The sequence below is a fragment of the Pezoporus occidentalis genome, unplaced genomic scaffold, assembly GCF_034315485.1.
Source record: "Pezoporus occidentalis ecotype Australia unplaced genomic scaffold, CSIRO_AGI_Poc_V1 ctg55, whole genome shotgun sequence".
NCBI classification, from domain to species: domain Eukaryota; kingdom Metazoa; phylum Chordata; class Aves; order Psittaciformes; family Psittacidae; genus Pezoporus; species Pezoporus occidentalis.
Genome location: NW_026915888.1, coordinates 4,485,726 through 4,628,370, shown reverse-complemented (window position 1 = coordinate 4,628,370; position 142,645 = coordinate 4,485,726). Strand labels below are relative to the sequence as shown.

Here is a 142,645-nt window from a genome sequence, read left to right as displayed (position 1 = left end):
ACTTTATGCTGAATTATGTTCATCATAAAGCAGGATGTCAAGTTAACCTGTGTGAGCTGATAGCTTTGCCCTCTTTTATCTGTGTGGATCAGTACATTAACACAGGAGCAGGAGCACTGCAGGATATATGAGCAAGGAGTATTATCCATCAGCCCACTTGCTGATGGGTATTTTACTTGCTAGCACCATGCATTGGTTCTGGTAAAAGAGTTTAAAATGAGCAGCCTTCTGCTCTTTTCATAGTCCAAGCTCTGTGCACTTGCTTCTGTCTCACTAATCGCCACAGCTGAATTATCCCATCACTCGCGTAGTTCTTCATGTAATGGTAAGTGGCATCTAAATGTTAATTCCTCTTGCTGGTTTCTTCCACAGTGACACAGTCCTTCTCCCTTCTTCAAAGGTGGGAGGCTTGTGGTTATATATAGAGAAAGTAACAGATATCTGTAGAACTGGTTTTAAACTGCAGAGCTACCCTCATCCAAACACACATCAAAGCATTTGGGCATCAAACCAGCTTGGTCCAGAGTTCATGAGAACATTTCCACTTCAAACTAGACCGGAAAGTTTTCTTCTGTGTTACCATATACATGCGCTCCATATATAAGGGACAAAAGAGAAGCATTTGGGAATCAAAGATGCCATTTTTTGTTTATTGAGCAGGAAAGATCAAGTCAGGGTCTGTTCTTTATTCAGGGAGCTTTCTGTAACCCCCATTCTCCCTCTGTAAGGAACATCTCCCACCTCTCCCCTGACACTGCCCTGGCATCTCTGAGTCACTGACCTGCCTGTGTGCCTCTCAAGGGGCACAGAGAGGGCTTGGTTCTTCCAAGTCCTCGGCACCCACTTCACAGAGGTAGGAGAGAAGAGGCAAGAAAGAAGAGCACAGATTTCATCCTGAGGGGTTGGGACAAAGGTTGAAATAGGAGCCAGTTTGCTGGCCCTTTTCTCAAACAGCTGCTGCCCAAACAAGCACCCCTGGAATCCTGCATTAACACCGCCTGTGCACGGCATGCCTTTTATTTACTTTCCACCCAAGATGGGTTAAAAACATTCTGTGCCTTTGTTTTGGCGCTGATTGTGTTGAAATGAAAAGTCCTAGAAAGAAATGAGTTTTGTGGGAAGGAAAGGGACTGAATGGAGTGAGCTCAGCTGTTACCTAATTCTGTGCTCAGTCGCTTTGGGTATAGCTCAGACTTCATGGAAGAACAGAGAAAAAGGAAATCCTATTATATTAAGAACATGGCAGACTGATAAAATTATTTGAGAGATTAAACCTTCGCAAATGCTGTTTAGACCTTGCCTTCCTTTCCCCAAGTATGGAAATTGATGATGAGGGGAGGACAAAGCTTACACCCTTTCAGGCTCTTCCCTTTGAGTTTGATTTTTGTTTCTCTGCCATGATGGCCATGGCTTTTACCTGAATTTTAAGCGTTCAGGGTATAAACTTAAAGTGCATTGAGCACAAGTGAAAATGGGGTTATTTAACCATTCCTCCCCTGTGTCCGGCTCCGTGGTTTGGGATGGTCTGAGGTTTTCTTGTTTAGTGTGTTCAAGCAGATGACTTGTGTGTCCTTAGATATCTAAGTAAGGATTTCCGTGCGCTAATGCTCCAAAGAAAATGCCCACCATATTTTCTTTACCAGTATGATCCCTTCTGATTATTCCACTGTGGTGTTCTTTAAGCAGCCCGGGAGCAGCAGTGGAAAGAAGGGGTTGCTAAATCTTTAAAATGAAGCTGAACAAAACCTGAATGCATTGCAGCAATAATTGGTTTCTGTACACAGAGATAAGCTGCCAAAGTAACAAGACTGTGATTTGAAATGCTGGCTAGCTTCCTACGAGAAACTGCGGGTCTAATCCGGGTCTAATCCTCAGCTGGAGTAAGCAGGAACGAAGCTCCGTAAGAGCAGTGATGCTGTGACAGCTTACATCAGCTCAGCACCAGACTCCAGCCGTTCAGGGCATAAAGCAGCACATTGGTGCGTGTTTCTGGCAAGCCCAGAAGCTGTCAGTTTGAAATACCCCTGACACCTCCCCGTGAAGAGCTGGTGATTTGTGCAGGCACCACAGCGGGACCTTGCTGGTTTCTCAGAAAAGGCAAAACCCCCTCCCGCTACCACGTTCCGCCGCCTCGGAGCTGCGAGGCCACAGAATGAAGCTGGCTGAGCAACAGATTATTAGGCAAGCAAATCAGAAACGCAATAAGCTGAGGACATGCCAACGTTCCCAGGCAATTGGAGCACTTCTGCGAGGAGAGGCAGAGGGAATGGGACTTTTATAGCCTGGAGAGGAGGGATCTTACAGCAGCCTTCCAGTAACCGTGAAGAGGTTAAGGCAGATGAAGCCAGGCTCTCTGCTCAGATGTGTAGAGAGAGGAGAGATGACAGCCATAAAGTGAAGAGGGAAGGTTCTAGAGGATCATATTTTGACTATGAAGATAGCTGGATGCTTGGCCTGGGGGGCTTCTGAAGCCTCTGTTCTTGCCTTACAAGATCCAACCGCCCTGCCTTGAGGAGAAGGTTGGACTAGAGACTTCTGAGGTCCCTGCGGCCCACATGAGTCTGTAAGTGTCATGTCCAGAGGGAAGGGAAAGTTTTACATCAACCTGGGGTCAAGCTCACAGCATATTCTTCTGCTTCCTGATTTTGTGTCCATGGAAGTCCTCTATATTCACTTTGGCACGGACCAAGAGCTTGGCATGAGAGGTTAAAATACGTTGTTGAATACAAGTGTGAATTTCTTCAAGGTCCAAGGCTGCCCAAGGGTTATCACATGCAAAACTCTATATGCATTCAGCATAAATGAGAGTTAATTCTGTGCGGATTCAAGAGAACTGCACATCATCTCCCTGAGGCACAATTGCCTTGTTGAGGCAGGGGTCCACTGGCTTCTGAGCAGAAACCAGCTCGGTGGCTGATTTCAATGTTATTCCAAACGCCAGGAACTTTAAAGACAGGCTATTATGTTTTGATAATCATTTAGCTGCTCTTAGATCAGGCACTGAACTCCCAAGGATCCTCATTTGTGCAAATTATGCCCCGCTGCTTTGAAACGTACTTGTGCATGACCTGGCATGATGCATGACCGGCATGCTTCATCCCAGTGCAGGCCTGCCTCTGTAACAGATGCCCAAAGAACAGGCTGGCATCACTCAGCAGGTCGTTAGGGACACAAACATTCCAGAGTAATTGGAATGATTTTTAAGGATGCAGAGTGTAAGGCGCAGGATGGGAACGAGCAGCTCTTTTTAGCGCAGAAACCTCTGCATAAGAATGGGTTGAAAATACTCAGCCATGCGTGGGGCAGAACTAAACACAATTTGTGTTCTGCTCCCCTATTTACATCCATCCGCTGGCAGTAACTGAATACATCATCCCCAGGAGGAAGGGGAAGCGACTCACCTGCCAGAATTCATGCATTAATTGGGATGAGTATTAGGAGTCTCTCGAGAAAATGCAGTCAGGGTGGGGCTGGGAATAAATGAATGAAGAATTGCAAATACAGCGCGGGTGAAATGTGTGAAACCCTGAAGTCAAAGGCTGTGGCTGTCACGGTACACTGACAGGGGATGTTTACCTTGGCAGATGCAGTGCTGAGTTATGCTGATGTATGTGCCTGTGCTGGGAAAGGGAAAAAGGCACCGAGAGGTTTGTGCAGATGGTATCTCTCCGGGTTCATCCTCTCCTCTTTCTCAGTTACAGGAGGGATGCTGAACCTCCTCAGCCTGCCATGTGAGCTCTCACACTGTTAGTATGTTCCTACTTTAAGGAAAGTAGAATTTCCCTGTGTTTTCATTCTGTGCCACCTAGTCCTAGAAAGTTCCCTTTGGTCTGTTCCTTTGACATGGTTTTTGCTAGTGGAAATCTGCAACCTTGAGTTATGGCAGGGAGAGCCTGAACAACCTAAGACCTGTCACTGTTTCTGTATGGGATCAGAACTCTTCATGTGAGTTGTGAGCAGTTTGTTCTCCCTTTCAAGAAAACAAACCCCAGGCAGTGTCCTCAGCTGGGGTCATGTCTGGAATACCTGCACAGGGAAATTAGGCATTACATCTGCAAGCTGTGTGTAATGTATGGCATGCTGCTGATTGAACTATGGTGTGCTTTTGTCAACTGTGAGGTTAATTATGAAGAATTAGTGAGGATAAATGGCTTCATGAAGTTGAAATTATGATCTTACTCTTTGGTTTATATCTTTGTTTACAGTGAAGTCTCATATGTGGACCTGTGAAGCCACACACCATGGTAGTGGTGCAGAGCTGCATTTGGTGGGACCAGTGGGGTGATGGGGCCTGGTTTTATGGCGTTCAACCCTGCAAAAGCCACCTCTAATTTGAATGCTCAGCACTGTGTCTCAAGGCTGCCGGGTACCCCGGCTGCTCTGCTCTAACCTATTAATATTCTCCAGGAATGTCACGTTAATATGCATTTTTTAGAAACTCGGAATCTCCAGGAGTGCAATAAAAAGGCAATTACGGAATTTGCACATACACAGATTCCCCGCCCCGGAATCTCATTTTTGTGGTGGATTGCGGCCATGGAGCTGTGATTATGATGATAGAACATCAAATAAATCCAGTCCAGAATGTTTAACTGCAGTGACTGCGGCAGGAATTCACGCTGATTGCTCTGCAAAACCTTGTGGTGACTTTATCCAGCTTTTATTTTGCTTATTGGTGTTGGGGTAATTTAGTGAGTGTTCAAGAGAGCTTCAGCACAGAGGCGATTGCAGGAATAGTTGTGATCTTCTCATCAGCTGTGGGCTGGGCTCAATCTCGTGTTCATGTAAAAATGCGAGAAGAGGTGACGCTGGAGTGAGGGGTGAGCCCAGAACATTCCAGCTTTCCTCAAGAAAAATAGCCTCAAAGGCAGGGTCTGAGCAAGCTTCCGGGCAAGAGACTTATGTGCCCTGGAAAGTGGAGACTTCTGGTAAATATTCCAATATAGTAATTGCAGAAATACCATTTCCGTGCTGGTTTTACAGATGCCAGCTCATGTAGGTGTTAAAATACTCTCAGTTCCTCTCATAATGCAAGGGACACACTGCTTTTGGTTTCTCTGGCAAAGTAGTTTTAAATCGGATTTTCCCCACCCTTCTCTGTAAGTCATAGGAAGTTTGGCATTTTCTTTGTGCAACCACTATAATCCTGTACGGCAGGCTTTAGTCAAATTTCGTCTAATCTGTAGGATTTTTGATGCTATTTAATTATAAAATGATAATCTTTTAACCTTAATTTTTTGATTAATGTTTATGGCGAATCTCTACAGAATGTGCTACAGCTGCAGGCAGGGTTTGCACTGCGTAAAATGCACGTCTTGATAGCTTAGTTAAATTTAGAGCTTTTACAGAGCAACTCAGTTGGACATCCAGCAGCTGAGGATCTGGAGCGTCGTCGTTGCTGTGGAACTTCTTCAAGGTTTAGATCTTTCCTTGGAGCTGCTCTTCACTGGTTTTTAGTGGTGTAATCAATGACAGAGATAAACAAAGTGCAGGAAAATGTAGCATCGATTTTGCAATAGACTTTGTTCTTCCCACAGGTTAGATCTGCTTGTGGGCAGAGCGGGTCAGGAGCTCTGTGGCAGAATTGCTTCCATTGAAATGTGGCAGTTCGCAGACACGGAAACGTGGTGTGAGGATGGGTGTCCCCCAGAGCCTGGTTTTATTTCACGAGGATGTTTTATCTCATGTGGATGAGCCTCTCGTGAGCTCCCAGCCCCCTGGTGTGTGCTGCACAAGGGAGCCTCAGAGGTTCACAACTTGCCTGGTGAAAGCTGAGAAAGGTAACGAACGGGATGTGTTTAACTTCCTGTGCTGGCTCCGTGGGGCATATCTCATCTAGCAAGTGGGAAAATACGGCTTCCAGCTTCCAGCATGACCTTTTTATTTCTGTTTAGTGGGAAATAAAAATGATTTTGAAATGAATTGGCACAAAAATGAATCCCCAAGTATTAAAAAGTTGCTTAAATCAGAGACCGAGCTGTGATTTACCGCTTTGTTTATAGTTGAAGCCTATAGATGCTGAAGGCAAGAGGAGCAGAAGCAGGGCTGCTTCCAAGAGGGCTGGCAGAGAGCTGCTGTGGCAGCATCAGTTGGAGCTGGACAGAAACGTTGTGATTTTGGAGCTTTTTCAGTGTTAGGAACTGGAGTTTGTTACCTTTGAGGGTGCTCAGGGCTGAACTCCATCTGTTTGGACAAGCAGCACCGAGCGTGGAGAATCACCTGCCAATGGCCAGGGGTTTGGTGGTGCTGCATGGCCCCATCCTTGTCCTCTGCAAGGGAGAGTGCTCATGGTCAAACCCCCCAGCACTGCAGAAGGCCCCAGCCAGTGGGTGGCTCTGTCTGGATCTCATCCTCACACCTGAGGGCTGCCGTCTGTGAGGTGGCACACTGTGGTGATGGGCTCTTGTGCAGACCTCTTCCATGGACCACCTCTTGTCTCAGTCATTACTTGCTTTTTCATGGCTTGTTGCTTCCATTGCACACAGGACTTGGCTCTCTGAACCGCTGAGTTATTTAATAGAATCACAGAGTCCTAGGTTGGAAGACTTCAAGGATCATCTGGCCCAACCCTTCTAGGCAAAGCATGACCTAGACTGCGTGTCCCAGCACCCTGTTCCGCTGGATCTTAACAGTGGGCAGCATTGGGGAATCCACCACTTCCCTGGGGAGATTATTGCAGTGGCTGGTGTTCGCTCTGTGTAAGAAGCTTTGCTCATTCTATGTGTTCAGTCACTAAGCTGAGGGTGGCTGTCACTTATTTACTGGTTTAAAGATGCATTTTAGAGACCCTGAGAGGAAAATGATTGCTTTGACTAGCTGGAGCCCCATGCTCAGTAATAGGATTTGCAAGTCATTCAGCTAATAATGAGCACTGTATGTGCCACTGGCTCCTTCCCTTAGCTTCAGCTTCCTCTATCAGCATGAATAAATGATGGTGTAAAAGATTAAATATCTCTTTGATGAAGTTGGGGGACAGGAGCTTTGAAATAAGCCCAAGACAATCCGAACACGCTCTCCTTCTTTCTGAAGTGAATTAGGTGCTATTTCCTGGTTGTCTTTGATTCTTAATAATGCTTAGCCAAATATGAAGTGGACTGTTAACTGGGGAATGGCATAACAAGTTTAATCTGGTCAAATCACTTCTGGAGAGCGTAAGTATTTGTGGACTTTATGGTTCCTGCATATTTCATTACAAAGTCATGTTTAATGCAGCTGTCTCTTACACAGGTTCATCGCCAATAGAACCAATTGCAGTGGACAGAAGGACCTCTGATTCTGACAGTTAGTCCTCAGCTACAGGAGCAGATACAGAAATCAGGTGTGCCTCCTGGAAGACCAGGTTTGTGCATCAGCTCCTCCGCTTTATTTAGTGTTGCAGAGCAAGGCTGCTCCCAGGGCTGCCTGAGAAGGGAGCAGTCAGAGGGTTAGAGCTGGCGTTTATTCCACATCAGTAAACTCTGCTTCAGCCCAAACATTCAGGTCCTGTGAATGTGCAAGTCTTCAGGGTCTAAAACAGAAGCACAGACAGATAGTGTCTTCCTTCTTTCATTTCTGTTTTCACTGGAATGAAAAGGTGAGAGTGACAACTGCAGGAAAAAATGGAGGAGGAGGAAAACTAACTCAGACCCATAAAAAAATAAGGGCAACGGTATCACAACTGTACGGCTTCGTTTGTTCCAGCTGTGGTGCTGGAGCTGTTGGGGGGGGTTGAGAGGAAATTCTTGCTTTTATGTATTTCTGCAGAATAAGGTCTCTGGAGAAGGTAAAGACACAGAGCTGGTGCTGTGGAAGAGTTTGGAGGGAGGAAAATGGGTACAGAAAACTGGAAAACACTGTCTAAATGGCATGCTAAGATGATGAGTGCAGGCAGAACAGAAAGGACGGCTTTCCAAAGAAGGGGAGTGAAATGAATGCCATTAGGCATTTACAGTGGTATGAGATATTAAGGCACTAACCTGAAGTAGATACCCTCAAACCGTATCTGCCTTCTCCTTCTCTCCTTACCCTCCATGTGCACTTCTGTTTTCATCACCACAGGGTCATTCTCCACCAGGAGATGCACGGAGCAGTGCAGCTCATCTTGCAGCCCCTTTGCTGTAGTTACCTGCTCTCAGAACGGGAGATGCTGCTTTGATTAAAGTGCCAAATGGTTCCTGCGCACATTGCAATGAAATGTGACCACTGCTCACCATGGAGCGGGGCAGTTTTGTCAGCTCTCCCCTCTCCTCTCTAATAGCAATATCTATCTGCTGCATGCTAGGTAATGTGAATGTCTATTCACATTTCAGTTACAGTGCTATGACTCCTGCTTGACAGATCTCGTTATGTCATTGATCATCTAGTCTAAAATTTACATCGGCTTGGATTAAAAGCCGTTAGGCAGGAGTCTTCCACCCTGTGTGGTTTCAGGGGGGCAAAGCCCTCTCCTTCTGTGTCTCTATTATTAAAAATATAATGTAACACCAGCAAATTGCAGAAATGTAGCAAAACCCAACCGACATAATGGGGGTTGTCAGAGGCTGTGACTGGAAATCGGAGCCTGGATTTCCACAGCGCAGGTGAGTCACGGCTGGTCTGAAAACAGTCTCTCGGTGGTTTTAGACCTTTAAAGCAAACATTCTCTCTCATTATCCCTGAAGTGATGCTGTCCTGCTTTTAAAGCCTGCGTTAGTAACTGAATACTGCGCAGACATTGACAAAATGAACATGCACCTAATGAAAATCCATATCCATGTAGGTAGATTTCTTTCCAGTTGTCACCTGTGATTGGCTTTGTCACGGAGGTGGTTGTTTTTATAAAAGAAAGTGCTGGGGTTTTCTGCTTTTTAAATAAATAACTACATAGAGCGAGGTCTGTCAGTCAGCAAAGAAGTATTCCTATTGGCTTAAAATCCAGCTGCTCCCTTCCATTGCAGTCGTATTGGAAAGAGCTGGGCCCTCTGCAGGGAAGTGAAACGTGAATCCACTGCTGCCTGCCAGCTGCGGTTTTCAACTCGTCTTTGATTGTGGAGTAGCTACATATTCCTCCTCCTCCAAGGGAACCAGCAGAACTGCTTTATTGTTCCACTGCTGCCCAGGCAGGGGGTGAGGGTGGGCAGATAGCTTTGTACCTTTGGAAATCTGTGTGCTCATGAGATTTTCTCCATGGGCAGCTCTGGACAGTTCCGAGTCTGTGCTCAGTCTTACAAGTAGGCAGAACCTTCTCTGCGTGTCCCACCAGGGAACTACTTAAACGCTTCCATTTGAAAGATTTCCAAGGACAATGTAAGTACAGGGAAACGTGAGTGTTTGCCAAGGGTGTCTTCAGGCCTACAGCAAACAGGTTCAGGTCCTGAGGGATGGAGCCGTTTTTTCCACAAGAGATGTCTGTATGGTTGTTCTGAAAGTCAGCGCTGACCCACACCTGGTGAAAACCTGCCCCTCTGCTCCTGATGGCTGAATAGAACTTTACATACAAAAGGGTAAGACTGTCTTTGACAAATGAGCTGGAATAATAGATGAAGGGTCTTCGTTCTGCTTCATTCTGTGTTAGCAGAACCGGTAAATCGTACCCGGGCTGGCCAGGAAAGGGAAGGGGAGATGAAGTGTCTCTGCACGAGGTACATCAACTGCAGTCTGTCTGCTCAGGGGCAAGCTTAGATTAAGTACCCATGTGGCACTACATCTTTGTGCATCTCTCAACCAGGGTTTGTCCCTTCCAGGCAAATACAGTCGGTGATGTTTCTGCTGACAGAGAACAATTTCAGACCCATCTGTTCAAGCAGCAAGAGACCTTTCTTACGGCTTTGTAAGTCAGCCAGAATTACTTTAAGTTTTGCTCTTTTTTCCCTTCCTTTCCTTGCCCGTTGTGGGGTACAGGTTTATATTTTCTGTTTAACTTTTAGTTCTTTTCTAGCCTATCCTCTGGGCTGCTCTTTTGTGCCCTTCCATCTCACACACTAATGAATGCCTGTTCTGGCTGCCACCTCTTCTTACTGTTCTTGTCCTTTTGCTGCAGGAGGATTTTGTTTCATATCTTGTCTGTTGTGTGCTTTTCCAGTAGTTTCTGGTTTTTTTTCTGCATGATTTTTGTCAGAGCTTTCCAACAGCTCTTAATGAAATACCATGAACCTGCACTTGATTCTTTGGCTACTTAAGTCATTCCATCATGGGACTGAAATTCTTTCATTGCAGTATAAGGGGGGAGGAACTTCTGTTGTTTGTGGTTGACCTGTTCTTTGGAGAGAACACTTTCATCTCAAGCCCCATCAGACTTCTCTAAACACTAACTGTGTTAATGCTAGTGAGGAAAGGAGCTGTGCTTGTGCCAACAGTGGGAACAGGATGTGTAATTTCTCCATTAGTCTCTCAGGTTAACTCGTATAAACATGACTATATTTGTCTGCGTGCATCGTGCTGTGTATATAACAATAATTAAAAAAGCATACAAGGCCCAGAGATGACACCATTACATTAAGGAAGAGCTTGGAGGGTGGTGGCAATATTGAAGCAAACAGAGATGGACTGAATGCATTAGTGCTAGGGACAGCCTGGACATTGGTGACTGGTGATGCCACTGGGGGGCTGGAAAATGAATGCAGCCCCGGAGCTGAATGTCCCAGCAGCCTCAGTGTCTGCAGTGCTCTGTGCCCAGGAAATGCAGGGTTATGGAAAGGAGAAAAAGCTTTGTCTCTATGGACACTTCTTCTGCAGGGGAGCAGTTTTAAAGAAGTGAAAGACTTTGAACAAGAAGCAGGCTTCAATCTCAACACATCACTAAATGCTTTTCGGAGCTAGTACTTTTAATACTGTGTTTCTGGGCAAACAGAGTGGTAACTTAATTCATTGTCTTAACCCATTAAATCAGTCTGTAGAAGGGAGTTTGTGGTGGTGAGATTCCTGCCTGGAATAGTTTTGGCTGCTCTTCAGGAGTTTCTGTAAGATGTGCTATGTGAAGTCTGAGTAGCTCTGATAGCATGCCAGCGGTGATTTAGAGCACTGTGAAACGGTTGTCACGTATTTCTGTGGTCCTTGCTAAAGGCAGAATCTCCGGATATTGCCCAAGACCTTGTGGGAAGAGCAGGATGTTCCCTTGCTGTCCCAGGCACGGCTGGACCCCCACAAACCTGGTGCGAGGTGATCAGGGAGAGCAGCTCCGCGTGCTGGCAGCCCCAGCCAGCTCCCTGACAGGGTTCCTGGTTGCCATATGGAGTTTTCCCTGGGCTCTGATAGTTCTGCTGAGCGCAGACAGAAAAGGGAAATAAACTGGAAATGCACAGAATGGGATAATTCACCGGCGACACTGAACTGCAGGAATGGTCAGTGCTTTGGCACACGCGGCCGAGCAGCTGGTGGATGAGTGCAGCAAAGCTGCCCCGGGTTTGCAGTTAAAGATAAAGCCGCTGGATCACGGGACACTGAAGGTGGTTTTTTCGCCTCCTCTCTGTTTGCTGCTGTCTCCAGGGTGCACAAATGATCGTGGGCTCTGAGCTCTTGTCTGAAAGAAACAGCATTAAATAAAAAGGAAGGAGAGGAGTGCATGAAATTATGGAAATGCAGCGTAGCAGCATTATGGAAATTGGTGAATATTTGCAATAGTGTCATTTACTTCATGTTGTGTTGATCTGATGATAGCTATATTTCCAGTATGGAAAATGGAAATAATAGAAACATAACTTGATGTTCCTTTACCCTTATTTATTCCCTTGAGACTACCTGATTGTAAAAAAGCCTAGCCTGCAGATGTGCATGTCTATGATTTAAGGGCAGAGGGGACCATAAGAAACCCATGAAGGTCTCATGAGCTGCTGTAACACCATCTGTGAGCAGCTCGGTGCTGCTGCGTGTGGAATAGGAATAAGGCAGTCCCAGAGCTGCAGCCTGCGGAGCATTGCCCAGCTGGCACCAAGGGGGATGGTGACTTCAGAGGCTTAGCAAATACCTGCCTTGCTGTGGCCCTCGTGATCACTCACAAATATCTGACAGAACTGCCAAAAGAGTTCTACTCGCACAATTCAGAGTCTTCAAAGGTTCCTATTTTGTCTAGGCAGGTTGCCCGATGGCAGCTATTCCTTAAGGATGCTTGTGTGAACACTCTTATTTATTTAGAAATACAAAGCCCGTGGGTGCTTGGGGTCTGCTCTACTCTTTAGTAGTAAGAGTTTCTTACCAGATTTCTTCTAGAGCTCAGTAACAAAATATAGAGAAATATCGGGGGGGGGGGGGGGGGGGGTTAATGCTGCAGAGCTGGGAAGCCTCCAACTTCACTGGAAGCCCATAGGTGTAAAAGGTCAGTGTACTTCTGTGGGGTGTCAAAGCATCTTCTATTAGGGACTGTAACGCACTTAAATCCAAACCTTCAAAGACAATTATAAGTCTGATGAAGCAAGTATTAAACATCTGAATATTGTGAAGAGTCAGCAGCTCAATCTTTAATTATGAACGTAAGAAGATTATTGCGATGGTGCAAGATGAACAGTGCTACATCTAGAGGAATTAATTTCAAACTTGAAACACTGCTTGTCTCTTATACCTGGGGAGGATGTAAGGGGCCTCTTTTCACATAGACAATGTGAAGCACGGCAGGATTGTTTCAGTTCCTTTTGTTCTCATGTTCCAGGGTGGTTGAGGATCCCTGTGCTTGGCCTGTGAATGCAGTGGGACCAGGGGAAGGGGAAGATGGAGATGTCCAGTGCTGCGGCTCCTGACTCAAACCACTTGATTTCTCTGTGCTACTCTGGCTGCATCTTCCACCCAATAACCATGGCAGCTGAACCCTTCCTTCTGAAGGCATGTCTGTCCCATCCCTGGATTTGAGGTGGTGTTACTGAAACTCAGAGGATGGGAAGACCACAGACAGGTTTGCTGTGCGTACTCATGTCAGCTGGCTTCTGCTTTTGTACACGTTGATTCACAGCTTGGTAGGCAGCTTAGCAAATCTCCACGGCAACCCCATGTGCACCATAAAATTGTGAATTATCTTGTTTAGAAGAGGTTCATTAGGAAGATTAATGAGCTATTATTTTTCCCTCATTCGATGTCCTGATGCAGAGGGGCACAGTCATTTTCCCAGCTGTGCACAGCAGCAATTGGTCCTCTCCAGGGTCCCCAGCACCGCTGCGTTGTGATCAGTTAAACTGCTCAATCTCTGGAAGGGTTATTTGTCAGCTTAATTAGCCCTAAAGGAAGCACTCCTTTTAATATAAGACAACAGTTTTGTTTTTCCCGGGGAAGGACACAATGTTTTTTGCAGTGACAACTTGTTTAAATGAAAGAGCTTTTAAGCTGAGTTTTATATGAAGCCCTAAGAATCATCTGGACTCTTTTCCCCACCTCTGAGGTCACCTGCTTGTCCGTGCTGTGCCTGCTGTGAGCTGTCAGCCTCATCCATATCAGATTAGTGCAATTTCCTGGTTCTGCAATGGGTCAGATCACACCACACAGCAAGGAAAGACAAGATGTCTTCGTTGAGAAGATGGGGTAAGCTCTGAAGCAGTCCTGCTGCCCAGCTCCCCTGTTCAGCCAGGGCATTTCTTTCTTTGGTTTATAGCAGAAATCTGTATTTCTTTGTAAGCGGCGAGGAGAAGCAGACAGGCCAACCCAATATGGGTGATAAGCAACTTCTAGTTTATTTGTGACGCAGTTCACACATATATAGGAGTGGTATTCAGCCACTCCTTCGTGGCATAACAGTATTGGTTAGCCCCCACAGCTTCCTCCACATTCTCCTCCCAGGTCCGGTCTCTGGCCACCTGTGGGGGCCACCCCCTGTCTTGCTTGCACAGTCCTCCAGAACTCTATGGTTCTGCTCTTAAAGTCATTCTGCAACAATTCCCCCCTTTTTCTTTGTGCAAGCAAGGCATTATGGGTTATTCTGTTCACCTGTTTTATCACACAACTATAAACTAGTCTAATAGCTACGATGATTAACCTAACAATGATACATAAGTGCAATGCTTCAAACAACAGTGTTTGACTCAACCTGTAATGCCCGGTGAAGACAACCATCTAGTTATTCTTAGGATATTGGTCATTTACTATTGCTGGGTAAGCTGAGCCAGGGTTCTCAGCTGTGCATCGAATTAGCATAATCAGAGAGACTCATACAACACATTCCATCAAACTCTTCACATCCATGTCCCTGTTCCAACAACAAAAGGTTCTGCAGTGTTGCATGTCTCACAGAGTCAACATTAAAACAAATCAGAAATTGCCTTTGATGTAGAATTGTCTGCTTAGCAACTCAGCAACCCAGTCTGCTTAGTTGAGCCAAGGCCCCGGCTGAAGCACTTACAGTGATTTGGCATATTATGATTGGATACATGTTTTGAAGACCCTTAGTGACTAACATATAATTGGTTAAACACAGGTGTGAGAACTCAACCTTGAAAGCTTGCCAACAGTCCACAGTTCTCATTAACTTGGTGAATTCCAGCCTCTTATCTTGCTTGCTTAAGCTTCTTCAGGCCTCTCATGGCCTTGCTGTATCTTTCAGGACTGTTCAAAGTTTATGTACCAATTATGCATTCTCCTGTGAGAACACTGTCTCCACATCTCCCCCCTTTTGTTTTATCCAGTAACAAGTCGCTACTACAGCAAGGCACACACACATTTACATTAGCAGAGTAACTATTACAGGGTGCAGCAGCATGTTGAAGATGCTGATGGCAGTGAAGGACTAGCCAAAGGAATTTCTTACCAGTGGAATTCTCCCCCCTCTTAATTTGTTCCATCACCTGCTTTATAACACTACCATTGTATTAAAATTTTTCTAGCTTTTGCCTTAGCATTTTCTAGCAGCTACTGCAAATTTCCATACTCTAACATCTCTTTTACAAGTGACAAATCTATACAATACAAGGTGCAGTTTCTTATTAGCAACTAGCTAGTAAATACAGGTGGTTTTATACACAAAATCACAACCTCTAATATAGCTACTTTACAAGCACACATATTCAGGAGGTTACTTTTCAACTGCCCCCAAGTGATGTTTTGCAGTTATTTGTTCTTTCTCTTCCTCCATCTCATTCTGCTTGGGGTAATCACGGTCAGCTCCTGTAGCTGAGGCATCAGGTTTTTCCATTCGTCTGTCCAGCTCATGGCAGGGCTTCACAAACTTTGCACAGTCATCATGGACCTGTAGGCAGGAGGGCACAAATATACTCCCTCCCCCAGGTTATCAGTTCTTCAGAAATAGATAGGTTAAAGTTAAATGTAACATCATTACTCTCTCTCTCCCCCCTCCTTTTTTTTTTTTTTTTTTTTTTTTTTTTTTTTAGTCCCTGCAAAAGCCATCATTACTCCCACTACAGTCCCACGTACAGAATGTGGCACAAGGACCCTGTGGAGACTAACAGCAAACCAGCTCCGAGAAGCATCATTGCAGTGCGAGGTGGCAGGCTCAACCTAAGCAGGCGTCCCCGCAGAGGCTCTGCCTCCCCCACATTGTATGAGGCTTGGGCTTTTATACTGACCAAAATGCACACTCATTCCAACACAGGTGGCCAGCCTGTGCTGGAAGAAGTGGCCAGCAGTATCTACAGAGGTCTCCAAGGGTTGATAGAAACCTGGACATACTTATATTTACCTACTTCTAACACATGAGTATCACAGAGAGACTGTATGGGCTCCCCCTGTCAATTGCAAGAAAAATAATCGTAACATATACAGCTTGAGTATGAGGATTTTAACACATACGTGGTCACTGTTTGCCAGGCCTCCTTAACTATTTTGAGATCAAGAGCTTCCCACTCTTTTAGCCCCCTGCTGTGCAGTAAACACAGGATATGCAGAAATGCCCATTGCAGAAAATTCCCCAGTAATGATCACATATTTGGTTACCCATTGTTACAACTGAGCGTCTCCAGGGCCAGTAAGTCTGAGCAGACCGACCCGGGAGACGAAGAGTCAGGGTCTGGAAGCAGAGGATATAAATCTGGCTCGGATTCAGGGGATTCGGGGGCTGATCCTGCGCCGAACTCGGGGTCTCCGTTGCTCGCAGCTGTGTCTTTCTTATCAGATGTATCTCGTTCGGTATGTGGCCATCTGCAGACCTGGCTCCTCCGTGACTGAGTTTAAAATTTTTCCACTCTAGGGCGTAGTGGGTTGGAGAGGCTCGCGGCTCCTTTAAATCTCCCGCTAGCGCATGATCCCTATTTTCTACTGCGTGCTTCACAGTGGCGCCGCAATCGATCCGGCGCCGAGGCATCGCCCTTTTTCTTTCGGATTTCTCGACATTTATCATGCGTGTACCTTCTAATATACTTTCTCTGTCCTTTTCAAAGTCCCTACTTTCGGAACTGGGGTGGTGGGGGAGCAGGGGGTTACACCTCCTCCGCGGCATCTTCTGATGAAGGGGGAGAAAAGGAAGGGGGGGGTGCGGGGTGGGGGGGTGCGGGGTGGGAAACCCTGTGCTCCCGCGAGTGGGGGGGGGGGGGGGGGGGAACGAGTTGTAATCTTCCCCCGGTTTCAACCGACCGGGGACGTCTGTTCCTAGTTTCTCCGTTGCTACCGCGGCAGTTTTCTTTTCTGCCTTGTATCTTTTTATACAGTTCATTACTTCCCTCCTTGGTTTACCGAGTTTCTTTGCCTTTTTATAATCATTAAGCACAGAGTCAAATAGTTCATCACCAAACTTTTGCCACTCACTCTTCTCAAATATTGTATTAGGATCTGCAAAAAACATCTCTTAGCCTTCCTTACAGGCAGTAGACCTGCTAGCTGCTTTAGAGTCTCAGGCTCAATTCCCCGCTTTTATAAAAAGCACTGTAAAAAGTTCAGGGCTCAGTTCCCCGCTTTTATAAAAAGCACTGTAAAAGTTCAAGGCTCAGTTCCCCGCTTTTATAAAAAGCACTGTAATAAGTCCAGGGCTACCTCTCGGTCCATTTTCATGGCCAGCCTTTTCCGGATCGTCTTCTTCTGGGTCGTCCTGTAATCTCGGTCTCCGGATCGGCCTCCCGACGCAGCAGTGTCTGGTATACCCCAGCGGCGGACTTTTTCGGAAAGTCGCAGCACCCGGGTCCGTCACGCCACCGCAGCAGCATTGCCCGCGCTGCCCGGCCGCTGCCGCCGGCGCCGCTCTCTCGCCGTTCCGGGTCCCCGCTAGTCGGGGCCCTGTATCCCGGGTCCCCGCTAAACCGGGTCCCTGTATCCCGGGTCCCCGTTAAACCGGGTCCCTGTATCCCGGGTCCCCGTTAAACCGGGTCCCTGTATCCCGGGTCCCCGTTAAACCGGGTCCCTGTATCCCGGGTCCCCGTTAAACCGGGTCCCTGTATCCTGGGTCCCCGTTAAACCGGGTCCCTGTATCCTGGGTCCCCGATAACCGGGTCCCTGTATCCCGGGTCCCCGTCGGCCGGGTCCCTTTATCCGGGTCCCCGTCGACCGGGGCCCTGTATCCCGGGTCCCCGCTAGTCGGGGCCCTATATCCTGGGTCCCCGCTAGTCGGAGCCCTATAATCCGGGTCCCCAGCGACCAGGGCCCTGTATCCCGGGTCCCCGCTAGTCGGGGCCCTATATCCTGGGTCCCCGCTAGTCGGGGCCCTATATCCCGGGTCCCCGTCGGCCGGGGCCCTTTATCCGGGTCCCCGTCGGCCGGGGCCCTGTATCCCGGGTCCCCGCTAGTCGGGGCCCTATATCCTGGGTCCCCGCTAGTCGGAGCCCTATAATCCGGGTCCCCAGCGACCAGGGCCCTGTAATCCGCGTCCCTGTTCGGGCGCCATTTGTCAGCGGCGAGGAGAAGCAGACAGGCCAACCCAATATGGGTGATAAGCAACTTCTAGTTTATTTGTGACGCAGTTCACACATATATAGGAGTGGTATTCAGCCACTCCTTCGTGGCATAACAGTATTGGTTAGCCCCCACAGCTTCCTCCACATTCTCCTCCCAGGTCCGGTCTCTGGCCACCTGTGGGGGCCACCCCCTGTCTTGCTTGCACAGTCCTCCAGAACTCTATGGTTCTGCTCTTAAAGTCATTCTGCAACATTTCTTATTGTTCTGTTCTTCCAGGGTAGAAAGGTCAGAACAAGCCCTGCAAAGAGCCACAGAAAGTCATCAATGTGGGTGAGTCTGATATTATGTGTGTGCCCCAGATGGGACTGCAAAAACCAGTTCAGGCTAAAAATAGCTAGTGAGGTTTTAGATAGAATTAAAATGTGGAAGGGCTCGGACCTGATGAGCCTCAGTGACCAGATCTGCAGCCCTGTTCCCAGCCTAAGGGGGAGAGCTGCAAATTCCATTTTACTCAAGAAAATGTCACCTCAGCTCCAGGAGCTTTTGCTGTAATTATGATCACAGTGATTTACTTTTTCTTAGTATTAATCATACTGTGTGTAACAACTGAGTTTGATGTAGGTTATTTTTTTAATGCTGTGCTTAGAAAACCAGGCTTTCATGAGCTTTTACTGGTCTGTGTTTTCTGTCCTAAGCAATCATTTGTGAAGCCAGCACTCTTGTAAATGAATGTGCCATTTTCAAATGGCACAAGTTGAGGCTGGCTTTGTTTGGCACGTGTTGAAGGGAGAAGGGAACTGTGCAGGGATGCTCTTCAAATGTGGATGGTCAGGAGGAAAATCAAACTCCTTCATGTCAGTGCTGTGTGAATGATGCTTGCCCTTTCTGAGCTCTAAGGGGATGGAGAGCTGGGGGAGATGGGAGCACAGCGCACACTGTGCAGCATCCCACAGGTGCTGGGCTTCAGCCAGGGCTCACACCAGGCTGGTTCCACGGTGGTGGGCATTGGGCACTCTGGACCTGGCTCCCCATGCTGGGAGCTGTGCAGGTTCCTTGCAGCATCCATCAGAGACCACTGGGGCTCCTGGGCTGCCTGTTATGCCTGTGTTATGGGAGGACCATGTGCTGCCGATTAATTGCAATTTCAGACAGTTCTCGTTATCACTATGCTATTAATTACTCTAATGATGCATTCATTTAGATTGAAAATATGATACCAGTGAAGTTTAATTAAAGAAATCAATAACTCATTAACACATTATTGCTACACCTACATGCAGCACCATATTAATCTCTGTGTTGGAGGAGCAGTTGTGCTTCAGCTCTGCACCCATGGACCTTTTTGCTGGAAGCGACTTGTTGGCAGGATAATCATGAAAGGAGAGTAAGTCAATCACCACTTCTCTCTTTAGAGACGGTGGGCTGCAAGTCAGATTGATTGTCCCCTTTGGCCTGGGCAGAGCTGAAAGTACCCCAGGTCATATTCATTATTTCTATCTTTATTCAAAAAGACAATGCCATTGGGGTGTTTGCAGCTGGTGGAGGTTTCATCTTTTCCCAGCGTGTGGGATGGAAACCCACTTTTAATTAGAGGTCACGGTTTTGGGACATGGCCCAGGCATTTATCAGCGAGGCAGCGCACGGTGCTGCTGGGATGAGGTTGCCCTTCTCCTGCTGCTGCACCCCAATACCCAGCATCGGTGTCACTTCAGCATCTGCCAGGCTCTGCCCTGGCACTGGTGCCAAAGGCCCGACAGCAGCTTTCACATGCCTGAGCTGTATCAGATGGCACGACTGAAGGTTTAACATCACTTGGGGTTTATATATGAGTGTACATGTGTGTGCCTGTGTGCACACATATATATGCGAGCAGAATGATGTTTTGTATTTCTCAGTGGGACAGATGGGAGAAGGAGCAACAGTGAGCTACTGGAAACCATCCAAATGTTTAAATGAGAAGTGAGCTGAAGAAAGAACGTTTCTGAAAATGCATTTGTTCCTTAGCGGATAAAATACACTCATTACTGGTGTGTTCCCATGCATCAGTTAGTATAGTCTTTAATTAAATTATCCCCGACTGATCTATAGTCACAGTCTCTCAGGCAGCAGCAGAGACTTGTGCTGCCCCACAGAAACCTCACCAGGCTGTGGGGACCATCACTGTGCCCTGCAGACCAACAGGTCCAGGCCTGACAGACCAGCAGTAGAACTGGACCGCGAAGTTTCTGTGTCCCAGTTGGCATCCCCCCAACACAAGTGCTCTTCCCTGTCCATCACAAGCAGCCACCGGGAGGAGGTGGGATCAGATTTTAGAAGAGATTATATTAAGCAATGTGTGAGGTTGCTTAAGTCTCCAGGCTGCCGTTAGTAATCCTGACGGTAACTGATTGCTGTGCCTGCCCCCTCTCCTCTCTGCCCTTTGTCCCTGCCCAGCTGCAGGGACTGTTGCTGCTGGACACTGACCAGCTCCGGTCTCGCTGTTCCCAGGGCTGCAGGTCACCTCTCCAGATGTCTCCTCCTCCCTGTTAGAGCTTTCTTCTGAAGAGCCAGCCTGTCATGGGCAAACTGACACAAGGTGTTCGCTCAGGTACAGGGTTTAAGGATGAGGAGTTTAAGGACAGATTTTTCCCAGATAATTAATTACTATTTTATGAGAGTTAAAAAAAAAAAAATCTGATTCATTGGGGGTTTATACTGCAGGCAAAGCTACATTCCTGTCTGCAGCATCAAAACTGGCTTCGGCGTTTCACTCGACTCCAATTTCTAGATTCTCCACCTAACTAGTCAAGTTTAAGATCCACGGTTCACAAGATAAACCCTTACGGTTGCACCTTATTGCCAGGCATCCAATCACACCCCCAGTTTCCAAAGCTGTAACCCTGCTAACACCACTAACAACAATTCATTATTAATAATTCTGCTCTAGCCAACACGCAGTGCTTTTCATTTGCACTGTGCTGTACGTACATTAACTAATAAATCTCCCCAGTGTCCCAGTGAGAGTGGTAAGTGCTGTTATTCTTGTTTTATGGATGGCAGAATGAGGCACAGAGAGGTTAATAGCAAGTCTAATTGGACAATAATTACCCACTTACCACGCTGAAAATTAAGAAATAATCCTCCCATTGTCATTACATCAGCAGAACAAGGGGAGAGCAGCGCTCACGTCCTCCCCAGCCCACCCTTCAGCAAACAGCTTGCGGGCAAATGAAAGCAAAGGGAGTGCAGGAGCAGATACGTAAATTGTTCTTTTCTAGTTCAACATCTATTTCCCATCACTGAGTCACTTCAGGATAGAAGAAAATTACTACATTTCCTCCAGAATCTATTAGGAGATGATTTAAACCAAAGTAAACCTCCATCTGTGAAACACACCTCTTGGGAAAGAAACAGAACAGATAGGGTTTGGTTACTGCCGTGGGCTGGTTTCACTTAGCTTTTCTGAGGAGGGGAAAAAGTGTAGCAAGAAAATTTCCAACTTAATAACAATGGGAAAGCCAGGAAATCCAGAATTCTCCTGTAACAGGTATGCTCGCTGCTTTGTGTGCTTGTAGGGCCTATCCTCATCCTTCCTCATCCTCCTCATCCTAGTCCTGAACTCCCAGTATTTTAACATAGTTGTGAATCACTTGCACTTAAATTCACAGCCCTGAGGCTGTCGGCTGCTGCATTTAGTGATCCCCAGTGTGAGCATTTGGCTTTGCATTTGGTATGTGGTGACCTGTTACCACTCATCCCTTGCCAAGAGGAAGTAGCAGCACAGACGTTTTACACCAGGAATAAGTGACAGGAGCCTTTGGGACTTCTCGGGTCCTGCTGGCCGCCTTTAAAACCAGATGTAGGAGTGTGAACATCCGGGAGGAAACAGGCTGGGCTTTACCAGACAGCACCCGCCAGCTGCAGCCTTCGGCAGCAGCAGCACGGAGCTCAGCAGGTCGGGTGCATTGAAGGGATCTGACACACACTGACAGGTAGCACCAGGTTTTCCCTCTTATCTGAGGCCCCAGAGAGGTGCCGCTAACATCCAAACCCACAGTGCAGAACGTGACTCTGGATTAATGATTAATCTGCCCACCCCAGGGCTGGGGCTTTCTGATAGCATCGCCACCAGGGCACATCCTCAGTGCTGACTGCGCTGGTGCCGTGTGGATCAGGAGATAAATGTGCCTCCTGACATCACCCTTCCTCTGTGAATATTTATCCCCTATTAAAATTGGCAGGAGGAAGGACTCTTGCATTAACCATATTGATTTTCCTATTTGTTAATCTCATAATTCACGTGTTTCCTTTCTCATACGTCAAAATTCTCCAAACAAGCATCACTGCATAGACCCACAGCTCCCTTAAAAGAAAGAAAAACGTCTGCCAAAGATCCAGGATACAGCTTCTGACTCAGACTGTGTTAACCAGCTTGTACGTTCTTCTTGCTTACATGTGCACAAGCCAAGAGCTGCTCCAGGGGTGTTGGTGTAATGACAGCAGCGTTCACCTCCCAAAGAAACCAGAGCCAGTGAGGATCGCCCTGACTGTGAGCTCAGTTCTGCTTTCCCTCAGGCCTGATCACGGTCTGCAAGTGCTTTGTCCCCACAGAAACTGGCTGGAATTATGAATTTTCAGGACTGTGAAGTCAGGCGCAGCAGCTGAGGCCATGCAGAGGCCAGAGCTTCCTTCTGCTTCAGTTTCAGAATAAATTACCAGAAACCGTTCCAGCTGTGTCCCCTTTCCAAAGGGGATCTATTTTTACCTGTAATTATTGGGGTTGTATTAAGACTGCTTAAATGACTTTAGAGTTGCGAAAAGGAGATGTCCCCATGTGCGTCTGCATCGTGTCATGCAGGCTGGACCGAGGGAGCACTTGAGCACAACACAGAGTCCTTGATCCGGAGCTGGAGCTGGAGCTGGAGCTGGACAGCGTCCCCAGGGAGCTGGGAGGTGACTGGAAATGCCTTGACAGAATGTGAAACTGTGACCTCTGGTTTCTGTACAAACCGTCACGATTCTGTGCTCATTCCCCTGTAAGTCAGGCCCCAGCAGTGCTTCCTGAAGAAAGGTTGCCGAGGGCAGGGCTGTGCTCTTACTCTCAGGGCACTGCTGTGATACCCATGTGAAATGTGATAGCAGCCTACCTGTGAGCCGGGACTGCTGTTTCAGATACCGTGTGTGAGCTGGTTGCACGTCATCATTCCCATGTGTGTTGGGATTTTTAGCTTTTATCTTCCCTTCTACTCCCATCAGAGTGTTTGCCAACTTGTCCCTTTTATAGAGATTTTATGAAGTCTAAAATTCACAACACTTGGTTGTCATTAGTCCTTTGTGAAATGTAATAACTCATGATCTTTGCAGAAAGCTTTGCACTGATTTAATGCCCTGGATATAAGGGATGTGAAGGGAGTTTTTCCACAAAGCCAGGTCCCCAGCAGAAGTCAGCCAGGGTGATTCGGGCAGGTTCCACTTTCAGTAATATTGTTCTATTTAGAAACACCTTTCAGTTTTAGGTGGTGCATATCCACATGGGCCTGGGTGTGTATCCTTAAAATCTGTGTTTAGGTAAAGAAATACAACAGTGCCTCAACCCGCTGCTGGAATACGCCCTTAAAATGGTTCTGCTTAATGTGAGTTCTTACACAAGCAGCCTGCTGCAAACATCTGGAGCCCTGTCTCATAGTGAGCTTGCGCTATAAGGCTTAGTGGGTTTAGAATGTATAAAAGTGCTCAACAGAATGATAGAAATACAGGTTTAAAATGGAATAGCTGCTGGCTGAGACCAAGCACAGCTGATAAGAAATGGTGATGAAGCTGGGTTTAATGGACACTTCCTTTTTGTGGGCACTCAGGGCATTGATATTAAACTCTGACTCGTTTCTTGTCTTTTTATTAATGGTTTTATATTTGACGTACAGGAATTTCATTGCAGCTTCCATGTTAAGCTGATTGACGCTTCGTTTACTGCACGTTCCCATATGTCTGCATATGGATATGCAATACATGTGAGTATGCCAGTTCACACACTAATGTTTAGCCAATAAATAGAGGGCTATATATAACAGTGTTAATTATCCAGCTCTGAACACTGAAACTGAGGATAAATGGGATTAAACTGCTTACTTTTTCTCTCCACACAAGAGAAAAGCTGGACGAAACAATGGTTTGCACAATCGCACCTATGCCCAGATAGGAACATGTCTGCTCTGGAATTAGTTTTCAACAGAAGTACTCTGTTAATTCTTGGTTTCTTAATGTTCACTCTTTTTCTACCAGTCATTGAGACCATTTTCCCAAAGGCAGTCACTGTGTTAATTCAGTATCCTGAACATTAGGTCTTCGGTGACTCCATTCAGAACTAAAACTTTTCTTCCAAGTCAGCATTTCAAAAGCTGTTTTGATGGATGCTGGAACTCAAATTTCAGTGTTATGAATGAACGATCATAAGATATATTGGAGACAGTGTTTTCTTTCACTGTGGGTTAACATTTGAATTGACATCTTTTTGTTTCCAGCTTTTAAACTAAAATGCCTGTTTGGGAGATGGCACTTAGAAACGATTTGTGATGAAAAGCACTGATTTAGGGTTCCCAGGGGAAATGAGAAATTCAGCTTGAATTTGGATTTCGGTGGGTGAGCGGAGGGGCTGCTGCAGATGTGACCAGGTCCAGCCGTGCCGGGGGGAAACACTCCAGGAAATCATTTGGAAGTGATGTGACACCAAAACGGTCTTAATGATTTTCTTCAGTGACTCCACTTAATCCATAATGGAATAGACTGTAGGAACCTGACGTTGGGCACATCTGGCTGTTTAATGAACTGCAGCTACATGACAGGGGTTACGCCTTTTGCTGGGGTTCTCCTCTCCAGTGTAGCTGGAGCAAGAGGCCAGTGATGCAGGAACATGGGCAGCAGCTCCCAGCAGCACCTCGGGGCTTGAAGGGATGTCTTTCCACCTCCTCTGGGGGTACGAGTAGATGTGGTCCAGCCCTGTGGTCAGGCTTTGTGGTTTGGGGCTTCCACTGAGTGCCAAGTCCAGCGTGGTAAGCACCTTGGGATTGGAGGCACTGCTCAAAAATAGAGCTTTAAAGAGCTCTACCAGACCCAAATGTCAAAACCAGCCCTGTCAAGAATATAAACTCACAGACTGCTCTGGGTTGGAAGGGCCCTTATAGCTCATCCAGTTCCAATGCCCTGCCAGCTGGGGACTCCACAGAGTCCCTGAGCAGTTGTTCCAGTGACCGACTGTTCTCATGGGAAGAAAAGCTCTTCCTGAAATTTATTTGAAGTTTCTCCCCATGCAGCTTGCACCCGTAGCCCCTTGTCCACGATTTCCTTTTCTAACAACAAAGAGGCAGGGATTAGTTGAAAGCAGTTTCGGCTATCTCTTCTTGATCCAAGCAATTATTCTGGCTATTTCTCTGAGCCAAAACCATGTGCTTCTATTTATCAAACTACTTTGTTTTTATCTGAAGGTCAAGAAAACCACTGATGGAGCACCAGAGATAAGTGGGAACTAGCACTAGTGCCCAGTGCTTCCCAGTACCCTGCCTACTATTCTGGCAGCTGCCCAGCCTTTCCTCCATGGACCTCCTTCCCTCTTCATGGTATGTTAGAAGATGCACTTTTTGTTCCAATTTGATTTCTGGTGAGTATGTTTAGCTCAAGAAAAGGTTATCTAGGTGTAGTTTTATATCTGGATCAGTATCCAGATACAAAACTGTATGCTGTGCACTCAGAGGCTGGAGGACATGGTGTCTTCATGCTGGGGTGGCTGGATGTTTTCTCCTAGCCCAAGGTGATAGTTTATCCTTTTGTGCTGCCATTAAGACACATTATGTACACCCATCCCATGGGATAAGACTCGAGTCAGTGGATGGGAGCTTGAAGGTACCCAGTGTGGGAGCAGGATGGGCATGGAGATGGGGATGACCAGCACACCATGCTAACCCATAGCACTGCTCCACTGTGGTGCTTCACCGTGGTTAGAGGGTGAGTTGTTCCCATTCTGATGGGTGAGTGGAATTATCCTTGAACTGGTTAATGTGAGTCAATCTGTTCAGTACAGTGCTGGAAAGGCAGGGCTGCCACTTGTTTTATTTACACTGGTGTTGCTTTCCATGGGGAAAATGGTAATTTTGGTGTATAGATTTTAATGAAGTCTGAAAGAAGCTTCTCAAAGAGGTAACCAAGATTGGATGGAAAAATGAATGTTTCTGAGTCTGAACTGCCTGCTTCAGTAATTTGGACAGTTAAAATTGAACTGGAGGTTAAAGACACCAGATTGAACAAACAGTCGAGTATTTTAAGTTATATTTAATGCTGTCACAAGTAGATTAAACAAGTGGCTGGCACTTGTTTAAGCAACGTTGCACCTTCAGTCCTGCTTTCCAGGGGCTGACCTGTTCATTTCCACATTAAACAGCTTAACCTGATGTGCTGTTTGAAGCAATTCTGAATTATCTGCGCAGGAAACCCACATTCCCATGGTAATGAATGGTTACCTGTTGCCCTCAGTCATTTTTATGTGACTGAGTGCAGTTCAACAATGAAAATGTAGTCACCTGCAATGAGGAAGGGTGGAACCCCGAAGTCCATGAAGGGCAAAAAGGAGTTGAAATGGGCTGAGCGCCAGCCTGCCTCTGGTTGATCTCACTGCAGAAGTGGTGATAGCAATCCTCTGCAAGGCTTGTGGAGGTAGCTCTGCAAAGGAATGCCCTCTGCGCCTTGGGGAAGGTGCGGGAGCCTTCTGAAGGCAGCGCTGGGAGAAACAGACTTGTAAACATCTGCCAGAAGCATCCCTTCCTAATAAATATTGAAATGCTCCCTTCCCGAATTCGGCACTATTAGTTCTGGCGCCGCTTCAAGCCTGTCTCTCATCGAGTGATTGATTTCTTTATTTCTGTTCTCTCCTGCCAGCCCCTGGGAATGTGATTGAGTTAAATCTGGAGAACCTTAAAAGCGCAGTGAATTTGTCAGGGAAGGAATGAGGATGCTGGGCTGGAGGAGGATTTGGGAGGCAGGACAGTGTCTCAAGCTCTGCATTTGCCCAAGTGCTGCAGAACAAAGTCCCATTTCATCTGCTCATTTGGAAGAGGCTGGGCTGGGGTGTGAGAGATGGGATTATTGACCCCGGGGTGGGGGGTTTATGCAGGGGTATCTTAATACAATAAAACTTCAGTGCTTGGTAGCTGGTCATCAGCTGGTTCCTGCCACTGACCTTCAGAACCCCCTTTTCTATTTTTATGGAGGAAGGTGGTGTAGAGCAAGGCTGCTGTGTCTGGCAGGGTCGTTTCATATCCTGAAACTGGATTAGGCTGTATGTAACCGTATCTATTTATTGCTCATTCTTTCCTCCTTAGACTGTTACGCTCAGGGGGAGCAGCAAGAGCCTGCTGAGCACTGGGGCAGGGAAGATGACTACCTGGTGCTGCGGATACACAGAGATCAAGATGCGCAGGTGACAGTTCCTCATCAATCAGCTCTTACCTCGTGGCTTCTGCATTTCAGTTACAGAATCTGAAATGTAAATCGCTCTTGTAATGATCACGGTGCCACAGCAGAAGGCAGCGAGCGCCAGTGACAATGGGCTCTATTTGTTCCTTGTGCCAAGAATCTAAATGTAAAAGCGGGTGCTGCAGCAGTGGCGGTGGAAGGAGGTTGAGTTGCAGTTGACAAAGCACAAAATTCCTCAGAAGCAGAAAAAGCCCCACAAGCATCCCAAGTGGCACCAGGCAAACCTGGAAGAGCACTGTTTCCTTTCTGACCGCTTCCATTCAGACCAAGACAATCTCACCAGCATCTCCCAAACAGCTCACGTGTTGGGTTTCCGTTCACCCTTGCTTCTCCCAGAAAAGGACAAGCTGCCGCCCGGCTCTATCTGCTCTGGCGCAGGGAGCATTATCTTGCCTCACAGCCCGCACAGCGTATTCCTGGAGCAGAAACATTAGAGGGGTTAGTGACTGTTATTTACATACGTAATGGTTTTGTTTCCTCTGCACATTCTTTGTCACCAGATTTAACCATCTCGGTAACTGCAGGAGGCGGCTCTTGGCTGACACTGGTGCCCTGAGCCGGAACTGCCTGCTCAGAAATGCAAGAAATAACCAAATGGGCACAAATGTTTGTTCATGGGCAACATGCAAATTAGTTCCTAAATTTAAAGCATTTGGCAAAACTGCCCAAACCCAGTTAAAGTCTTGGTTATCTCACAAAGCACTGGTTAGCAATCCTCGTTTGTTTTACCTAGTGATTTGTTCTGTTGTAACCTGGGATTTTTATACCTCACAAGAACTACAGATGTGTTTTGGTTGATTCTCATTAATGTTTGGGTCAAGTTCTTCAGTCAAAGCACGGCTCTGTGAGCCACAGGATGTGCTTCCTGGTTAACCGTTTTCTTGCTTGGGCAGACGGTGCCTCAGATGGCAGCTACCTGCCAGCGCCAGTCCCCAGCAGCTCTCTGCCACCATGGACTGAATCCAGCAGGTTCAGCCAGACACGACTGAGGAGCAGCCCAGAAATATCCTGTGGACAGAAGGGATAAGGGTAAGGTTACTGGCTGGGGGGTTTGGACTCATTCCCATCGGCTGTCGAGGTAAACCATCTCCTAACCTTGCAGAAAGTCGCACATCTCCAGCAGAACCAGTGTGAAGTGAAGGGGTTATGCGCAGGTTAGCAGAAAACTGCATGGTGCATGGAGGAAAAATAGCTTTTACTTTTATACTTGGTTGTTATTGATCACTTCAGTTGATCTCTCATTTGATACCGACCTAATGATGGGTTTAGTCGGGTTTTGTCAATGAAGGGCTGAGCACTGGGTAAATCTCTTACAAATGTGATTAAGAAAGTACAAAAATCAAGATGACCACCTAATGCTGCACTGCTCAGCTGAGAGAGCAGGAGAGACAACAAATATTAAATGCAATTGAATACGCAACAACTCTCCTGTATACGGCATCCCAGTGCATCAAGAAATTTTTCTTGTTTCTGGCCAGGAAAATGTCCTGTTTGTGTTGCTTGGAAAAAATAATTACACTGCTCGTGCTTATTTACACATTCACAGCTTGCTGGAGAAAGGCTGATTTTCCACCCTCCTTCCCATGGTTCTGCGAAGAATTCCTGCTGTTTCAGCAGCTGCAGCAGCACTACTTGTACCTGCTGGGGGCTCTGGTAACCACGAGAGCACAACCTGAGTGATGGAGGACCAGCAAAAACCTCACAGGAGTTTACAGACCAAAGCAGGATTTTACAAGGTATGTGGAATGTTGGTGCTGAGGGAAGGGACACACCAGAGAGAAAACTTGTTCTTCTGCATGTACCCAGTAGTTACGCATCGTCTTCTCTATCCTGTTCGTTTTCACCCCGAGGTTCTCTCAGTGTGCGCATCTTAGGGATGTCCCTGCATGTCAGCAAGAATCCTTAAAGCCCTGGTGCAATGTAGGGAGCTTAGATCAGGAGAGGCCAACCTGCAGTGGTGAGAGCAAGGCTCAGCGGATGGGCATGGCTCTTGCTAGGGACTCATTAACTGAAGCCACCTGCTGGGAAGGGGAGAGCGGCTGGTGCAAGGCAAGGGAGATGTTCTCTGTTCAGCATGGCTTCCGGGTGCTAAACCAGGGACCCTGCCCCCGTTCCCATGTAGGGTTAATGCAGCTTTTCGCATCTCACACAGGAATATTAAGAAACCAACCAGCCTGGAACCCGCCGTCAGTCGTAACCCCAGCGAGGGTAACCCCCAAACAAACCTCTCCCCATCTCCCCAGCAGGCAGGACAGTGCTTCCAGCCCATCAATCACAGCAGCTGCTGCAGCAAACTGCCCAGGGCCGCTTCCTCCAGGTTTACAGGAACGGCTGCTGGGTGTTCCGTGGTGTGGGGAGTGGGAAACCGTCAGTCAGACAAACAGCACCGCGCTTTGCATTGCCCTGATAGAGATCTCACAGGCCTCCCAGGCAGAGCTTCCGCAGCTGCGCAGCTGGCTCAGTCAGTGCGGGGCGGCACTGGCATTTTGCACAGCTGATCTTACGCTCCCGAGGTTGTCAGCCCCTGTCCCTGGGGCTGTTTAAGATCATAAACCGATGTAATGGGCTTTGGCGCGGCTCATGTCTCAGTTCTCAGTTCCAGCCAGGGTGGAGCTGGACAAAACTACAAATTACCATCTGCATTTGCCTTTCCTAGCATGCACAGCTCAGGCCCATAATAAAACCTCAATCCAATCCCTTCTCTGGGATCCCTCTGCCAGACGTGTCTCCAGTGCACCAAATCCTGTAGGACAAGGACACCCGTGACTACCTTTGGTGATGAGACCCATATGGAAGTGGAGGGGAGTGCTGTTCAGTGTAACATGGCTGATAAGGTTTACTCAGGGACTTGACTGTTTGTGAGTTTTGCTGGCAATTACTGGAGTGAGATAAAAGTGTTCCAGGAAGAGATGAGCAGGAGAAAAAACCACAACCAAATAAGCAGAGGCGTATCTTAGTTTTACAGATACACACAGCATCAATCAAAATGCCACCTGCACACCTTGGCTGGTACCCTGAATTATACAGTTTCCCTGAGCTTATAGGATGCATAAAATATGTGTTTAATGAAGCAGTCACCAGTCTGTGGATCCAGGAGGCATAAGAAGCGCAGTACAGGATATGTATGTCCAGTGCCTGCTCACAACAGATTATTTCAGAGCATAAGAGGAGAAGGGATTCATTTCACCCCAGTAATTATCATTAATTTTTACAACTCAATAGGTGCCATCCCAAAGTGTTCAAAGTAAGTTCCGATGCTATCTGGAGTCTGTTGGTGACGTGCAGGTACTTGTAGCATATTTAGTGAAGCTGGGCATGCTAAGTAAAGGTGAATCACTTGGCAGCATACACCAAGGCCCTAACCTGCACACTGAGGTGTCAGGCGCTGAGCTGAGAAGTCACGGCCCATATCCCGTTTACAGGTGCCTGCATCTCCTCATTGGCTGCACAGGAGTCACAGGATGATGTGCTTTGTGCTTAGATGTCCTGGGCAGGATGAGGCCAATCCCAAGTCCATCTGTGCAACTCAACGTCTGGCAGGGGGCCTCACACACCAGAGGGTTAAGATGAGTAAAAAATGGAAGTAAAGAACAGGCTTTTTTGGACACGATTTTTATTTCAGTGTGCATCAAATCCTGTTTTTATAACTTATTAATGATAAATTGATCCCAGGAGATAGTAACTCTGTATTTACAGAGTGTTCAGACATGCTGGGGGCTGTTTTAAATGTACCAGCTGCTCAGTGCTGATTTAAGTACACAGATGTTATTAGCATAACATTCAAATTTGATGCCCTTCTTATCCGCATCCTGCAAACATGCAAACACAACAGCACCAGCAGCACAGCAAATTCATGCAGGAAAAGCCCTTTCTCCCCCTGGGACCTCCACGTGGGCTCAACTTGCAGCAAAGAGCATCTCGATCACCCCATTGTCCCTCTCTGGGTCCTCTCTTGTGCACAGCTCACCCCAGGGACAGGAAGTGTGGTTCCAGCACGGAGAGGTGCCTGATGGTGGTGATGGGGCTTCTTGCAGATGATACGGTGAAACCGCATGGGCTCAGGGCTGGATATGCCTTGGGTTACATATGTCATGGAATAGTTTGGGTTGGAAGAGAGCTTAAAGCTCATCCAGTTCCAACCTCAATCTCCCCTCTGGCAGGTTAAAGCCATTCCCCTTGTCCTGTCCCTACAGGCCCTTGTCTAAAGTCCCTTCCAGCTTTCTTATTGCCCTTTTAGGTGTTGGAATGCTGCTAACAACTGACAACGGAGGTGACCCTCTACTTGGTTTTGTACCTGTGCACTCTGTTGTGTCTGTGTGGTGTTTGCTGCTGAGCTTTCCAGCATGGGGATGTCTTTCAAGCTTTGCTCTTGCCCTTGCTTTGTATTTTTAAGGCATGAGCTGTAATGGGAAATAACGTTAGTGATCTTTGAACCAAAGGAGCTGGAGACAGAAACAGCAAATTGCTGTCTGGCTCCAGGAACTGCACGTTACACAAAGGTGCCTGAATCACAGTTCAGGACTGGAGCACAGCAGAACTGAAACGGTGAAATCCAAGCCTGGCGTGCCTCTTTCCTGGCAAGTGTTGATGTTGCTGGGAGCTCTGTCCACGGCTGGTGACAGCAGCAGAAGCCTCATTGCAGCTTCTCCGAATCCTCCCGGAATTCTCCCAGGCCTTTGCAGTCATCTTCAAAATTAAAAAAGTTCATTTAAGTTTTCTTCCCTTATTGGGTATTTTAAAGTCTATTTTCTATGGCTAATCTTGATGAAAATTACAGCCATTATGACCCGCTTCTAAAGCAAATGCTATCGCAGGGGATATAAAGCCCTTTCACAAAGGGGCTGCTCTCCCCAGGCAGCAGAGGTGTGAGAGGGCCTTTTAGCTCCTCATTTTCAGTTTTTCATTTCCAGTCCTACGTTGTTTCCCAGAGAAAAAATAATATCTTTTTATTATTTCCATCCTGCCGATGAACAGGAAGTTTATGGAATTTCACCAGGAAATCTTCATTCATTTCAGTTCAGCCTCTAAAGCCACCACACTTCCGTGGCTCAGGAGCACATGAGGAACACAGAAAGGGAGGTTCTTTGGCAGCCCCTTGATATCCCCATAAGGAACATCCAGCTACACAGTAAAGTACAAAGTAATGACAGCAACAGAACTGCAATAATTTCAAAGTCAAACTGTTGTCTTGTGCAAGATGAGGGTAATGTCACAAAGAAGATATCAAAGGCTCAAGGAGGATTTTCAGAGGCACATTGTTACAGAAGTCTTTACCACCCCCCGCAGAGGCAATCAGGACTAATGGGGACATTAGTACAGCAGAGGACTACATATCAAAAGAGTCCCTGGAGCAAATAACACCCGGTAACTAGAGCATCACTGGCAGCGTGCTCCAACCCACCCCCCTCTGCCACAGAAATGAGTAAAAGGGTCGTAAACAGCAGAGAAAATTTTTGCCTGGTGACTGCAAATAAGCACCCAGCAGAGCTGTTAAAAGTTGCTTGCTGGAGAGAAAAATATGATTCTCCCAGTTTTATGGGCCGGGTTCGGATAGCTCTTACTCCTCTCCCATAAATCCAATTTTCACATAGATTAAAAGGGAAGCCAGGACGGGCTCTGCTGAATGATGCTCTGGGTTGTCCTGCCTCTGGCGCTTGATGCACCGCAGCAACCCGCTGCCACGCTCATGTAGGGCTTGCCAGGGCAGTGCAATGCTTGCCCCTGTGGACACTTGGCTTTACAGCAATGCTTGCTGCTCTGGGCATGAGAAATAGCCCAAACACCCTCAGAGATGTCCATGCGGGACCTCAGTTCTGCATAAACACTCACTTGATCATTTATTTAAATGTTGTAAGTTAATTACAAAGAAAAGCAAGGTTATGATAGCATTTAAGCTTAAAAGGGGGGGCTTGGGCAATATCTGATTCCTCCAGGAGAATGCTCAGGGGTAGAACTGGGTGCAGTCACCGCAGTGTCCGAAGGTGAGGATGAAAGCAGGTAACTGCATCTCACCGTGTGGCATTTCTCAACAGTTTTGAGAGTGTGTCTTTGTGCTCTGATGGCAGCAGCTCACCAAACCTTGAGTTCAGCTGCTCTGGTAGAGCTGGAGCCGACGGCTGCACCTTTGGGAACTGCTGCTTGGCAAAAAGCTTTCTCCAGGTGTAGCATCAAACGCTGGTTCCCTTCTCCAACCTCACAGTGTCCTGACTGGGCTCTCAGATACTCTGATGTTTGCTGATATCGCTGTAAGTGTGAGCAACAGAGCTGGAATCTTACTGATTTGCAAGAATTTGGGAATGTTATGAATCTGAAGCGTGGTGTGCAGGGGAGCGGGGTGCCACATAAATTGTGCTGTGTTCCACGATTAACCCTAAATGGAAGGAAATGCCACCGACTGATGTGTTTTGAATAAACAACACAAGTGAGCTGATGCACGAGAGGTTCTGGGGTCCCCCTTCGCTGTATTTGGAGCATAGGAAACGATCAAATCTCCAACCAAATCCTGCCCGATGTACACGAGGTAGCACAGCGGATGAGGGGCAGCTCCTCGGCCATTGGCTGCTGGCATTTGGGTGGCTTTCCTAATTTTTTGTCCCTTGAGTTTTTCTGGGGCTCTGGGAAATGGGGAGGGATCTCCACGTGCTCTCCACTGCTGGCCAGTGTGAGACAGGGCCCTGCAGCCCGCTCCGACAGCACTGCCATGGCTGTCATTTAATCCTCCCCTGGCTCAGCAGCAACAGGGTTGGACTCATCTGTCGTTCTGCATTCCCGGCACTGCGTGCCGTTGGTCTGCATGCTTTCTGTTGATGATGATTGTGTACCAATTTGTTCTGGCACCGACTGCTGGTCCTCTCTCATGTTTTGCTGGGTGCAAGTGCACCAGGGAGGATTTGCCTGTGTGCTTGTTTTGCCATTTAAAATGCTTTATGGAAGGGCTCAAAACTCATCCCTATTTTTAATATTCACATCTACGTGTTCAAATTAATCTTCTCCTACTAATGCGAAGAGCAAAATCCCAGGCCCATTAAAGTCACTGGGTTTGAGGGGTTTCCTATGGCTGCAGTGGAGCCAGGCTTTCACCCAGGATTGCTGTACCCTTGTTCCTAAGCCGTTCCTACAGCCGGTGTCCCTGAGGGACCGCTACCGCCTGCAAATGGAGCAGGGCAGCCGCAGGGCAAGTCACCTTCTGCAGGAGAGCTCTGCAGAGGGACCTGCTGGAGAGCCTGCTGTTGTGTGCCCTCCGCTCCGGAGCGGAATACCAAACGTGTTTGCCTAAAGCGGGAGTGAGTTTAAATGCTCTGGACTTGAATCTATGTGAAAATGGGGAGCTAAAAATAAACCTATAGAGATTCCTGGAAGCAGCTCCGGGCTGTGGGCGGGAGAGATGGGCAGGACGTTCTGGAGATGTCAGCCCTGCTCTCACTCAGCTGCGCTGAACAATTCAAACTCAGAATTTTCCTGACGCAGAATCCAGCGTTACGAATGGGAGTTCTCAATCAGAGCATCCCACTTAGGTTTCATCACACCGTAATTTCTTCTGGGTTTTCCTTGGAGCTGCTTTAAACCAGAAGGGAGCAACAGCGTCTAAAACGTAGTCACTTCAAATCAGATTTTTTTGTTCCCCCCAAAATGTTAGGGATGCAACAGGCTCGTCACAGCTAAACCTCCTCACACCAGTCCCTGCTTTACTGAGCTGAGTTTGCCCAATAATGATGGGTTTTTCACAAAAGGGAGTGGTGCACAGAATGCATCAGCAGCTACGCAGTGCTGCACATTTCCCATCATTTGCTAATCCCTGAGGGAGCACCTGCACCATGGACTAGAAATCTCTCTGACATCCCTGTTTGGGATAAAGATGTGGGCACAGGTGATGGTGTTCAAGCACATTGACGAGTCCCTTGTGGGGTCCTGGGCTGGGCTGGCGGCTCTGCTCAGGAGGACTTTATCCAGGTAATAATTCCAGTCGGATGCTGACAACTGTAATCAAACCTGTGTGGGGACACTTGCAGGAGGGCGTGTTTTATCGCGGTGCCATAGGGAAGGCACGGTGCATCTATAAATGTTTTATGCTGCTCGGATTGCAGTTCAGTGCAGAGATTAAAAGAGCAGTGCAGAGCTAAACCTGCTGTGGCTGTGCCACGGTTCCCCTTGCCTGCTGCTTCCCTTTCCAGCCAGCCCCAGAGCTGTCATCAGCCCCTTTCCCTCCTGAGCAGATTTAACCCTGTTTATCATCTTCTCTCTCTCTTGCTATCAGGATCTAGGCTGCTTCCCTGCTAATTGCACCACCTTATGGGACAAAGGTGTCTTCATAACCCCAGCAAAAGCTGCTTATTACTTGACACGGTGATTTCCAGTCTGTTGTCAGAACAGTTCCTGGCATCCTGAGTGCAAGGCACTGACGGCTGGATAGCTTCATGCAAGTTTAATGAAGCACAAGGTAAGTGGAAATACAATACAGAGAGGGGGGTCAGCAAAACCAGTTAATTAAATAAGATGGAATAACTTAAATTTCTGAAAGGGAGTGTTATTGCTCTGGAAACTCACCCAAGCGCCAGTTCAACCGAGAAGTGACACCGGAGCTGGCATTTCGGGGCATTCCAGGAAGATCAAAGTCTCGCCTAGCCTGTGGCAGGAAACATTCCATTTCAGATGAGGCAGTCCGTGTGTGCTGGGTGGTGCTGGGATGTGTGGAGCACAGGTGAAGCTGAGGGGTTTGTAGGAGAGACCCTCCAGCCTCCCCTGCCTCCAAGTTCTGCTGCTTCGCTGCAGGGGTTAATTTGTTTTCACACTGTTGTTCTCATGAGTTATGGGCTGACTCCTGCCAGCTGAGTGAAAAGGGGATTTAATTTTGCAGCTAAAGCATGGCAGATGTGTGTGTGGGAGGGCTGGGAGGGGGAGCAGGGGAATGTTGTTGTTTTTGAGGTGACCAAAATCTGGTCCACCGGATTGCAGCTAACCTGATTGCAGCCCGTGAGCTGGTGGAGGCTGGCACAGAGCTCTGGTTGCGGCAGGGACACGATGTGCAGCCAGGCGGGGATGATGGGGTCCCACAGCCTTGGGGCTGCGTGGGGCAGAGAATCATAGAATCCCAGCCTGGTTTGGGTTGAAGGGACCTCAAAGCTCCTCCAGCTCCAACCCCTGCCATGGGCAGGGACCCCTTCCACTGGAGCAGCTTGCTCCAAGCCCCTGTGTCCAACGTGGCCTTGAGCACTGCCAGGGATGGGGCAGCCACAGCTTCTCTGGGCACCCTGTGCCAGCGCCTCAGCACCCTCACAGGGAAGAGCTTCTGCCTAAGAGCTCATCTCAGTCTCCCCTCGGGCAGGTTAAAGCCATTCCCCTTGGCCTGTGCCTACAGGCACTTGTCCAAAGCCCTTCTCCAGGTTTCTTGTAGGGCCCTGTAGCGTAATATCTCATGTTAATCAAAAACCTACAATAACAGAACAGTGTAGCCTGTTATTCAAAATTAGTCCTACCTTGAGTTGGGGAGGCTGAAGCTGTCCAGAAGAGCAGCCCTAGCTCTGGATGAGCGAGCCATCCCAATTCACAGCACAGCAGGATCCAGAGCTGGTCACTGAGGGCCAGCTCTGTCCTGCTGCTGCGTTTCCTACACAAACATTGCTCCAGGTTGATGTGCACCAGCCCCTCCTGCACCCATCATGTTTTTCAAGCAGCCAGCGCTGTCCTCCTCCTCTGGGAACGGCAGGCAGCAGGGAACTCCAGGGAAATGCAGGTCACAATTTCTCTGGGTTTGTAACGCTCACCCAGGAACCTACATTTCAGTGTTACTGGTAACAGCTGATTAGCAGAAAGAAGAAACCAGTGATCAAGGCTCTGGCAGTGAAAGAAACGTGACGTACTTTGAATTATTCTGCAGAGAACGCAGCCTTCAAAAACATCGTTTTCTTTTACACTTGGAAATTACAGTGTCTGCTTCTGAGTTAGTGCATGAGGGAACAAGAAGCAGCATTTGTGTGATGACAGAAAGAGACGTTTCTCTACAACGTACAAATGAAAATTCATTACAAACATAATGCAGGAACAAGGAATGCAAATGTGCAGACACGGGTAAATGGCAAATAAATTCAGCAAAGAGAAAGAAAGACTGCGTAGTTAGGTTTAATACCTGTTTGTACCTGTGAAGCTTTTCAAAGTCTCCATAGGTTTGTTTGGAGTCATGCACTGCAAGTACATGGTACCAACTGTGGTACCACCCCCTGACTGAGCTGTACCCTCATCCATCAGTATGTGCTCTGTGAACATCCTGACCATGATGCTCCACACTGGGGCAGCTCTGGTAGGTCCTTTCCATGTGTTGGAAAGGTATTTTGGCTTTTGCTTTAAATCAGAACAGGAACTGCTTTTGCACCATTGTGATGTACAAACTTGCCAGTTGGAGGAGGGTTTTCTCTCTGCCCCTTTTACCTTCTCTGGTTTTGCAAATTAAAAGAAATTTTCCCATCAGATTCAATTTCTACTTCAAATAAATAGCATTTATGCTGGGGAAACACTCTCCAAACTGCCCAGAAATTGAGCAGTAAATCAATGGCAGCTTCAGTGATGCTGGGAAACTGAAATGAAGTCATGGGCTGATGGGAAGCTTTTTAGAACGACACAAGCTGAGCCCTTTCAGGTCAGTCTCCAGATCCAGTCCTGAGGCTCCGATCCTTCCTGGCTGGCTCAGAGACTCCACACACCTCCACGAGAAGGCAGCTCTGCACTGTACACGCAGGCTACCCAACACAAGAGGTGTTTAAGCGCACTCCAGGTATAATCCCACTGCCGGCTTGCCTCCGCGCCCGATACCGAACATGTGCTTACCTGCCTGGGTTGAGCCAGGAGAAACCCCTCCTTCTGCTTGTTCATGGGTACTATAATTATGTAGAAACAGAACATGTGGAAAACAGCTTTTAGGTGCTCCGAGAGCCAGCTTCCAGCCCCAGGAAAACTAATATTTGGGGCTGAAGATACACAAGGAGATCCACCGCTGGTAATCGGGGGTAATGAAGCATTAGGAAGGCTCCAGCTGCTCAGTGAACAGACCTGCACGGTGCTGGAGGAGCGAGGTGTGCCCAAGGCACAGCAGCTTTGCTCTGCCTCCTTGTCTTCTTCTGCCTCTACCTTGCAGCACTTGTGGCAAATGAGAGGGGGGAACTGACAAAGGGATCTGAGTCTTGGTTTGATGGCCATGGTGTTATGTGTGGGTTTCCCCATGCAGAAAGCACTGTGATTTATCTCCTGGATTTTTAGGATAAAAGGACCACTGAGCAAAGATTAACCATCCTGGAGTGCTAACGCTGCATGAAAAGACATCGGCGTCTTTGGCAGGTGCTGCTTGCTGTCAACAGCAACCTGTTATGTGACTGGTTATTTATTTTGGTTAGATGAGGGGTATATTTCCATGCCATGCATTTTGTAAGTGTTAACCAGAGGAGTGGGATATTTTTCAGGGGACACAGGGGCTGTTACCTGGTTTGTCTGTCTGTTTAATATGTACTGCTCATCACTCCACTTTTTCATGTTGAAGCCTCTTTGGAGTGGCTGGCACCCTGTGAGTGTAGGTCAGGCAGCAACAGAAACACAGGTTCCCTGAAGTACCTCACTTAGGAGCAGGATATGGAAATGATCCAATTAATCATCTGCGATTTCTTGCAAGCACATTAGAATAAGATCACAGTGTTCATGCTTAAAGTTGTTGAATAGTCTCGGTGCTGTCACAGCCCGACTCTCCTGTACCTGGTGGTTCATGCTCAGGCTTCTTTTGTTCCCAGTCCCATCAGCCAATTAATCCTTCTTCCTTACACTACCCTGAAATGTCATCTTCTGCACGGGTTCAACGTGTCTGTTTTGTGATTAATCTGCCTCTTGCCTGAGCTCTGAGCCCATTTAAAAAGCCTCGGCAGCCTGGGACTTCCTACAAGGTTTTCCATTTCCTTTTCTTATTTACTGTAGAAAATTGCTGATGGAAGGAAAAAAAAGTTCCCCTTTCACTCATGGAAAATACATCAGAAGCTGAATACAGCTTCAAGGAATAGCTGAGGTCCATCTGGCTGAAACAGGAAGGCAGAAACAAAGCAGAGAAGATGAGAGTGAGAACATCTGGATTCTGGTCCCAAGACATCTGTGTAACAGGCTGCAGTACTGAACTGCCACGTTCACCCTGGTGCATGTGGGCCCTTGGGGAAAAAGAGGGACGGAGCAGGGATTATCAGAACATGAGCTGATGTCAGGTTATCACCAAGATACCCGTTTCCCACAGTGTCTTCTCTCCTCCCTTCCTGACTCAGGTTATTCTGAACCGCTCGCACCGGTGCCGCACTGCAAAGCTCCAGCTCCTCATGATGCAGCAGGGTCCGTTCTTTCTGGGGTCAGCGGGTGCTGGAGCGAGTTTCCGTGGAGCTCAGCCTGGCTCTGTGACCTTGGCAAGTCCCTTCAGGTGTCTCTGTCCTTCGCCTGCGAGAGGCCGGTCCCACCGAGCTCCCTCCTGCTCTGGCTGCCAGAGCCCTCGGGGTGCAGGTGCTGCAGTGATGTATTAGAGAAAAGCAGTGATTTATATACAAGTTTTCTGCACTGAAGGACTTGGAGGTGACTTAAAAAGCAAATGCCTTAATGTTGGTATGGTTGGGTGTGTTTACTGCTGTACCACAGCAGTATCTCATGGAGTGAGTCATGGCTACAGAACCACTGTGAGCTTAGTTGACATGTTTTGTGGCTATTCTCTATTTTTCTCTTGTATTTTCAACTCCCGAGCTGTGCCATCCTCATTTAGCAGCCCCTGAAGCCCAGCATGGTGTGCACGCCTGTGCCAGGTCAGAGACAGGAGAGGGCTGCCCAGGCAGGCTTGTTCCACATTCCATGGCAGAATTCAGTCTGGGTGCCCTGTGGGAAGAAAGGTTTCAGGATCAGGTGAAACACAGTAGCTCACTTTTGAGCCCTGGGGGTTTTTAGGCGTGCAGAGCTGAATGGATTGCCCTTTACCTAAAAGTGTCATTTCTCTATTACAGAAGAGTCGCATTTGGATGAGCTGTAACCTGGGTAGCCCCCGGGTGGGCTCTGGCCGGTAACAGAGTGTTGTGGGGTATGAAGGCAGCAATAAATTCTGTATTGACACTGAGCAAAATTCAGCTTCTGCTGCATTTTCCTCTGTGTAGGAAGGCACTTACTGCAAGGTAATATGCTGGCAATCCTCAATAATTCGAGTAGCCAACAGCACTTGTAGATCCAGACACACGTACTTAGACCTGCATCCCTTCCTGAGATCCCCTTTTCAGCTCATGAGGATGTGGTGCACATAGATTATGAAGCTTTACCTTCTCCAGCCCATGATGAGGTTACCTCTGCCTTTACCCTGGAGTGCCAATTAAAGGAGAAGCCCATGCAACCCTACAAAAGAGCATGAAAGTAAACACTGGAGGCTTGTCAGGAGCGGTCCCGTTCTGTGTCACCCCACTCACCGGGCATGACAGCCCCTGCGAGCTGCAGGCAATTGAAGCAGGTGATGTATTAATATTTATGAGCCCTCACTAAAATCCTACGTGATCTGCTCCTGAGAGATGCTGCATGTGGAGCACTTTCTGTGACCTGGCTCTCCAGTGCCCTCCCTTCTCCCGTGCTTCTTGTGCACATTATGCACATTGCCAGTGGAATTTCTCATTATTCATAACTTGCTTTTTATATCTCAAAGAGATGTCAGGGTCCCTGTTCCCCCCTCATTTGGCCAGGGAGCCTCTCAGGAAAGGGGCCTCTGCTCAGACAGGCTGGAAATTAACAACCCGAGCAGCAGGTCTGTGTGGCTCATGCTATGCCACAGCGCATGTGGGAATCGACACGCGGTTCCAGGAGGGAGGAAACGCCATTGCCCCTGTGTGTTTCTACCATTCTTGGGGTTTCCATGAGTGACACCGGTGGGAGTGTTTGTGACCGAGTCCAGCCAGGACAAGACCGCAGCTCCCGGCTCCATGTGACATTCTGCTGCTGTAGCAGCCTGTAAGCAGGCACCAGTTCTTTCCACCATGTCATTACTGGGCCGTTAGCTGCCTGTGAACTGTGTAATTGAGACAGAGCAGATTATGCGTACACACGAGACATTGCCTCATGTCCTCGCCTTCTGCTGGAGCTGCTGGCACGTGTCCTGCTGGCACATGTCCCGTGGCCACGGCCACCTCATCCCACAGCACTGCCTGGTCATTGATGCTGGCATCACTCAGTATTATTTCTGCAGCTGGGGCCGAATGGGCATAAAGACAGGAGAGTAATGAAAGGTGAATATTGAAATGGCTTTTCACATGAATTCCTACCAAACTCTGTGAGGAATGATGGATAACTTTATGAATAGGTGGCAATAAACCAAGCACTCATTTAGCAGGAAACAGCAGAGCCGGGTGAGCCTTAATTCCCTGACTCCTTTTCACTGAAATATCAATGATCCAAGTATTTTTACTGCATTTTTTCCCCTGGCAGATCAGAAAAGGAAACCGAAAGGAGCCACTGTGAAGTCTCAGCTGATCTCTCAGGAGCACAGGGACAAAACACTTCCAAGGCAGCCCTGCAGCGCCTCGCACACTGTGCTGCAGGACTGGAGGGTCTAGCTCGGAGGGGAGCTGCCACCCCAGAGCACCCGCTCACACCATGGGGTGGGAACATTGTTTTCTCATTGCAGCGGCAGTAAAGAAAAGAGAGCAGGAATGGGAAGCCTGGGGACAGATGGATGGGAGCATTGAGAAGCATCCATTTCAGAGGCTCAGAGAGTAGCACGGATGTGTGGCAGTGTCTTGGATACGTGCTGAGACCTTTTCCAATCAATTATTTTGTGGCAGTAGGATTCAAGTGTCTAAACACAGGTGTGCCTGCAGCTCACCACATGCAATGATGCCTTCTGGTCAGCCATGGGCCAGAAAATGGAGTTAAAATAACAGTGCTTGCAGAGCAGTGCTTTCCAAATGGTTGCTTGGGCATTTAAATAATTAGGTCTAGGAATTCCTGCAGGGAATGACATGTCAGGGTGCCTGGGAAAAGCTGGTCAAAACATTCTTTATGAAAACAGGAAAACTCCATTGCAGCACAAATGGATGTGGTTAATAACCTCCTTTGACATGTCAGCAATGAAAGAAGCAATTCCCGTGGAGGAGCACGGAGCGTTTCACCAGACGGTTGGGTGGGCAAGTAACACTGATTTGTTTTGTTGGCTTGCTCGGTTTCTGGCCCTTGTTCCATTCCTGTCACTTCGTGGTGACAGTAAACACCCCGGGAGCTGGCTGCAGGCTGCAGGATGAGGCCCCAGGTCCTCCTCTGCTCCTCAGGGCACCATTGCCACACTGACCAGAGCCCCAGGTCCCCCACAGCCTGGGAAGAACGAGGCTTCCCATAGCAGACTTGTGCTTAAAGACCCTCACACCAGTACAAACTGGTGCTGCTGGTGAGATCTCACCAGTTATACATCCCAGGAAAGGCATCATATGGGCAAAGGGAAACTCTTTCTTGGACATGCTCAGGGAAGTGAATGCAAAAGGTGCAAATTGAGCTAAACTGGCACTAAAATCTATTTTGAGTCTCCTAAATGAAGGTAAATTGAAGCAAGGTCCCTTTGATTCTGAAACCATTTTAGAGCTTTAATGCTTCAGCTAATTGTTTTGCCTGATTGATAATGCATAATTCATCGTGAATTTAAACTCCGCAGAGCTCAGGTATTTTTTTTGGTGTGACATTTTAGTTCTTTGCACTCAGGGAGGCATCACACGGCTGCAGAGAGGCAGAGAGCCAGGGCGAGATCAGCCTGCTGCAGGGTTTGCAGCAGACCTCGAGTCAAGAGTCCCTTCAGATCCGGTTTGATTCATTGCATTTTGATGCTCTGGGGAATACTGTAGGGGTCGGCAGCGGGGGGGTTCTCATGTGCTGCTGGTGGTGCCCCCTGCCAGGGAGGTGGGTCGGGTCTGTCCATGCACAGACCACAGCGCTGGGGGGTGAGACCCAGGCTGATGATGATGGGAGCCCTGGCACAGCATGGGGCAGCCCGTGGCGTGTCCTGCCATGACCCTGCTGCTGGGAAGGGAGATGCTGCTGCCAACCTCCCCCTGCTTAGCAACGGGACTGAGGCAAAGGCTCATGCTATTAAATAACTCCCTTTATCAGGCTCAAATCCATCACATGTAGAAATACCTGTTCTCTGTCCACTTTATTTTAAAAACCTTGGTGAGTTGTTTGCTTATCACAGGGGAGCACTGCACTTATGGGAACAGGGGTTTGTCTGCACTCAGTTTACTCTTATAGGCTTCAGTGTGTTCTTGTCCACCTGGCACTGCACACCGTTGCTGGCTTGCATCAAATACTCCAGAACAGTCTTTGGGATGTAATTGTGCTTTTCTTTTCTCCCACAGGTGCCTACTGGCAGCAACAGCAAGGAAGATTTCTCCCTACATAAAACCAAAGGAGAGGTGAGCAGATTTGTTCTGCCACTGTGGTGATAACCCACGAGAAACTGAGCTCCATCTGCCAGCCCCAGCAAGGCAGATCTCCACCAGCTTTCACATCTGAAGCTGAGACCAGCAGCATTGCTGCACTATGTGGGCAGGGATGAGCCAGGGAGACATTTCCCAGCATGGGGAGAGCAATTCTCTTCCTTTCTCAGGCAGTTTTTTAAGTATTAGCAACCATGGTAACTGGAGCAGAAGTGTAACCAGTCCGTGGTGCTTTCGGCTTGACACAATTATCTTTGCAGAACAGTCATGTTAAAAATAAACAGGACTTGCACCAGATTCCTCAGCACCTCACTCCGTGCCATATGGGAGACCTGCCGAAAGCTGGGTGTAGTTTGGACCAGTGCATTGCATGCTGAGGCCCATGCAGTGGGTTGGCGTTGATGGCATGTCTGCCCATTGCCATCCTTCCTCATTGACCTGCACCTGGGGAAGAAGAAGATGACCTTGGCAGCGCTTCCATGCCCATTGGTGTGGAGCCTGCCAAAGCAGGAGAGGGCTTCGGGGTGGATGTTCCCTTCTTCAATGAGGAGACATCAGGATCTGGGGGCAATGGGGCAGCAGAATCCTCCATGTGCCTGTGGTGAGGTAAGAGCTGTGTGTGTGAGGTGGGAACCCCCCTTTAGGACTGTTTTGTGGCAGCACAAAGTTGGTTGAAGTTAAACCCAATGTAATGAAGGCTCTGGGCATGGTTTTGTCACTTCAGCCCTGCAGCTTTGGCTCTGCAGTCCAGCACACACAGGGAATCTTGCTGGTAAGCTCTGTGCAGACCGAAATACCTCGTGATCTTTTAATGGTTACTTCTGGTTTTATTTCATTCTTATGTTATTTAGAGAATTCTTTAACATGTACGGAAGTTATTGGTACACCAATGCATTTGCCTCAGCACAGCTGGTTTTCCATTCAGGACTGCTTTTGAAGAACATAAGTACTGTTTTAGCAGGAATTACTGTATTTCATATGGCTTATGTACTGCCATACTAAAACATCTGGGATCAATGTGTGCTCTTATAACTGCTGCCCTACATCAGTAACAATTCAGATTTGATTGACGAGAGTGCATCATGCATTAGCAGTAGAGCAAACCTTGGATAAGCAAAGGTCTTGCTTTGGAAATCCAAGGTAGGAGTAATTGAGGATGCACAGATTGTAAGTTGTGCCTTAAAATAATTGCTATGAAAAGTTTAGGAAGAAAAAAGGATTTGGATATGTCACTTCGTCAATGAATATATTGTGATTAAAAACTCAGAATAGTTTGGATTTGATATCTCTGCTTCACATCAGTACAGATTGTACAAAGAGATGACAGAAAATGGGGAAAAATCATTATCAAATTGGTCTTGTCTGAAACCAGCCATTCATCATCAGCTTGTGCATTTCAAGCTGCATTCACACTCAGTGCTGCACATGCAATACAAGCCCAACGTGCTTTTCGCAGTTGTAACATCGTGATCGTTTCCTCCTCCACCTTCAGCGGATGAGTAGGATTGGAAAGATCCATGTCAAATACTCCCCCGGTTTTGTTCACAAGCCCAGCACATTGGGCTCCTGTGCTTTGTCAGGAACAGGTCACTGAGACGTTCAGAAAACACAAAATAGCACAACTCAAATAGCTACCAAGGGGCTGTGCCCATTCCCAAACCCACAGAAGCTCCCTGCATTTGCACAAAGGGGGTGAGGTCACCCAGAGTGCCTGCAGAGGGATGGAGGGAAGAGTCTCTGTGTGCCACATGGCTCCTCGTCTGAGTGGCAACTAAATCATCAAGCAAAAGCGTGTGGAAAGAGGGAAGAACGTTTGTCCTGGGCTCTGTCCCAGCCTTACGGGAACTATGACTTTTTTCCCTTGCCTTTTTGTGGCAAGGAAAGGACAGGCAGAGATTGCAGGCTCTTAACCAGTAAAGATTTTTGTAAGAGTCATTTCCACAAATGTCTTACATCCCGTATATAGATCTTGAGCCCATGCTTTTAATGACCTGACAAATGTACAATAACCCCAGATGACTGTTACTTCATTGCTTGGCTATACAGATAAGAGGAATGCTTTCCTTTGATTGAGATCTTAAATCAATTGTTCCTTTACCCAGTGTCTAGTGGTTATTATCCACAGAGAAGATAAAGTTCAGATGGTAAATTGTTAATATTGTAAGAAAAATGTCTGTTGTGTCCTGCTTAAAGTTTCCTGTCTGGATGAAATACTTTCTCCTATAATATTTAAGATTGTGTGTAATCCATCAGAGTGCAGACTTGATCAGTGGCTGCATTTGCTTGCTCTGTGCCTGCACTGCGAGGGTTTTACAGGGTGGTTCTGTGGAGCCTGCCCACACCCTGCACTCAGCAGGAGCAGAGCCTGGATCCCCACGGCTCCCCACTCTGCTCTGCTGTGTCTGGGGTGGCTGCTGGACCAACGGACCCTTCGCTCTTGAGCCATCAGCACTTTGAAAGTGAAGTCCTTAAGATGCTTTCCGGGATTATTCATTGCTTTTCAAGTACCATGACTACAGTAATAAATGGAAACCATTCAGATGTTCTTCCTTTATATCCTTATGTTACCAAAGATACCAGATTTCCTCTTGAGCACTCAAAATACGTAGTCTCACATTCGCTTCCCAAATGAGCAACAACTGTAATTCCTCACCTACTCATCCCTGATTTAGTTTGGGTCATAATATTCCATACCAATTTGCTGTTGAATTTTCACCTCGTGCCATTGAGAGGAGTAGTTCTGTCATTTTCTAATCGTGACTCATGTCGCACCTTATGAACTTTAACTAGTCTCAGGGTCATTCTCGTAGACAAATTGCTTTAGGCTGCTCAGCCTTGGGAAGATGTATATACTTTATGGAAAGTAGCCTAAGAATAAACCAATCTCACTACTAAAATGTCTGCTCTATCACTACAAGATTAAATACTTGTCTTTTGACCAGTTCATTCTAGTCTTTGAGAAGCAGTGACCTAGGAAAAAGGATGGAAATCTGCTCCATGAAAAGCTACCTGTTAGAAAGGTACATAATTCGTGTGAATGTATAGAACTAATTCTGACAGACTTTTCATTTTATTTTTGTGTTTCAGATCTGACAGTGATCACCAAGGAAACTGAGAAACGCTGGTGGCTCCTCACATCTCCAATAACTTGAGTTAGGTGCTCCTGGCTGGGGACAGTGCACTTTGCTTGGGTCAAGGAGCATCAAGTGGTCCCAGGTAATGGCTTTCCTACTTGTCTCTCTCTTGGGTTTAAAAACTCTCAAGCCCCCACTGTGATCTGGGACCACTGTTGTTGAATGGTGACCTGTACCTCAACCAGCATGGGACTGAAGGAGGCAGACCTGGAACCCCAGTGGCTTTTCCTGGCCAAGAGACAGGTGCAAGCACAGATGGTATCAAGCAAATGGGACTCTGGACCGGCTGATAACTTTGGGTGCTGCCACAGCAAACGCTGATGGCTGAACTCTTGGTTTATTTGTGCTCCCACACGCAGGTACTGTATGTCCTCTGCTGCGGTAAGCAGCTAGAGCAAGTGCTACACCCTGAGCCTAGAATGTGGCAGCTGAGCTAATTAAAGGGAGCCGTAGCTTCACCAGAATCAGTAGGAAAACCGAAGGAAAGCTCACAAACCAGGGTTTGACCCCAAATTTGGTGAGGAAGCAACAAAGTGAAAAAAAATCTGCCTTAGCAGCCCCTGCTTACTGCAGTCACGGAGCCCGGTCCCATGGCAAAGTGAGACCCACATGTACGGGCTGGATCCCTACCCTTGAGTGCTGCTGCTGGCTCAGACTCAAGGCCTTTGCACAGAGGAGAAGCGAGGTTTCCACACTGCCCTCACAAGCCCATTTCATTCCCGTCTCCTTAACCCAGAATTTGTGGCAGTGTCGGCTGCTGCTGTTGTGACAGATGCTGGAAGAGGCTGGCAATATTTCTGGTGCTAAAAGCTGTGCTGCTTTGTTGACAAACTGTTAAGAAAAAGATTTACTGTTATGGGGCTGTTTCCTCTCAGGGTCACTTTCTAGAGGGAATAACTTCAGCTCTGTCAGTTGAGGCCATGGGGGGCACCACACAAGGGAACACACAGAGACAGAGCCCTCGGGCAAGGACAGTGTCCTGCACGTCACACAAGAAGGTCAAAGCAGTGATGAATATACCATAGAATCATAGAATAGTTAGGGTTGGAAAGGACCTTAAGGTCATCAGTTTCCAACCCCCCTGCCCTGGGCAGGGACACCTCACACTGATCCATGTCACCCAAATATGAAATGAGGTCTCCTCATTTGTCCTCCCCAGAAGCAAAGGGTGGGTTTCCTCCTGGTCTTCTTGATGTGCTCATGATGAACAGTGTGTGTTTAATGAATGTGTGGCCAGGGTAAAGGTCTGGGTAAGGGGCACTTCATGGACATCATGGTGATCTCCTCTTCCCTGCCCCATCCTCCAAGCAGCCTCTGGGTTTTTTTGGTGTGTCACTTGGAGGCTTACCCTGCGCAGTTTGTGCTTTTCTTGCTTTGGGAATAAATAGATGACGGTGTCAATCCAGGACATTCCCCCAGCGTTGACTGCAATGGCTTTGCTTCTCCAAAGACACTTTGGGGATTTTATATGATCTTTTTGACTGTCATCAAGAATCACGGAGCTGTGCAGCTCCATTAAAGCTTTGCAAATATTCAGCTACAATAAGTGTCTCCTGCCTCTACTGCATTCTGTGGGTGTTTTTTGCTATTGACAGGAATCAATAGTATCATATATGAGGAAACAGATAAATATATATCTAGCTAATGAGAGGTAAATGGCTCTTTGGAGCAAGTTGGCCTCATAAATTTCCCCTTGTTCTGCATTTTCTTATTTTCTGAATAGACATTCAGCTCTGTGCGTTATCCCACTCACCTTGAGTGCTCCTGAAGCCTCCAGCCTCTCTTCAGTGTGTTTTCAGTGTTCTGCAATGTCAGATGTTGCTTACAGCTGTAACGGGAATTATCTTTTGTACTTCTTTAAAGTAAAAGCAATTTCAAGCATTTACATCTGCAAAACAGTAGCTCCTTGTGGAGTCCAACACCCAAGAGGTGCTTGTTTTTATACACTGTTGGGCTACATCAAAGGCAGCATTGTTGAGTAGTTAATGATCGCCTCTTATGTCAGTTCTTAAACGGTTTGTGTAGTGTCTTTATTATTCATACCAATCTGTCTTTCAGATCATCTTCCATAGACACTCCAGATTAAATTTTCTTCATTATCATTATAGAACTAGATGAATAAGTGGCACATCTGTTCATGAAGTGGTTTATTATCTGTTCTGATGAGGTTTTGGATGAATAGTGGAATGACTTAAATATGGAGCAGAGAAACGCATACAGGTTCATGCATAATCTTGAATTCATAACCAGTAGTGCTAAGTTGAGGCATCTGATTTTTACACAGAAGAGGTAATTATTAATTAATGATCTGGGCCAATTTCTCACAAGGGCCAACTTAATGAAGGGACAAGACGAGACAGAAAACAAACCTGCGTGTGAGACACTGCTAATGAAGACCCACGCATTGTTTAACTGGTTCCTGCTCCATCACCGCGAAGGAAAACTCTATAAATATTTTATAAACACGCCGTTTTCACCATGTAAAACCAAATTGCACCAATAAATTTATCCATCCAGAAGTTATTTCCTAAGTTCTTACAGCTGCATCCTTTACAAAGGAGGACGTGGATCATTTGTCTGCCAGAGACAAAAAGGCCAAATTTTCCACATCCTGATGGTGGTGGTTTCCATGGACCAAATGGCAGCCCCCATCGCTGCACCATCCCCTTCACTGTCAGGTCTCGTAGTCCCATGGGGAGGCAGAGCCCTTGGAGGCAGCCCAGGCAGCCGAGCAGGTCAAGGCTCCCTTTTGCAGGGGCTGTTTTTCTCTTCCATGCCTCAAATGTTCCTTGAAGCCCCCAGGAAGGGGCCCCAGTCCCTGCTGGGTGGGATGGGAGCAGAGGGAACCCTGGAGCAAAACATTCCTGCCCCACTTGGGTGCACTGAGCACTGCTCGATGCCCAGAATGTTTGATGAGGCACTTTATTGCCCCCCTGCAGAGGAGCGCAAATGAAGCCTCAGATGTGTGTATGACCTTTATCTCCTTATTTGGGGGATGTGAAAGGTAAGCACATTGTGTGTAGAACGTGAGCCCGGGGCGGGCAGCACCATTGCATCTCGAGCTCCAAGTGAGAGATCATGGAGCTGCAGGAGCTGTCGCCATGTGCCAGGAGCAGTCAGCGGAACCCCAGCCTTGCTCTGCACGGCTCTTCAGCTCCTGGTGTGGAACACAGGTACCACCAGAACTGCTGCAAACACTGCAGCGTGCCCAGTGTGGGCAATGACAGCAACAGCCAACGCTATCAGTCCGACAGGTCCTGGCAAAACATAAATCACAAATTGTGCTGTTGTTGCCTGCATGGGGCTGAAAGGATCACAGTGAATGGTGTTAGCTCCCAGGGAGCAAGACATGGGGAATACTGTGCAGTGCTTCGGGAAGCTGAGCTCCCCAGAGCACACAGGTAATGCAACAGACACAAAGATGCTCATTATTAGAATGGCTTCATCCAAGTAGAAGTGGCCACATTTCCCCTTCCACTGGATGTCAGTGAAAATGGAAACAGAACGTTCAGCTAACCCCACTTGAAGGTCTTCTGCTTGTCCAGAGCTGTGTGAAAACATTGAGCTTCCATCTGAAAATAGGTAAGGAAAGTTAATTTAATATAGCAATTAAAGAGCAGATTTTACACTCAAATCTCTGCTGTTGATAAGGCATTAAGAGCTTAATTTTGGGCTTGAGCTTGGACCTGGGATCAAAGAGGCATTCTCAGTTAACACATGTAGTACTTTTATTAAGTAATTAAATAATTGCATGGCAACGCCTCCAGAAGCCGCAGTTTGCCCCAAGGCTGTGCTAGCTCCCCACTCCTGCCGGCGTTCTGGGGGGATTCCTCGCTTTTCTTATTTATTTCCCAGATTTTACAAGTCCAAAGGCTCTTTCCTGCAGAGGAGCGAGTTCAACCTCATCTGCTCCTGCAGGAGCTGGAAATGCTGTTTTTGAAACGTTTCACACAGATCAGCTTTGGACCATTGTTGTGATCCATCGTGCTGGCAGATACCACACTGAACGTTTCCATCTGCTTCTGAAGATAGCATCAATCACGTCTGTTCCTGACAAGCCCTAAGGTGAAAAACATTTATCAGTATCTATTAGAACAGTCTATAAAAAATTCCCGCAATGACATTTCATAGAGGGGTATGATCCGGTTGGAAAATAGCAGGAGCTTGATGCTTTCCCTCAGAAATTCTGTGCTGCCTCTCTATATAGCTGCTGTCATCACACCATCCCCACACCTCCCTCCTCTTATTTTAGCAGATCCTTTTTATATATTTCCACGTCATTCCCATGGAGGAAGATTCCAAAATGGGCGAGCAGGAGGCCAGACCCTGCTCCACTGCCTCCAAAGCCTCCCGCAGCTCTGAGCCTGCAGTTTTCCATTGGCTCCTGCTCCTAAATCCCCAAAGCCAAGCACTATGGAGGGATCCCAGGGGCTGTGTCCGGCAGGGTGTAGGACCCAGTGGCATGCAGTAGCTGCAACCCCTGGTAGCATTGGGGTTGAGGTGTGTGTCTGTGGGAGATGTGCTTGTCCCATGTGGTACAAGAGTGGATTTTGGGGGTCTTGGTGTCCCACATCCCCTGCTGGAGCTGCCCATGTGCTGGGGGAGCAGCCCCAGGTGCAGGTCCTGCCTTGCACAGTGGTACCAGGGGACGTGGGGCTCTGCTGTGGCTTTTACTCCCCAGGAACAGCTAGCAAAAGTCAATGGGATCCTTTCTGCTGCTCCTTCAGGGCAGGGTGAGCCCTGCGCCCTGCACCCCATCGCACTGGGTCCAGCCCGGCACAGTGATGTTCTTCCCCCTGCAGCTAGCACAGCTACGGGCACGCTTCTTCCCAGCAGACAGGGAATTTGCCCAGGAACTGTCGAGAACTTTATATGCTTAAATTTGACACCACATACATTTACCTGTAACAGTAAAATCAGTTGGACCATTAAAGCAGATTATGTGCTAATAATTATGCAAATATTCCTTCAGTGAAACTATAAAAATCCCATGAAGATTTAGCACATGGCTATTACAAGGAGAGAAATATGTGGAAAATGAAAATGAAGATCATCATTAACTTTAAGGAGTTAGGGGAATTTTTTTGCTATCGTTTCAATACTTGATTTGGGATGCCTTTGCAGGTTTAACCTGGAGGAGGTGATCAGTTATAACAGTGCTAAAATACAGCTGCAGGATGAAAACGTGGTCTGCCTGGAGAAATGATGGCTGGAAAAGGAGCGCTCCTGTTCTGTCCTTTCAGAAAGAGCTGGAACACGGTATTAGGGCATTCATGAAAAGTATCTGTATTCCTAGCAGGTAGATCTAATGGGAATATCCATTTTCTTGTTTCAGGGCATAGATCACTGGCTGGAAGGAACTGCAAAGGGGGCTGACCCCTGCCCCTTACAGTGCCCCTGGTTTGAGCTCTGCCTGGAGGAGCAGGGACCTCCTGTGCTCTGGTGCAGGAAAAGGACAGTCACTGCCTGCCCCACAAGCCACAGCAGCTTGATGTGGGGCTTGATCCTGAGGTCCCTCCTAACCTGGTGCTCTGTGATTCTATGATATTTCACTATGGTCCATGTTACAAAATGGTGTAATATTTGATGAAGAGACCACCCAAAGAAGCAAATTCAGTTTACTTTATTGAAACATTGAATTTACTGATGCTGACCCGGTCAGCATCTGGGTCCTGATATAACTTCATTATATGTACTTCATTAATTTTAAACACACAAGTACTGCTGGAAGTGTAGGGACCATAGTGATAGGTGAGGGAAAAAAAGCTTTGATTTTTTGTCATGCTTGGGTATGTTGAAGTTAGAAACCTAAAGTGTGGTGTGGTACCCAGCAGGGCCCAGCCCCAGCCTGCCCATGTTGTGGCAGGGTAAGGAGCCAGCAGTGCATTCAGAAGAGGAGCCTTGGGGGGTGTTATAAGCACTGTGCCTCTCTGGGATGCTCCGGGTGTCCAGGGAGATCAGCAGGAGAGGGGAGGGTGCTGCAGATGGGGCTGAACGCATCACTCAGAGTCTAAAGCTGAAGAGCTCCCTCCTCCCCACATCAGGTCTGCAGTGCCAGGTACACAGCTGCAGCAGATTGCCTGGTACCTGGGGAAGAGGGGAAGGAAGTGTTCTTGGTCCTGTTTTGTTTGCTGGGGGAGCATCTTGTACAGCTGCAGTTAAACTGCTGGGGTTTGGCTCCGCAGCGTGAGCTGAATTTATTTCCCAGCCCTAGTGCTGGAAACACAAGCACCTTTGTGAGTTAGAGATTGGTGCTAACACTGCGATGCTGCGCATGGGGTGAGGGAGGCAGGAGCAGGGGTAAAGAGCAAGAGAATGTTTTCTGTCCAGTGCAGCTTGCCCCAGCCTGAAAGGAGGTATTAACTGCGGCACAGAGACGTGAGTGATCTGAAAGATAGGAAATTATGAGGGACAAACCTTCAGTCTTTGGTGTTGGCTGAAAGCTGCAAAACGGCCCAAAGAGGCTGGTGGAGGCTGGAGTGATTGCTGTAGATAATTGGATCAATATCAGGGTTTGTAGACAGCTTAAAGAGCTGAATGGGAATGTAGAGGCAAACGTGGCAGGAGCTCTGTGGGGATAATCCAGGTGAGAAGAACAGCCTCAAGCAGGACACAAAGCCGGGGGAAAAGGTGGAGACATTAGGGCAGGGGGGAAAGCGTGGCTGAAGGTATCCAGGTTCTGCATTTTAGGGGTCTTCATCTTCTTGCTGCTGCAGTCAGGGACCGGTTTTCCCTTGAATAATGATTTTACCATGAAAGAAGAGATGGAGTTGGGTTTGGGTGGGTTTTTTCTTTTTTTTCCTGCTGCTGTTTTGTTCTGTTTTGTTTTATTTGGGGTTTCCTCGTGGTTGGGTTGGGGTTGGGTTGGGTTGGTTTGGGGTTGGTTTGGGGTGGGTTTGGTTTGGTTGCTTTTGTTTGGTTTAGGGTTGGGTTGGGTTTGGTTTGGTTTGGTTGGGTTTGGGTTTGGGTTTGGTTTGGGTTTGGGTTTGATTTGTTTGGTTTTATTTGTTTGGGTTTGGTTTGATTTGGTTGGTTTGGTTTGGGTTTGGTTTGATTTGGTTGGTTTGGTTTGGGTTTGGTTTGATTTGGTTGGTTTTATTTGTTTGGGTTTGGGTTTGGTTTGGGTTTGGTTTTGGTTTGGGGTTTGGGTTTGGTTTGATTTGGTTGGTTTGGTTTGGGTTTGGTTTGATTTGGTTGGTTTGGTTTGGGTTTGGTTTGATTTGGTTGGTTTGGTTTGGGTTTGGTTTGATTTGGTTGGTTTGGTTTGGGTTTGGTTTGATTTGGTTGGTTTGGTTTGGGTTTGGTTTGATTTGGTTGGTTTTATTTGTTTGGGTTTGGGTTTGGTTTGATTTGGTTGGTTTGGTTTGGGTTTGGTTTGATTTGGTTGGTTTGGTTTGGGTTTGGTTTGATTTGGTTGGTTTGGTTTGGGTTTGGTTTGATTTGGTTGGTTTTATTTGTTTGGGTTTGGGTTTGGTTTGATTTGGTTGGTTTGGTTTGGGTTTGGTTTGATTTGGTTGGTTTGGTTTGGGTTTGGTTTGATTTGGTTGGTTTGGTTTGGGTTTGGTTTGATTTGGTTGGTTTGGTTTGGGTTTGGTTTGATTTGATTGGTTTGGTTTGGGTTTGGTTTGATTTGGTTGGTTTGGCTTGGGTTTGGTTTGATTTGGTTGGTTTGGTTTGGGTTTGGTTTGATTTGGTTGGTTTGGTTTGGGTTTGGTTTGATTTGGTTGGTTTGGTTTGGGTTTGGTTTGATTTGGTTGGTTTGGTTTGGGTTTGGTTTGATTTGGTTGGTTTGGTTTGGGTTTGGTTTGATTTGGTTGGTTTAGTTCGCTTTGGTTTGTTTGCTTTGCTTTGGTTTCCTCCTACAAGTCTGCACAGCAGTGACAATTCTCTGATAACCCCGCAGGGGCTGTGGGACCCACCACAGCTCTAATTGCCCAGAGCAACAGCAGAAGGATCCCACATCTCTCCTGCAAGGGCTGCCAGCGCTCAGGAGATGCAGATGGGTCCCTGGACATGGAAATGGATTTTGGTCCCTGTTAGCTCAGGTGGGAGGTGACCCGGTGCTGGGGGCTGCTCCTCTCTGCGCATCAAATGGCTCCATGCCCATGTCCTGCAGTGGGGACCCTCATGGTGGGTACGGGAGCACCCAGAGCCTGACGCTCTGCCCTGTGCTTCTTGGAGCTCAGGAATGGGCCCACGGCCAGGCAGCTGGGTTGAACGGGTGGGCGGGCGCCTCCGGGCTGATAGTGCTGTTAATTGAGGGATTATTAGAGTAGAGACGTATTTTAATCCTTCTGCTGCTGCATGTGTGGGTTTTGACCTTCACTGGCACTGCCTTAGGTTGTGCATCACACTCTAACTGGGTAATACCATAGCCAGCAGCCTGGCTGCATTAGGTGCTGGCAAGGACGTTTCCATCATCATCATCATCATTATTACTATTATTATTATTATTATTATTATCTGCAGCCTTGCCTGCATCCTCTGCAGTCATTATCAGCTCTCCTAAAGCCATGCTATTTCAGCCTGTGCTCTCTTCAGCTCCCCCAGGTTTTGGTTGGATTAATTCAGCAACGCAGGAGGCTGGGGGAGATGGGGTGGCAGTAGGAAAAATGTTTCTGTCTCACATGGCTCCATCCCATGCTCCATGCCAGCCACACACCATATGTTGCCCCAGCTCTCTCTCTCTCTCTCTCTCTCTCTCTCTATCTATCTATCTATCTATCTATCTATCTAATCTACTTACCTATCTGTCAAATATATATCTATACATCCTCCACCATCAAGAGCACAACATAAGCAAAACACTGTGGTCATTCACAATGCTCACAGTAAGAGAGATTTTATAGCAAAGGAGATAAGAGCTCAGATGAAATGGTCCTAATGAATAATTTCAAATAGATCAGGACCTGTTCTTTTGGGCTAATGGTGAAAAGAAAAGCTCATAGCTACATGAGTAGCACCATTTCTTTTAGCGCTGGTAATATCACTAAAGCACACACTATTCCCAATGCATTCTGTTAAAATTACACGTATTAGATGTCTTTATTGGATTTTAAAAAATAATTAGAGTAGCTTAATAACAACTGCAAGTAACGCAGGCATGATCAGAGAGGAAGCAGAAATGACATTTTATGTGTCCACAAGTGCCTCGGTCTTTTCAGGGGCCCTGGAGAGGGGCTGTGCCAAGGCAGGCTCCTCATTTCATAATTGTGGCTAAACACAAGGTAAGGAAACGTGGATTTATCCTTGGAGGTAGAGCCAAGGTGATGGCTGTTGCATGTACAGGTCATTATGCACTGGAGCCCTTTATCTGTTACTGCTCATCCATTATTGTAGCTTATTGTCATTTAATATTGGCTGATAAAAAGGGAACACCCAGCACTCCAGCAGCCAGGATTTCAGGCTTACAGATGAGGTCCAGGATGTTGGGGCAAATGCAGAAATAAAATCACAGAAACAGAATCCCAGCCTGGTTTGGATTGAAGGGACCTTAAAGCTCCTCCAGCTCCAACCCCTGCCACGGGCAGGGACCCCTTCCACTGGAGCAGCTTGCTCCAAGCCCCTGTGTCCAACCTGGCCTTGAGCACTGCCAGGGATGGGGCAGCCACAGCTTCTCTGGGCACCCTGTGCCAGCGCCTCAGCACCCTCAAAGAGCCCCCTCACATTCTGCTCAGCAGCTCAGCAAGTCCATTGCTGAAAAACATTTACAGTGAAATGCACTCAATAATTTTTGGCAGGCCAGCACTGTCTGGAGCTCTTTAAATACTTCCCAGGTGGTTCAAGGGGTTAAATCCCAAGCAGTTTCTTCCCGCATCCTTTGCTTGCCCAGCTCTTTCACGGTAAATGGCCACTCTCAGGAATGCAGGCATTGCCTCCCGGTTCCACCAGCACTAAATCTTGAAATCAGGAACGTTTTGCTTCAATAAAGACTAAATAAAATCTGATAAAGGGTTTTAGATTCGGCAGCCTGGAGCAGCACAGGCACGCCTGACTGCGAGCTCGATAAGATGAGATAGTTTTAGTACCTCTTGGCTACTGTTTGCTGTGATCTCTGGGGCAAAATGATCCTGATAGCTGCACCTCGCTTTCTCCTCCCATAAAATGGGCATAATAATAAAAGTACATCTGGAAAGATGCAGGCTGATGGCACAGAGAGGTGTTTACAGTATTAATGCTTTTAGTGATTTTTAACAAGTCTCTGATGAACCCATTTTTCTCCAGCTTATCTTTGGGAGGCAGCTAATTTACATGCAGTCAAATGGCTTCAAGTTGTGTTTGTCTTGCTGTGCTTTAGAAATCCCAGTATTTTGGGATCGTTGTCAGCTATTAGTGATATTTCTGTCATCTCCATCCTGCTCCATGACCTAGGGTTACAGCAGCAGCCCCGGGGCAGAGCAGGACTGACACCACCCTCCCTGGGAAGAGCTTCTGCCTAAGAGCTCATCTCAGTCTCCTCTCGGGCAGGTTAAAGCCATTCCCCTTGGCCTGTCCCTGCAGGCCCTTGTCCAAAGCCCCTCTCCAGGTTTCTTGTCACCCCTTCAGGCACTGGAAGCCTTTATATATATATATAATTATTGTTTCTTTTGTGACAGAAAATTCTGGTTTGTCTTGAAATTCAACTTCTGCATCTTACTTTTAACTTTGAATGGGACATAGACCAACCCCAGCAGAGATGTGGGCTTTCAGGGATAAAAAGGGAATACCCCAGTGCCCTTCTTGGACGAAGAGTCTCCTCCCTCCCTGCAGCTCCCTGTGCTGGTGGGATCAGGGAAAACGCACTGGGATGACCACAAGACATTCCCTGCTTTCAATGCAGAATTCCTCATTGATTCCACAGGCTTTGGCTGGCCGGGTGACAGGGGTGTGCTCAGCTGCTCAGTGGTGTCTGTTCATTGAAAAGCTTTGCAAAGACATCTCCCGAAACGTTAACCTGGACTGTGTGACCCAGGCTGTGCTCATCAGCCCGGCGCTGGGCCCAGCACTGACCTGGATGCTGTGAGGATCAACCACCGGGTAACCGGCAGCCGAGGATGGGGTCACCCCCCAAGCCCCCACGCAGGGGGTGATGCTGGGTTGGAGCAGGGGCAGGTACTGTCCAGGTTCTGTAAGAAAGAGCACGCGATGGGCTTGCTGCAGGTCACATGAATGCCAAACACCTTTTTTGTCTTTGGTTGATTTTTATTTATCAATAAAACATTACTACAAAACATGGGAAACATCTGCATTAAATACAGATCCGCTGTTACTCTGCCAGTTTTTAACCTGCTGTATTTACAGAGCTCTCCCTGCAGATGCTGGGGGAAGGAGCCTGGGGCTGGTCTCCGCAATGGGGAGAGCAGTGGAGCAGGGAGCGAGGTTCTGCTGTGCCCTGCTCGTGTTCTGAGACAACCTCCGTGTCCCAGTTCCCTGCAGAAGGCTCCTCCTTGCCCTGCCCCTGCCCTTCATCAGTGGGGAGAGGCGGGAGGTTGCAGGGGCTGTGTCCTGAACACAACGGTCCCACCAGCAGTGGAGGGATCTTCCTTCTCCACTGGATACGCATTCCTCCTGCTCTGGGGGCCCAGCAATTACGTATTCCCAATCCTGCCAAGCCTAGGAATGATGCACAGTGATGCCTCATCCTGCCTGTGGGAACTGCTCTGCTCAGCGAGCAGGAGGGGCAGCAGCCTCCCCATCCCAGACCTTCTTCTCCATATGGGAAGTGCTTGGGCAGCTGGTCACTGGGGCGTTAGAGCTGTGGACAGGCAGCCTGTCCTCTGACAGGGTTTGAACAGTGATGAGGGGGTGCCACTCTTCCTGCTACCACTTACCTATGTGGTACAGAGCTGGCCTGGTGCTGCCCACCCTGACCACTGCAACTCCGTCAGTGAGGGAAAGAAATACTCATATGTGTGTATATATATATATATATTTCTATATATATAAGCTCCTTTAATTATACAGTTGTAAGGCAGATTAAAGTTATTTTCTCATATCAACTGGCACCAAAGGGAAGCTCTCCTGCTTCCCATGCACATCGCACAGTGCCGAGTAGGGAAGGTAATGAAATCCTCAGTAATTATCATACAGGTATTGTAACCTGCATTACCTTACCGGTATTCTAACCCGAACATCCACTGCTCTCACATCAGCCCTGACATGACAAGAGGACCAGGCACTAGTCACAAGTGCCAGGACCAGCAGTGTGCAGGCTCCTGCCCTCAGAGGCGCGTGGGCAGCGCGGTGCTGAGCCCTGCTCGGGACAGAGGCTGGGGGAAACCTGTGTGAAGGGGAGATGCAGAAATGTGTGACAATGGCCACATGGCTGCTCCAAAACTGAAGGCTTGCGACTTGAGTTCTCATTTTTCAGTTCAAACCTGAACTAATTCAAACAAAAAAAAAAGAGCAGAAATGGGTATAAGAAATCATTCTTCATTTCTGTGTTGCTTGAAGCATTTCTTTCACTGCAGCTCAGACAAAACGATTCTTGTAGTTTCACATTAAAAATCGACTTTGTTTTTTGTTTGCTCCAAACTGTCGTTAAAAAGCTCTGATCAGTCAGCGCAGGCAGGATCCAGCAGTCACAAAGGTCTCGGGCACACACACCTCATCTCCGGGCGCCAGGCACAGTGGGTTCCTCTGGGAGCCGCAACAGCAGCGTGGAGCTGGCAGGGCCCCTCTGCTGGCCCCGCAGGTCCTGGCATGCAGCTGCCCATGCAGGAGGCAGACATCTGGGGTGGGAATTGTGCTCTTGTGTGGCTCCAGGGCTTCCAGTGCTGTCCGTCTCCAGGCTGGAGCAGGGCGAGCATCCCGCTCACCATCTGAGGAGCCTGAACCTCCAGCAGCGCTTTGCCTTCCGTATACTTGTTCAGACACTGTTAACGTCCAAATCCCCGCGATGGTGAAGTGCCATATGGGGAGAGCTCTGCAGTGCCGGGATCCTTCACCTTCTCTCGGGAGGGGGCCACTGGAAAGGGCTTCCTCTGAGGAACAGCCGAGTGCCACAGATTAAACTGAAATTAGAGTCACTTGGGGCACTCAGCCCCCAGATGAGCAGCACCTGGTTTCTGGCTCTTTCAGACCCAGCCTGCAGTGACGCTTCAAGATTCGGGTGGGGTAACTGCATACGGGGCCAGAAGAGTGATGTGAGCTGGACCGGCACTGAGCCCTGATCCCACTCCAATGGCTCTGCAGAAGGGAAGCAGCTGTGACAGTAAACCCAGCTGGTGAGCCTCTCATCCCAAGGACAGCACTGCTGGGGGAGAGGATGGCAAATGCCTTCCTCCCACCCTCAGCAGCCGTTCCCTCTTTTCATCTTTGCAGCAGCCCTGAAGGACCGTGGAGCCTGTTCACCAGGCATCATCTGCGGATGGATGGCATGGGGACAGCTCTCCATCTCCAGAAGAGACACCCCAGCTTTCCTTCTGTATCCTTCTCCTCCTGCCGTGCCCTGCGCTTTCTCCACTTGCAATGAAGCCAGCACCTTTGGAACAACACAGGATAAAAGTGTTTCAAAATATCCTTGGAAATACCCTGGCAGCTGGCCCCTGATGCAGCGATGGCTTTTCCAGAAGTATTGCTGCTGGTGACAGTGCTCTGAAACCACGGAATCAGAAAATCTCTCTTCAAGTCAGGAAGGCAGGACAACCTCACCCTGGGACCACCAACTGGGTGCAGCCCAGCCCAGAAATAAATGAGACAAAAACAAGCCCATCACCTTCTAGAGAGAGTAACCCCCAGCCTGCAGGAACTGGCTAACAGGAACCAATGCTAGATCACAGTGGGCAAGAAAGCACGTATCTAGGTATGTATGTATGTATCTATGTGTGTGTATATGACAGTTGAAGGATACCGAGTTACTTATTCCTGTCTGTGCTCTTATAGTGCATAAGCACTGATTTATCTGGATGGCAGGACACAAATTAGCTGCAGTTTTCAATGCCCCAACACTAATGGCTGCACTTCTCACCAGCACACTATGTAAGGCCTAACTAGCACATGGGGATGAGGAACACCAAGCAGTTCCCTTCACCCATCAGCACTCTGAACACAAGGTCATCTCTGCCACCAGCACCCCCCAGCCTCTAGAAACAGGTCTTTTTTTAGCAGCTGAATCACAAGTACCTGGCAGGTGCCATTGCAGGAATGACTCCACACAGGTCACTATGACACGGTTGGGTTTTCCAAGCTGTTCTTTCTTTCATGGTGTTATTTGTACCAGGGAAATACAGCAGGCTAAAAGCTACATGGTTATTTTCTTTTTTACATACCACAGTAGAAACAGTTACCGAGTTATATTTGTCAGAGTCACAGTAGTTGATGCATATTTGCTATTCACAGACTGCAGAATATTGCCAATAACCTCACTGGTGGGGACTGACAACACAGAGATACATGCATTCATGTGAGACCATTACCAATGATGCCTATACTGTATTAAGCACATTCATTTCTTTAAACACCTTCCAGTAAAATCGATTTCTTGAAATTTGTAGTTAAAACTTTTTGTTTTCTCCACAATTACGCACAAAATAACCTGTAAACAGTTTGACATCACACGTATGTACAAGTGAACCACGTTGGAAAGTAGAGAGGTAATTCAGTGGGTGCCACTTAATCTACGTCAATGTGCAACAGACTGACTCAGCCTCGGCAAAGTCATCGAGTGCTTGTATGAGGTCCGAAAATGTACCAGAAGCAAGGCCCCGAGTAGGTGAGGACGTCTCCAGCCCCCCCGCTCCGGTGCCGTGGGCCCTGCTGCCTCCTCCGAACCTTCTGCCTGCTCAGCTCCCAGTTCTGCCTTGTCCCGTTTGCTTTCGCATTGCTATAGTTTAAAATCTGTAATATCATCCTTATAAACTGATCCTCAGCTAAGTGGTATCGCTGCCAAGAAAAATAAAGAGTGTCTTTTTATAATATAAATAATTTAAATTTAAAAGTGCTCTTTTTTTGTTCTTTTAATCTACAAAACCCCGCTGGGGCATAAACTATCCATAAGACTGGACAATTATCTTGTACCATGATACACATGGGGCCTTATGCATAAAGTACTCTGCAAGTCAAGTCCACCTTGTACTCGCAATGGTGGGAAGGGCTTCAGGCCAGGGTGAGAACTTGGGGGGTGTTCTCCTGGGGCTTGGAGAGCTGCGTGTGGTGCAGCTGAAGGGTTCTGCCATGTTATGGTCATTGCCAATAAAAATCAACCTTGTTTTCTCCTTCAGCTCGCAACTTTGCAAGTAAAATTAATAAACGGACTCACAAAAGTAGGATTTCAACCCCAAAACATTCTGCAGAGAGCTGTGAGGCCTCTGCATGGTGCGTGCATGTGATTTAGGGAAAAGTAAAGCAGTCTGCTCCCCACAGGTCTATGTAAATCCCATGTTCTCCCTTGGTCTCCCCCTGATGCTCTGAGCCCTGCTCAGGTCCCCCCTGTAAGGCACTCGCCCACCGTGTGCTCGCAAAGGGGCACATCAGCCTCCCCTCACTCCTTCAGCTCAGTGCCTTAAGCAAGACTACGAACAGACCATGGCACTGAAAGCCTGGCCACGCAGGAGACCCCTAAACACCAGACCTCTTTGCCATACACAGAAGTGATAAGAAGCATAAGTGGATGTGAACTTTACTAGAGCTTAATGGCTTCCCCTCACCCTCACTGGTGTAAGTGCCTGTTTTTCTTGAGAAAAGGTGGTTTAGGGGGGGTCTCAGTGCCACTGAAGTCAATGTAAGTTTCAAATTAGTTTCAACAGAACCTGTACTTGGTCTTTGTTGTGTGCAGAAAGAAGCTCAACTCCCGTTTTGCTGCCCAGCTATTTTAGAAAGAATAAAGTACTCTGTTAACCGAGTTTTGTTCTGGCTTGTTATCGCTAAGTGACCAAAAATGTCCTAGGGACAGACACAGGTTCTCTCACTGAAAGAAAGGAGAATTGACCTGAATATTCCCAGAGCTCCAAACGCAGCTACCTTACAGACAACCTGTTATTCCAGCTTCAATTCCCTCCACTGCGTTGCCTGTCTCCCACCTTTCCCTTATCACCCCATTTCAGCTGTAACATTTCCATACCCACCTAGTACAGGAATTTCTCCCACCCCTTCCAACAGTCAATGGTGCCACATCCTGAGACAGGGGAGAGCAACCATGCCAGGAAGGCAGGAGTGTGTGCCCTCCTCCCACGGTCATGTATCTAACTGTAGGTATGGATATGGACTTGTACTGCTTTGGGGAAGAGGTCTTCCAGAGTTAACACCTTCTTGCCCTCCTGTGATAAGAAAACCTCTGTGCCTGGGCAGGGAGGGGACCATCAGCACTGGCACAAGGTCTGGTTGCTCTTTCCTGACCTGCTGCCACCCACAAGTGAATTAAGGGGCTCTGGAGAGCAGCATTTCCCATGGCCATGGTGCCTGTCTCTGCCCCTCGGCAGGGTCCAGTGCCCAGCTGGTGGTGGCAGAACAAGGTGCCCAAAGCGTGGCTCTTTGGTGGGGTGCAGTTCTGGCAGTGGGGTACTGGTGCTCCAGAGAAAAGCAGCAAGGAAAGGAGGGGGAGAAGGGGACTTGGAGCAGCAGTAATGGATGCTGTGCAGCATCCAGCAGCTGAGACCCACCAGAAAGGGGGAGAGGGCTCCCCACCGTTGCCCAGGAGTTTCTTGGCAGCAGGGACTCTACCACCTCGAGCCTGCCAGCACAAAGCCTCAAAGCACAGCCCATAGCTCCTGTGAAACAACTGCAACATGACACTGGAGCAGAATGAGATCCCTGCATAACACAGCAGCACAAGAGCGCATGAACACCCACGTGTATCCCCATGCCCAGGCACCCGCTCTCCTCTGGCCCCATCCTGGTTGTGGTTCCTGGCAGGTTGGGCCTGCCTGTGATTACTGCAGTTTAAGACCTTTATTTCTGTAGCACTGGAGAGTAATAACCATTTCATCTAAAACTGAAGACATGAAGGCCACATAAATCAAGCCCATTCGGGCACGTTTCATTTGGTCTAATTTTTCTACAGCTATTCATCATGGCGCAATCCTGTGCGCCCTGAACGTCACTGGAACACACACACACACTCACACACACAGTGCCTGCTCTTCCACTGTCACACATTTCAGAGCCCCAGCAGCTGTGGTATTAAAAAGAGAAGGGGATGATCTGGTGTGGTGGGGAGGACAAGGTTTTAGCTGCAGCCTGCTGCTGAGGGGTGACCCGTCCTGAACCACACACAGCTGGAAACTGAGGGTGAGCCCTGTCTGTCCCCCAGTTCTGTTTGCTCGGTGATGGGGGGGGTAGATGTGGGAAATGTTGAGTAGGAAAATTAAAATACTCTAAACCAACCAACAAATAACTGAGAGCAGCCAAATCCATGGGTCTTGTGCAAAGCGCTGATTTCCATGCGAAAATGAGCAGGTAAGCAGAGGGCTGCAGCGCTTCAGGCATGAACTGGTTCTAGAGCCTGATCCCAAGACGTGCTGCATTTTCTCACCGAGCCCTGCACTTCCCAGGTCAGCCCCCGCTTCACAAGCTCACTCTGTTACCAGTGCTGCATGCTCACTGCAGGACACAGCACTCTCCTTGTGTGTAAGGCCTCAGCAGAGATGATGCCAAGCTGCCACATCCACGCCCCACGCTCCAAAGGCTGGGACATGCACTGCTGGGGGGGTTTCCCCCGCCCCACAGCCAGCTCATGCCATGGATCCCTCTGGACAAGTATTGCTTCCTTTTCTGCTGGTAAAATCTGCACCTCACAATAAGCACGGCGGCAGCTGCGCAGTGGGTACGAACCTCTGCACGTGCAGACCCAACACCAGGGTCCCTGTGGTGTCCCAGCCAGGTGTGCGGGCACCATGGAGCCCTGCAAGGGTGAAGACATCACCTTGCATGAAGAGAACAGAAATCACCTGTGCAGACTTGACTTCACCTCCCATAGCAGCTTCTGAAAGTTAAGAGGGGGGAAGCCCTGGAACCTGCAGGACACTAGAGAAGTTAGAGTCAAAGTGCTTTGTGTTACCAGCACTATCGCTTCCCGTACTTTTACATATATATAAAATATCTCCTTCTTCCTATGCCTTTAGAAAACAAATAATTTACCTCAAATACTGCAGCTGCTTTGTACTCAGCTCTGGACAAAGCAGGTAAGTGCAGTAATTCAGTTTTCCATCACTCCATAGCTCGGCAGCCTGAGCTCACCCCCAGCCTGTGCCTGCACCGGCTTTCACCAGCCCTCTGTCCGGGACCACTTGCCAGCACCCGGCACCCTCCGGCCCTTGCTCAGGCACTACCTGGCACTGAGAGCCTGCTGCACCCCATCGCTCCCATGCCCCGAGCTCTGCACACCGGGATGTGATCCATGTGATCCATGCAGGACCAGCCTTGCCCATGGCCCCCCAGCCAACAGGAGCTCCCTGCCACGGCCGTGGATGGAAGCGGCACAGCCGGGGGTGTCTGCGGGCACGGGAACACGGGTACCTCCTCCTGGGCGTGTGCTGCCTCCTGGAACGTGCATGACTCCCGTCCCGCAGTGAGGATCCCCTGCCAGGCACTGCACTGCACTGCACATGGCTCCTGTAATCCCTTGGGATGGCTTCTGTGCAGGAGCTGGGGCCAAGCACGCCTGCAGCGCTCCACCATCCTCACCAGCACCGGCAGAATTCCTACAGCTTTCCAACTGGGATCAGCACGCATCCAACCCACTGGTACCGGAGAGCCTTGAGAAACACGACAAGAGGCGCAGGGAGGACACAGGGGGAACAAGATCATCAAAAACAAATGGAGTATTTTGCTGACGGCAACAAAGCCCCACACACTGCTCCCTGGTCTCCACTGAAATGCATTTACAGTCTCAGAGAAGGAGGGGGAAGAGGGAGAGAGGAGAGGGCCCATGGGATGGGTTTTCTATTGTTCAACCCTCAAAGACCTGAAGAAGAAACAGAACATCCACAGACTGCTAAAAAATGCTCTTTTTGGAGAAAGTGCAGTTATAAGGAGAGAGCCAAAAAATCTTTAAGCAATATATATTGATATATATATACATATATATATACACAGAGATATATATACACACATATATATATGCACATATATATATATACACATGCTAAGGTAAACTGTCATGGCATAGCTTGTTTCTGTGAGCAGTGTACAACCCTCCAAACAAACTGTGCACTACGAGGAGACGGGGGGAGGCAGCAGCCACGGACCAGGATACTGCCTGCCCATGGGCCACATCCACCACCAGCAGCAGCAGCCTCCCCTCCCCAACCGAGCATCCCTTGCCCTCGGCATGGATGTGCCCTTAAGGTATTCAGCTTGTGTAAGACTCAGAGTTTACAAAGAAAAGCGTTTGTCATTGTGCTTCCACGACTGGAAAAATCTCATTGCCCTAGGACTAGAAATGTTAAGGTGAAAGAGGCAAATTAGGCAGTACCATAGAGATGAATTCTGTTTTGTTTGTGACCTAACAAATAATTATGATTGGGAATTATTTTCGTATCACTTAGAACCCTGCTCTAACGGTGAGCAGGTCGTGTGCTTCCCCCGCCCTGAGCCTATAGGTGGTACTTCCGCAGCAGTTCGGATTGCCAGGGATGTTTCCTCTCTGGAAACCTGTCTGGGATTTTGATTTTGAGGAAATCCTGGATGCATTTTTCCAGCTCCTCCTCAATGGAGAGCTTCTCCTTCACCGCTTTCTTCTTGCTGGAGTTGGACTCGCGGGAGCCGGAGGTGAGAGTCCGGAGCAGGTCGCTCTTCCTGCGGATCTCGGACTGCTGCAGCAGCTGCACCGGCCCCTTCTTGGGCGGCCGGTCCAGAGTCTGTATGTTGGGCTGGCGGGTGACGGGGCCGCAGATGACGGTCTCCTGCGGGGAGCTGGCCTCAGACTGGCTGTCGCAGCTCGACGTGGACAGCTCGTTGCAGGACGTGCCGCTCTCCCCCTCCTTGTCGCCTTTGCCGTTCTTGCAGCAGCAGTCGCAGTGGGACGAGGACCACCGGGAGGGCTCGCCTGCAAGAGGAACAGACCCGGGTTAGCGGCGGCTCTGACACCCCGCTGTGCCCGGGGCAGGCTGCTCACTCCCACTTCCCGGGGAGCATTCCTCAGTGTGCCCACAAACTGACACCGAAACCTCCACCGGGCTCGGCTGGGAGCCGATCTCCACTAACTTGGGAGCTCCTTCACCCACCCCTCTGGCCTGTGTTGCTCAGCTCCCTCCAGGGTCCCCTTGGCTTCCAGGAACTCAGAGAATCACAGAATAAACCCCAGCCTGGTTTGGGTTGAAGGGACCTTAAATCTCACCCAGCTCCAACCCCTGCCACGGGCAGGGACCTCTTCCACTGGAGCAGCTTGCTCTGAGCCCCTGTGTCCAACCTGGCCTTGAGCACTGCCAGGGATGGGGCAGCCACAGCTTCTCTGGGCACCCTGTGCCAGCGCCTCAGCACCCTCATGCTCTGCACACCTTTAGGCCACAGGCACCCACCAGCTGTAATTCCACAGCCACAGGGAAGAAGAGGGGGTGCAGTCCCTCATGCCATGCTGGAGGGACAGACTCTGCTCACGGGGTGCTCTATGGGCTGGGGGACACCCCAGCTGCCATCAGGCACATCTAGAGTGTATACTTCATTACCACAAAACAAGCCTTTCATAAGTTAATTAAGGCCTAATAGATGCTAATTTCACTTAATGAATATTCACCAAGGATGGGCATACAGTGGGTGAGCCGGGAGGCAGAAATGCATCTATTCATGAGGTGGAACAGCGAAAACCAGGCGAGATCTGGGTGCTGGAGACAGCGGTGGGTTTGGGAGGTTCCGGGGATAACCTCAGTGCCACAGGTGGGAGATTTCACTGAGTTTGGGTCTGAGGCAGTGGAGAACCTTTATTCACCATGGGATGAGTGGGAAGCCATCAGCTTCAATCCCCAAGGGACCTGCATCTCGTGGGGATCCTCACAGTTCCCAGTGCGGGCATGGGTCTCCTCATCCCGGCTCTGGGTGCTGTCAGGGGGGCAGACAGTGCCCTGTGTTTTGCAGTGAGGGGAAGTGCCTGCAGCAGCACCAACCCATGCAGCACCCGTAGCTGAGCAGGATGGGTGCTGAGCCCCGGCACCAGCCACCATTCCCGCAGCAAACTGAACATCGCACTGATTTAACCACTGAATTCATTAATTAATGTCTAAATGCTTTGAGATTCTGAGATAAAAGGGGCTAATTAATTCTGGCCTGGCTTTCCTGGCTTTCTCCCTGATCTCAGCACATTCGTCTCCCAGTGCCCTAATTATAATTATTATTATTAGAAGCTTCTGAAGAAGCAGCAAAGACTCTGATGTATAATTGACACACAAACCATCAGCCTCCCAGTTTTTCTGTTCTCCTCTCCCTCTTCCACAACAAACCCGCTGCAAGCAGGGAACAGGAAATCCCTGTGCAGGGAGGCTGCTGGTGTGCAGAAAACCAGGGAGAGAACCGAGACAGAAAATCAAACGGGCACAGAACCTCCCCACCAGAATCAGTGAAGTCCCTTTGTTGTGAGAAGGGGTGCACAGACCCTCACCCCAGCCATCACAGATAACCAGCTCGCTCCAAGCCCCTGTGTCCAACCTGGCCTTGAACACTGCCAGGGATGGGGCAGCCACAGCTTCTCTGGGCACCCTGTGCCAGCGCCTCAGCACCCTCACAGGGAAGAGCTTCTGCCTAAGAGCTCATCTCAGTCTCCCCTGTGGCAGGTTAAAGCCATTCCCCTTGTCCCCTGCAGTTTTCACAGCCCTTTCCCTGAGGCCTGGGGTTGGTTTGGTCTGGGGTTACTTTTGGGTTCTTGTTTTTCCCAGGGGAAAAGCTCTGTGTGAGGCCGGCACAGGATAACAAACAGCGGGTTTGTTGCTACAGATACGGAGCTAGCAACAAACTGCTCATCAAGAGGCACTGAGATTTCTTACTCGAAGGGAAGGGACAATGCAGGGCACAGAAGTTTGGCACTGAGTGCTCCTTGAGGCAGTGTCCAGACACTCCTTACCCCCACATGCATGGGCTGTACCAACCTTTGCCTGTGAGCATCCTAATTCAAGCCACTCTGTTTTACTGCTTTCAATCCAGTCTCATCCATTTCTGTTGTCCTTGTACTCTTCTTACTGCTTCTTTTGCTCTAGAGCCCTAAAGCTGTTAGCTTTAGGTTTCTATTTCCAGTTCATATTCCCTTTCTTCTTCCTTGTCCCTCCACCTTTAACCTCTCAACTGTTCTCAGGCTTTGCCGATTTCTCCACACTTTATCTCTTCTGCTGGGGCTAATTGCAGCAAATGACCCCCACCTGAGCAGTACCTAACACCACAGCCAGGACTATTGGCAGGTGGGAATGAGTAGCTCCTGCTCTGAGCCAGGCAGCCTCTGAGCCACCCTTGGCCAGCCTCCATCCCCTCCAGCCCATGGGGACCTATCCATGGAGCACCTGAGGGGCTGATGCCCTTGCCTCCATGCTTCCCTTTGTTTGCAACCTGGTGAAGCAAATATTTTCCCTTCCACACCAAAAACATTGAAGAGTTCAAGCTTTCAAAAATACTGCACATTATTCATATAGTAAATAAAAAATGGATTGCCTCTAGGTCTGAAGATAAGGTGATGGTGGTGAAGTGACAATTTGATTTAGATCACTCATTCATGCGTGCACAACGCCTCTAACAATTTTGGCATCCATGCATGAATTAAAGGTGTTGTGATTGATGAGAGACCAAGGTCTAATTGGTGTTTTAATAAATATATTCTGACTTGGTAATCGAGCCAGATTTATCAGCAGAAAATGCCCCTGTCTAAATAAAATTACCAAGGTAAAGCTTAGGAACAATGACAAATGCCATGCAAGTAATTGGCTCGGGGACGTGTGCTGGCAGCAGGACGGGTACGAGGCAGGTTTATTTGCATTTGGGATCAAGTATCTTCGGTCAAATTTCAGCAAGCAAACAAAGCCAGGGACAGACTTGACAGTAAGGTTATTGCTTTGAACTCTCCCCTATGTTCAAAGGAGGCAGCAAGAGGGAAGGAGGGTAACTGATGGAGCCAGGACGTGAGCTGCTCTCCTCAGATCCCAGCTTCCTTCCTAGCCCAGTCTACTCATTTAATTCTTCTATTTTAAAGGGTTTTCCATTTATATTTTCTTAACTTGCCAACCCAGTGTAAAAACCAGAATTATTTGCCCATGGCCTCTCTGTCTGCAGAGGTCTACACCTCGTGCAAGAGAACTTGTCCCCAGCCAGCACATACACTTCTATCAGGAGGCTCTCTCCCAGCACTGTCATTTTACCAGCGCTCCTGTGATTTTCCCTAAAACACTCAAATCTGGAAATGAACTTAGGTAAGAGTATCAGATTTGTTTGAAAATAAAAATAAGTTCCCCAAATGGTGGAGAAAATATGAGACCCGGTGTTAACATACCAGAAGGCATATGAAATGAGCCAAAATATTTATATGTGGATCTTTCTCAAAGTAACATGTGATGAAGTTAAAATTCAGGGTGGGAAGGGAAGCACAAAGTGTGAGCAGCAGTATGGTAAGAAACAGAAAAGTGTTTGGAGAAATTGCTCAACCATGGCCATTGGCATGGTCAGGCACTCCTGACCATCGTGATGTACCCCACGGCATGCAGGCTCCTCCTTGCACTGCATAGCAAAAGCCTATTTATCAAAGGAAAACCACTTCCATGGTCAATTTGGTTTTTTGGGCATCACTTTTCTATGCAATAAACACCCCTGACTTCACACTGAGAACAACCAGCCACTGGAATAATCTCCCCAAGGAAGTGGTGGACACCCCAACACAGGACACTGTTAAGATTCGGCTGGACAAGGTGCTAGGACATCTCATCCAGGCTGTGTTTTGCCTTGAATGATTGGAGCAGATGATCCGTAAGGTCCCTTCTCAGCTGGGACTCTATGATTCCATGATACCCAGCAAACCCACCCCAGGAGGACCCTTCAGCTTCAGGCATCTCCCACCACAACAAGCTGTCGGTAAGGGTGGCTGTCCCCACTGCAGGAGCAGCCTGGCCTGTCCCATCAGCATCCTTCCCAGGATGGGGTGATACCTCAGCAAATGTCTCTGTCATTGACTCAGGTCATCTATCAGATTCTAATAGTTTCTGATTATGGTCTCTTCAAACCAATCTTTTTTTGAAGCCTCTTTATCAGCCTAACCGTAGCTGTCTGCTTCACCAGATCCTCCTCTGGAAGGCTGAGCAATACCCTTCCAGTTCTCACCTGCATTCTTCATTGACAGTTTAACAAGCATTTAACCCGAAGAAGAGAAGGAAATGAATAGCCTGGTTTGTAGGCTGAAGAGGTCTGACTGTTCAGCATTCCCAGTATAAGAAGTAATTGAAGGATTAATCCAGTGCTGCTGGCCTCCTTGCTTTGTACTTCCCTTTCCAAATACTGTGATTAGAAACAATATTTGGCCATCAGGACTGTGCCGTTTATCTTCCCCTGGGAAAATGACACTGATATAAAAAAGGAAGCAGAAGTGTTCTCCTGCCCACGGTGTTTGCTCTTTCCATCTCTCTGTCAAACATCTCCAGCTTGTTTAAATTGGGTGCACAGAGAATTAAGAGCTGCCACTACCAGCATCTTCCTCCTTCAAGTCCAGCCTTGACCCCTCAAATGTAAGACTTTTCTGTATCTTTTTGAACTTACTATTGCTGTATTTACACCATATCTTAATACAATCACTCCTTGGACCTTCTGTTACTTTAAATTTACACCCAAGAACTTGGAAGTGGTATGACTGAATTAAGCCAGCCCTGGTTGAAGAGCAAGGGTTTTCCTCGTCTTCCCTGAGCAATCCCCTGCCATTACCATGTGGGGAGCTCAGATCTGTGTCACCTTCTCAGCAGGAAAAGACACAACCCCCCTGGTAGGACATTGAATTGACCCAAACCCAGGGAGCAATGCAGGTGATTGGGGATTGACACCCCCCCCAAGCTGTTCTGCACTGATGTATTCCTGATGCTTATAAAGAAAGAAATTCCAATCGCCCATTAATTACAACTCAGGTATAAACCAAATTAGCCAGAATCATCAGAAAACACGTCCCCTCCCAGTGCCCTCATTTTAGCATTACCCTCATGAGCATTCCTGCAGGCTCCTCAGCAGCTAAAGCAGAGAAACGGAATTAGATGAATGTCAATGAAGCATCAGTGCCTCAAGGCAAAGCCAGGGCAGCTTCCTCAGCTAGGGCAGGAGCGCCCACTGTGCTTTAGATCCACAGCTCCACACAGCTCTGGTCTGGTAGGAAAGACCTCAAGATACACGCATCTGTACATTTGCACACCTATAGGTAAGCCCCACAGTTTACATCATTGCCACTTGAGCCCTGGTTTGGACACCTCTTGTAGTTAGCCAAGCCAAAGTGTGTACTGCTCCTGCTTCGTGAGGATGTGCTCTGGAATGTGCTGACAGATGGTTATGGAAATATGGAGCCATCACATTTGAAAATTAGAACTCATGAACTCAGAAATGCTCTGGAGATACGAAGCTATCATGTCAGCCTATGTTGTTCCAATTAATTGCAATCAATTGCTAAATGAGAGCTATTTTCAGACTTGCCATTACTCTGAGCATAATTTGTGTGCTCCACTTTGCCCCCACCACAAATGACATTGGTGCAAAGAAATCTCAGGGAAGAGAGTGAAGAAGAGGACCAGAAGCCAGATTCCTGATTCTGTTCTGCCTTTTTGGCAGGTACAATGAAACTAGGAGCTGCAGATTTAAAAAACCTACAGGACAAGAACTGAGACAAGGAATCGCAGTCACCTGTTGGGGCTTCACCTCTAAAACCTTCCAAAAAGGCAGCTCTGATATTCCTGAGTACAGCCATTTGCTTAACCCCTGGATTTACAGACAGCACTGAAGTCTCATTTGTTGAAAGCAATGTCTTCAAAGAACACTGCACCTCAAATCCGAGCTTGGATACAGGCTGGAAGGGGTTTGGAGCAACTTGGCCTAATGGAAGGTGTCCCTGCCCATGGCAGGGGTTGGGACTGTGTGAGTTTTAAGGTCCCTTCCCACACAAACCAGCCTGGGATTCTATGAATAATGGTGAAAAAGTGTCAAAGGCAGAAGGCAAAGTAGAGCCCAGCCTGTATACACAAAAATGTGTCACAGGCTCTGGAGAGGACTTGGGAAATGTGGTTTTACAGGCAGCAAGAAGGCAAGCTTAAACCGCACCTGATTAATAGGTTTGCAATAGCATCCCTTGCACAGGAAATGGAGAAGGAGAGGTGCCTGGCAGCAGGGACGCAGGCAGAAAGGTCTGCACACATGCCTCGTGTTAGTATGGTCATGCTTTAAAAACAAGGGCACATCCTTAGGGAAAGGAGGAGCCGGTTGGGATGGGTTCATGGGCACACAGCAGCTTGGGCTGGGTCTTCCCCTGGACTGGCTTTACAACAGAGGGCCCCAAATCCCAACAGAGTTGTTTTGACATAAGAATCCAATGCCCTAAAGAACTGCACAGCGTTCAGCAAGAGGCTGGGTGCTTCTTGCCAAAGCTGGTGGAGCAGGGAAATCCAGTCAGGATAGAACTTGGAGGTAAGAGGCGTTTACAAGCAAGACCAATGCACTGAGAGGCAGCGGGTCTGTCACTCAACAGCTACATTCAGACACGCACCAGCTTGACAAGCTATTTCATGATGTCAAGCAGAAAAATCCCCAGGCAAGGAGATAACTAATTCTTAAATGAGGAGTTTCTGCTAACGGTGCTGCTTTCAACCAACAAGTGAGATTTTATTTTAATCAACTTGCAGCTCTGCTGTCTTTTCATTGTATTTTACTACGGCTCCAGTTGGAACAAACTCAGCTCTCCTTTTGAAAGACCCAAGTTAAAATTGTTCTTCCTGATTATTTAATCACCTATTCTCTTCCCTTTTACTTCCCACCTGGTCCTCATATATAAATATCTATCTCCTTGGATGCTGTCTGTGGACATTTACAGTTGCCATCATCATAGGGATAAATTCACCCCCTTTCACCTCACATTTATTCTGTTCTTGCAGTCTCTGTTGCTCCAGTTTCTTCTCTCTCATCTTTTACTCTCAGTATCAAGTGATTTGCTATTCTTGGAGCATCCTCCCATTGTCTCTTTGTCTCTGCTCCGGTGCTGTTCCCAAAAGTCACCCTTCCCATGAACTCTTCTTTTGGGGCTCCTCACTCAGATCTCCCCCTGGACTCTGCTGTCCAGTTCTCCTTTTCCTTTGGGTTACCACCTTCTTGCCTCTTTTCTTTACTAGTCTTTTTCCTTCACTTTACTCACCCACTGCATGGGGGTTTAGGATGCTATAAATTAGTAATTGAGCTGTAACAATAGGCAGTGAACTGCTACAGCTCAGAACTGAAATCTCTCAGTTGAATAAGAGGTGATGATGAACCTAAACCCAGTGTTACTACAGGTTCATTAACACATCCAGGCTGCTCATCCTTGCAGAGCTGAACCTCCTCCCTGGGAGAAGGGGAGCAGCCGCTGGCTCCTGCCCTGCCCCGGGGAACCTGCAGACTCCGAGCAAGATCCTACATCCATGTGGACACCATGCACAGGATGGGAGGTGGAGGGAAGCAGTCCCTGAGTGCTCCTCAAGGCCCTGCCAGCGGTACCATGTGCCTGGCAGGGAGTCAGTACCACTGGGACAGGCTGAAGCTGCCTGTTGAGCACTGCTGAACATTACCTGGGCAGGAGACAGCGGCGGCAGCAGCACGGAGGGACCAACACACAAGGAGTTATTATCCCAGTGGAGCCCCATTTGCCAGCGCTCCCCTTTGCACACGTGGCACTGGCAGAGCTGAGAGGAGCAGCCGCTGGCCGGGTGGTGAACGGTGACATGATGGATGCCATTATTATGGCATGAAATGAACCATGGCTTGTGCACCTGGGCCAGGGGCAGAGCGAGGGGAGAGCAACAGCTCACACCAGAAATGGTTCTGCTGAGAGATCCAAGCGAAAAAGTTACTTATTGAAAACAGGCACTTTGGAAATCACTTTCTTCTTCAACGCTTAAAGCTATCACTAACCTCCTAATTGCCATGAGATGGCTTTTGTCTTACCTTTGGCTCATTTTAAACACTCTAATATCCTTCACTTACCACTCAGTGTTGTGTAAAATGTCCCTGCACACCCATCGCGGGGACACCAGCAGAGCTGCCCAGTGGCCACAGCACCTCCTGACCACAGTGGCTTGAGCACCTTTCCTCCATCCTAAGGCAGCATTCCAAATGAAGCTGCAAACTAAATCCGGAGTTACCAGGAATTAATGCTGCAACAGCAGCGCAGCCGAGTGCTGTACCTGACCAGTGGTGTTTGCAGCACAGTCCCTGCTTATTCACTGCTTAGGACAACAGTGGCATTCCACTCACACTAACAAACAACTCGTGTTCTTTGCTGTAGCAGCTTGTTTTCAATAGCATTGACCCAAACCTCATTTTCCCCAAACAGCTTCTTAAGACCACTGCTTGGTGCTGGCAATCTAAAGCACAGACTGGTTTGGGTCTGAATCCACAGCCTGGGGCACAGATGGTACCGGTGCTCTGCATTTCTGGAAGTATCAGATATCCCTTTCCATAGGGGCAGATGCTTGGTTTTTACCAGCTATTGAAGACACTCTCTCTGGAAGTTTTCCTTAATTATTTTTTTTCCTGTCTGAACTTTATAAAACAGCCTTCTGCTCCATAGAGATAAATCTGATTTACGTGAGAGAAGCATTCCCAGCCACAGTGGGCTTTGCCTTAAATCCCGTATCTCGCTGTTCATTGTTGCTGCGGCTTAGCCTGGTTTATTTTCTATCCTTTAAGTGGTGAATTGAACTTTAAGAAATGAATGGTTTGGTTTATCAGTTTTACCTTCTAGACCAAGGTACTTCTGCATCATATAAATGTGTGCACTGGAGATCCTCCAGATGCTGCTTTATTGCAAACATTTTTAGCACCAGCTCCAAGACCAATTCCGTTACCCATGCCTGGGCAGTCCTAAATGCTCTGGGATCATGAGCTTTGCTCTTCCATGAAGTCGAGAGCCTCAGCAGTGAGCACTGCAGTGGGGCTTGTCCTCCTGTTCAAGGCAGGTCTGTGTAGGTCACTCTGGAGCACTCTAGCACAGCATTAGCATGAATGAAATACCTGACTCCTTCTATTTTGCAGTGTGGGCACTAGTGCGGAGGGGCACGAGTAATTCCAGAAAATGCACCAGTAACATTTGAGAACCTGCTCCGTGCGAGTAAATCCAAGTGAAATCTGAAATGAGTGGCACTTAGTGATGTAAAACAAGGCACAGCCCCATGCCTGGGTGTGCAGGGGTGCGCTGGAACGCCCCAACCAGGCAAAGCTTGACTGGGAAGTGGAGGGGAGATGGGCACAGAGAGAGGCAGGCAGGGATGGGGCATCCCGAGGTGTCCGCAGCCCACCCCATAGTCCCCAGGGCAGTGACATCCCCTGGCACCAAACCTGGAGCTACCCGGGATGTTCATCCTGCAGGGAGGGCTCCTGCCGCATTCCGAAGGTTTGTCCCTAACTCGCCTGCAGGATGCTTTGACTGCTTCAGGGAGGGCACACCTTGGGCTGGGTGGGTTTGGGGAAGAGGCACTGAAGTGGGTTTGGACCCCACGGCTCCACCCTGCATTTGCACAAGAACAAATTACAGATTTTGAGCCTGCTGGATCTATCAGACTATCGGATGTTTCCTTCCATACATTTCTAAAGCAGAACGCAAGAAGTCCTTAGAGATGTTACTGGTTTCTATTACACTTCCCCATAACAACGCAGAAAGTCTCAAGGATTATGAGTCCAGTACCTCTGTGGATGAAAACCACATTCACAGGAGATCCCAGGGCATTACGCATGCATCCAAAATAATAATAACAGACGGATTTTTTACATGCTGTAATGTGGAAATCTGTCAAACACAGAAAAAATTGGACTCTCTGTCCTTCGACCTAGAAGAAATGCTGCAAACGTAAGTAAGCTCTCAGCTATGGCAAGATGTATCCTAATACCTCTGGAAATAGTAATGTATTTCCACTGACTGACAAGGATTTCAAAGGAGCACCCCAGCAGCATCTGCAGCATCGTGGTGCACTTCTGTGTTCTTTACCTTACAGAGTCTTTACTTCTTTGGAAATGCCTCCATCCCACAGCTACCCCAAAGCTAACAGGGCAGGTTGTGAGGGCAGGCTGGGCGCACAGAAAGCTTCAGAAGGACGAAGTAAATACACACACACAGAGTGAACTGCGGGACTGGTCATTAAGGCTCCCCAGCCTGCCTTAGGGATTGCTCCTCAACACGGCACCGAGCAGCCTGGTGATGGATTGTGGTTCCATGATAGCCCATGAACACAGCCCTTGCCGAGGCAGACCCAGCCCAGCTGGTTGTGTGTCTGGGAAAGGACCCGGGCTGGTTTCACCCACTCGCACCCATCACAAAGGAGAAACAGGATCTGCAGCAGAACTCAGGAACCCCCCCCAAAGGGAGGAGCACCCCTAACTCCTGCAGGTGCTCGAGCCCAGGCTGCTTCTGACCAATAGCAAGATGTGGGGTTGCTTTTCTAATTAAACCCATGGGCCTGATGTCCTGGAAAGCAGCTCTGTAGAAGAGGGAAAGCAGAGGCATGTGGGAAACCGGGCTGCCAGAATTCAGGCTCAGCTGTAGACAGGCTTCCTTGGCTCCCTTCTATAATGTCCTAGCACTGCTTCCCAGCAGAACGAAAGTAACTGGTACAAAAACACTTCTTTAAACACAGAATTTTTTGGCTTGTTGAGCAAAATTTGCATTGATTTTTTTAATTGCATTTCAAAGAAAACAATCACCATAAAATCCACTTTGGAGGAAAAACCTGATATTTCACTTAATGTAGGAGTGTCCGCTCACGGCAGAACTAAGAACTCACTGTTGGCATTGTGACTGTCTGGTGGGCACAGCTCTGAGCTGAGGCATCGCCATGCCCAGGTACACGAGGGCTTTCTGCAGTAGTAAACCTCATGTTTCTGCTCAGCTGAAGGCAGAAACGGGCAGCACGGTTGTGCCAGCAGCTCTCACATGCTGCCTTCAGCTGCCCTGAGAGCTGAGCTGGTTCTGCTGCAGTTCCTGCACACACCTTGCATTGCCTTTCTAAATAGTTCAGGTTGGAGGAAAACATAACCCCCATCTGCCAGAAAGACTCAGAATAGAACAGGCACAGGAGGGCTGGGTTTGCATCTCTCTTTTTTGCCATGTATTTAGCTCTGGCAGTGTGAAACCATTTCACCTCTAGTCAGAGCCTGGAAATGTCACTCACCACCTCAAGCAGTGCACTTCTGTTTCTCTGCTATAGGTGCCACCCCATTCATCCAACAAGTTGGCTGGAATAAATGCAGGGTTTATGCACTCTCTGGAGCTTAATATTACATTTCACACTCCTGAAGTTCAACCTATTGCCTTCGAAAGAACAAAACAAACTTGTATTCAACATGGGAGATTAATCTGTAACCAAAATGTTTAATTACTACAGTGAAATTTCATTTCATGGGTACTTGCATTTCTGCTGTGATAAGCATTAGCTAGAGATCAGTGTGTCACCCAACAGTGCCTAAGACAAAAGGATCGTTCGTCTGTATCGCAGTCGAGCGTAACAAACAACTAAGCAGCGCTTTGCCACAGCTCTGTGATGTTTGCTGTATTAGCCCTTTACGTGAATAATTTACAGCTCAAGGCCTGTCTCGTTGCCACCATCAGATCACAGGACACTTGCACTGGTTATGATATGACAGTGACATCCTGGCTGCTCCTCCTCCAGCACCACCAAGCCCTGTCCCACTGCTGGTCCCCTGAGCAGGGACCCAGAGGAGTGAGCACCATCCATCGCAGCACAGAGCCATCAGGACACCAGGGAGGCTCTAGGGTATCACCACATCCCAGTACTGCTCAACTCAGTCCCCTTTGGTCTCCTGCCTCCCAGCACTACCCAGTCCTGCTGAGCTCAGAGATTCGAGACTGGGCTGTGCCACTGCTCTGAAACACTCCAAACCACAAGAAGACAGCCTGCCTTTAACACAGCACCGCTGTGGGGGGGATGTTTGAGGTTGCTCTGTAGAATGGATGCCTGGTCCTCAGCGAGGGGGAAGAGGCTGTAGGAGCACAGGCTCACGAGCTGCCAAGCCTCAAAACCATCCCAGAGTTTACTCTTTAAGATGTTTTGTCACTTGGAAAGCTCCACAAATCCACCAGCAGTGCAGTCAGAGTCTCATGTTCACATTAAACCTTTTTCTACCTCTCTTATTGCATACGAAGGCCATAAAACAAGCAGCAATATGATTTCCTCATGCTTCAAGGCCCCTTTACGGAGCCAAAATGATTTATGGGGCCTCTGTGCACATGACCAACAGACCCTTAATATTTAACAGCTGTAGAAACACAGCACAAGCGCTTTCTGCGTTACTGAGTCAGTTCTGGCCTACACACACATTAGGAGAACTCTGCACACATTGCAACTGGGCAAATATTAATCACTGAATAATTTATCCTGTGAAGTGATTTTATTCTAAAAAAATCATTCAGCAGATGTATTTGTCCACCCTAGTGCAAATACATATTTATGATATGGTTATTGCCCTAATATATGTTTTCTGGCATCCTCATTCCAGGATAAACATAATAAGAGTTAAATCCACCCCTAGGAACAGAAAGGAGGGACTGTGAGAAGTTGCACACACAGGGCTGTGCTCGGCGAGCTGCTGCTGCCTGCATCCAGGGAGCTCTGGAAGCGAGCGGGGGCAGCCTCTTTGGATGGCTTCACTGGGGCTGTTATGAAAGCGCTGGAGAGAGGGCTGGGGACGATGCCAAACCCCAGCACATGGGGCAGCGCCCGCAGCGATCCCGGCATGGCTACATGACAAGAGGGGCCACCAGCACCCCGGGACCCTCCTGCGCTGCACCTCCCTTCCCCTCTGCACCCACAGAACAGGAATTGCCCAGAGAAGCTGTGGCTGCCCCATCCCTGGCAGTGCTCAAGGCCAGGTTGGACACAGGGGCTTGGAGCAAGCTGCTCCAGTGGAAGGGGTCCCTGCCCGTGGCAGGGGTTGGAGCTGGAGGAGCTTTGAGGTCCCTTCAACACAAACCAGTGTGGACAGCTTTGAGGTGACTCAAGCGTGAGCATCAGTCCATCTCCAGGAGCAGTGACTGAGAACTGCCTCGAGCTGCTGCAGCTCAGCGAGCGCCTGCTTGGCTGCCCTCGAAACACCCAGACAGGAGGAGCTGGACATTGAGCTATTGAGAAAGAAGTTTGGTTTCTAGCAAAGCGTGCGAGTTCCTCCAGCTCCCGTCACAGCATCACAGCAACGAGCCTGACAGTTTGAGGAAACATACACTGAATTGTAAAACATCTGGGAAATTCCGTTAAGTGATTTATCATGCAACTGATGAATCTGCAATTTAACATCAAAGCCCTAAACAGCATTAAAGAAAGCCTCATGTGCTCAAATTAACAGTAAAATATTTGACAGTGAAAATTATTGTAACAGCAAACCACGTTGTTCTCCAATTAGCCTGATGTGGTGCAGACAAGGATCCGCAGGCGCCCTGGGATGCACACACTGGGGTTAGAGTACGAGGCCATTCAGTGCAGGCAGAGGAGGGCTACACATGATGCTGGGGCACACATCAGCACCTCTGTCCTGCTCCATCCCAGCCAGCTCCCACCTCTTCACCACATCGTCCTCCAAGCACAGAACAATGTCAAGTGAGAAAGGTTTGTCTCACAGAGGCAAAAGGATACTGGGGCACGAATTAGCAGGGCTCATTTGGAGAGCTTTAAACTAGATTCGAAGGGGGATGGGGTTGTTGCTGGGCTTGCCCCAGTGGGGCAGCGCTCCAGAATTAATGAAGACTGGGAGGCCTCCTATAATCCTCGGGTGAAATCGGTGTGCTCAGCTCGCTCCCTGAAATGTCTGTACACCAATGCGCGCAGCATGGGAAATAAACAGGAGGAGTTGGAAACCTGTGTTAAGTCAGGAGACTATGATCTGGTGGCAATTACAGAGACGTGGTGGGACAGCTCGCATGACTGGAATATAGTCATGGAGGGCTATGTCCTTTTTAGGAAAGACAGGCCAGCCAGGAGGGGTGGTGGGGTTGCTCTTTATGTGCGGGAGGAACTACAATGCACCGAGTTCTGTCTGGGGACAGATGATGAGCGAGTTGAGAGTCTGTGGGTGAGAATTAAGGGGCAGGCTGGCAGGGGGGATACTGTTGTAGGTGTCTGTTACAGACCACCAGATCAGGGTGAGGAAGTTGACGAGGCCTTCTACAGGCAGCTGAGAGCGGCCTCACAGTCACAGGCCGTGGTCGTCATGGGGGATTTTAACTTCCCTGATGTTTGCTGGAAGGACCGCTCGGCAACCCAGCCGCAGTCCAGGAGGTTCCTCCAGTGTGTGGATGATAACTTCCTCCTGCAAATGGTGGATGAGCCGACCAGGAGAGGAGCGCTGCTGGATCTCATCCTCACTAACAAGGAGGGTCTGGTTGAAGCAGTAAGGGTAGAGGGCTGCCTTGGTTGCAACGACCACGAGATGGTGAAGTTCAGGATCTTGTGTGGTAGGACTAGTAGGATACCAAGTAGAATTGCAACCCTGGACTTTAGCAGGGCAAACTTTGGCCTTTTCAAGCAATTGCTAGGGGAAATCCCATGGGCAAGGCTGCTTGAAGGAAAAGGGGCCCAAGATAGTTGGTTGACATTCAAGGACTGCTTTTTCCGTGCTCAAGATCGGAGCATCCCGACACGTAGGAAGTCAAGGAAGAGGGCCAAGAGACCTGTGTGGCTAAATAGGGAATTGCTGGGTATGCTCAAGTGGAAGAGGAGAGTTTACAGGTCATGGAAGGAGGGGCTGGCCACTTGGGAGGAATATAAGGCTGCTGCTAGGGGATGTAGGAAGGCAGCTAGGAGGACTAAGGCTTCCTTAGAATTAAACCTGGCAAGAAGGGTCAAGGACAGCAAAAAGAGCTTTTTCAAGTACATGGCAGACAAAACTAACACCAGAGGCAATGTAGGCCCACTGATGAACGGGATGGGTGCCCTGGTGACAGAAGATGCAGAGATGGCAGAGTTACTGAATGCCTTCTTTGTCTCTGTCTACTCTGCTGCAGGCAGTCCTGAAGAGCCCTATACCCCTGAGACCTTAGATGAAGTCAGGTCGACGGAGCGACTTGCCTTAGTCGATGAGGAATGGGTTAGAGATCAGTTGAGCAATCTGGACGTCCATAAATCCATGGGTCCAGATGGGATGCACCCGCGGGTGCTGAGGGAACTGGCGGAAGTCATTGCTAGACCGCTCTCCATCATCTTTACCAAGTCTTGGGAAACGGGAGAGGTGCCTGAGGACTGGAGGAAGGCAAATGTCACTCCGGTCTTCAAAAAGGGCAAGAAGGAGGACCCGGGTAACTATAGACCGGTCAGCCTCACCTCCATCCCTGGGAAAGTGATGGAACACCTTGTCCTTGGTGCCATCTTAAAGCATATCAAGGATAAGAGGGTTATGAGGGGCAGTCAACATGGCTTCACCAGGGGGAAATCATGTTTGACCAATCTCTTAGCCTTTTATGAGGAAATAACGCGGTGGATGGATGATGGCAGAGCGGTGGATGTGGTCTACCTTGACTTCAGCAAAGCCTTTGACACAGTCTCCCACAGCATCCTCACGGCTAAATTGAGGAAGTGTGGACTGGATGACCAGGTAGTGAGGTGGACTGCGAACTGGCTGAAGGAGAGAAGCCAGAGAGTTGTAGTCTATGGGGCTGAGTCTAGTTGGAGGCCTGTAACTAGTGGAGTGCCTCAAGGGTCAGTACTGGGACCGGTATTATTTAATATATTCATCAATGATTTAGATGAGGGAATTGAGTGTACTATCAGCAAGTTTGCTGATGACACTGAGCTGGGAGGAGTGGCTGACACGCCGGAAGGCTGTGCTGCCATCCAGCGAGACCTGGACAGGCTGGAGAGTTGGGCAGGGAATAACGGGATGAAATATAACAAGGGAAAGTGTAGAGTCCTGCATCTGGGCAGGAACAACCCCAGGTTCCAGTATAGGTTGGGGAACGACCTGCTAGAGAGCAGTGTAGGGGAGAGGGACCTGGGGGTCCTAGTGGACGACAGGATGACCATGAGCCAACACTGTGCCCTTGTGGCTAAGAAGGCCAATGGCATCCTGGGATGTATTAGAAGGGCGGTGGTTAGTAGGTCGAGAGAGGTCCTCCTTCCCCTCTACTCTGCCCTGGTGAGACCCCATCTGGAATATTGTGTCCAGTTCTGGGCCCCTCAGTTCAAGAAGGACAGGGAGCTGCTGGAGAGAGTCCAGCGCAGGGCAACCAAGATGATTAAGGGAGTGGAGCATCTCCCTTATGAGGAAAGACTGAGGGAGCTGGGTCTTTATAGTTTAGAGAAGAGGAGACTGAGGGGTGACCTTATAAGTGTCTATAAATATATAAAGGGGGAGTGTCACGAGGATGGAGCCAGGCTCTACTCAGTGGCAAACAATGATAGGACAAGGGGTAATGGGTGCAAACTGGAACACAAGAGGTTCCACTTAAACTTGAGAAGGAACTTCTTCTCAGTGAGGGTGACGGAACACTGGAACAGGCTGCCCAGGGAGGTTGTGGAGTCTCCTTCCCTGGAGACATTCAAAGCCCGCCTGGACACATTCCTGTGTAACGTTATCTAGGTGTTCCTGCTCTGGCAGGGGGATTGGACTAGATGATCTTTTGAGGTCCCTTCCAATCTCCAGCATACTGTGATACTGTGATACTGTGAACCTGTGGCTGCCCCATCCCTGGCAGTGCTCAAGGCCAGGCTGGACACAGGGGCTTGGAGCAAGCTGCTCCAGTGGAAGGGGTCCCTGCATGTGGCAGGGGTTGGAGCTGGAGGAGCTTTAAGGTCCCTTCCAACCCAAACCAGTCTGTATTCTATGATCTCCTCACAGCGATGCAGCACCCAGCTGGCTGCAGCCCATCTCCTCTGTACCTCACCTCTGCAGCACTGCAGGCAGGAGGGGGGATTTGCAGGAATTTGGGTTACAGAGAGGAAGGAGCATCCTGCAGGAACTGTTTGCTGCAGCCAACAGTACCCATGGCAATTCCCTGCACTGGGACATGAGGGGCTGGGGCAGCATCAGGCCTCAGCCAGTGCCTGCCTCATTGGTTGACACTGTCTCCTCCAGTACGTGCCAGTGAGATCCCACTGATCAGATCAGCAGCAAGAGAAGAAAAATCTCCTTTATGTTTCCTTTTCTCAGGGCTGCTGGCAGCTCGGTCATGGCTGAAGAGCCCCTTTAGCCCCACACCAATGTGCGAGGGCAGCGGGGAGGGCAGGAGCCAAGCACCTGCATCCCCACTGCCGGGTGCTCAGGTGGGTTCAGCATCACACACAGCAGGGGCACACCTCCGTGAGCCTGGAGAGGACAGCTCTGAGTGAGACCCATGGAGCCTGCAAGCCCTCCTGCAGAAAGTGCCTTAAACAATGGCCTTGGCCCTGATTCCAGGCTGGAACTGAGCTGAATGGAGCAAGCAGAGTATTTACTCACTCTTGTGCTTCTTCACATCATCCTCAGACAATGCCGAGGGCTGCTCTAGTTTAGGGAACCTGGAGCAAACCTCAGCAGCAGCCCCAAGTGCAGGGAACAGTGGCAGAAGCAGCTGGAACCATCCCACTGCTCCCTCCCTGTGCTGGAGATGCATGGGCTCTGCCACAGGGATTCACATCTGACAAGGAATGCAGAATGGAGGAAGAATGCCACTGCCTGGAAATGTTTAGTTTGGAAAAGGGATGAATGGAGAGGGGAAGGAAGAAGAAATCCATTGGTAGATGGTATTTACTTATCCTGTGAAAGGAAACAAAGACTTCCCAGGGCTGAATGGCTCAATTAAGCACTTGCTGGAATGACAGATTTAGTGCTTGCTCAACAAATACATTTCAAACCAGAAGCAAAACCAGGATGAGAGAACTACCCGGGAGGGAAGGAGAGCCTCAGATAACCCAGGCCAGAGCTGCCACGCGGCACAGGGAGCAGGCGCTGCACAGCCAGCTCAGGTGATGGGGTTTGCAGCTCTTCATCCCTCGGAGGGAGGAATCACCCTTAGGAGATGATGCTGCTCCCCAGCCACAGCTCAGCTGGGCAACCCCAACAGCCACGGGGGACCAGCCGAGCACCCCAGCCCTGGGGCGCCCACCACAAGGGACTGCAGCCGTGGCTTGCTCTATCTGGTTAAGGAAACATTGATGATAAAGCAATGACTTGATGGTTTTGGTTTCATTGCTTACCTGGGACCGGGGCTGTGATGGAGCACACGGGGCTGTGAACACACCAAACCACCATGACAAGCAACGGGCTCATTCCCTGTTCCTCCAGTCGCACACGGGCAGAGCAAAGCCCTGCCCAGGCTCTGCAGCTACATCTGAATGAGTACTCTGGTAGTTACTTAAACCTCAAAAATGAGATGCGAGGCCTTCAGCGTAATAGGAGGTGCTGGATTCCGTGTCCCCCCAGGGGCAGTGAGGAGCGTGCTTCTTATTTTGGGCACTCTGCTGAACAGCAATCTCCAGCTCCACTGAGGAGGTTTTGATTAAAGCAGAGGATCTCCCGCATTAGTTAAGGTAAAGCTGCTTCCAGCCAAGCTCTCTGGCAGGCACGTTTTATTTCAGCAAACCAGCAGCGATGGCAGGAATTCAAGATTTGCAGGTGCCCAGAGAGAAGCTCAAATCCTCCTATTGCTAAACCTCCATGCAATTATAGCAGACAAATAACTGTCCTGTCCTCATTGCCCAGGCTTAGAAAGGATTCGTGGGTTTTCCATTTCAGGCAGACTTTGAAAGGCACAAAGGACTGATGTGTGTAAAACTCCCAGTGATAATCAATGACAGTTGGGTCCTTATCCATCATTATGTTCTCCAAAATCTTCACTTTTGTGATTAACATATTGTTCCTTTGGCTCTCTTCTTGATTAACAAGAACCACAGAGAAAAAATTCTGCATCCTATCATTACTTTCTAAGGGAGCTCCACAATCACATGCTCTAATTAATATCCTTGTGCATTTCACAGAAACTTTGGGATAAGTCTACTTTTTTGGCACTCAAATCGCATCCATACGTGGCTTGAGAGCTTCCCCCCGCAGCCTGAGAGGGTGTGAGTGATGAAGACTTCCTTCACAACAACTCTTTTGTCCTTTTTTAAGTGAAAATTTGGAATTTCATCCAGCACAAACAGGAATCCATTTCTCACACCCTGGCTTGCAAAAAGCTCCGGTTTTGAGTGTAACAAACCCACCTTTGCAGTTTTTGGGGAGGTCACCATGACTTCCACCAGAAGTCATTCATCAAAGACATCTCCAGACAAACCACAGACCCACCACCATCACCACCGCACCACGGAGCATGTTTTAAGCTGGTTTTCACTTATGCCGCACATGGGTCAAAGTGGATCCCTGTGGACCTGGGGCCTGGCTGGGTCTTGGCCAAACGCTGTGTTGCATTACCCTGGCTGCAGGTGGGTTTCTCAGAATTGGGATGTGAAGCTGAGCATGGTCAGGATGTGGATGATGCCGCAGCTCCCACAGGGGCCACCTTCTTTCTCCCCACTTGGACCATTCCCCTTCCTTCTCACCCTTTCCCTTCATCACTCCTTTCCATGGCTGGCTTCTCTCATCAGCCTCTCCTTTTGCCTTCCAATGGGATGCAGGGGGAAGCGGCTGGAGCTTTGCCCTCAGCCAGCCCGGCGCTGCAGTAACACTGAGCACAGGATCCTCCTCTGAACCACATTACACAGCTCATCTGTATTGCAATCTGCTGTCATAAATTCTCTGCTCATTCGACACACTGATTGTACCAGGAGTCCCATGGAAGGAACAATTGCACAAAGCCTGTCAAGTACCAGAGTGTGAATCAGAAATAGGAATTTTCCCTGCAATTAGAAGCAAAATGGTGCTATGACTTGCCTTGTGAGAGGGTGTGCATTCAGAAGCAAGGCAAGGAGGAAACGATTTTAGTTTTAAAATAGGGGAACATTTCTGTAGGGAAATAGAAAATGGTTTCAATTCTGAAATGTCATTTTTTTGCCAAGTCTTTGTATGTGAAAAATTACGGTTATCTCTGCTCTGCTCTGCCTCCTTGTACCAGCAAAACTGACCTGATGCCTATTGCCAATTCCAAGCTGAAGGTTGTCAGTGCTTGGATTTAGGATCCAATTTGTCCTCCTGGAAAGTGTGGATCACAGAACTTGCATTTTGGGCATCCCCTAGATTCAGAGAGAGATTTTCATCCTACATGAGAAATAAGCCAAGCAACCACTGAAGCTACAAGCGATGTTCCACACAGGCATCCTTTTGACCCTCAGCCTGCAGGCACTGTCCCCTAAGCCTGTGCCTTTGCCTTGGAAAACCAGGTCAGGGGCTGAGGGAAGCACTGCTGCCCTCCTCTTCCTCGCAGCACCAGGGTGCCTGTGCACCCTCCGAGCCCTGCTCCCCGCCCGTGGCACCCGTGCCAGTGCTGTTCACAACCAGTCACAACGCGACGAGCAGTTGCTGATCGCTTTGATCTGTGCTCTGCCGAGACCCACGGAGCGTAATCATATTCTTGCTTTAAAAAGAGCGCAGAAGAAAGGCAGGCTTTATTTTGATGTTTTAGTGTTTGCTTCTCTGCAATATGTGCTTAAAGGGAACTGGGGTAATTTATCTTTCCAATGCCTGCGTTCTGCATCGGGAGGAAAAAAAAGCAATAGCTGCTGTACATTTGCATTTTTAGCTCGAGCAACTTGACAAGGATTCAGTTAAATGAATCGGCACAGTTTGCAACGAAAGCAGCTGAAGTAAATAAAACCTCCAGGGATGCTGACAAAAAAAGGCACTAAAACCAGGACCTGTTCCCTCACAATGAAAGAAATCCAGCAGCTGGGGTATGATCGGATGTTCACTGAGCCTCCCATCAGCTCCAGCAGGCTGGGAGGACCACAGCCCCCTGCGGCTGAGGCCACAGTTCGTTCTGGGACCAAACTAACGCTGGGATCCACTGCAGGGGATACGGAGATAAGCAGTGAGCGATGCCGACAGTTCAGGGGAGAGCCTGAAGAACCAGAGGAGTGGAGGGAGCCCCACAGCATCCCACACCAGCAGAGGGGAGGCGCGGGCTGCAGGACCCACTGATGGGTGTCTTGGACCAGCACCACTCCCACCGAGCCCCGGTTTTGTTCAGAGTTTCATCAAAGAGCATGAAAAACACCTTCATTTCCCATTCACTCAGGAAAGAGGGAAAAATATTGGCCAGCTGCAGTTTTTATGGGCAAGTTATGAGCTCTGATCTTTGAGAGCTGAGAAATATGGTGCCGCTTTGGCATAACAACGACGTTCCGTGGTTCAGGAGGATGCTCCCTCGGCTGCCTCCTCACTCCAGGCCACACTGCTTTCTGCTTTCTCCCGGCCTCCACCGCTGCAGCTCCGCTGCCTCCAGCCACACTCTGGCAATTTCCCCAGTCTGAGGCTTTTCCCCTTTGTTTTAACCCCGTCTTTGTGTGAAGGTCACGGGGCTCGCAGGGAGCTGGTTCAGAAGCACGGTGGATGTGGCTGGTGCTAATCCCTGGCTCCCAGGGAAGCGGATGCTGCGTGCTCTCACAAGCCCTTCCCGAGTCCGTATTATCTTGAAGTGCAGCGTGCTGGAGAGGCTGAAAGCAAAGGTGGGGCTGATCTGGCTGCCCCTGTGGGAGCTGAGCTGAGCAGTTTCATTAGTGAGGCTGAGCTGAGAGAGAAAGCTTTCATCCTTTGATGCAGCAAAGAGGATGCAGCAGAGCAATGGTTTAAAAGGTGCCTGCTGCCCTGGGCGGGCTTTCACTGGGTACCGTTCCCTTTGTTACTCAGGTCCTTTTGGTCCGGTGAATCTGGTCACTCCAATGGTTTGCTTATTTTGTTTAAAAGAGCAGGAGGAAAATCCACCCCTGCTACAGGCTTGTGGCTGGTTGGATCAGACCCAGCAGCAGCTCCCAGTCCCTCAATAGCTCTTTCCATCACAGCTGCCCAAGGCTCCCATCTTGGCCAGCAGAGCTGCAAGCAGCAGCCACGGTCAGGTAAAGGCTCACAGGGAAAAGTTGTCACCACTGGGTTTATTCCAGGACAAAACAGCAACAGGCGTCACCGTAGACGTGTCCATTTGCCACCTGTGTATCTAGATCACGGCCGGTGTTCCTGCAGCTGAGCATCCACAGCACCCACCGAAGCAGCACTCTCTGTCCCAGCTGGCTCTCATGGGCTCGGGCTCTAATGTTCACTCCACAAAGGGTACGTGCTCACACAAACTCAGCTGCTTTTGAGCTGTTGGCAGCGAAGCCTGAGCACTCTGAGCACAGGGCTGTCATCTCCATGGCATTCCCAAGCACCCGCTTCCTCCTCAGATCTCACCTCTGTCTCCCCTCTGGCAGGTTAAAGCCATTCCCCCTTGTCCTGTCCCTACAGGCCCTTGTCCAAAGCCTCTCTCCATTTACATAAAGATTCCACTGCAATCCCCTTAGACACAGAACAACACAAAATGTAGAGCTCATCTCAGGACGGTGGTCGGGACAGGCCACCACGTGCACAGTTCATCCGGGCAGGAGCTGTGTGTCAGCATCACCCCCCATTCACACTCCTGGTCACCCAGTGCCAGCATCCTCTGGTCACAATAAACCTTCCATGGCTGCTGGATACTGCACAGCTCCAATCTCAGTGCAGCACTCGTGCACCATCCACATTAGCGAGAATCTCAGCAAAATGCTGCCATTTTCTGAACAGGAAGAGACAACATCTCAGCATTTTGTTTTACTAAGAAAAGCTTCACACAGGAGGGAAAAAAAACCAAGCCTATTTCTGCTTGGCAGTTGTTTCCCCAGAGCCAGATGAGGTGACACAAGGAGTTATAAATACTTTTTCTCAGAGAGCACCTGTATGGACATTTTCATCTGAGACATAAGGAAGGAAAGGCCTTGGACACAGTGTTTGCAGTGAAATATCTCAAGAGTACTTTGAGCTAGAAACGAATACACAAGCTCCCCTCCAGCAACAGATTGCTTTCTAATTCACAGAATGCAAATGCAGATGCTGTTCTTGGCGCTTAACCAAATTATTGCACAACACATTTGTTTCTAGAGTAGCAGCATTTAATACAGCACCAGTAAAGGGAAAATAATACCTGGCATGCCCTGTATTTGCCTGTATTACCTGTGTTTTGGTGGGGATGCAGGGGAAGCATCTCCTTCCCCAGGCAGAAGCCCCCACCTTGGGCAGCTGGCTATAACCCCCTTTTTCCACAGGGTAAATAAAGCCTCCTACAGCTCCTTACACTCCAAAGCAGTTAAGTGTAGCAGGTTTTACATGCAAGGATCACCTTAATTAGGCTGCAAGTAACATTTTGCCCCTCAAAACAAGCCCATTTCTCCCCACCAGGTTTCAGCCAACAGCCTCCATCAGGAGAAACGTTCCCTCTAAAATGATTTGGGAATGTGAGGGATTACCGACTTGCTATCAGCTCACACAAATTACATCTTATCAAAGAGGCACTGAAGTACATAATACAATTACTCAAAGAACAATTCGCTGGTGCCAGACAGCATTTTACATGTGCCACTGAAGGTACAGTGTAAGATTAGGTACTGTCAATGAGCACCGATCCGACGCGCTTCCCTCCTCTGGCTTGTTCCTTGCTTCCTCTTACTTGTTGTAGCCCCAGTCACTCACTCACATACAACTGGAATGACTGACAGGCTAAGGAGCTCCAGAGAGACAGGTGCCCACACAGGAGCCTGTCAAAACCCACTGGTGCTCCCCCAGTGCAGGAGATGGAGCAGTGCGGTCCATACGCTGGATCTCATGGTCTTTCCCACCTTTGAGCAACTCAGCTGCTCGGTGTACTCCTTGTACAGTTCTACCTATTTATCTGGATTTATACACATACAACAACCTTATTTACCTAGACAGGATGCTGTGTAGCATGTAAGCAAATATTTGATGAGCATTATCCGAACTTTAAATGTTATTAGTAATAAAAATGTCAACTTGAAAATCAATTAAGTCCCATGGAACCAGATTCTCAGCAGAGATGAATCAGTTTGCTTCTGCGGAAGTCAATGGAGTTAAACTAATTTACACAGCTGCTAATGCCATCCAGATTTCTGAACAACAATAAATAGTCTGTCCCTCCCTCCATTTAAACAAAAGTGTGATGCTTGTTTTAAAAGAAAAAAGCCTCACCCTGAGAGCCGCTGAGCTTTTCACCCCTAAGAGATCTGCCTTTTCCTTTAAGCCAGAAAGCCAAAACTGTCACCTGGGTTCTTTGCTGTATGCAATATCAACTTCTTCACTTGACACAACCTTGATGAAATCAATATCAGAGGCGAAAATGCATCCTGCTTGGGTCTCAGATGGATTCTGCTTTGTTCTCAGAAACTCCCACCTATGTCTTTGAGCCTCTTCTGTACGGATTGCATTGGGTTTGCCAGCAGAGCCGAGGACAGCGGCCGGGGTTCTGCAAGGAGAGAGCCTCACAAAGACTGTTTCATGTCACTAATTAAATCTAACAAAACCTCCCACATTTTACGGCCCTGTGAGGTACCCCACAAGTATTTCATGCCTAGTTTACTAGCTTGAATTACGGACACTGACAACATGATTTAAGAGGACAAATGCTAAATGCTGCCCCGCTCCTGGTGAAGCGGCACACGTTCTGACAGAAGACATTGAATTAAGAGCAACAACTGAATTAAGATCCCTGCTCTGTGCCCTGCCTGCTGCCCCCTTTATGTTCTGGGTTCTCACAGTTGGTGCCAGGCTCCCGGCTGGTCAGAGTCCCCAGTTCAACTGGAAGCCTTGGATGGAACAGAACCCAACGCTGCCGAGCATCACCCCCATGGGGCACAAACCAACCCCATCCAGCACTGCGCTGAGCTCTACACCTCTATGAGCCAGGTTCTCCGCTTCCTGAAAACATATTTCCTTTCTGCTGTCAATATTTTATATAAATATCAACGTGCTGTACCATAAATATTTAATTACAGGTAACTGATGAAAACACTGCAGTTAATAAAAACCTCCAGGTAGCATGCAAATAGCAAGGAACATTTCCACAGATAAGTGAGAAGACAGCGTATGCTCTGGGTAAAACATGCAATGCCTGCCTAACTGAATTCATGCAGGTTAATTAAATCCTTCTCAAATAGTTATTTGTTTCCTATTTGTTACAGAACACAAAGCAAGTCCCTCCACTGCTGTGTGCTCAGGTATTACCCACAGATTTTGGTAACTGTTTTGTCTCCTATGTCAGATTTTGTTCAGTCTTTCTAAACTCTTGCAAAATACAGGAGTGAGAATTTGTTTCCACAGAGACCTTTCAGAAGCCAATCTTGGTTTAAAGGAGAGTGCAAATGCAAACCTTTGAGTGCCCCTGCCCGGGACAGAGGGTTGGAACTGAATGAGCTGTAAGGTCCCTTCCAACCCACACCAGTCTGGGGTTCTATGACTCTTCAGTGGGCTACAGTACAACCTAATAATGGCTCCTAAGATGAGGTGCTACACATTACTTTGGTCTTTAAACCACTATCATAATATGAAGCGATTATCAACACACACTCAGAGCGAGAATAATTAGCGCATTATCACTAATAAAACAGGGTCATCACATAGAAGATACAAGATGATTATATAGCACAGCCATGGAGCTGAAAAGGCCCAGAAAACAAATGGAAAATCAGCTAAGACCAAGGAAAGATGAGGCTGACTGGCACCAAGGTGATGTAACTGCAGTGAAACCAAGCAGATGTCACTGTCCTTCCTCGAGGCAGCAGGAAAGTCACCGTCTGTAATTGCACCCTGCATTAGGGAAGAAGTGGCCTGTGATCTCCACCATCCCCTCCCCGGCAGGACCTGCTGCTCCCGGAGCCTGTCATGAGCAAACGCGCACAGAAAACGAATCCATGAAATTAACAACTACCAGCAAATTCCCTGAATGTGCAATTATTTCACCCTAAAATGCTCCTGAGAAACCAAAGACAAGATGGAGAACAAAGCAGCTCGCACAACTCGTGTAACGCAATAGTTACTCAGGCTGTAATTGGCACTCTGAAAAAGCCCTGTACCCAGGACTGGCTGGGCAGAGCGATACCTCCAGTGCTGCAGAGACCCACAGACACATGAACCTGCTACAGCCACACACACCCAGGGCATTTGCTCCTCCACACAGGCTTGTGCCCACATCCCATTTGTTTTGCTCATTAGGGAGCAGCAAAGCGGAGCCAGCGGGAGCCGGGCTGATATCAGCTCTGGGCACTGCAGCACCGGGCAGAAAGGATTGCTGCTATCTCAGGATACGCTTCACTGAGGCTTCTTCAGCAGGAAAACTCCAACAAACAAGAAGATAAATCACTCCTGAGCGCAGTGCTGAGCGTCAGCATCGCCCCCCTTTACACTACCTTCTCCTGCTGCCCTACCAAGTGAGGGCTTGCAGAGATCGTATGTTTTGAAGCAGTTCACGGGCTCATCACCACATCGCCATGAGCCACCCATGAGCTGGTTCTTACACAACCTCCCATTTCCACTTCCGTAGCTCCTGGCTCTCAGGGCTCAAGCATTTGGTCCATTTGTAACAGGGCCATCTTAGTTTTGCTCCAAAGAGAACCTGGAGTAAAAGCAGCCCGGGATTCTGGAGGCAATGCTGATGGGAAGTCATGAACCCTGGCAGCAGGGAGCACGCTGCTGGCAGCAGCTGATTGCCCAACAGAACCTAAACGTGGCTTTTAAAGGGCTTCTGATTTTACCTGTGTGAGTATAAACCCATAAACACTCATGTGGATACAAGCAAACACCTCTCTGCACTAAATGGGTGGGTGGAGGGAAGCAGGGAAGGAATGCAGACCATAGATACCATACCCAGCTCTGCTTAAAAGGCTGCTTTTATCTGAGCTTGTCGGCTTGCAGAACCACTGAAACATCTCTTCCCTGGCGTCCTGACACTGCCCCTGCTGGCTGCACGCTCACAGCAGCACACACCAGCCCCTCTCACACCTTCAGTTTTGCACTGAAAAGGGAGATGAAGTGCAGCCAGTAGACACAGGCCGGGCAAGGGGTGGTTTTGACTACTGCCATGGCATGAAATTAGCACTTCCAGCCCTGACCATTATATGATCCTATGAAACACATTGGGAGAGTTACAAATCCATTGCATTTTACTCAGAAATCCAGACTGGAACTGTAGGGTGGACATCACAGGGCTGAAAACAAGGAGCAATTGTATTGGACCATGGAAATCCCTGCTGCCACCCAGGTTCTCCGTCCTTCTTCTGTCCCTAAAACCAGCTTTCTTTTTTCCCCTGGAAGGACCCATAAAAACAGAAACACTAAAAGGCTGGTGGGAATTGGGAGATATACGACTGCAGCCATGCTGGGAATGTCTTCACGTGCAGAGCTGCGGCGTTCAAAGCACCTCGGCTGGGAGTCAGATAAATCACAGGCTGAAAGATGATCTCAGGGAAGGGACTTTATGGAGGAAAGGCAGGCAGGGAGGATAGGACCATCAGGCTGCTGGTGCAGCGGATGTAATGAGTGCAGGAACAGCAGCGTAATAACATAACCCTCACCCCCACTGAGCAGGGGAGCCAAGAATCCCATTACGTGCATATACCTATATTATCCTGGGATGAATTACACTTGACAAGATGCATTTCTACATCCCTTCGGCTTCTATCAGCCCTCACACACACATCCCAGCATTACCATAACCTATAATGCTTCCCACGGGCAATACATTACATGTATCATTCATGCTTATCATGTACATAGCACTGATTTCCACAAGCAGGGACAAGAATGAAATCACCCCATTTCAACAGAAAATGAGTTTAGGAAAATCTGTTCTCATTTTAGGGCTGGCTCATCACTGCTATGTGAACAGAGAGTTCCTGTGTGTACTTATGGCAGCCACAGACATCAGGGCAATGACTGCCCTTGGTAATGAGCTCATCTGCCCAACAGGGCTTCCCCTCGGGGCTGGTGAGACCCTGCCAGGCACCAGGCAGGCATGTGAGCATCACAGTGTGTGCACCACAGGGTTCACAACACCCCCATTCGGGTCAGAGCTGGCTGCTGGTAGCACAGGTTGGGATACGGAGTCATTCCCCTTGAAGGCATTAATGCAACTTGTCCAGAATCTGCTTCCAGATCTTGAAATGCAACCACTGCCGAGGGCCACAGCCCCACTTAAAGCCAAGGGCTTTCCCCAGGGCCCAGGGCAAGCTCCTTACCCTCAGAACTGCTGTTTGCTTGGATGCAGCCTCAGGGCTCAAACTCTTCACTCTCCTGTTCCCCAGATTATCTCCTGTTACACCTGCATTTGCACAGGCCTCTTCACTGGCAACATCAGTTATCCCAGATCATCGCTTCTGAACTGCACACTTCTAAAATAACCTACTTTACACTACCACCACTGTCGTGTTTCAGAGGAATGCATTCATACAGATATCACAGTTATTCAGATTAACTATTCCATTTTAAATCCTTAATCAATAGCCCAGGTCTCGAAAGGGATCGGGGGAGTGAGCAGAGGGCAGCAAACCCTTCCCAGCTGCTTGCACCAGGGCAGGATGCTCCATTTGAAACGACCGAAGCCACAGATTCGGGGGACCAAGGGAAAGGCAGTGCCCTGCGGTGACACTGGAGGTGGCTGCAGGTACCAAAGTGGTATTTCTGGCTGTGAATGTGCACCACTGCTGTGGCACCGGACTGTGGTTGATGGCAGTAATGCCTGGTGCTGACCCTGTCCCAGGCTGGGGTCCTGACTTAAGGTCCTTAAAATCACAAGCAAAGGAGGGAACAGAATGGCTGGATGGCATGCGTGCAAAAAGTGGGCCTGAAATGCAGGGGGTGTTATTACAAGCCTCTCAGCATCCTCAATGTATTTTTAAGCATAAGGTCTCCTGCGCTGCTTGCAGCCTTTCTAGAGTAACAGCTAACAGGCATTGATTTTCTTTCGTAGCTCCACTTGTCCTGAACACTTGCTTTGGTTAGAAATGCAAATAAAAACAGGGAGGAAAGGAAGGCAGCTCGGGGTTAGCAAACAGGACATACACTGACCTTGGCTGTACTGACCTGGGCTCAGCTGGGCTCTGCTCCGGAGCAAGGTAACACAACGCTCGTGGCCTCTCCCTAGGGACACCAGCCGGGGACCATGGACTGTGACCCAAAGCAGTTCAGTGTGGCAGGGATTTAGGAGAGCACAACCCCAGGACAGCCCCTGGTTGTGCACCATGCTGAGGCCCCGCTGCTACCCCCTGCCCTGGCCCTGCAGGGGATGGTGCCTGGGGAAGCAACAGGGCTGAAAGATGAGCAGGAGCAGACAGGACGTGTGTGCACCAGCTCTCAGCCATGGGCTGTTTGCAGGCAGAGGGAACAACGCTGGTGACGATGACTGCAACGGGAGATCTCTTCCTACAAGCCCCAGTTTCACACTTTCCCACAGGCAAGGCGGGATGGAGGTAAATTAAAAGCTGTTGACTGATGCTGCAGATGGTGCTTGGCTGCAGCACCGAGGCAGAGGAAGCACGAACGCTGTAATTGGAAGGTGCGAGGGAGCCGTCGGCACCAGCAGCTGCTGCTTGAAATTAATCCTGGTTTTCTACTTTGTTACCCTATTGGTATTCCCTTTTTAATGTTGGAAGGAGCAGAACAGGAGATCCCTTGGCACCGTTCACCCACAAGGCAGAACACAGTTGAAATGCAACACGCTCCTGCCTGGCAGCAAATTTCTTCACCTCAAGTCCTGAGCCACCTCTTTGGCTTTCAGCATTTTCCAACATAATTCCATTTCTCCACTGGCACCAGACTGGCCACCTGCAAACCCAGGTCAAGAAGATGTTGTCATCATCTTGATTGTACAAGTAACTCAGCCTCACAGTTTGGGATCATCCTCATCTTGGGTCAGTCCATGTCCCCCTGTCCTGGCTATATCCACATCTTGCCAGTTCTTCATCCTAATGATTAATGATGCATTCTCTGCCCTATTTCCATGTAAACCAAATCCTCATCCCCATAACTGCAAACCTCTTCTCTCTGGCTGCTTTACCTTCCTGCCACCAGAAGATCCTGGGAAAGGTCATATCCCCGAGTGTCACTTCATCCACATGAGCCTGCAAACCCTTCCTCTGCCTCCCCTTCCTCACAGCCATGAGCTGCTGCTGCTTCTTTACCCGCCCTGAAGCAGCATTCATGATGCCCATGAGACCCCTCCAAGGCTGCTGGGGAACAGGCTCTCATCCTGACACCCAGCAGCAGCACAGCCCAGTTTAGCCCTGCAAATACCCCCTCCAACCTCCAGCAGTTCTGCCCTGGGCACCATCAGCTGAGTTATCTCTGATCCTGGATGTCACCATTCATAGGAAGCAATGGGGAGAATCACGGGCTCTGTGAGTGCGCAGGGTGTGTGTGTGTGTGTGTCTTCACCTTTATCCCATGCAAGCAAAAGGAAAACGAAACTTTGGCACCTCGAGCACTCAGAGACCAGCCTCCAAAGGGAAACAAACACAAACCCATGATGTTTTCCTTGCAGCAGGGAAGGCTGACACAATGAAAAGAGGTGCCCCAAAACGCAGGAGACCATGAGCTGCACTGGATGGCTGAGGAGGCTGGGAAAGGAAATGGAAGGAAAGCTGCGAGTGTCAAAAGGGAACCAGGGCTGATGCCTGTTCCTTGTAAAACTAAACCCCAAACCCCAGAATCTCTTCCAGCACCGCCTGGGTTTGCAGCCCGTGCTGTAAACAGGCTCATAAACATGCCAGATGCCTTTTTCTCTGCTGTCCCTGCTCATTAGGAAGCTGCAGCCCCCTGGGAACAGCACTGCCAGAAGTAAATGATGAGAGAACATATTGCCTGGTGCCGGCGCTCACCTTCCTCCAGGATGGAAACAACCGTGGACATTTTGATTGTTAGGGTGAGAAAACCGCTGATGATGTGTTGATGAACACAAAGTTAATTTTCCAAAACATCTCCTGCAAAATGTTTCTTCAGGAATTCTCCTTAGAGCCCAGAAAGCAGCTTTAAAGAGCTCAGTACTGGCGGCTGCTCTGGGATGCCCACGGAAAGGGATTTGGGCAGCATTTTTCAGGGCAGGGCGTGATTTCTGTTTGGAAAAATGCCTTTTCTACCTCATTAAGGAGGAGGGGGAAGCAGGGCGGGCTGAGCTGGTCACTGCTCATGTGTGGTTGGGTCTTCCCTCCCCCAGAAACCTCAAGTAAACCTGAGGACAGCAGTTTCCCAAGCAGTGAGTGCAAATTCAATGGAAATATCCCTCACTGCACCCCAGGGGAGAGCAAGGAGGAGCCATCAGGGAGGGGAAACAGACCTGTGCAGAGGTGACTGGGACCAAAAAGATCCCAGGGAACAAAACCAAGTGAAGGACAGAACAGGGGGTACAACGTGCAGGGTCCCAGGAGAGGAGCCTCTGCTTGGCCGCACGGACCTTTCACGGCCCCAGAGCTCACCACTGTGAGCTGCAGGTTTCCTTGCCAGGGCCAGCAAATAAATAAATGTTAATAATCAAGAACAAATAAACACAAAAGAATCAAAGGCATGAAAAAGATCTGGAAAAGTTGCTGCGCGGAGCAGCTGGGGGTCAGTGCCGAAAGCCCCCACCAGTGCCCAGCTGGGAATGCCCAGTGCAGATCCGTGCTCACCGCGCTCCCCTCCACCCCCAGCGAGTGCAACTGGAGCGAATGCACTGACAAATGCTTAAGCAGCACTTAAAAGGGAGCGTGAGAAACAGTCTGAGGATGAGAAATTGAATTCTAAGCCCATAAAGCAGTGCTCGAGCGTGGCCGACCCCAGGCCCTCCCGGCTCACAGAGGTTTGCCCATCCCCAGGCTGCAGCGGGTGGTGATGCTCGGGGGGGTGCTGAGCCTGCACCCCACAAGGGGACTGTTTCTAGGAATTTCTACAAATTCCTGATATCAAAAGACATTTCCAGCATTGGTGCAGGATATGGGGGCCTGAGCAGGGATTCTTTCTATACCTAAAGGGGCTGCAGGAAACCTGGAGAGGGGCTTTGGACAAGGGCCTGTAGGGACAGGCCAAGGGGAATGGCTTTAACCTGCCCGAGGGGAGACTGAGCTGAGCTCTTAGGCAGAAGCTCTTCCCTGTGAGGGTGCTGAGGGGCTGGCACAGGGTGCCCAGAGAAGCTGTGGCTGCCCCATCCCTGGCAGTGCTCAAGGCCAGGCTGGAGACAGGGGCTTGGAGCAAGCTGCTCTATGGAAGGTGTCCCTGCCCGTGGCAGGGGTTGGGGCTGGAGGAGCTTTAAGGTCCCTTCCAATCAGTCTGCGATTCTATGAAGAACACAGTTAAGCTCTGCACACCCAGTGTACAGCAGATATTCTCCACATGGATCTAAGCACCCACAGCATTGGGTACTTTGCATTTCTCTCATTTTCTGATTAAGAAAGCATCAACTTCACAACATGGACAAATGGCTCAAGAATAACACAGTTTTCCAATATAATTTGTACCATACACTGCAGCTAACATGTATTATGTTGAGGGATTGCCACTTCCCTGATTTCCAGGCTTCTTAAGCCCATAATACAGAGCACATGTCAGGGATTTCATCGCCTGCAGTCAGTGGCAAGAGTTATTCTTCCTCGCTGCCTAAGAAGGTAAGACACACAGTTATGCTCTTCTGCAGTGTATGTCACTGGAAAATACAGATCTCTGCTGTAAATTAAGGCCCATGGAGCAATACATCAGTTCAAAATCCAGCAGCACGGGGAAAATGGCTTGATCCATCATGTTGTATGCAGAGGTTGTGATGTCAGTCTCCTTAACCCTGTGGCAGAGGAGGGAGGGATCCATCCCTGCACCCCCACATCTCCGGCTGGAAGAGATGCACCAGCTTCCCACAAGAGCCAGACACAGCAGAAACAGGTACCCAGCTCCTCATCAGAGCCACAAAAGCAGGAGGGGACAGACCTGGCTTGCATTTGCCTTGTTATCGGCACCAGCGCCATGGGTGCAGGCAGCCATGGACCATCACCTGACAGCTACAGTTCATCATCTCGCTTTCCATTTACCCCAACACAGAAATGCTTGCAATAAAGTCTGGGGCAGAGACACATAACCCAGGAGCATGAGGAGCTGACAGGCTTCCCGTTCTTTTCCTCCAACACTGACACATACCAGCTGCAGAACGTTTTGTCCTTGAATCACTCGGGCATGACATTTATTTTCATGTATCACAAACTGTATATGGAGGATGGGAAAAAAAAACAGATTCATTTTGTACTTTGGATTCAGCCACACTTAGCACATTATCTGTCCAATGCCCCATGCTGGTTTGGTTTTGGTTTTTAAATAATCATACTGAAAATACGGAAAACCCCCACTTTTTCCTTTAAAATTAAAATTCACTGATGAAACACACTCAGCAGTAAAATAGTTCAGTTTTGCTCGTCATCATCAAGAAGCATTTGAGTGACAGAGTCAAGTTAAAAAGCCCTGATTAGCACATGAAATAACATAAAAGCGCCAAACAAAAGCACAGCTTCAGATCCCTCAAATACAAATGCCCCAAATAAATGAAACCTGGGTGTTGGCAAAGCTTGTTTGCAGGATACACAGCTCATGGGAGAAAAGAATCCCCCTTTTCTTCCAGAGAAACCTCAGATGGCAGCACCTCTTCCTCCTCTCCAGTTTTCCTGAAGGAACTTCACAAGCACAGCAGAGCAAAAGGAAGAAAGGGCCTCATTTAGTCTTGCAGGTATTTAAAGCCTGTTGATCCTAATGAGCTATCATACTTCAAACCAAAGCAGATGAGATGCATTCAACTGGGCTGCATCCCCGAACACCAAGAGCTTTTAGAGCTGACCTCAGAGCACACCCATCAGAACTCCAGCAGATAATTACCACCAATTTGGCTGGGGCAGACCTTTGACCCCGCACTGCATAATCTGGGGGAAAATCAAACCCAGCTGTAGCTTCCTCCTTGTTAAAGGTGTTTTAATGGGCTCTTCTGCTGCCTCACATGCTCCCACTTGTATTGCCTGGGTACTGATGAGTCCAGATCTGCATAAGCCCAAGGGCTCTGCCTTTGCTTCTCACACGTGTATTTTTATGTTGATGACATCCTAACTGGACAAAAAGAGGATCTGATGCCATCAGGGATACTTCACTATAGGTGCCAGCTGGGCTTTTGCATTCCACCAGTCCAGATCCACATCAGGAGCCTTTGTCCCACCCAAGATGAGTTTGGCCCCATGATCTCCCCATGGTGCAATAGGAGCTCCAGGACACAGCACTGGGCCCCATCCCACCCTCTTGCTCCCCAAAAGGCCAGGCCAGTGCTCCGCAGAGCTGCCTCCTGTTTGCTGCCAAGGTGGCCCTGATTCTACAGATACATTTAACCTGGTCCCATTTTAATTTCCGCATGTGGATCCGGTAATTGTTTGGATTTTCACAGTGAATCCACGTTTCAGTGATTTGCATTTAAATGTGTTGTCAGAGAACTTCCAGAAATCTTTAATAAGCCAGATTTGCATTTTAATGTGCACTTAAAGAATTTCAAGAAACCTTTTCATGTGAAGAGTGTTATCTGAGCGATGCTCACATGTGAGGGGGACGAGAGCTGCCGAATCACTAACCACAGTTCTACCGTGGTGACACAGCCCAGCCCTGCTGGACTTGGTGTAGGGAAGAAAAGGTCTTCCTGAAGATGTGCTTTACAGGGGGGGTGGAGAGGAGGCAGTGGCACCTGGGCTGGTGCAGGGAAGGCTGAAGAGCAAATCACGGCGGGCTCAGCCTTCACCGTGACCAAGAGCACTTTGGAGAGGCCTGAGCCCATCAAGAGCTCCTCAGAAGTCTCCTCCCCATGGCCACAGCTGTCTTGCCCAGCCAAGGCTTCCACAGCAAAAGGCAGAGACCAGGACACGGACAACATCCTGCAGCCTTCGGAGGAGATCGAGAGCTGCCCACGGGCTCAGGGAGCGGCTGGGGCTGTGCAGATGTTTTGGCATCTCTGGCTGACATTCCTCCCTAAATCCACAGAATACCAGCACATGTCTCCGTTACGGTAATCACTATGAGCAGCGTGGTTTAAGCGCTAGGGAAAGCATCTGTGCTTCTGCTGATCAGCTTTATCCCATACTCATTCCTAAGCAGAGCAAAACTCTAAGCCGACGTGAAAACAAGTTTATCTTTCCATCTGTAATAGCAGTGAAGAAACGGCTCCTCCAGCTTGGGCTGTCTTATGACAGATTTGTACATTCCTGCAGATTATTTTAACAGAAAATTAGGTTTCTACGTTGCTCAGGTTCGTTATGTTCTCACTTAAGCTCCAAATAAATTCAATATGCAGAATCACTCAGCTGATCGTGTAGTTAAATCATGCACTGAAGTTTCACTTTTACTGAGTTAGCTTGGGTGTTTTCAGATTACCAGAACAGACACAGGACCTTGTCTCTACAGAAAAAATTCTCAGGCCAGGTTTAGCTTTAAAATCAACCAGTCTAAAAATCCATTTCTAAGCACTCAAAGCAGCGGAGAAGCCACTGCTCCAGTGCTCTCATGTCCTCACATGTCCCCACATACCCCTCACCAATGCTCTGCCCTCTGCTACGCCCCCAGAGCCCACCCCTGCAGATAAATGGGCTTCACTTCAAACGCAATTATAGCTGTACCAACAGAAGAAGTCGGGTTAGGGACTGTTTCCGATAGGTAACTGACAGGGTCATCACCAGCAACAAGAGGAGGAACTCAGAGACTATTGTAAGATTAAAATCTGCTCTTTTAGGCCCCAGGAGTTACCAGCAGCTAAAGCAGTGCTAGTGGAACGCAGGAGCCGTGTCCTGCTGCTAAACCAGCGCAAGGCTGAGGCATTTCTCAAGACCAAATGAGTTCAGGAAAGAAAGACCAGGCTGTGCTCAGGTCACGGAACTTCACTGTACCGGTGGCTCAGGCTGTTTCGTCACCTCCTGGGCACTGCTCCTGCCATCACCTGCGGGCTGCACCCCAGCGCTGTGAGAATGAGCTGAGGAGCTGGAGGAGGAACCAAAGAGCTCGGACCCAGGCTCCTCTGCCCTCCTTTCCCCGCTGAGCCTGGCTAAACCACAGAGCATCCCCACGCTGCGCTCAGCACAGGTACCAGTGATGCGAACACCGGCACGCTGCTCCCTGTGCGGAGCTCGCAGCTCGCCCTCCACAGCCCTGCCGGGTCTTGCAGTGCCATCAGGACCTTACAAACTGCCATTAGCAAGGCGGAGGCACCCGCAAGGAGCCAGCACAGTAATTAGTGCAAAGGCAACCGGATACTTCGGAGTTTAAATTATAGAGCAGATAATTGGGGCATAAGTAAGAATATTTGTGTGTTTACTCGCGGTGGGGTCACCGACGGCTTCCAGAACAGAGCTGGCATTGATTGGAAACCAAAAGGCTTCTGCTGCTTCAGCCAATTATTTTCTCAGCGCAGATCAGAGCCTCAATGAGAACGAACAAATACGGCAGTTTCTGATCAGCTGAAATGTTGGGTATGTGAGATTTTTATCACATTCTTTATTGCAACAAACATAAACAGAGTGTTGCAATGCACCAGCACTGCCAGCTCCGGTGGGTTTTCTGAGCATCTCCTGACAGCTGATGTTCAGCCTCCAGCTAATGGTGTTCAGCATCTAGAGATAGGGTGCTCTGGGCATGGGGGACCTGGGGGGTCTGTAAGGTAAGTACAAGTGCTACCTGAGGTTTACAGACCATCAGTAAGCTTGTGCCTGGGGCAAGGCTACTGGTGGGGGCATTTTAACCCTGTCAGAGGCAATGCAGCTGGCCAAGTCACGGGTTTTACAAGCCCAGGCTCCTGCTCCACTCCTGCCTGCCCAGGCAGAGCAGCCGGGAGGGGAAGGCTGGCATGCCGGGAGGACACGTCTTGCTATGAGCAGTAAATCCCACACTAGTACCAGGTGGAATTGATCCTTCTGTATTGTTTTAAAGAGCTGCTGGTCCACGTCACACATCCTATTTGGGATGCTGGTGATGCATTCCTAGGGAAAGCACAGTAATAAGCTGTTAAGGAGAAAGCACAATGACAAGAGAGGTTTTGCATCATCCTACATTGAAATGGTGGTTCTAAGCACAAGGAAACCTTGTTGTAGAAGCTAGCTCTGTGTTTCCGATCAGTTTGGGAGGGTCCAATAAATACATGGGTTATTTGGCACACTGGAATCGGGCTGTGCATGCACACCAAACAGAACTGCAGCTACAAAGCCTGGAAAGAATGTAAAGGTCTCACTGAAATCATCTGAACAGTGCTGGTGAAAGGGCACAGCAGCCCTGCTCCCACAGCCACCAAGGCCTTCACGGGTTTTACTCAGGACCTGTGGGTAGCACATGTCAGCTCGAAGGGCTGATGAGCAAGAGCTGTCAGATGGATCTGGTCTCCTCCGGGGACAGACGTGACATGTCCCTGTCCTGCAGAAGGGGGTTGTTTTATATAAGGGTATATCCAGGTGGACATGTTCAGAGCAGCTCAGTAAAACTGTGACTCCTGTACACGCAAACAGCTTTTGGCAAGCCACGTCTCCATGAATCTATCAAACCTGACCTGTCTTCCCAAAGTGGCTGTGTTGCTGCACACCGAGCTGGTGCAGAAGATGATGGGGCGTGTTGTGACAGGCAAAACCACGGATGAGCACTTCACCACATACACAAGCATCCCCTGGTCTGCATTTTCAGATAGGAGCACAAGAAAAGGCTTTAGGTTGAACACGGTGCTGTTGAGGTCCATGGCTCCAGCCTGCCTCCCCTGAGCCCTGGCAGCCGCACAGTGCAGGGGGGCACAGCAGAGGCCAGGGTGCCCCCTTTCAGCACAACCCTCCCGCCCCAGGCCCACGGAGAGGACGTGGTGTGAACAACCTCTCCTGAGAGGCTCCTGAAACATCCCTGCTTTGGCTCAGCCATGTTTCTGTATCGGACTTGAGTGTTGCAGTAGGACACTGATAACCACGCGCTGGCCATGGACAGCAGTGAGAAACACAAACAGTCTAATACCTAATAACCTTCTGCAAAGCCGATGAAAGGAAATATGATTTTCCCTCACGGAACATTCTTTAAGGTTTAAGTTAATCTGTTCTCTTCAGTTACTTCATCCCTTGGGAATAAGCACATTAAAACACCGACGAGCTGTACAAGCAAGAAAAGGCATTACAATACCATTATCAACACAAAGCAACTTAAAATGCTTCCAATATTTAGAGACGAGCCCCAGCATGACTGCAAACAAAATCTCTGATCACTTTTTCAAACAATACTTAATCTGTCCTATAGCTATTGCTCTGGAAAACTGCATCTGCAAACAAAAACAGAGCGTGTAACTGAAGTTGTCACTACAGCTGAGCAAACACATCCTGCCTAATAGTTTACTTGTTGTGCCATACACTTTACAGACCATTACATACTTGCTCGGAAAGAAAAATGACTCCATGCCATGGAGAAACATGGCAGGGTGAGGTGTAGGAAATCTGGGTACAGGAAGATTTCCCTTTCACCAGGGCAATGGTTTATGTCACCAAATGGTCCAGGGGAAACTTGGAACACAACACTGGGGTTCAGGTTTGGTTTTATGGCTATATTAACACAAGCAGCTCTACTGACACTGGTTCCAAGGCTGGGTTTGATTTCAAGCCATCTGGGGTGTGCCACAAGGGGCTCAGTGCAATGTGCCTGTCCTTTCCCCTGCAGGTAACCGGGGAGACAAAACCACGCTGTCTAAAGCAAGGAGGCAGCTGTGAGGATGTGATGGAGCTGCTCTCATACACTGCTGCAATGCTTCCCCATGAAATATTCATCACTCATCCCCACTCACCCTGTTCCCATCAGCACTCGAGCAGCCGAGCAGAGGAGAGGCCGAGCGGCAGCCCCGGCACTGCGCACAGCCTGCCTGGGACTGCAGGGAAAACCAAACCAGCTCAAAGCCCTCTGGCTATGGCATGGCCTTCTCGGTCAATGTCATCCTACCCAGGATAATTATGGAAAACACTAATTATCAAAAACATGTGGAGCACTTTTCTGTGCTCCAGGGGATCCCAAAAGCCCTCTCTGCATCAGCGCAGCCGCCCCAGCAAGGGGGGACATACCAACCCCATGGGCATCTCGCTCCAGCAGCGCTCTGGTCTGCAGCTTGCCCCAGTGTCCCTGCGGCCCCCAGCCAGCCCTGCTGCTCCCTCCAGCCCACCAAAGCCCTTCACATCCTGCACCAGCTGCCCAGGAAGCAGAACTAATTGGAACCGAGGGCCCCATGGAGGGAGCTGGGGTCCCTGGGTGCCGGGTCCCTGGGTGAGGGGTCCCTGCTGTGGGAAGGTGCCTCCATCCCAGACCCACTGTGTTTAAGGATAGGAATAGTGTCTTCTAAACCACTGTGGGCTTGATGAGCAGCAGGGAGATGGGTACATTTGCATGCAAGAGGAATGAGTAATGGCAGCAGGCACGAGGGAGGAATAAATGAACCTGATTATACCTACACCTGCAACTGGAGGCTTTGCCCTTCTGCCATATGTTTGCAGCGTGTTTCATGGAAACCCTCCCTGCAGTGGCATGGCCGGATGAACACGTGGAATGCATCCAGGACAGGTAACAGACCAAGATTTATCTTTGCTGGTCCAGTCACTCGATCACAGTCAGAGCTCAGAAACAAGTTCCCTTATTAGAAGCAAGCTGGGCAGACGCTCACTCAATGATCTAACCCTTGGGAAACGTCTCCCCCAGTCTAAAGAGCCCAGATACCTGCAGTGTGTTTCAGAGCAGGAGGCACTGGGACCCTCTGCTCCCTGGGCTGGGCTCCCAGTTAAACCCCAACACCAGAGGCAGGCACGAGCTGCCCTGTGCCCACCTGCCCGCAGCAAACAGCGCAGAGAGGAGGAGCAGCAGCAGCCACGTCAGCCTCACCCCCCGGGAAGATGCCCCAGCGCAGCCCTCGCAGGCAGGCAGCCAGAGCAGGATGGAGCTGGCACACAGGACACAGCCTGGAACATATGGTCACAACCTCCCTGAGTGTGGGACATGGGGTGGGAGAAACAGCACAGAGAATGTGCGCAGGGGCTCTGTGACACTGGGATCTTTACAGGAAAATCAGTGCCATGCAGTGGGTGTGAGGTGCTCACACAGACATTGATGATTTGAAGCAGCAGAGATCTTTTTCTATTAAATTAACCCAGAAATTTCAGCCTGGAGAAGAGAAGGCTCCTGAAGGGGAGACCTTAGAGCAGATCCAGTGCCTGAAGGGACTACAGGAAAGCTGGAGAGGGGCTTTAGGAACAGGCCAAGGGGAATGGCTTTAACCTGCCAGAGGGGAGACTGAGATGAGCTCTTAGGCAGAAGCTCTTCCCTGTGAGGGTGCTGAGGCGCTGGCACAGGGTGCCCAGAGAAGCTGTGGCTGCCCCATCCCTGGCAGTGCTCAAGGCCAGGTTGGACACAGGGGCTTGGAGCAAGCTGCTCCAGTGGAAGGGGTCCCTGCCCGTGGCAGGGGTTGGAGCTGGAGGAGCTTTAAGGTCCCTTCCACCCAAACCAGTCTGGATTCTATGATTCTATGTCACAGCCACACACATAAATGCAAACACGCACGCAGAGGGAAAGGAAAAGGACGAGTAGCGCAATAACAACAATTGTCAAAAAGTAATTTGTTCTTAACCTGTTTCAAATAAAAATAACAAGTGTGCAAGTTCACTCCTTGGACCATCTGCAGCTCGAGCTGAAATCCTGACACCATCTGTTCAATTGGGACTTTAATACTGTACCAGTATGCCAAAGCACGACCACGCGAGCAGGGACGCAGCCGCCTCCTGCACCACGCAGCTCGCTGCTCTGCTGGAATGATCTGGGGAAGGAAAAGCAGCCAACCCGGAGCAAACTGCACCGGGGTGTTCGCTGCTCCCCGCGGGGTGCGGACACAGGCCCAGGACGTTTGTGCTCCCAGGGCTGCTCGCACAGCCCTAATGTAAAGAGGCCGTTTGGGCAGGACATCCAGGGAGTGACAAACAAACAGAAGGAACCCTGTGGGCTCCCGTGGGATGTTTTGTTCTCAAGCACAGAAGCACGTTTGCCATCCTGCAGAGCTGGCAGCCCCAGCAGAGCCCTTCCAGAGGAGGGATTTACCACTGCTGGGATGAGGATCAAGTCCCTTGGCACGAGCCTTTGCTGGGCCATGGAGGTGGCTGGGACTCGCTGGTCCTTTTGCACCTCTGTCAGACCCATGGGGTCACCCCCTGTCTGCCTCTGTGATGGATGGAGGAGGAGATGCTGAGATCCCAGCAACACCCGGGGTGGTTGGGATTGTGAATTCAAGGATGAGTTTGGACTCAATGGCAAAAAAACATCTTGTGAAGTGTCTAAAAAAACCTACCTTGCTAAATTAGCCTTGCAAGATTCATACCCTCTTTTAACTAATTATAGCTGGAGAGGCTGTTGAAAGCCTCTGCTTCCTTTTTATTGGTCCTAGTGGGAAAAAATCCATTTTGAGATGGAAATTAATATAATATCTGCCCAGCCTTCTTTAGTCATTTCTGTTTGGGTTTTTTTGCTTAGCAATACTGTAGAGTGACAACCCATACATCATGTCCTGTGCTGATTAGGATCAATTTCCTCAAGAAAGCAAAACAGAAATGCATTTCCTTTCCACTGTAGGATATAAAGCGAATTTAACTGAGGGAGGGGAGGAAGACAATACTGTCAAGCACTTAAATCTTAAAGACAGAGCACACATCCTTTTTTTCCTGATCAATGGAACTACGTAGGCATGTTCACAAAATGTAATTAAGTTTGTTCCCAAGAAATCTATGTGCAATATTTCCCTGCAATTATTTATTTACTACCTGCCAGGTAGCTTTTAGCTTTCATCCAGGAGAAGACTGCCTGTGCTGCAGGAGATGCGCAGCAGAGTGCCTCCATGAGGGATCGTGGGGAGGTTGGCTCTTCCTTCGCTGTTGGGAGGTTGGCCATCTTCTTGCAAAGAAAAGCTATTGATGCCTTTAGACACAGCTCCAGTACGATGCTGTTTGTACCAGAGCCACCAGCCACAGCGGGAACAGGAATGTAAAGTGAAGAAGAGCTGGCTCTGCTCAGCAGCAGTGAGTGCTGCGGGAGCCGTGGTCGTGCCCAGATGTGGCATGATCCCCGGTCTGCTGCTGCTGGATTGGGAATACACAAACTCAAACCTCTGCTCTGGAGCCAGGCTGAGAGAGCTGGGCTGGGTCAGCTGGAGAAGAGAAGGCTCCTGAAGGGGAGACCTGAGAACAGCTCCAGTGCCTGAAGGGGCTGCAGGAAACCTGGAGAGGGGCTTGGGGCAAGGGATGTAGGGACAGGCCAAGGGGAATGGCTTTAACCTGCCACAGGGGAGACTGAGATGAGCTCTTAGGCAGAAGCTCTTCCCTGTGAGGGTGCTGAGGCACTGGCACAGGGTGCCCAGAGAAGCTGTGGCTGCCCCATCCCTGGCAGTGTTCATGAAATGGTATCATTTGACTTCTGCCTTCACTCCCAGGACTCTAAAGCAGCAGATTCTTCAATCAAATCTTTACTGGTGAAAGCACTTTTATCATCATTTTTAATATTGTCTGTGGAATAGAAGTAAGGCAGGCCAGCTTTCTACCTGCGCTCTGAATTGAAGGAAGGGAATGATTTAATCCTCACGTAATACAAGTGCATTGACTTGAGAGAATGGAGGATTTGTTCTCTTGAATGCTCACAAATGAATGGAATCAAGAATAGCTAGGAACTCCTCTGCTCCCAGCTGGGAAACACACGCTTTTGCATCCTCATAATTGTGGCTTCACCAGGGAAAGTACAGACAGGCTCGGGCTGCCTGTGGCTTAGGGGAAACAGCATCCAAAGGAATGACAGAATTCATTCGAGCCATGGGTACAAACCATCTCTAACCTACAAGTCCTGTGCTTTAGGAGGTGATGGCAAGATTGAGAAAGCCCTTGAGGACCAGCTCCCTGCACCAACCTTGAGATCACCTAAAAACTAGAGAATAAACTAAAGCCAACGTACTTCTGAAACAAGCAGCAACTCATCAACTCCCTCATTACTGATCTTTTTGTGGTTTAGATCTCATTTTCTTCGGATGCCCCAGTCTTCCTGCTCCTGCCCAGCCTACGCTCATCTGCCATAAGATAACACACTAAGGCACCGACCCTGCAAGAGAAAATCCTGTCAAGGTTTGCCTGAAAGCATCCACTGTCCATACAGGTGTGATCAGTACCTTATTGATGCAGGTGTGATCAGTGTGTTATTAATATGGGTGTGATCAGTACCTTATTGATACAGGTGTGATCAGTACATTATTAATATGGGTGTGATCAGTACATTATTGATACAGGTGTGATCAGTACATTATAGACAGAGGTGTCATCAGTAATCCTGCTGTCCTATGGGCACGCAAGCAGTAAATTTGCAAGAAACCCTTTTCATTTCCCGGTCCCGGGATCAGCCTCCGCAATCCTCCTGGTCCTTTAGGGAACAAAATGTTGGACTTGCCAGCACCACCAGAGAAAACTGTGAGCTGAGAAAAAGTGGTAAAATTCCTTGTGTAGGGGCACAGTCCCATTTCCCCGGCTCTCCAATGACATGCCTTTGCTTTTGCCCACTCAAGCTTTGCTCTCAGTTTTTGGCTTTGAGAATATTTAAAGTGCAAAACTCAGTCAAAATCAGCATGATCCACTGGGTTCTATTTCAGCCTGATTTAATTCTGGTGTAAAAATACACTGTGATTCAGTTTGATGGAAATTCAAGATGAAGTCTTCAAATACGTCTCCTCCAAAATATGCAGGGAGAGAATTTTTCCTTTAAATTTGGCTTTCAGGCCCTGGCCACAGCCTAACACCCAGCAGCAGCACAGGGGCTCCATTCCCATCTTCAGCCCCAGCTCGGAGCAAGGACGAGCATCCCCTGGGCTGTTGCTCCCTCAGAGTGATCCTATTCCTCTAAAAACACACACCAAAGCGTGGGGTCATTTTCCTGTTTGGAATGAGAGGTTTGGGGATGTTGCAGTCTTTTCCCAACAATCCCCAGAGCCCCATAGCACAGCGACAGAGGTTTCCACAGGCAGACTTAGAGCAGTTTGTCTGGAGGCTTTCAGGATGGATTGCGAACCGGGGCTCTCTCCACTCTATTTTCCGTAGAGGAATTTTTTAGCTGCCTTAGCAGCTAATCAATGAGCTCCTATAAATCACTGATCACTTGGTGAGTAGATTCAGAAGCAGCACAGGAAAAATCTTCAGTGATTTATGAGCCAGCTTCCTACGTCCAGGGGGTTGCTGGAGCCGCGCAGTGCTCAGCCCAGCACCGGCCCATGGTTCTACACAGCTGATAGTCAATGCAAAGTGGTCAACAGGAGGGCACTCTAAGTGAACACCGTATATTATGGGTGTTTCAGCAAAGCTTATACCCAGCCATTGAAATGTAAAAACTATTCTGACTTCCAGACTTCTAGCTTTCCTTTAAACATCATTAGAAAACTTATTTAACAGGCTAATGTGGGAAAACTAAGGAAAACAGCCTACGCAGCACTCTGATGCTCAGTGTACTGCTGCTCATTCTCTCTGTTACTGACCCAGATCCTACCAACAGAGACAAAACCAAGGGACATGCACTCATGAAGGAAAGCCCAAGGTTCCTTAGGCAGCCTCAGTGAGGCCATTAGCACAGAAATGAACACCAGCCTCCAACATGAAACAGCAAAGGGAGACCTCACCTCATGCACTGAGCCTTTATACCATGCATCAGCCACCAGAGCTGCCTCTGCATGGACTTGAGAGGCATCAGCCCTTCCCAAATCAACAACACATCATCAGCGCTGGAGCCTGAGCTCCACTGCTCCTTAAGCACTTGGGTCAACATCAGGAGGCAGAATAACAGCAGCGATGTTTTATGTATTCCAGTACTAACTAGAGCTTGTCTCCTGAAAGTAGCACAGGGAAACCACTCAGGCAGGGTTCCTTGGCCAGCTCATTCACCACTACTGAAGCAATCCCACCAAGCTGAGCTACTCCCTTCAGTCTGTTTTCCTCCTTTACAAAAAACCATGCATATCCGGACAAGTTTCATAGCCGGTTCCTCTTTCTCTTCGCAAAGATGTAATTCAGAGTTTGCTTCTTGTCTCCATTATTTACTGTGTGTCAGCCTTGAACTTGAGAAGCCGGGAAAAAAAAAGGAGAAGAAACTGAGAAAATGTTGTGGTTACAAATTTAAACCAATGCAGGATGGGTGGACAGAAAAACCCAACCTGTCGCAAGTGTCCGTCTGCCTGCGCAATATGTTGCTGCTATGCAGTGAACGGCAAGTGTCTGTGCTGTGTTCTCGGAGTTACGCTCCTTTGCCCTTCCTGGGTTTGGTTTCATGAGAACCACAACCACATTTCAGCAAGTTTTACAGCAGGCCAGACCTGCCCAGGCTGGGGAGAGCTGCACCAACAGGCTGGTGGGAGCCCCTCCATGCAGCCACTACTGCTGTCAGGGCAGCAGACTGGGCATTCCCGCTTCTGCACCTCCCAACTGGAGTTGCATGCATCTCGCCAGCACACACGTACATCACAGCAAACCCCTCCTCTGATCAGCCTACCAAAATGGTGCTCTGGGACCTCACGTGCATGGAAAACATCCAGCTCAAGGCTGCAGTTCGAAATACATTGAGTTTTTCCTTCCCCCCTAAGTGCCAGCCCTCCCTGGTTAATCCTTTATTCCCCACGCCCCTCCTGGATCACCAAGCAGCAGCAGTGCTGGTGTCCCCGGTGGGGTTCTGCGCCCCGTGCATGCCGGTCTGTCCAGCAGCAGCAGGAGTGGTGGCCAGGCACAGTGAGGATGTGAGCACAGCCCATGCCCACGGCCAGGCCCCCACATCCCTGAGCCCTGCACGAGTATTTCCAGTGCCCGCCAATGCCTGCAGTGCATGAAGCACCCGCAGTGCTCAGCACGGCTTGGAGAGAGAGGGAAGCACCGGATCAAACCCCACTCAGCACCCTCCCCCGGCAGTGCTGGTTTTGCCTCCTGAACTCAGAGCCCCCCTTGCACTGCAGAGACCTCCAGGGATGCGGGACAGAGGATTAAGGGCTTTCCTTGGCAGGAATCTGGCTGCTGCGCGGCTGTTGCACCAGAGGGAGGGTCTGCATTGCCAAATGGCATTTGGGAGCAGCCAGGCAACAGATCTGTGCAATTATGCTAAATATCTATCCCAGATATTCAAGTCAATGAAGATCATACCCAAAGGGCTATGAAACAATCAGCTGCGTGTGAACACCGGGGAGAGACAGAGGCCAGTACCCAAATGCCATCCTTGCCGGCTCCTGAGCATCACTGTTCATACGCTGATAGAATAAACTCCGAGCCCTACATCCAGCCAACTTTTAAACCAAGTTTTGCTTCAGTTACCCATTGAGCTGGAGATTCTTAGACTTTTCTACCTGTCAGATTTGACACTGCTGGTTTCCAATACATAACAGCACTTTTCATCTATGGAATAGCCCTAATCAAAAACTGCAGCTTTTCAGCCTGCCATGACAAACTGGTTAGAATTCAGCTGCTGCTCCAGTCTGAGCAGCAAAGCTGGGAGCAAGGTCCTTCTGACATGAATGTGCTGACAGACTTGGCTGGTTCCAGCCTCACCGCCTGCAGATGATCATCCCTGTGAGAGGAGTTTTGTTTGGCAAGATGGACCAGAGTCACTGATGATGACAATAATTACCTGGAAGCAGAAACATCTCCTGTCCGCAGGGAAGACAGCTTGCATTATCCGTTGGATTAGACATTATTTTGTTAACTTTTGGGTCATTTTGGTCTCCACTGATTTAAAAACAGACAGAACCAACTACTGGAACATATGACAGTACCAGTTCAAAGAGAGGGGAGAACAGGCAATGTTCCTCTTCCCCACGTAACCCATTTGACAGCACAGCTGTAGGTATCACTGTACAAGAGCATTCGGTTTTGTTAGTCAAATTTCTACCACACAATTAATTTATGAGTCAGTGGTAGGTACATCAGAATGGGATCTTTCAGCTCTGTTCACACATGCAAAGAGACAGGCTGCGGCTGGCTGCATTAATCCCAAGTGGATCATCTTGTCTAAAGAACACCAGGATCATCCCAGATGTACATGTCCAATGGACGGCCATCAGAGCGCATTCACAGAGGGTTTCACATCTCCTTCCTGATGCACATCCCCCCCCAGGAGGATTCTTCTGTTTATGCCAGGATAATCAGAAACCTACTTCAAGAGCCTCCTACCAGCAAGAGGAAAGCTCTCCCAGCCAGCACCTCCTTGAAAGAGTACTGTGAGGCAGCCCACATTTACAACTGTCCCTAGTGCGAGCAGAGGCAGCAGCACATGCCCTTGAGGAGCCAGAGCCTGATCACTCATCTGGGGCTTTCCGAGCTACAGAGCCAGGAACATCTCACAGGAACATCTGCAGGTGCTTGAGCTGCTCCCCATGTGCAGACATGCAAGTGGCCGGCGCAGGGCAAGGTTTCAGCAAATCAGACCGGCTGTCCTGATTTCCTCATGCCTGCTCAGACTTCAAAGCACGGCCTTAGGAAGGGCAGGAACAGTTTATCTGAAATCCCTCTATTCTTTTCTGCTACTGAACCGGAAGGAGAATTTGTCAACCCCTCTCCTCCTATAGGAAAACATTAATTCTGTTTCCAGGTAATTATTGTCATCACCAGTGACTGACCTCAGAGAGAGCAGGGACATGGCATCAGAGGCTTGGGGGCAGTAGCACTATGCAGACGGGCTGCTGTGCTGTTTTCCCCACGCCATCCCACTGCCATGTCATGCGGTTCCTCACTGCTCCACAGACACAAGCACCCAGCCTGCCCTGTCCCTGATCTGCTCTCTGAAGCTAAAGCCTTCTCCATTCCCAACCTGCTCGTTTGCTCTTCTGGCAATCACAGCATCCACGTGCAGGGCTGTCACCACAGCCTGGCAAGGCTGCAAGACTGGAGTGAGGCAAGAGGAGCTGGTTTGTAGGTTATGGGAGGCGGTGAAAAGGAGTGTGCTGCTGCGACGTCAGGAATGGGGCCAGGCTGCAGAAGGCTGAGCCAGCCCATATGCTTTAACACCCCCCGCCCCCAGCACCACATTTACCAGATGTTCAAGTGCACACTTTTGATTCATCCCATTGCAAAGGTTGGAAACATGTAAAGATGAAGATCCAAGCACAGGCTGTCACCCTCTCCAAAAATGAGAGTGTTTGGAGATGAGGTTTTACTTAAAGATCATCAAACCAGAGAGGAGGGGGCAGCACCCACAAAATGGTTCAAGTCTGAAACGCAGCCTTTGCCAGCATGGAGTCTGAGTAAATGTCTTTGACATAGGAGAAAGTGGAGGGAAAGCAGATGCCTGAGCAGAACCTCACCTCCTTTCTTCAACCCGTATCCACCTGTGAGCAGGACCAGGCTGTGCCTCCTGCCCACCCACCACGCAGGAACTGTGCGTGCCTCAAAGCACTGTTTGATTTCAGCTGTACCACACCAGCACCGCCTGCCTCCAAACCCTGTTTGAAGCTTCAGTGGAGCAGAGCAGCACCCCGAGGACTGCAGTGTCATCCACAGCCCTTCCCAGCAGCCATGCAAAACAGCTGTGGGTTCCCTGCACTGGGCTCCCTGCATGCCCTGTGCTTCGGGAAAGCCTCCTCCCCAGAGAGCTGGAAGCTCCATTAGCCTTAATAGCACCTAAATTTGAACAAGGGGAGAAGGCGTCATACAGCACCCATCGTGCCGCTCTGTTAACAGCCCACACTGTACCCATGTGAGCCACTGCAGGTTCCAGCCCCTTTGGACCAGCTGATCTGCTTTTAGAGGGATCTGCACATGAAGAATGCTCTTTGTCTTCATGCCAACCGCAGGCAGCTACCTTCTGAGCAGCTTTTGTACAATGTATTTGGTGCCTCAGAAATATATTCTTCCCTCTATTATTTCTCCTTCCTCTCTCTCTTCCTCCTCCTCCTCCTTCCTTTCCCATCTCTGAAGACTCCCTCTGGCCATGCATCTCACAGGAGTCATGGCATGGCTCTGCACAGGCCACCTCTGCATCTGCCTAACCACTTGGATAAGACACCTCCCATGCTTAGGCCCATTAACCTGCTCACAACAGCCTGATGAATTAATGCTTCTGTAGACACAGTTGGCAGCTTCTAATTAAGTAACTATGGCTAAGCAGCTGCAGAGAAGTTGTAATGCCACCAGAAAACCAGATGTCAATTTTATTGGTCCTCAAAGTTCCAAATGACATGATCTGGGGAAATTTGGTATGAACTGACATTGGAAACCTGGGAAGGGGGCTCCTTCCCTCCCGGAGCATTCTGTGCCGGCTCTCAGGCTGCAGCCAGACCCCGGGCACGCGGCTGGAGAACCTCTGCAGCCCATCAGCAGCTTCAGAGCCAGCAGCCATGGCACAGAGCGCAACAGAGCGAGGAGCATAGAGCTAAGAGAGTGGTTTGGCATCATGGTCGCTGTTTTCGCTTTTACCTGGGGAAGGACCCTTTGGAAAACCCATCTCTGAAACTTCAGCAGTGTCAGAAGTCCACAGAACTGGCATGAGCCAAAGGCAAAGCCTGCTGCACAGGGTAAGGGTTTCCAGGAACCTGAATTGGATCGGGCTTCCCCTGCACTGGTGAGAGAAGATTTGTGACACCTACTGTAGACTTCTGCTCTCCAATGCTCCCAAGGCACCTCTGGGTACCCGGCCCTGGCTGGAGCGATGTGGGAGCAATCCCTAAGGGTAGGAATTTGAGTAACATAAAAATGGAGCCTGTGTTTGCTGACTCATGCAAACCCCCCTTCCATCCCCCTTCAATGAGCAAACCCTGGTGCCCATAAGGAACTCATCTGTTTTTCTGATTTTATATATAAATGCTAACACAATTTATCCTAATCCATTCCTTTAACTACAGTAATTCTCCTCCTAAAACTTGTACAAGACACTGCGATTTCAAGCAGAAGAAGCCTAATAACAGAACTCATCCCTCCCTGTTGGAATGTAAGCGAATCCATGACCTTAGAACCATTTTGCTAAGAAATCCAGCTAGAAAACTAATTTTAAGTAAATCTATGCACGTCAGAAATACAGATGGCTTCAGGATGCTAACTTAAGCACCATTACATAAGCAGATCAGGGCTGCCTGTTGAGCCCTGACACCAGAGTAGATGGTGCTGACTGGGGTATCACACACAAACTGTTCACTTCCCAATACATCTTTCATCCCAAACTTTTGCCATCTCTCCTTGGTAGAAGCCTGGTCCCAGTGAGCCTCGCACACAGTGCCCATGGCAGAGCATCACCTTCCCCAGCCCCGCTGCCAATGCAGCCGCTGCCTGAAGCCCATTTCTACCAACGGGCTGGGAAATGCCCCATCCTTCTCCCTCCCGAAGTGAAAATGGAGGAAGAGCCGCATGAGCCTCTCAAATATTTAAGCACAGCAGTTGTGGAATGACGTTCTGGTATGGAATTATAGAATCAAAATTACCCTGGAGTTACCATTAGTAACGGTGCCTCCACCTGAACAGCAACTTAGGAAGTTAATGAGCCTGCCAGAGCTATCAGGTAAAATCACCACAACAGCATATGATCCGCTGTGACTGCGGGAAGCAGGGCAGGCACTTCCCATTCCGAGGCCAGTTTGGTTCTCACAGGCATGTTGCATAACACGGCACAGCAATCGCATCCTTCTGTTCCGAGCCCTCATTCCAGAGCACACCGGCTGGCTCCGAGGAGGCTCCCTGTGGAAAAGCAGCCAGGGACGGGACTTTGTTTTCCCTTCCCTGCGGGCAAGCGTGTCAGCTTTGCTGACAGATGGCTTGGCTGACTGCGCCTGACTATTACCAAGCAGCCATTACCTTTGTAAATGGAATCCCATGTGAAGACTTTCTGTAATTAACTGCAGTGTCTTCGCAAGGCTCAGGCTCCATCCCGCGCCGCCTCGAGAGCGTGCGGGGCAGTCAGAGGCGTGATTTACACCGCCGGAGGCAGCAGCACCCTCGGGCCACAGGGCTGGGCGCTTCTGGCAGTCTGTGCTGCCACCTAGCCAGGACCAAGCCACCGGGCTCGGCCTTGCCTTACACTGCGAAAGCTTAACCTGAAGCGGATCCCCAGACCCCAGTGAGCCTCAGAGCGCGGCAGGCAGGAGGCAATTTGCACTCTGGGCTTTGAGAACTGCACGGCCAACAGAAGGCAGCAGCTTAAAGCAGGTCGCATTTCCCTCAGAAATGGCTTGTACTTACGGTAGAAGACATATTCGGTGTAGCTGGACCAGACCTTGTCATCTGTGTACTGGTTGACAAAGGAAGCTGTCACCGAGGAGTTACAGGCCACCATGTGGAATCCACACTCAGATAACATGTCGAAAGCCCTTTCCAGGTGCTTGAACTTGAGATAGAACCGGGAGGTGTACCTCTCTGGAGCCCTGTCTGGGTCTCTGCTTTCATTCAAACTTTCTCCAAAGACCTCTTTGACCAGAGCAATCCTTCCACAAACCAAAATCCTTGGGACCCTCCTGAATTTGGCATCTGCTTGGCTCTCCCTGCCCACAATGCAGGACCCCCGGTACCCGATGGTAATGAATCCCCACTTGCGATCAGGCGGTAAGAGCGACGAGGGTGGGCATATTCTTGTGTCACTGCCTTGGGAGACCTCTTCATAGTCACTGTGGCAAAAATCATCAGGGCTTTGCTGCTTGTCATCGGGAGTCAGGAGTTTGACCAAGTCTGGGAGCTGGAAGTACTCAGCCTCCCTCTTGAGCCTGCCCTTCTCTGGGAAGTGGTCAGGCAGAACCACTTGCTTGTCCCTGAGATAGTCCAGAATGTAGCGGAAAAGGAAACCGTCTCTGTCGATGAAGAATCTTCCCTTGGAGTCCTTGGCCAGATCATTGGCCGTGTCTCTCTTTGGGGTGAACATCTTCCAGAGCAGGGAGTGAGGGGTGCCAACCAAGGTGGAATGGCGAGTGAAGTAAACCTGGCCACCCACATTTAGCTCCACGACCTCTGGGAAGGAGTGCAGCCCCGACCCCTGCTCTCGAGAAGGAAGGTAAGTCCTGCAGTTGCCACTCAGAGCCATTGTACTTCAAAACAGAAATCAGCAGCAGGAAGCAGCAGGACTATCAATCACATTAAAGGGTAGAATAAAGCTTCCAACACTGAGGAGAAACAGGGGGCAAAGGGGAAGTGAGAAAAGAAAAACAGCCAAAAGGTTTGTTCAAAAAAAAACCAAACTGTCCATGAGTGACAGGGAGGCAGAAGTGGCTTCTACCCTAAGCCACAGAGGCTGGAGAGCAATCACTTCACAAAACGCGATCACATCATTACATCTTCCAACAAAGCCATCAAAATCAAGGTCAAGCCAAGCCTATGGTCCTTCATGGGTCTGTCAAAAGGGAAAACAACACAGGACACAAATTACCCTTTTAAGCATCACAGAAGCTGCACCAGAGAAAAGCAGCTCAGTTTAGAAAGCCAAGCCAGGTCTCCTGCTAAATGGGTCTGGCATCTTGCAAGTTCTACACTGCTTTTTCACAAGCACTAATCAAGGGAACGACCACATATGACTCCACCGATTAAAGGAAAATACATACTTCATCTTTAAGGAAACATCTCATTTAGACATGCACATGAGGGAACAAGAACAGCGAGCCTTACCTTGGTCACAGTCAATGCACAGCTCTTGGAAAGGAAAGCAAAATCTCAAGACACTCAGAACACACAGACAGGCACACAGAGTCCAGCGAGTACGAAATCCGATCCCAGCAAGGGACAGCAAAGGCAGGAAAAGTGCTCTTAGCAACATCCGTGGAGGTCTCAAGAGTTAACCCGACTCACAAGTTAACCGTGGCAGGTGACGACAGAGACCAAAGCACACAGCACGATGGGGAGAGCAAGAAAAAGCCCCGCAACGACCCCCGAGTGAATCAGACGGGGCTCGGGGAGCTCGGCCCGGGGGGGCGCGCGTTCCGGCAGCCTCAGATGACTTGCAGAAACCCCGCAGCCGGCGCTAAGGGCTGCGGGGCTCCGGCGGCTCCGCGGCGGGCGGCACAGCCATCGCCCCGCCGGGGCCACCGCGGCCGGGGCCGCTCCGCCGGGGTCCGCTCCCGCTGCCGGCGCTGCGGGGCTCTGCTCGGCTCCGCGCTGCTCCGCTCAGCGGCGCGGGGCCGGGAGCGCGGCGGGCGATGCCGATTGCATCATCTTAAAGGAGTCGGGCCGGGACCGGGCGAGCGCCGGGGGCAGCCCGCGGACAGCGCCAGCACCGAGACAGCGCCGGGCCGCGGCCGCCCCGCTCACTTCGGGTGAAGTTCGTCCCGCTCCGGCCGGCAGCGCCCGTCCCCCGCCCGCCCGCCCGCCGCCCGGACGTGCCTTTGCCGGCTCCGCGCAGCCACCGCCGCGGTCTCAGCCGGCGACGCGGGCGGGCGGGGCGGGGGATCCCGGCGGGAGGGGGCTCCCAGCGCGCCCGCCCGCGGCTGTGGGGCAGGACCGTGGGCTCCCCCCGCTGCTGGCGCTCCGCATGTCCCCGGCGAGGGCCGGAGCCCTCCGAGAGCCGGTGCGGGGGCGCGGCGGGAGCGGTCCCGCACCTCCGTGCGCTCTGACGGGAGCTGGGGAACGGGGGGGGGGAGCGGCCGGAGCCCGGCGCGGCCCCCGGCCCTGCACGCGCCGGCAGCGCCACCTGGCGGCTTTGGGCGATCGCGCAGAACCGTCCCGGCGGCTCCGAGCGGAACCGGGGAGCGCGGGCGGCGGCGCCGGGACCCGGCCGGTAACGGCGCAGCCCCGGGCCGCGAGGCACAGAGCGGCCGCCGGAAGGAAGCCGTGAGGCGCGGTGAGGGGCTCCCCGCATCGCGCCCGCCTCGGCCCCCGCGGCCGGTCACAACCGCACCGCACAGCCCAGCTCTGCGGCCACACGCTCCGGTTCCGGCAGAACCAGGTTACCCGCGGTGATAAAGATGGAGCTGCTCGAGCAGTTCAGAGAAGGTCACGGAGCTGCTGCGAGGGCTGGAGCAGCTCTGCTCTGGAGCCAGGCTGAGAGAGCTGGGCTGGGTCAGCTGGAGAAGAGAAGGCTCTTGAAGGGGAGACCTGAGAGCAGCTCCAGTGCCTGAAGGGGCTGCAGGAAACCTGGAGAGGGGCTTGGGACAAGGGCCTGTAGGGTCAGGTCAAGGGGAATGGCTTTAACCTGCCCGAGGGGAGACTGAGATGAGCTCTTAGGCAGAAGCTCTTCCCTGTGAGGGTGCTGAGGCACTGGCACAGGGTGCCCAGAGAAGCTGTGGCTGCCCCATCCCTGGCAGTGCTCAAGGCCAGGTTGGACACAGGGGCTTGGAGCGAGCTGCTCTAGTGGAAGGGGTCCCTGCCCATGGCAGGGGTTGGAGCTGGAGGAGCTTTAAGGTCCCTTCAACACAAACCAGTCTGGGATCCTGTGATTCTATAATAAATACAAGCGTTTCACTCAAACCCTAACCAACAGCTGGAGGGGCAGCTTCAGAGTGAAATCTGCATGCGAGGAAGCCCCTGTGTGCAGCCTGGCTTTGTTGACTGCTGAAGTTGCAGGTATTTCTGTGAGATTCTTCTGAAAACATGGCCATAATTAAAAAGAGTAACAGTGAACACAACCTGCTGGTGCCACAAGTGCAACTTTTAATGCTAAGGCAGGAAAACAGTAATTTTTACTCTCGCAGACTTTTCAAATGCAAATGTGAGAGCGGAACAGTCAATCACACCCTGGAGTTTGACCTCAGGGGTATGGTCAATGAGGGGCTTTAACACCTACAATGAGTGGTGAAACACTGGCTTCCTTTGAGAGCTCAGCTCCCTGGTGCTGCCCCGATCAAAGCAAGGAGCATCGCACCAGCTTTTCAAATCCTGGACTTATTAATGCTAGTTAACATCCTGTGATAATATGTGTATCAGTTTTCATAAAGCCAGGGATGCCGCAACTGGCAGGGCTTGAAGGATGTGCCCAGTAAAAACTGATCCTTGTTCAAATACACCCCTTGCGAGCCTACGGAATGGTCATGATCCAAACCACGAGGCAAAGAACAACCTGGCAAAAGGCTTGAGGCCTGAGTGGAAACCTAATGTACCTCTAATGTGCAGATGGGAGGTCATATAAAACCTGTGACTCCTGATGAGCTTGTGTGCAGCATCCTGACACCGTGTGAGGGGCTGATGCTGCCAGATTGAAACTCCAAGTCTGTTTAAAAATTATAGCCCTTTGACAAGAACAAAACCTGTGGAATTTTGATCACAACAGTGTTAGAAATGCACCTGCACTTTTCAAATAATAAATGAAAGGAATTCAACACCTGCTTTTATTTCTTTACACAGGACGTTCCCATCATTTTACTGTAACATAATTTCCTTTGATGGAATTACTTCAGTAATAAAAGCATCCCATAATGCTTCCCAGCTCAGCACAAGCCGTTGCCCAAATCCATCAGCGTTGCAGCTGCAGGAGAGGGAAACCGAAACACTCTGTGCCCCACAGGTAAGGCACATCAGGACCGTGCAGCCGCAGCTCCCACGCAGCTCCATTGCAGAGCTCTGCAGCTCCTCTGGGAAAGGGAAGCAGCTCCCGTGGAGGGGAAGGTGAACAGATGCTGTACAACATCCAGCACAGCGAGGGGAATATTCAGCCTCCAAAGTCAGAGCAGAGCTATCCTTACACCCGGTGCACCAGTGACGTGACATCATTCCCAGGGCTGAGGTCACTCCTCATGTCAAAGTGTTAAATTAGCATCCGTGCTTTCAGGAATCATGGCACAACTGACTCCACTGCGTTCCGTGGGTGCTAAAAAAAGGCATCCCAAAAGAGGCAGCGGTGAGTGTTAGAAAGCAAGCGGAGTACCCAGCGAGGTGTGTAGTAGCAAGGCTGTGTGTGTACCTCCCTTCCATCCTGCATATGAATACACAACCTATAAATACGATCAAGTCGCCCACGTGTCATGAGCAATAGGAAGCTGTTTATCAGCATTTAGCAACTCCATGCAGACGCTGAGGAGCTCCAAGCAGCACCAATTGGAAGTACCAGAAACTGAAGGAGTAATTCTGGAAAGAAGAAAAAAGCCATCTAAGTTGGATTTTGGACAGAAGATTTCAGCTAAAAAGCCACATGGGAACTTTCATCACTCTGGGTGGATTTTACACACAATAATTCACACAGAAGAGGAAGAAAGAAAACCCATACTCCCAGCTCTAGGCTTCTGCTTTGGATCAGAAATGGTTTGAAGGTGCCACCTAAGGATCCTCCAGCCACATCTGCTGTAACAGCCAGCTCTCCTCAGCAGTCTCCAAGCTAAACATGGGGCCAACACAGAGCTACGAGCCTTCCTGGGGTGGAGCAGTCTTCCCATCACTCAGGTACCCCTGGAAACCGAGTTCCCACAAAAGGAGCAAAGCAAGTATGATACTGAGCTAAAATAGCACATTGTCCACTGCTGGAACTGCACACAGTGCACACCCCGTCTGCTGCAGTCCAGCAGCATGTGTGAGTCAAAGCCCTAACACATCCTCGCTTTGAAGAAGAGGCATAGAGAAACACTGAATGTGAGAATCTCCCTTGGAAAAGGATCTGCTGGCAAAAGAGCAAATGCCACAAAGCAGGGCTTATTAACAGGCACATAGTAAAGCATTATCCAGATTTGCCCTTGATCTTTAATTCATAACTCAACTGGATAATGCATTTCCATTGCAAGAAGGCAAAGGCAGAGCAGAGCTCTCCCAGCTGCTGCGCGCGTGAGCACGGGCACGGCACGAGGAGGCGAATCCAACAGGACACACGCGACAATGTGTTTTCCATCACGCAATGTACAGAGTGTGGGCACAGCTCCTGCCAAGGAAGCTGTCCCCTCCTTCTGCCACACACCAAATGCACAGCAAATGCAGTGTGCAGCGTTCTAGGCTTTCAAAAACTCACAGCAAGGGAAAAACCCATGTTCCACCCATTCAGATCACGATTGCTGGACATCCGGTAATGTTCTGACCCAGAACTGAGATATCCAATGCTGAGAAATCCTTTAGAATTTTACAGGCACTGTTCAACAAAGCCTCCCACTGTTCCAACAGTCCTGGGGGGCTGTGGCACTGCAACAGACCCAGCACGTACAGGGGGACAGAGACCTCGTGCGCTCACAGCAGCATCCCAGGACTAAACTCAAACAAATAATGGTTGTTTTCAGCCACCCGTCTGTAAGGGACTCCCCTTCCCTCTTACACTTTCTGCCATAGCAAAGCCTGTTTCAGCAGACTTCCTCCTCCCTCCTTTCTCCCTTCTCCCACACTTCCAGAGTTGTTTCAATGACACTTTTGCTTACAGTCCGGTTCAAATTATTCTCTTATTAACACTGGTGTAATTTGAATGTTACAGGTAAAGCAAAGTTTGCACCTCCCTGGGTAGCACTGTCATGACCTCAGCACTGTGTACCCCATGTTAGGAGTATCTTTACTCTTCCCATCTTGGAGCCATTTTGGCCTTTTGCAAAGCCAGATCCCCTGTGCAGGGAACTGCTTAACTGTGACACCGCAGAACGGAAGGACTGCTGCCTGTGGAGGTTGTACCTCGTCAGGCAGGGCTGGGTGATCCCGGCTGTCCATTGACACCCTTCCCGGGTCCCCAGGGAAGGCAGCAGTGGTGTGGCTGCAGTGTCACAGCTTCCCTTGAACCCACAGGCAGGTCTCAGGCTGCACCCTGCAACAGGCAGGTACAAACTTGTCCTGTAAAGCTGGAGCAGATGAGACCCTACAGCAATGCTGAGATACCCAGCGCAGAGAGGACTCAGCCTAAGCTGCCAGTAAAATCTGGTCATCTACACAAATCCCCCCAGATTTCCAGCCAAAGAGCATTTCACGAGCAGATCAGTTCCAGAGCCCACTGCCTGCACCTGGGCCTCATTTTACTGTCCAGTGAACTGCAGCAAAGTCACAGGGCTCAGCAAAGGGCCACCAAGTCATCAGCATCACTGCATGCCCTACAGGGCTGCACCATGGAATGGGTTCTGCAGGAGAGGCTTGGAACAGGCCCACAGTGACATACAGTGAGCTCACCAGAAGATTAAATACGTGACAGTTTGCACCAGAATAACTGTCCTGTGTGCTGGGCCAGAATGAATGGAAACAGAACAGCAGCCATCACCATGCACTCGTTCTGAAGTGTCAGAAACTGCCCCAGCCGGGGTGCTCCTGGCCCAGAGCCCAGCAATGCACGCTTCTGGCTTCCTGCGCCCACCACAGCACCTCAAGTACTCAATACAGACAAATTCTACCTCTCAATCTGAGCACAGCCTCTGCCCTGGCCCTACATGAGAATACAGGAGCAAAATGGTGAAACCAGGGGGATAAACAGTGAGTGACAAGGGACTGTGAAGGAAAGGAGCTGCTTCACGTCAGTGTCCTCACAGTCCCAGTCATTCTTCTCCATTCCAGAGTTTTCCCAGCAACTACAGTTTATTTGTGAGGGTGAGGCAACGCCTGGGCTTTAACGATGCCATGCAGATCCATGGCTACAGCACATCTTCCGCCTGGCCTCAGGAATCCCTTCTTTAATGAGGACGTGTGTAAGGATAAGGAGGGCTAACGCTGATTGCTCGCTTTCCCCTCAGCCTGCTCCATCTCCTTTAGTTTCACATCAACGCTCCCACGCTGCTGCCTCTGCATCCACACCGGTCACGGGGAAACCACTCCCATGGGAACAACACGGGAGCTGTGGCCTGGGGATAAAGCCAGGGCACCTGACCGCAGATCCGTGTCCGTCGTCCTATGGAACACGGGGCTGTCCCAGCACACGAGGCAAAGCAGGGAACAGAGGCACGGGCTAACGCTGCTTCAGTGCCCACAGAGATACGGGCACAACCTGATTCTTTACACGTATTTTACAGCCAGGGTTTTGCTTTTCTTCCCATTTCGGGCAGCGCACCGGGAGGCAGCGGTCACGCACGCCACAGCCTCAGCAGCACCACGATGAACAGTGAAGCCCTGACCGGGCACTCGCACGGGCCGCGGCAGCGCTCTCCCGGCGCTCCCCCGCCGCCGCCATCTTGCCCCCGCGCCAGCGCCACGCGGGCAGGGGCGGGGTCTGCGCATGGCCGGTGCGGGCGCGCCGCCCCGCTGACCCCGGAAGCGGTCGTGCCGCGGGTGACACGTCGCAGGGGCCGCGGCGGCGGGAGCGGAGCCGGGCCCGGGGCTGTCGGTGGGTCCGCGGGCGGCTGCCCCGGCCGGGGGGGAGGCGCGGGGCGGCGGCTGGGGCCGGGCTGAGGGGAGGGGGCGGCGGGGAGGGAGGGCCCGCGGCCGGGTGGCGGAGGGCTCGGTGTCCCGGGGCGCTCCCCTCGGGCCGGGCCGGGCAGCGCCGCGAGCACCGCTGCTCTGTTGCAGATCCTCTGCGATGTCCGGGTTTGACAGCTTCAACACCGAGTTCTTCCAGACGAGTTACAGCATCGATGAGCAGAGCCAGCCCTACGAGTACGGCGGGAGGCCCTACAGCAAGTAAGGCCCGCTGGCCTTTGAGCTCGTGTGCCGCTCGTGCCCTGTGCAGAGCTGAGCTGAGCTGGGCTGGGCTGGGCTGGGGATCGGGGTTGGTCAGGAAAGGGTTAGAGTCCGGCCACCCGCTGTGGCTTGTCAGGGGCTTCCTGCTGCTCTGCTCTATGAGCAGCATAACTTGTGCTCTGTAAATGGAGGAATAAAGCAGTTGTGTGTTGAGTACTCTGCCTTCTGCCTTTTAAAGCAAGAGATTAAAAAATGCAAGAAAGGGTATGTGGGCTCTCTTGATTGTGAGCGTAATCTTTGGGAAGGGGAATGTCAGTGTTCTGTAAGTCCATCTGCAGGCAGTAAAACCAGCTGCAGTGTTCCATAAAGGAGCTGGCAATGTCAGCGGTGGTTCCTGGGCATCAGCAGGGAAGCGGGGCCGATGTTCCTCAGCCAGGGCAGCTCTGAGGAGGCTGCTGGGAATATCCAGCCCCAGGCTGAGGGTCTGGGTCAGGTACATGACCCGTGGGATCCCTGCAATAGATGGAGCAGGGCGATGCCCATTGGTGACCTGAAAGGGATCTCAGTGCTGTGCTGAGCTCTGCTGGAGCAGGGAGAGGAAGGAGAGCAAGATCTGGGTTTTCCTTCTGCATGTTTATGTTTTCACAGTTAAATGTTTTGGAAACATGTACCAGAATCTCTGTAGTCAGACTTGGAAATGATTAATGGTGAAGATAACTTAGGAGTTTGTTTAGGACCAGAGGATAGCTTTGATTCAGCTTAGACATACCAACATATATATTTTTATACATGCAACATTTATAATAGAAAGTATTCCAAAGGCAGGATAACTTGATTTGGTAGTACTTAATCAAGACTATGTGAAATAGAAACTGAAAATCCTTGTTTTATCCTTCCCTGCATCATGTCCTGTAGGTCATCACATGGTTAATGTCCATACCATTCTTCTTGTATGCCTGACACGCGTGGTGCTCAAGGGAAGGAGAAAACAGCTTTTTTCTCTATTGATTTATTTTTACTATGTTCCTTTTTTAAATATGGTGGGGAACAAAAGTGTCTTTGTGAAAAGCTTCCTTCTCTGACAGTGAGCTTGTAAACAGGCTTTCTAAATAGCAAATCCATGCTGGCGTCAGATGTCAGTAGTATTTTATGGCCAATATCAAAATAAGTTCGAGACGCAAAATTTTACTACTCTGTTACAACCTGTAGTAGGGATTCAGTCAATGGATAATGCTCGTTTTTCCAGGCCTCTGACTTGAATCCAGGGAGCAATACTAGTGCGTATAGCAAAAATCATCTCATTTAGGTTAACAGGGAGGATTTGAAAGATGGATATGACTGTGTGCCCAAAGAGCCTGGATCCAAGTAGGGGATCATCTAATGTCACTTTATAAAACGAAGGAAGGATTGGTTGCTGTGAAAAGAACCTTTGGTTTTGCAGGGAGGTGTTTAAAATACAGTTGTGTGCCTGTCCATGATCTGATGTCATTCCTTGCAGGCAGTATGGAGGCTATGAGTACTCTCAGCAAAGTGGATTTGTCCCTCCCGACATGATGCAACAGCAGCAGCCTTACACAGGGCAGATCTACCAGCCAACACAGATGTACAGCTCGACTTCAGCACAGTCTTTTTATGGAAGTAATTTTGAGGATGAGCCTCCTCTATTAGAAGGTATAACATGCTTTATGGCTGAAATCCAGAACTCTTCCCAGTTTGGGGATAAGCTGAGTGAAGCAGCTGGGAATGACAGGAAAGGCAAAACTGAAATGACCATGCATAATTCTTTTCATGTAACTTGTAGAATTGGGGATCAATTTTGATCACATCTGGCAGAAGACACTAACAGTGCTGCACCCGTTGAAAGTAGCAGATGGCAGCATCATGAATGAGACTGATTTGGCTGGACCAGTGGTCTTCTGTCTAGCGTTTGGAGCCACGTTATTACTGGTAAGATACTAATTGCCAAAGATTCCTGTTGGTGTGTTAATATTCTTGGAAACACGGAGGGGGGGGAAAGCCAAATTACCTGGTACGTCAGAGATGACTTTCAGTATCAAGAGTCAGTCTGGTGAAACACTTGTAAAGTAAACCTGCTTTCAATTGTTTATGCCTGTTACTAGGTCAGCAGCTTTTTTTAGTTGAGCTTAATTGAAATAAGATTGTACTTTAATGACTCAGAAACGTCAATTATGAAATGACAGAGCAGCAGCAAACGTCTTCTTTGTCACTGAAGTAGTTATAGCTATAGTTATAACAAGCTCTTTTCTCTGAATGTCTTGAGGCACCACATTTAATTTTTGCCAAAAATTTCGCATTGCTACAACACGAACACAGTGGTTTGGTACCAAGGGGCCTTCAAGCCTACTCTAATAAGTAACTTTATTTATGGAAACTAGGCCAGTAAAGTTAATGAATATGTTTCTAATAGATACATTGAATGTTCTTTTCCTAAGAGATTATTACTTTCCCTATGTTTCCCATAGAGCTTGAGGAAAGAGAGAAGTGGGTTATACATAAATTTGATCTGGAAGTAAGTGGATAACAGAGCTCAAAGCCACACAAGGTGGCAGCTTCAGTGGCTGCCTGGTCCTGTGTCCCTGCAGGGTGCATGCTGTTATGTCAGTGCAGTTTGGTGTTAGAAAGGAAGCAGTTTTAGACTTCAGCTCTTTTTTTTGTTAAGAAGTCCCCAGACTGCAATTTTTTGGTCTTTATACCCTGGTTCTGTAGGGATTGTTATGTGCAGCCCACATGAGAAGTTAGTTGATTGAATCCTGAAGAATTTATAGGCTTTTGGAGCTCAGATCAAAGCATAACAATTCAATCAAACTCTGTTCATCAAGACACACGAAGTGAGTCTAAATGTACCTCTTGATGGCTAGAACATACAGGCGTCCTGGAATTCAGGTGGTGGGAAATCCAAATCTTGAATTTAGATATAGGGGTGGGGGACAAGGGAGAAAGTGCAGATGCTCGGTGAACACTCTGCCCTCATCCCTGTGTTGGTGGGAGGTGTTACTTGTTCTGGTGACTAACCTGCATTGCTCTGCTTGACTTTCAGGCTGGTAAAATTCAGTTTGGCTATGTGTATGGCATCAGTGTAATTGGATGTGTAGGGATGTTTTGTCTCCTGAACTTAATGAGCGTGACGGGTGTCTCATTTGGCTGCGTTGCCAGTGTCCTCGGATATTGTCTTCTACCAATGATCCTACTTTCCAGTTGTGCAATTGTGTTTTCCTTGCAGTAAGTACATAAACTTTATAATTTGGTAGTAGGTTCCTCTCTTGTGAGGTGGGGAAGGAAGTTATTAAAAGGAATTTTCGTAGGCAGTGATGAAGCTGCATAGAATTTGAGTATGACAGGAGCCCTTAGTAAGTGTAAAACCATAGATACTGACAGTCTCCAGGTGGATAAAAGGTAGGTGAATACTGGCTTTGTCTAGAAGTCAGTTACCAGCTTTTAAATACGTAGACTCAAATAACAATATCGAGTCTGCTTTCACAGTTCTGTATTCAAATCTGTCAAATCTGTAAAGTCTAAAAGTAATCATCCTATAAGGTGCAAATTTGAATTTGATGGACAGAAGATTGGTGTGATTCCTCATAGCCATGTGAAATTGGGGACTGAAAAGAAAGAACTTGCACCAGTTACTTTACTCACTGCTTCTACATTTCATATGCACAGAGTTAATTTGGGGCATTTTTTATGCTGTCATAATTGAATAATATCATTCTGAAGTCTTTAGTGAAGCTATTTCATTTAATGTCAACTATGAAAGCTGAAATTTGTCTTGGGATCTGTAAGAGGTGTTGCGAGGAGCCCAGTTACAGCTCCTCTGAGCAGGTATACACAAGGTCTGTATGACTTGTTTTCACTTCTCTCTTCAGGGGAATGCTGGGGATTATTTTCACATCTGCAATCATTGGCTGGTGCAGCTTTTCTGCTTCCAAAATCTTTATCTCTGCCTTAGCAATGGAAGGACAACAGCTCCTCGTAGCATACCCCTGCGCGCTGCTGTACGGGGTCTTTGCTCTCATTTCCGTGTTTTGAACAGACTCTCCAAACTGCTGGACTCCCGTGGGCCAAAATGGAAACATCAACTTGGGACATGCACCTGGACCAGAAGCAGCTGCAAACAACTGTGTAGTGTTGCTGTCACGACACTTAGACCTGGTTTGAATCATCTGGAACAATGAAAACAAATGTCTCGTGTTCACTTTTTTTAGGACTCTGAATACTGTTTTCAATTGACCTGAGGTGTCTATAGCTTTAATAAGTGTCCATGCTTCTCAAGTTAATTTCTTTCCCATTCCTCTATCTTTAGACAAGTAACTTTTGGTTATTTGAAGGCTGTGGGGTTCATTTGGGGAGGGGGGTGGTGTTTGTCTGGTTTGATTTGTTTCTAGGGGGCTGAGGGAGGGACAATGGTTGCAGTTATAAACGGATAGATTTTCATCCAAAAGTTACCAGAACTGCAGGTGCTGTAGATCTGGGGTACTCTGAATAAACCTGCAGTAATAAAGGACCTGTTTCCAGTCCCCTCTTACCAAGAGCAAAATGCACAAATGAACAGAAGCAATTAGACTATTTTCTATATTTTAACAAAGATCCTCTGAAGCTCTTTGGTCTCATTTATTTGTTCATTTGATGTGGTAGTATTTCAGGATTTAAAATACTTAAATTATGAATTAGAAAACATGGTTAAAAGTTAAAGGGATCTGTAATTCTATCACACTTGAAATAAGAATACATTTGGATGTCTGAGTAGCTATATGTTACCTTGGATTTCTGAAGGTGACTTCAACTAGAGTTTCTTTTCCTGATGGTGCACATACTAGTAGATAAAGAGTAATCTCTTTTGCAGTACTTCCAAGAAAAACACCATTTTGAAAATGTAACGCTTGTCAGTATTGTAGTTACTGTATAATAATTTAAGGCATATTGATTAAATTTTCCTTGAATTTTGAAAAAGGTGGTTTGATTTTTTTCTATCTTTATTAATGGAGTTCAGTTACTGAAATAGAAACTTCATTACTGAACCAAATATCTGTTTAAAACTCTTCAGTTAGTGGATTTGGTCTTTGCTTCAGTCACAAACGAGAATTATAACCTGGTTTGGGATGTTAGTCACAAGAATTGTTTGAAGTGTGGGAAGTGGGAGAGCAAAAGCAGTTCTTCACATGAGCGCTCCATCTCATTGACTGTACCGCAGGTGTTAGTCTGATGTTCCTCTGTCACATCCATGGAATGATCTGTTCACAGACTCCAGGAGCTGAATGGCCAGTCAGCAGTGTTACTTTAACACCTTCTGGTAAGACTCGAGGTGTGGGTGCTGCTTCAAAGGAGGGCTTTCATCTGTAGTGATATGGGAGTGAATGATTTCAATGGCCCAGCACATGTTTTTGTTCACTCTTCCCTTCGTCCTGCACCTTCTCCTGAAAGCACCTTCCTGGTGCCACTGGAGGTTACTGCCAAGGTCCAGAGCCAGCTTTTGCCTGTGTCATTGGGAGCTGTGGGGAGTGTCCTGGGTCTAAAGCCTTTAAGAACCAAACACTGATGCACAGAATGTTTCTGACTTGCACTGTGTACTGTAACTGGTTGTTACAGTGAATTGAACAACTCACACACAAGGAACATCAATTTCCTTCCAGAATGAATTGAAGAGCCCAGATAATTTTCTACTTTGGTACGTTATTAAAAAATATCCTAAATAAGTGGTGAGTTGGTTTCATTGAGCAGAACGTGCTTTATCACTTAGCAAAATGGCAAAATGTGGTGCTCTGTACTTGGTAGGATTCTCTGCATTGGTGGGCCACCTCTGCCCTGGTGCACAAAGTTCTTACTCTTCAATGAAGAACATTACCTGCTGGTGGAGCACAGTGTCCTGTGTTTGTGCAAATACATTACAGTGATTTCCAATGAGGCCTAATTAAATACAGAGTTGTTCTTGTAGGTGTAAAAGCTCACATTCTTTCTCGAGCACACTGGGTTCTAATACTCATATTCTAGTGAAACAGGCTCATTAAGCTGACCTTGCATAAACCAGTGTGATTTGTTTCTTAAAGCCTGCACTGATGCTGTAGGTGGCTTCCACAGTGATTAATTACAGGTTAAACCACTGTAAAGAACCTTTTCCCTCGCCACAGCACGAGCAAACAGTGCGCAGGAAGACTAAAATTGGCTTGTCTCAGTATGGCTCTGGCAATGCAGCTGCTGAGGTTGTCTGAAGAAGTCTTTATTTACTCAGGTACATGCTCACAAAGCCCTTGCTCTGGCAGTAGAGGATGCTGCTCATCCCACTCAAGCAGTGAGGTTTCAGGAGTGGTTTGTGTTCAGCTCATGCTGTGGAGTTTATCAATGAATTCCTGACTGGTCTCCTGGGGCAGAGGAGAAGTGGATGGGAGTAGAAGGGGTCAAGCACTTTAATTCATAGAGGACCTAATAAATCACAGTGTTACATCTAGACTGGTAGTTTTAAATATCGCGTTTCTGGTACATTAATTAATATGATGCCATTGACTCTGTTTATTGCCTTTTCAAAATCAATTCCATTGATTTTTCTGTAATAGTGTTTTGTCCTAGATCTTGCTTCAATTTTAGTCCCATTTCAGACAATTTAATCTTGCCATCGCATGGCATGACAGGACTGTGCTGTAATTCTTCACTCCCACATTTGCCTTTCATACTTCATAGGACATTTTTACTTTCTAAATCTGACCTCTCTGCCACAGTCTGTTAACATAAGTGTTTTTATCTAGTTCTCAGGTGAAATACTAACATTGTTTGATTCCAGCCTGCATTCTCTTGACATTTCTTGTTACTCATCCTAAAGCATTCAAATACGAATGCTGGTGTTGCTTATTTAAAACCACTTTTGTTGTAACACCCGATCTTGAAATGACTTCCATTCACAGCAGATAAAAGGTACCTTTCCCAGTTTGTCCATCTTCTGTCGTGATTTGTGTTTTGGCAGTGGCTTTGTTTTTCAGGTTACTAGTTTGGCTCTGAGGTAGCTGCTGACTGCAGTTCAGTTTGGTTCTGTAGCAACATTTCTGTGGGTACCAACAAATGGCAAAGCCTTTACTGGAAAGCATGTTCCGTCTGTGCTCTTATGCCTTCACTCTGTGTCTTCACCGAGATGCTCTGGAGTGTCTGCCCTTAGTGTTACACACTGCATCCTAACAAGACATGAAGGAACGGAGTAACTGGGGCTTGCTGTTTCCTGCTTCTCCACTGGGTGGGCCTGCAGCATATCCCACGTGTACCACACACCCCATACACTCCCATCACTGCTGCGCTACATCACTTCCATGTGCTGGAAAGCAGGACATGGGGCTGGCATGGCTCAGCACCAGGAAGCCTTTCCCCTCCTTGCCTGTCTCCCACAGCATCTGTAGCAATCCCGTTCCCAGGTAGTCAGACCTCTCCTGTTGTCAGGTTTCTGTTCCCTGTAGCAGGAAGGGTTTTTTGCAGTCATGGCCTGTCCCATCACAGAGATGCTGTGTGTGCTGGGTAGCCCTCCTGGCAACAGGAAGCCTTGCCATAAAGCTGTGCTATTTCTGACCAGCTGCTTTGGTCCCATTGCAGGAAGTCTCTTGGTTTCTGTCTGTGCTTGAGGATGATTTTCTCAGTCCGGTGTTCCGTCCCAAGTAAAAATTACTGGTTCAGACAAGGGGAGGGGATCTTCAGGCTGCAGGGTCTGCACTTAACTAACACCACCAGCAGATGTCACGTTACTTACTGCTCTGCTTTCTTACAGATTCATTCAGCCAGATTCTGCCAAATGGCCATTGGGTTTATTTTAAAGCCCTGAGCCAGCAAGGTACAGAATTACCTTCAATTGTTTTATATGGGATTTGAGAGACTTCAGCACTCCTTGAGAATACAAAGAAAGGGGCTTATCTTTTGGATTTGAGAGTTCCAGGAAAGTCAGATGGGGCTCTCTGCACGGCACATCCACCATGAAACCACAGGCTTGAGCCTGGCCTGTCACCATCACGTAGCACTTGGCAGATGAGCAGTCTAGTGGCCTCTCTCGTGGAACTCTATCCAGGTTAAGTTAGATGGGAAGTGAGGGCTCAAAAGTCATATGGATGCCCTGTTTCATCACCTCTTGTGAGCACTTAATTTGGTTCCCTGGGAAGCTCCTTTCTCCAGGTCTCCACTGTGGGGCTAGGGTGGGCACATGCAGGCAGGCAGTGATGGAGTCCCAGTCTCCACCATGGAGAGCAAGCCGGGCCTCAGCTGGGGCTGCACGAGGAGCCCTCCAGTGCTCCCTGGTTTTCTAATGCTGCCCATTGGATTACCCCCTGTGCCTTGTTCCCTTGGCCGCCTCCATGGGCACCTCCTGTGCCTGCTCCCACATCCTCCTCTGCTCTCGGCTGTGGAGAGGACTCAGAGGAGTCATCACCGGATGTAAAGGCGAGATTATTTCTGCCAAATAGGTCTGACCTGTCCTCTAGAACTCCAGTGGGAGGGAAATGGCACAATCGCTCTTGAACACCTTGTCTGTGCTCTGCTAACTTTATGATCAGAAAATGGTTCACAATGTCAGGCTTATTTCTTCCTTTTTTTCCCTCCCTCTAATGCACTTTGTAATTACAAGTTACAATAGACATGAAAGACAGTTCATTCTCTTCCTTTTGGCAGCAGCCTCTTACATAATGGTGAACTCCTCCAGATTTCCCCTGTCATTCTTCTCTTTCCTTGAACAAGCCCTATTTGACTATCTGTTGCCAGCCCCAAACCCTCTCCTGCACAAACGCTGCTGAGCCCTTGGTTACCTGTCTTGCTTACAGGCATTGACATTTCTTTAAAATAGCATCATGTGCTGGGCTAAACTCCATCTGAACAATTCACATCCTTTCTCCAACTTTGCAGATCAATTTGAGCTCTAATCCCATCTCCAAAGCTTTCCACTTCCCGTCTTTATCTTCCACCCCCAGGCTGATCAGAGCAGTCAGTGCTGCAGCCTGAGGGTGGGCTGTATTGTCTACATTCAGTAGCGATGCAGTCCCAATTGTGCGCTCACATATAAACCTTCACAGTCAATGTTTCTGAGCCGTGTTTCTTGTCTCAGTATCACCTCTGCTGCTTCCCTGTCTTTGGTAGGACCAGTTAGGTGTGGAAGATGGCAGGTTTGCAGGTTTGCTGAACCTGCTTTCTCCAGTACAATCCCATATTGGCTGTTGGTTGTCACCTCATTTTCTTCTGTATATTTATGGATTCCTTTCACCATTTTCCAGCCTCCTTGTAGGCATGAACTTGGGTCCTTGGTTCCTCCTCTTATAAAGTGTTTTATTTGTCCCTCCATCACTGCAGCACTCGCAGCCCCATCCCCGTGCCTCCTGCGTGTGTCCTCGAGATGCTCCCAGATGGCTGAGCCAGGTCCCCAAGCACCCTCATGTACATTTCACAAGCCTCCACAGACACACAATGTACAGAAACAGCATTGACCTCATCGGGGTTCAGCCTTTGGCCGCAGCTGGTGCTCTGGTGGGGGGCACCCAAGGAGGGCGCGTTAACCTGCCTGTCACACAGCACTTGCTGCCCTCCCCTGCTCGTGTTCTTGGCTTTTCCTTTTTGTTCTAGTATATTCACAGGCACTTTTGTCAGTCTTGTTTGCAGCTCTGTTCACTGATCTCTTGTTACTTCCCTTCTACCTCAGCATAGGCTGCTTATTTTTTGTCTTTGCTAGAAGAACACGCATCCAACTTTGATGGCTTCATTTACCACCATCAACCATTGAGATGTTATTTAGAGAAGAAGCTGAAATAACCAGACAAGAGTACTATAAAAATAGCACTCCATCTTTTAACCTTCCCAATGCCTTTCAGACACAATTTCACCACTGAATATTTTGGGTCTACTTCAGTCTTTAAATACACCCCGAGCAGTGGCTGTGAGTGCTGCTGGATTGCACAGCACAGGAGAAGAGGGTCCTTGGTTGCTTTGAGTCGTTGTTTGGCGGGATGCTTGCTCAGTCCTGCAAACCAGGTGGCTGATTTTACCAGTCAGCCCTTAGTTAAACAACTCTAGAATCCACTGGGCCCAGTTCAGGTCATTGATTACAAAATGGGGTTGCTAATTCTGGAGCTGCAGAGACCTGTGGAGGAGCAGGGGGGTTGCTCCAAGCAACTGGAGCAGGGTGAGCGCTGCACCATGGGTGACTGCTTGTGCCAGTTACCAGCCAGGGCTGTGCCAATGAAAAAGTGCACTTTGGTAAAGCATTGAAATCATCCAATTACATTGGCTTTGAAGAAAAGCTCAGCGGTTGTATTGTTCTTAAAAGCTTAACAATGAGAAGGGATCTGTGAACATAATCTCACATGGAAGAAGAACGCCCTGGGTATGGATTTCAGAGGCTCAGTAACAGGGACATCAGCTTGATGAGCTGCGATTATTGGCTTTGATGTTTGCTCTGGCCATTTTGTGCTTTCCTGGAATTCTTACAATCTAGCTCCTTTTATCTAAACTAGACGTACTTAACTATCTTGTAATGGTAGGTTTGATCTGGAGATTGAGAATTCACAGTTTTGTATGTCAGTAACAGCTTTGAGAGACGCAGATGTTTCATGTTAACTTAATTTCAGTGTCTTTTAGACCAAATGCATTTATTTATTCACATGTTTACGCAGCCAAGATAACAATTCTGATGCCATGGGGTAGTTTATTTCTGTTCCTCTATTTAGTGTTTAAATAACATTATCTGCTTTCAATACCAAGGTTTGCATGGAGGCTTTTTGTGTTTTTTTTTCCTTGAACAGGCCTCTCTTCCTCGTTTCACTTCTTCATCTCTGGCGATTCCACTCATCTCTGAATAAAGCAGAGCTAAATCTTACCCATGCATAGTGTCAAAGACAAGAAGATCATAATTACAAATGATGGATTGGCCCAAGCCCACGTCATGGGATTAATTCTTCACTCCTTCGCACCACTGTTAATTTGGAATAAATTTGCAGCAGTCAAGCGATGATGCTCGGGTGGTAAGTGTGAAGATTGTAATGTTCTGCCTGAGCTTTAAGTGAGCTTAAAAGGCCTAATTCTGCCTCAGTTCTATTCTTGCTTGCTGCGGTGAATACAGGGCTTCAATTAGAAAGCGATCCTCCTGTTTGCCCGTTACTGGGGCAGTTTCCCACCAGTGCTTCCATGAAGGCACTCAGCTTTTTCCACAGCCACGTAAGGAGCTGCCAGGGGTTCCCAGCAAATCACCTGAACACGTGCGAGCATGGAATGGGCTGACGTTTGCCACATGTTGCTCCTATCACTTCTCATGAGAGCCTTCGTGAATATACAGTGATTTATTTAGGGAATACCAGAAGGAAATAAAGCCACAAAAGGTCTCAGAGCTTCAGAGCGAGCTAAGCAGCAGGCTGCGGTACCTCTAACAACTGAAAAACACAGGGAGGGCGAGAGCAAAAATCCATCCCAGCTGTGAAGGTGTTTAAATGTAGGAGGCAGGAGCACTGTTCAGGTGGGAGTGTTCTTGGCTATTCCCTGCATCCATAAATCATCCCAGTGTGCAGTGAATGTGGTGGCATGGAGGAAATCCTGTCCCTTGCCCTGCACTCCCTCTCATGGCACCAAACCCTGCATGCTGCCAGGCTGGAGCCAGGCCCGAAGAGGGTTGCAGCCCTGGGATGCTCCTGCTGGTATCTGTCTGTATCTGTAAATAGGATGCAGAGGATAAACGGTCAAAAATGGTTGTTCTTTGCACTGTTTATGTTCAGTATCCCTCAGAGTTTAACAAGACATCCAAAATTTTACCCTGTAAAAACATAGATTGGCTTGATGAGGGAATAGGACACAGAAAGGGCAGCGGAGCCTTTCCTGTTTGCATGCACACAAATGGCAAAGAAAACCCTTTATTTACACTCATTAAAAACATTGAGCTGAAGCTTTGAAACCTCTCTTCAGTTTACACAGGGATGCGGCTGGAAGCATGTTCTATGGGAGTCTTTTCCATGGAAACCTGAAGTGTAATCCCCCAAACAGCTCACTCTAACGTGGATGGGCTCGGTGTCTAGATACCACCCGGCGCTGCTGGTCTGGTTGCTATGGTCTTGTTGTCCATAACCTTTGATGACAGCAGGGGCTCAGGCAGGCGTACGGATGCTCCACGGAGCGCGCTGGGCACGGATGTGCTCACTAATGCACAAACACTGCTCCTTTCTTCCAAGAGCCTCTGGCAGTTCAGACAGCCCAGCCTGCGCTTGCACAGCGCCTCGACCCCTCCACTCCACTGCAAGATCTCTCCCACTGTCACCACTCGGTGCTGGAGCCTCTCGCAGCCCGGCTGCATTGTTGGGATTTGCAGCCCATCCAGCCCCTGGCAAACCAGGATCAACGTTGCCTTGAGCAACACACACACACGACAGGCTCCAGAAGCCTTTACCAGCTCAGGCCCTTGCCACTTTGTTCTGCTGTCATCTAGTTGCTCTTATTTACAGCCTGCAGTAAGCAAGGTGGAAAATCTGCAGATGATGCATCTTGGCAAGAGGGTGACATTCAAGCACAAGAGTAACCCATGAATGCAACACTTGATGAAGCTTAGAAAGCCAAAAAAGCTTCATGGATTAGCATTCTGCTCCAGTTTTCTTCTGCTATAAAATGCCTTTTCCTTTTTTGTCAACCCATTCTGCAAAGATGTCAGTTAATTATTATCATTCTGTATCACACAGGGAGAAACGGGGACGTGGAGAAGAACGATTTGTCTGGAGGTCACCGAGCAGGCAAAGCTGAACCACTCTCCAGGTCCCCAGTTCTGCTGGGAAAAACAAACCAAAACAAGAGTGTATCTCTACCTTTTGCTCATTAATCTATACCATCACCAGCAGCTCATCCCCATCATTCTCTGAACCAGTGAACTGGTTTTAACTGCTATATTTATAATGCTGTGGTTCTCAATACTTCTCACTGCTTTCAGCCTTTATTTCAACTCATGTGCTGGGGGATTTGCCTAATCACATGGATATCATAGAATCCCAGCCTGGTTTGGGTTGAAGGGACCTTAAAGCTCCTCCAGCTCCAACCCCTGCCATGGGCAGGGACCCCTTCCACTAGAGCAGCTTGCTCCAAGCCCCTGTGTCCAACCTGGCCTTGAGCACTGCCAGGGATGGGGCAGCCACAGCTTCTCTGGGCACCCTGTGCCAGCGCCTCAGCACCCTCACATGGAAGAGCTTCTGCCTAATGTCTAATATACATTTATACATGTATATATACATACTACAATACATCTGTAACGCAGATGTAGTCCTACAAGTAAATCATTCAAAGCTTTGCAGGCAATGGAAAAAGATGAGCTCTATAAGGCACTTATCTTAAAGCAGACTGCCATAATAAGTCAGATGAGTCACACCCTGTGACAGGAGATGTGCAGATGCTGGTTACCAAGGCTGGCTCGTGTAGAGCACACATCCAGTCTTCCTCATGGGAGCATCCTCGGCAGCTCCCAGCAGCCGAGGGTGTGCAGGAGCTCCTGCCCACAGTGAACCCCAGGATGGGCAGCACTGACCCAGTGCTGCTGCTGAATTCAAGCTGGCTGCTGGCAAGGGCTGTGTCCTGCAGGTCCACACGTGTGAGGGTCTCGACAGGGCTGCTGGGGTTTCCCTAAACCTGATGTAAGGTGTGGGCATGATCAGAGCATCCCTGACCTCCAATCGGTGTTCCACACAGAAGTGACACCAACAGCGAACCTTCTTCCCGAAGGCACTCTTTAGCCTTACTTTCTAGCCAAAGTATCCTGAAACTTTCAAATACAGGTTTCATAAAGGAAGAAAGAGTGGATATTATGTGACCTGGGCACTGCCACAGGGCCAGACCGTTCCGGAGCAGCCTTGTAGCAATAGTTTCACTCGCTGAGCATCCCCCACCAGCAAAACTTAAGAGAATGAAGTTATGAGGCTCATTTTCAGAGGCCACTAGATGGCAATCTGTGTATACCCGCTTCTGAGCTGCAGTAACGTTTGGTAGACCATGGGATCCGCTCCTGGGACACGCCGGTGCCGGTGCGTGGGGCCTCACCGAGGACCGCCTGGTTCAGGTTTAACGGGATGAGGGTAACGTTCAGCTGAATCAGCTTCCTGACCCCAGGCTTGTGTCAGGGCCCCACGAGCACTGCAGGAGGGGACCCTCTCCAGCAGCACTGGATGACCGCAGGGCCCAGCACACGGGTTCCAAGCCGCGATGCTGGTTTAGGAGCACTCGCAGGTATTCCGGAGCAGAAGGGAACAAACCCTCACTTCGACCTGTGAGTTACCCAAAGCTCCGCTGGCCCCTGCAAGGGGGACTCTGTTCTCCTGCCCGGGAGGGGTTCCCGGTTCCCGGTTCCACCGCTCCTTGCCCGCGGAGCAGACCCCGGTGAGGTCTCCAGGTGGCACCAGGTCCCACGAGAGCCCGTCCATGGCGTGGGTTTGCTTTCAGAGCCCGCCGTGAGCTCGCTCTCACCCCCGAGCCTGCCCGGGCCCTTCCCTCCTCCGCTCCGCCAGGAGCCGAGCCCCGTGTCGGGATCCCAAGGGAGAGGGGCGGGGGAAGGTAACGAGGTTTTGGCCAGCAGCCGCTGACGGCAGGGGAAGGTCGCTCTCTGCCCCTCGCCGTGGCCGCCACAGCCGCTGCTTCCTCCGCTCACCCTGAGTTATGCTGAGTAATGCAAAAATTCCCTGTGTTCTGGGAGCAAATTCCCCCGGCCTTTGGAAACGGCGATCCAGCGGGGGCAGGGAGGCGCCGGTGCCTTACCGGCTATTTTTAACTGCATTTCTCCATCTTCCCTGTAAAGGAATAACTCCTCTTCATCGCCCCTGGCCATAACTAATGTGCCATAACTCAGGGCCAAGAGACGTTTAAAACCAGACCTAATGCAGAGCGCCCGCTTCTGAGCACAGCAAACAGTTCTGGGGCAGATCGGTGTTTTCTGTACATAAAACTCTTTTTACTGGTTTGAATTAGAGTCCTTCAGCTGCTTGAACACGGAATGTGCTCTCTGCAGCCACGCACTGTGTGTGAGCGTGCCCATCGCCACCTGGACTGGGTGCTGGAGCCTGGTTTGCCACAGGAGCTGCCACCAGCAGAGCTTTTCCCCAAGGATTCAGACGAGCAGGAGTGTCCAGGAGCATTCACCTGCTGCCACTGCCTCTGGTGTGTTTTGTATGAGATGATACTGCTGCTTCTGTTGCAGAAAATGGTAAACAAGAGCATAAATATCTGAAAACACGTGAAAACTGCACTTAGCAGCCATTCTGCTGCCTGAACCGGCTCCACATCCCAGCTCCCTGGTGACCAGGCAGCTCTAGGGAAGCAGAGCGCTGCTCAAGCAGAAGAAATGCATTTCAGATACGACATGCTTTGAAACAATAAAGCAGTTTCTGAACATGAGTAACCCGGCGAGGCTCTGCCTGCTGCCGAGGGCCCTGGGGTGCCAAGGCTGGCAGCAGCAGACCCCACAACAACCACCCCGTGCTCGCTGACCCGGGAGCTGAGCACACAGGGAAGGGGTTACAGCCCCAGCTCTTGGGCAGCAGGACAAGCTTTAACAAGCCCCCTCGGCCCCAGCTGTACGCAACCAGCACAAGAGGCACTCTTGCATCTCCTCCTCCCTTGCTGATGGTCTTAGGTCATTGTGGCTACAGCAACAACAGCATTTACCAGCAAAAACAGCCCTTCAAAAGGTCACATGCAATCAGCACGGAAATGGGGAGACCCACTAAAGCCAGCGCCCAGCCACGGGCCAGGGCAGGGGGCAGCAGCAAACAGAGCCCCTCATTCACCTGCAGGCTGGGCAGGGGGTGTTTAAAAGGGGCAGAGCTGCAGGTGTGCCCCATCCACGCAGGCAGAGAGCAGAGCAGGCTGTATCAGTTGGAAGGGACCAGTAATGATCATCTGCACCTCAGGTGTGCCCATCCACACAGGTGTGCCCCATCCTGCAGCCCTGCTTATATGTGCAGCCAGCGCGGGGGCTCCTCCTCTGTTGGAGGGTCCCTTTGCTTGCAGACAGGGTGCTGGGTACAGGTAAGGGCTTCTCTGGGCTAGGGGGAGTGGGGTGTGAGGGGGGGGATTCTTGTGGGCTCTGCAGTAGCGATTGCTGCTCAGACAATGGTTGTTGGGCTGCTGTGTCTGCTTCTCTGGCTGCTTTTGTTCTGTGTGCCTGGGTTGCTGTAGGTGCAGTCCAAGCTCCCAGGTTTGTTCTTGCTGGCCATTTGTGGTACATGAATACTTTGCATTGGTGCTGTGGGTGCCCTGGAGCAGGGGGGCATCCCTCCCCTTTAGGGTTGGGGTGCTGCTCTGGGCTCTTCTGTGCACAAAGAGGAGCAACAAACTCATTGCAGTCTATGCTATAGAGTAAAATACTTTATGTTGTTATGGCAACTAAACCTCTAAAAATAAACCAAGGAAAGGGATGTACATCAAAATGACC

General features: G+C 49.1%; 2 protein-coding genes and 1 long non-coding RNA gene across 5 annotated transcripts; 2 read left to right on the top strand and 1 right to left on the bottom strand.

Annotated features, from left to right (window-relative positions):
* Positions 1–26,890: 26,890 nt before the first annotated feature.
* On the top strand, positions 26,891–47,116 carry LOC134173790 (uncharacterized). 2 transcript variants are annotated; one of them, XR_009968399.1, is made up of 5 exons: positions 26,891–28,282; positions 28,751–28,940; positions 35,459–35,641; positions 43,575–44,261; positions 46,743–47,116. It is a non-coding gene; the product is annotated as an uncharacterized LOC134173790 (long non-coding RNA). The 2 variants fall into 2 exon arrangements; XR_009968398.1 differs by having other exon boundaries at positions 26,891–28,940.
* Positions 47,117–65,694: 18,578 nt separating this feature from the next.
* KCTD16 (potassium channel tetramerization domain containing 16) lies at positions 65,695–120,050 on the bottom strand. 2 transcript variants are annotated; one of them, XM_062638184.1, is made up of 3 exons: positions 119,425–120,050; positions 118,015–119,152; positions 65,695–66,752 (listed from the first exon to the last, which is right to left on the bottom strand). In XM_062638184.1, exons 2-3 carry the CDS (start codon positions 118,844–118,846, stop codon positions 66,301–66,303), a joined length of 1,284 nt encoding a protein of 427 aa, XP_062494168.1. In that variant the 5' UTR covers positions 118,847–119,152; positions 119,425–120,050; the 3' UTR covers positions 65,695–66,300. The 2 variants fall into 2 exon arrangements, with proteins under 2 accessions (XP_062494168.1, XP_062494169.1); XM_062638185.1 differs by lacking the exon at positions 119,425–120,050 and having other exon boundaries at positions 118,015–119,288.
* A 5,771-nt stretch (positions 120,051–125,821) lies between these two features.
* Positions 125,822–131,208, top strand: YIPF5 (Yip1 domain family member 5). Its single transcript, XM_062638187.1, has 6 exons — positions 125,822–125,947; positions 126,130–126,240; positions 127,739–127,911; positions 128,042–128,187; positions 129,299–129,480; positions 130,125–131,208. Exons 2-6 carry the CDS (start codon positions 126,140–126,142, stop codon positions 130,285–130,287), a joined length of 765 nt encoding a protein of 254 aa, XP_062494171.1. The 5' UTR covers positions 125,822–125,947; positions 126,130–126,139; the 3' UTR covers positions 130,288–131,208.
* The last annotated feature ends 11,437 nt before the right edge of the window (positions 131,209–142,645 follow it).

What these genes read in the sequence shown, in the direction of transcription:
- KCTD16 (XM_062638184.1), bottom strand. Translation starts at nt 118,846, where the DNA reads ATGGCTCTGAGTGGCAACTGCAGGACTTACCTTCCTTCTCGAGAGCAG. An exon ending in CACCGAATATGTCTTCTACC is followed by an intron (nt 66,753 to 118,014) that starts GTAAGTACAAGC and finishes TTCCTCTTGCAG; the next exon opens with GCGAGCCCTCCCGGTGGTCC.
- YIPF5 (XM_062638187.1), top strand. Translation starts at nt 126,140, where the DNA reads ATGTCCGGGTTTGACAGCTTCAACACCGAGTTCTTCCAGACGAGTTAC. An exon ending in GGCGGGAGGCCCTACAGCAA is followed by an intron (nt 126,241 to 127,738) that starts GTAAGGCCCGCT and finishes CATTCCTTGCAG; the next exon opens with GCAGTATGGAGGCTATGAGT. An exon ending in TTGGAGCCACGTTATTACTG is followed by an intron (nt 128,188 to 129,298) that starts GTAAGATACTAA and finishes CTTGACTTTCAG; the next exon opens with GCTGGTAAAATTCAGTTTGG.